Consider the following 144,179-nt stretch of genomic DNA (forward strand, 5'->3'; position numbering starts at 1 on the left):
TATAAAGAAAACTTTAGAACATATAAAGAAAATATTTTGAACATAAAGAGAAAAGTTTAAAATATAAAGGAAAACTTTAGAACAAAATGAATAACTTTATCTTCTAAACATTAGAACATATTGAATTATATTAAAACATAGAGAAAACACTTTAGAACATAGAAAAGTAACTTTAGAACATAGAGAAAACACTTTAGAACATATTGAATTACTTTAGAACATATATGAATAACTTTATGTTCTAAACTTGCTTAGAACATAATTACTTTAGAACATATTGAATTACTTTAAAACATAAAGAATAAACTTTAAAACATAGAAAGTAACTTTAGAACATTAAATAAATTACATTAGAACATAATAAAATAATATTACATGACAAATATATTAGTTTAAAACACTAGAGATTATGTTTGGAAAATAAGAATATTAATTTAGAACACAAAGTATAAAGTTAGAATATTAGAACATATTATTATATATTAATTTTGACTTAAAACTTAAAATTTAGAAAATTAAAACATAAAAAATTAAAAATAAAGTTTACTTACTGTAACACCCCAATAATTCTCTTTAAAAGAAAATCTGTAAAAACCTGTGAGTATAACCTGTAAAACCTGTAAGACCTGTATAACCTGTATAACCTGTGAAACCTGTAAGACCTGTATAACCTGTGAAACCTGTAAGACCTGTAAGAGAATTATTGGAGTGCTACCGCCACGTGTTCAAACGATAAGGCTAGTTTCAGAAATCAGCAGCGGAAGACTAACTTAGTTTTTAAAAGAATATAAGTTTCAAAACTGGTAGTCAAAACTCAAAGTCTTACAAGTTGGAACCATAACGGCCCTTATTCAAAATCCAGTAAAATAGGAAGTAACGGAACCAACACCAAAATAAAATTCAATCTGTGTTATGAAATTAGCTAACTGGTTAACCAACTCTCCACTCAAATCCCATCACCCTGATGCAAGACAGTTTATGCAAAAACCTGTGATGAATCTGCTCCCCAATATCACAAGTGTAATAATTGGATCATTACAGGGTCATTGAAGGCGAAGGCCATGACCAAAGAAAGACACACAAGAGCACGCAGTCAGCAACGCTGAGCACATACAAGTTACGAAATATAATAAAGAGTTCTAGCATGATACTAACAAGCATTCCATACACTCACAATATTATCATTGACTCGAACTCGACTCCATAGTTACTCATTACTAAATTTTTGTTTAAATAACATTGAACATCTCATTAATTGATTGGATTAAGCAATAGACCGGGTTGTCCCCCTGTGTTCCATTCCAGAACATTAAATAAGAAAACTCTATGCCTCCTTTCGGAAGACATGAATAAACATCCAATGGCAGACGGGCGCGACTCCGTGGCCATAGCTAGCATGAGATCTCATCTAACTCATTATAATTTTAAAAGAATTTAAAACAAGAGACTCGTAGATCAGACGGCCTCTGAAAAGTGCACGGCTAATACCCCGTGAACCCCAACCCATGTTTGTCATTACTCTAGATGTGCACAAATCCAGAGTTTTATTGCTCATCCTTCTTGCACTTTACGTGATTACCAGTTTAGATTAGGTGATGACTCGCATGTAATCAACACAACCAATCATACATCAGTCATACAAATCATTCAAGTTTCCAATTCAATTCTTAATTTGTTAGTGACAAACAACATGTATTATTGCATCCTTTAACTACCTCGGTGTATAAACACCTTAAGTGCATAAGGCACCTCAAATCCACAATCCTGTCTTATCAAACTTTAACTCTTTCTTTACTCATTCCAATTCAATACAATTGCATAAGTAGTTAAAACGATTCATTCAAAATATATATACTTGTAGCTTTGCTTCTAAGCTCTCTTGCAAGATATTGCATAAATAATGCTCAATAGGAAACATCAATGCAATTTCTCATACATGAATTAAAGCAATCATCACATTTATCAACAATCAACTTATTACCAAACAATTTCAACCAATCCACAAGTCTCCTAACATGATTCTAGGTCTTTTTCAAGTCCTTAAACATGCTTCTAAAGTCAAGGTTCTTCGTATACTTGTACGTACCTTGAGTAAACAAATTGATTGGCCACCTTAAAGCTAGAAGTCACCTTCTATGAAATCCTCTCCTAAACAAAACAACAGTAGTTCAATCAATCACCCAAGCAATATATTTTACAGCAATACCAACTACTTTAAAATTCTTTAAATCATTGAAACAATGCTCTTAAATTATTCCCAATAGCCAAAGTTAATAATTTAGTACTTGAACTATGAGTTTATGTGCTTTAATCACAAAAATATGGCTTATAGCAAAAATTTCAGCAACTTTAAAGTAATATAATAAATCTGAAAATTCGTTTTAAGCATGTAAAACAATCTCGCAAACATTTTCACTTGAAACAATCATCATATAGTACGTTAGTATGTTGAGAACTTGAAAACCCATCATCAAAACGTGGTTTAAAACCTTTAAAGTTAAGATTAAAAATCTGGAATTTTAGTTTAATAGTAGAATATAAGAATACAACAATCTAAACTTGGGATATATGATTAGGATTCAATTAGATTCATAAGTACTCAATTAAACCTTCAAATTCCCACGACTTGAACCTTAAAAAAAAATATAATTCAAATCTGAAAATTAATTTTATTAGTAGTTGGAAATCAACAATCCATACTTGTATTACTGTTATAGTACTTATAAACACTTAGAAACATCAAAAGTTTTACTTTTGATACTAAGACAATAAAAATTCAGATTATATATAAAATTGAAGAACATCAACATGCTATTTTAACAACCCATTGCATGATTTAATTATGATAGCCAAATAGTGTAAATAGGACTTCTAAAAATATAGTTTTGAACAGTTTAAACCCAAAATCAGTTTTTCTGAAAATCTGAAAATTATTTATGCTCATCAAGAATTAAAGTTAGGATCATATTTAAACACAAGGTAGCTAACTAAATCAATCATTCACGTTTTATGCCCAAAACTACGAAAAATCAAGATTTCAAACCTTAATTTCGTAATTAATAAAATCTGAAAATTAATTATATGCTTAATATATCATAAACTCGATAAATTTGCAATCTTTCACAACTCAAAAACATAATCAAACTATAATAATTATTAATCAACGAAAAATTCGTATAAAGATTAAAGCTTTGAAGAATTTAAACAAGAAAATAGAGGAAGATAGAAGAGAAGGGAAACCGGTCGTGCTGGGCGGCTGGGCGGCTGCGGGCAGGCGGCAGCAGCAGGCTGGATACGATGGTGGTGGTGCTCGGTGGCTGCGAGCAGGCGGCAGTCGGCAGCAGTTCACTTTTTTTTTTTTTCTTCTGTGTGTTTCGTGAATGAGGGGAAACAGTGAATGAGGGAGTAATAAGGAGGAAGCTGTTTAGGAGGGTTTTTGGGAGGGTTTACTTAATTAAAAAAAAATAAGGAGAAATAAGGTAAGTTTACTTAATTAGGAGTAAAAATATGGTTTAAAGATTTTTTTCTTGGTTTTATTTGTCAAATCTTTCCAAAAGAAAATATTTATAAAGTATAAAATTATTACAAAGTATTTGTATAAAAAAAATATAATTATAATTTGCTAAGGAAAATATGGGGGATTACACTTACAATATCACTTGACTTTTCCAGGGCAATTACGACTATCATGATAACCAAGCTCCCCACATGCTTTACATAATCTCTTCTTCTTTTGACTTTGTTCAATAGACTTTTCTCTATTACTCTTCATTCTTTTGTCACTATTTGGAACATGAACCTCATTTGGAACATTGACCTGATTTGGAACATGAACCTCATTTGGAACATGGACATCATTTGGAGCATTGACCTGATTTGGAACATTGACCTGATTTGGAACATGAACCCCCGCGCCTTTGTTCTTCGAAATTTTAGGAGGTTTGATTAAAACATTAGAAGGTAGACTAGCTCCAATAAGCATTTCAATGTCTTTAACTTTGCTCGAAATATTGTTGCTTCCATTTGTTGTTTTCTTCTGTTCCAAATCTATCCTCATGGTTCGAAGTTTTTTGACAAGATCACTAAGATCATCTTCATTGTTTTGCACTAAACTCACACAAGCATGAATTTCAGACCACAAATCATTTAATAGCATTTTCTTATCTACTGCATTAATACATTCCTCCAACACATTACCCTCTAAATAAAAAATGGGCTTCTTATAAGCCATTGTACACCATCTATTTAGAACGTAGGCCTTGGGAATTTTTTCTAACATCCTTGCCTTCCACACCCAAATCATATGCCTACAAGGCACACCATCACGTTCAAATTTTTTACAAAAACACTTGGTATCAAAGGTAGTTGGATCAAAAACAACATCAAAAGTCCTCTTCCTAGTTCCTTCCCTCAATTTGAAAATGTAAAGCTCATTGTCCTTCTTCATCTCCTCAACACCACAATTAAAACATCCAATTTCAAGCTCATATTGAAATTCATAGAAAATTGTTGTTGTAAACAATTCAGAAGCATCTTTCTCTAAAGGAATTGGAGTCTTACACTCCGGACGCTTATTTTTTGAATCATTATCCATTTTATTTTGAGTGTGCCTTTGAGCATCCAATGCACATTCAAACCTATAGAAAATAGAAATTAACTTTAGAACATAGAAGATAATTGTAGAACATAGAGTGAATTACATTAGAACATATAAATATACATGACATGCTTATTATGATCTAAATACTATTAAAACATAAAGAAAAAACTTTTCAACATGTAAGACAAAATTTAGAACATAAAAAGAGAACATAAAAGAGAATTATAAAATAAATAGTAAAACTATAAAACATAAAAAGAAAACTTTAGAGCATAAAAGGAAAACTTTAGAACATAAAGAGTAACTTTAGAACATATTACCTCATGTAGAACTCAATCAAAGTGAGATGGGGATTTGTGAACATAGTGAAAAAATTATTTTCACTTTCTGATCTAGATGTGGTCCTCATGATGCCACCCAAAAATAAATCTCTGAAATACGCTGGAATCCACATATCACGTATGTTGTACATGTATGCCAACCATTCATGATCGTTCAAATGGAATTCTGAAATAACTTTGTTCCACTTTTCTTCAAATTCTGTCGGCTCAATCTCTAAATTCCAAACACATGAACACAGTTTTTTCAAAAAATCAGTGTCTTGGGCAATTTCCCGACCTACTTTTTCAGGCACCTATTTCATAATATGCCACATACAAAACCTATGTTCTGTAGTTTGAAAAACATTACGAACAACAACTTTCATTGCAGGGTCTTGATCGGTAATCAAACACACAGGCTCGTTATTTCCCATTGCTTTAAGAAAAGTTTTGAAAACCCATTCAAAAGATGATATATCCTCATGAGCTACAAAAGAAGCCGCAAAAGTAACACATTTTTTATGATGATCAACTCCAGTAAATGGACCAAAGATCATATTATATCTGTAACATACACAAATTATTTATGCAGAAAATGTTACAAAATAGAGGTAAACTTTAGAACATAGAGGTAAACTTTAGAACATAAATGTATACTTTAGAACATTAAGGATAAACTTTAGAGGATAGTAATTTACTTTAATTATTAAACTTGGCAGTAATATAGTTGTTATAAAACATAATGAATTACTCTAAAACATAAACACTAAACTAAAAATATACAGTGAAGCTTTAAAAACTTATAAGTAAACTTTAGAACATATAGACATAATGTTTAGAACATGATGGATATTAGTTTAGAACACAAAGAATAAAGTGTAAAACACAAAAGCATAATGTTTAAAGCATAAAAGCATGATGGATATATTTTAAAGCATAAGGTAGAACATCAGCAATATATGTTTAGAACATCAGCAATATATGTTTAGAACATAAGGCATACATAGTTTAGAATATAAAGAAAATATGTTTAGAACATCAAAACATGATGGATATTTGTTTAGGAACACAAGGCATGATATTTAGAATATAAGAACATATGTTTAAAAAATTAATATGTAAAAGTAAAATATTAATTACATTATAAAAGAAATTTATATTTAGAACATCACCTGTTTGTTTTGAATGTGGTATCAAAAGAAACCATATCACCAAAAAGTGCATAATTTTTTCGACATATAGGATCAGCCCATAAAGCTCTACAAAGTCTATCTTCTTCATCAACATCATAGGAAAAAAAAAATGCACTCTAGAGCAATTTCTTATTTTGAAAATTATCCACAAACATTTGGGCATCTGATCCATCAATATAAGCCTTCAAATCTCTATAAAAATTTTTGAAATCTTGTTTAGATGCACCAACATTATCATGTGATCCAGCTAATTCTTTCATCATAGTATAAGACCTCACAGGACCAACATTTACCTGTTTACAAAAAAAAAAAAAAAAAAAAAAAAAAAAAAAAAAAAGTTACTAAGATTAAGAATCAACTTTAGAACATAGTAAATCAAAACAAAGAAAACATTATTTAGTACATAAAAATAAATCACCTTTGAATTATCAACAATCAACTTTTTATGCATAATATGCATTTTTCTATTATGCTTTTGAAATTTTGCACAACTTGGAGTATATAAAGGATGATTATGTTCTTCTTTGAAATGAGTTATAACATACTTTCCAGCATCATATCTCATACATATGTGAGCATTGCATCCTACACGAGTGACTAAACGTTTCCTAGTAATACAAACTTTTCCTTCTTCATAAACTGTTTGTTGAGCAATAGGTTTTCTTATTGCCCTGAAACCTTCCTTATTGCAAACTCCATATTGAAAAGCAATTATATCTTTGTTATTCTTCTTCCTTTTAGTAGTAGATTTCCTAGAAGTAAACCCAGCGGCATTTGCATATGCTTTATAAAAACTAAGACCCTCTTCAGGATCTTTAAATATCATCCCCAAACTGGGTTTTAACTCCTCGGGAACACTTGGAATCCATTCCTTAGTGGTACCACCAGGGCTAAATGATCCAACAACCTCTGGAGTACGATAAATAACACCAACTGCATTAGAACATGAAAGTAAACATTAGAACATAAAAATAAACTTTATAATATAAAGAGAAAGATACATAGAAAACTTTAGAACATACATAGAAAACTTTAGAACATACAGAGAAAACTTTAGAACATCAAGGATAAGCTTTAGAACATAGTAAATTAGGGACATACTTATAACATATTGCTTTAGAACATAGTGAATTACTTTATAACATACATAATAAAATTTAGAATAAAGTGAAAAAATTAAACTAGAAGGTTAACTTTAGAACATACAATGAAAGTAAACATTAGAACATAAAAAGTAAAATTTAAAACTAGAAGGTAAACTTTAGAACATAGAATGAAAGTTTTATAATATAAAGATAAAGTAGGATTCCCTACTCCGGTACTCCCTATGTCAGATTGGTGGGGCCATGGTTCGGTGATTCCAGTGGCAGTAACATGCATCAACTATCCCTATGTCAGATTGCTAGGATAAAGTAGCATTCCCAACTCCCAAGCCCCCAATGCCCAGCTCCAAGACGAGCCTTGAGGTTGTTGTGGCATTATCCGATAATGACCGATATTGTTTACCCACAGTTTACTTTGAATCATTACAAATTATTTAAAATGGATTAGATATTTTTTATTTATCAAATTAATTAACTTCCTCGGATTAGTACCATAATATTTTATTTTAGCTCATGTTATTTTTTGCACTACTTGAATTATACTCCGTATTTTTTTTTGCCCAAGCAATATAGTCATGTTAAGAAATAAAAATAGTCGATAAAATCCAACTAATTTTAGTTTGTGGTACTAAACAGTGCTCCAACAGAGAACAAACAATCTCAAAAAAGTTTGAAAAGCCTAGTGAAGAAATATTGAATCAGTGATTTGTAAGTGCATGTGTGGGGTTGCAAATTATAGATTCTACACTCTAACATAGCTTGTGAAAATATCTCTGCTATTTCATAAAGATGTGACTCATGACAATTCTAAATTAGTATTGTCGTTTTCACTTATCACTAGGACTCACTACTACACATTCAATTCCATACTCCGATGTAATTGTAGAGTATCAAATACTAGCACTGTTTAGTACTACTACTTTTTATAATCCTTCATCAACCACTCTTTCATACTCCGATGTATTCTGCATTCTAAAAGGAGTTCAACAGGCAGCGGAACATGGCATTTGCGCTTATCATTCGGATGGGAACATATAGAGAAAACTTTAGAACATTACCGATAAACTTTAGAACATAGGAAAGAAACTTTAGAACATGTAAGTAAATTGAAATTAAAACATTAAAAACAATAAAATTACCTGAATGAGTAACACAAGAAGAAGGATAATTAGGTTGAACACCATCTAAATCCATCAATATGCAAAAACCTATTTAAAAAAACACATATTGTAGCAAAAAAGCAACTAGAAATTAAAATCCATTAAAAATCAAAAATCTGGAAAAAAACTCAAGCAAAGGAAAAAACAGAACAATCTGGAAATGAAAAATCGCAAAAAAAAACAAAAAAAAACAGAAAATTAATGAAAAAAAACTGAAGAAAATTCGCAAAAAAAAAAAAAAAAAAAAACAGATAAAATCGAAAAAAACAGAAAATAATTGCTCGAAAGTCGGAAAAAAAAAAAAAACAAAAAAACATATAACATCGAAAAAATCTGGAAATGAAAAATCGAAGAAGAAAGAGAAAACTAGAAAACGAAATTGATGAAATTAATGAAAAAAACTCAAGAAAATTCGCAAAAAAAAAAAAAAAGATAAAATCGACATAAACTGAATGATGAAATCGCAAAAAGAAAAAGAAAAAAACAGATTTTTGCTGATTTTCGAATTGATGAATTGCATATCCACAAATAATTAGAAAAAATAAAATTTCACACAAATTCGCCAAAATAAAAAAAATTCAACAAAAATTCGCAAAAATTAGATATCAATAAATAAATTAACTAAAAGAATAATCAAAATTATAAAAATTGAATAACAAACCTTAATTTCTTGAAGGAATTTGCATCCAAAAGTATGAGAGGAGAGAGAGTTGTAATGTATGAGAGGAGAGAGAAAGAGTTGTAAATTTGTAATGTATGAGAGGAGAGAGAGAGCTGTAATGTTCCAAGCCCAAAAAAAAAAAGGAAAGAAGAAACGTGAATGAGGAGAAAGAAAGGGAAAAGAACAACGAAAATTACTAAAATGCCATTACTAATCATTCATTTTCAGCGGTCAGGTCAAACTAATTGTACGGTCCAGATTAGTTCTTATATATAATGGGTTCTTATATAGAGGAGGGTTCTTATATGAGCCTTCCTCTATATATATATATATATATATATATATATATATATATATATATATATATATATTTTGTATTTGATTTTTGTTTCAATACTCTGTTAAATTCATTGTTTTTTGTTGATTTTATTTGTGAATTAGCTTTGAAATTAGTGAAAAGAGTTGATTCAAGGTAAAAATTTGATGTTTGTTTAGTTAATTATGTCTTTGATTTTGAATTAAAGCTTGGTTATAAGCGATATTTGCGTTAATTTGGTGTACGAATTAGCTTGAAATTTGGTAAAAATAAAAAGTATACTTGAGCAATTATTTTTATTCCTTTTCCTCTTCCTCGGCCTTTTCATTTTGATGTTATTGATTGTTTAGTGGGTGGTAGTATGCTACATTACACTGGGTGATAACAGTACAAGCCTTTTTTTGGACGTTTTATGGTCTTCTTCCTCAAGGAAAGGGTAATGGGCGAGTATTATCAGAAAGAAATTTTTGGAAAATGCGAATGTGAACTTTAGAGTTTTTGGTCTGGAATTATGGGGTTGGAATTTGACTGATGCAAGCTTAATAAATTGTTTCAGCTAAATAACGTTCCAATTAACGGAGTGTTACTGTGTTGATTAACACCGATCTTCCGTGGTACCGTGTGGCAAAAAAACAATTTTGGGTACTATATGGAAAAGACAATTGTATAGTGGTATCAGCAGGGCCGTCTCATTCAGTATAGGGGCCCTGTGCTATTTTTGAATTAGGCCCCGATGATTTTAAAATGTATAATTTTAAACATGAAACTATGCTCTATAGTCTTAAGATCATTGCTATTAGCTTTTTTTTACACATAAACTTATGTTGTATTATTAAGTTTATGAATTTGATAACTACATTTTATTTTGAAGTTTAACTAATATATTTCCTTTTTTGAGAGAAAACCAATATATTTCTTAATTAAGTAATCTAAATTGTAAGGTTTGATTATTCTGTTTACATAAAAAATTAGCAAAACATGTTTATAAAGAGGAAAAAGAAAAAAAAAAAAGCAGAAAATAAAAAAAATGTAGCAATGTGGGGCTCGAACCATGGACCAGTATTCCAAGACTTAATGACTTATGAAATTTGGTGCTACCAACTAAGCAGATTTCATATCCTTATCATTATAGACATTACATCTATTTAGATTATTATCAGGATTTTTTCAATTGGAGGCCCTATGCTGTGGGTCTCTTTGCGTTGGCCCATAGACGGCCCTGGGTATCAGATGGAAAATCCCTTATTATAATTATAATAATAATACAAAACATGCCCATAAATAAGTTATAAGAGCATAATGAAAGGGGATAAGTAAAAGTGGAAGAATTTAAGGGTTTTTTTTTTTTTTTTTTTTTTTTTTTTTTCAAAAGTGAACAAAAATTAAGAATAAAAATTTTAAAAATGTGTGATTTAAAGATAATTTCTTTCAAAATTCTAAATTTATAGTTTTATACAAGAAAAAAGTAGTTTTTTTCACAAATTTTCCTTATTAATTAAGACGCATTGATCTCTATTACAAATTGAGACGAAATTCATTTGGCTCTAAATCCAATCCGATCTGAAATAAGATTCGTTTTCAAAATTCCAGTTCAATTGGATTTAAATTTCTCACAAATCTAACTCGACCTAATTCGAATTAAAATTCGATTCTATAAATCCAATTCGAATTAAAATACGTTGTAAATTTTTAGAGCCTAATTGCAATTATATAAAAATAAAATTGGTCTAATCCCATTATCTTAATACATGCTTGAAAACATAGTTCTTGCGTGATTACTTTGCAATTATACATACAGAATTTACTATTCGGTTTTTTCGGTTCCAAACAAGCCCAATCCTATCAATCTAAATCTAAATTTTCATAAAGTATTAATCTGATTTAAGACCTTGATTTGATTTGATTTGATTTGATTTAGATTGAATTGAATTTCAGTTTTAATGAGAATACTCGGACACCCCTAAGGGCCCTAACCCAAACTAAAAAGAATTACAAGCCCAAACAACATGTCTTGCGCACTACGAAAATAAAAAAAAAAAAACGCAAAAACAAAGCTCAACGAAAACGACGTCATTTCATCCACCCTTTATTCTCCTCATTTCACACCACTCACATAAACATTCTCTGTTTATCTCACAATTTCCCCTAAAACTTGCACATTTCATTTCCTTCCATTTCTAAAACCCTACTTTCCTCCATAAATCACCCTAACTCCAAACAACCTTCATCAATGGCGGACAACGAAGCTCTCTCTATTGGCGTCAATGGCGACACCGCTGATCTCAACGAACCTGATCATTCTTCCAAGAAGTCAACCTCCACCACCTCCATTGACGACCTTAATCAGAGGATCGAAGCTTTGGAGAAGGAGAAATCCGATTTGGAGAGCGAAAATTCGAAATCGGAGGCTAAAATCGGTGAATTACAAGCTGAGATCGAGTCACTCAAGGCTGAAAACGCCGAGTCGGAGTCGAATCGGAGGGCGGCGGAATCCATAGCTAAGAGAGCGTCGGAGCTTGAAATTCAAGTGTCGCGTCTTGAGCATGACTACATCACCTCCATGAACGAAGGCGCCGAGTCGAGCCGTGAAGCTCAGGAGCTGAAGACGAAGATCAAGGAGATTGAAGAGAAGGCGAAGAGAGAGAAACAGGTGAAAGAGAATGAAATTGCTGCACTTTTGATCGAGAAGAAGGAGGTTGAGAATTCGGTTGAGCAGCTTCAGGCTTCGTTGAGGATTTCCGAAGCTAAGGTGAATCAATTGGAGGAGAAATTGGATGAATTGGCGAAGAAATCGGATGAATCTGAAAAATTAATTGACGGATTAATGGATAAAGTTGCAGAAAGAGAAGTTGTTGATGATGGATTTGCAGGATTCAATACTCTATTGCCTGCTATTGGTGCTGTTTCTGCTGGTGTCGTCGTCGCCGCGGCTGTGGTGTGCTACATTAGGCAGAAGTAGAGGCAGGTACAAATATAGATTATTGATGAGATAACTTGTTTTAGGTTGAGAATTCAAATGGTTACTATTGGATAGTAGTAATCTAGTTATTTGCTAAATTTTGATGTTAGTTGCCATGGTTTTATTCTTTTTTTTTTTCTTAAATTCTGTTTTTAGCAAGATAATTTGGAAATTTTATTATATTTTTGTATGAGGTTGTTAAGGTGTGAATCCCAATTTTGTTCTATGATGATACATGATTGATTTTGATTAAATGTGATGTTTGAGTGTTGATTTTGATGATGCTGATAACAATTCTTGATAAGGTTTTTCTAGATTGGTGCTATAATTTGATTTCATTTTTTATTTTTCTCTCGTGGTAGTGGAAATTTGGTGAATTATTTCATTATGTTTTTAGTTTATCTTCTTATGCTGCCTTATTGTACCATTGGTGTTAAATTTCTTGACTAGTATAGCTCTGGAACTCGAATTTTGGGCTTTGGATTTGATATTCTGAGGAGTGTTTTTGCCTTTGTCAGATGACTAGAATTGGAAGCAGACGGAATCCCAAAATTATGGGTGAATTGTACAATTTGATCTCTACTTGCCATGAAATCTTGCAGAGGGTAGCTTCTTACCCCCTTCAAGTGCTCATAGGCCGATTGTTGCTTTTGGAAATTTGATTCCAGTTGCAGCAACGTTTCCCTCCCCGAGACCTAAATTTACTTTCTCTTGGTCTCAATTCTTCATCTAATTTAAGGGTTATTGAAACATATGGTATTCAGGTTGCTACAAAGAGTTAGAATACTATCTGAAGTTTCAATGTTGTTTTGATGTTAGTTTTGAAAGGGTGATTAGTCCACCCTTAAACCCATAAATATATGTGGCAACAGGCAGCCGGCAACTGTGATGGTGTAAATGACAACCTAGTGAGAAGTTTTCTGTCATAATGTTTAGGTCTCGGATTTAGGTCATGGTGTAAATGACAACCTAGTGAGAAGTTTCTCATAGGTTGCTCATAGGCCGGAATGAAACTTCTCACTAGCTCATAGCCGGGAATAACGTTCCTTTTGTTTAACAGTTAACTTTGTCATAATGTTTATTCATCCTCTTATTAAACTTAATCCTCGAAGCATATTCATGGATTCACCTATGTGCTTCATGGATGGAGTCTGATATAAGTACCTGAATAAAGTATTACGAAGTATTTCTTTATCATAAGGTCGATTTATTCTCCTACTTGTGTAAACCGAATTGGTTTTTATATTCTGTCGACTGGTATTAGTTAGCAATCTATGTTTGTGATTATGAATCTACTGTAAACAACCGCATCATGAATTAGACGGTGCAGATGGGTGAAAACTTTATACTGTAATTTGTTGAGATGTTAAGGTATGAAGGGTAAAGTTCCTAGCCAAAAGCAAAATGACATAAAAATAGTACGACTGCAAGCTATGTTGTGAGGCTAATTTGCCTTGCCAGAGCTTGTATTCAAGACTTGAATTTTCAGTCTAGTGGTTTAAGTGGTTGATTGTGATGCAAATGCACTCGGTGGATGATTTTCATCACTCATTCACCATTCCAAGTACTTTGTCACTTTTCATGTACTCTGGCAGCATATTCCAGGACATAGCATATTATCTGGCGCCATGTGCTCATAGTTTATTATTACTTGCACGATTGTACTGCCTTTTTCTGGTAGAAAAAAGGGTAGTTATTAATCTTATAATGTTGACACGTAAATGCAAAATCTTGTAGGTGGCAAACTAAATTTGCTTTATTATGAGTTTGCTGACACTTTTGTGACCTCTCTATTTTAAGTAGTGAAGGTCATGCTTAGTTCAACTTTTTATTTATTTTATTTATTTTTAAAATTTATTTCTAATCAGATAAAAAAAAAAGTTCAGGTCAGACTAAAATAAGTTTTTTGATATATTTTGTCGTTTTATGTGTTGTTTTTTTTAGGAAAAATTATCAAAAATAATACAAAATTTGAGCGGTCTACTTAAAACAAGTCAAACTTTTGATTATTTCTAAATAATACAAACTTTGGGGGGGTTTTCGCCTAAAACAAATTATAATCGGTTAGCAACTTGGTTAATAGGTTATATGGAACACATGTCAAAATTTTATTGGTTTAGCAATTTAATTTGATTATTTATTTATTTATTTATTTAATGTTTTTTATTTTTACAAGATTATTATTATTATTATTAATATATATATATAAATTTTTAAACTCATTCCCCACCCAACTCAGCGACCGCTGCCACCCTTCCCTGCCCCTCGGCGCCGGCCGCGCCCATATCCCCTCCCCCAGCGCCGACGCCGACCCCCCTCCCCCGCCCGTCACCCCTTCCTTCTTCCCCGACGCTGACCTGAACTGATTAGGGGATTTTTATCCACCAAGCGCCGTTTGACAAGTGGACCAACCAGGTTCCGCCACGCGTCCTCCACGGACCACTTAAGACACGCCACGTGTCCACCCATGCCAAATGGGACAACCGGCCATCAAGGCCCATTTCAGTCTAGAAGCCCGTTCGGCCCTAGGTTTACCTTAAACCTAGAGAGTTGCACGCTTCCCAAGGCTATAAATACTCGATTAATCCTCATTAATCAAGGGACCGAATAATTAACGGAACACACTAATAACCGGCTGATCTCGCTAGCAAAGCAGATTACCTACATTAAATACTCTCACCTAGAGAGACCTTATTACTTTAATTTCTGTATTAATTACTCCTTAATCAGGTACTAACTTGACCGTTGGAGGCGGAGCTCTCAGGAGTCTCCGTTATTTTGCAGGTACAGGCGTCCGGTTCCAGTCTCGGAATTGTAACTCTCCCGCAGGACATCAGAAAACCCCGAAACATTTGGCGCCGTCTGTGGGGAGAGTACTTCAGAGATGGCATCCAAGTCTGTACCGACCCCAGAAGAGAGGCGTCCCCTAGACGACCCTCAAGTTCAGTCGGACCATGATACCGAAAGTGAATTTGAAGTTGAAACTCATACAGCTCCAGACGGGACCCTAAGGGCCCGCCGTACCCGTCATACTGAAATAAGGGAACGGGAGTATCTTCAAACAGGAAGCGAGCCAGCAGGCGCACCGCTTGCTCGGCAACAGCCGACTGATGGGTCTGCTCCCATCACAAGGAACGAACTCATGACCTTCATGAGGGGATTCAAGGGAGAGATCCAAGAGTTGATCAACAAAAAACCGCCTGCTTCAGTCAAAGAGCAGGCGGCCAAAAAACCTTCCACTTCACTGAAGAGGAAGCCAGTTCAAGGGCGAGAGGCGACTCCCCATCCTAAATCTAAGAAGCGGGAGCCGTCTGCTCTTGATTTCACAAAACTCCGTTATCCTACGGGAAATAGGAAACCGGTTCGTCATATTCAGGCGGACGGGTCAAAGCAAACGTTCACAGATGCTCGGCACCTGCTAGAGCAGAAGAGGAGTGACCGATTATCAGAGTCGGCTTCTACTTCAAATTTTCAGGACAGTTTGCGAAATGCCTCGATGAGGCCAACTCAGTCGTACCATGAGAGTCAGTCAGGCGGCACCTCCCGACAGTCTGGCTTTCATAGTGCGCAGGCGGTACCAAATTTGCCATTTGTGCCGCAACAACAATATTTTATGCAGCCACCTCCATTTGGTGGACCTGCAGCAAAAAACGTCCAACCTATGGACTGGCAGCTACGGCTGCTTAGACTTGGTGAACAGCCGTCGGCCTTCTCCAAGGAAATTACTGAAGCCGCTCAGCCGGCCAAAGTAAAAAATGTTTTAGTAGGCGCCTATGATGGCACTACTAACCCGGAAGACCATCTGATGGCATTCACCAACCTGATGTACCTTCAAGGGTTGGATGATCCCACTTGGTGCAAGTGTTTCCCAGCAACTCTCAAGGGAATTGCACAGCAATGGTTCGGCAACCTGCCGACTGGTTGTGTAAACAGTTTCAGGACGCTTGCTTACTTATTTGCCTCCAACTTTGCAATGAACATCCCTGCGAAGAAAACGACCCTTGATTTGGGAACAATTCAGCAGGGTGAAAAGGAGGGGCTTCGTTCCTACATCAGGCGGTTCAACCTGATGAGAATACAGATTCAAGGGTTACCGGATGAGGTAGCTTATACTGACTTTTTTAGAGGTCTCAAAGACGGGTCTACCTTCAAATTTGATTTAGTTCGAAAAAGGGTGGCGACTCTTCAAGAGGCCTTGATTGAAGCAGAAGCCTATATACAGGCGACTGATCTGTGTACAATGAAACAGTCGGACGGGAAGAGGTTCGACAATAGAGAAGGACGACAGAAACAGTCGTCCAACAAAGATGAAAAAAGAAAAGGGGTCTGGGCGGCTGATTCCTCTAAACAGCCGGCCAAGAAGAAAAAGGAATTCAAACCATACTCCCCAAAGTATGTGTTTAACAAGGATAACCAGTTTATCCTAAAAGAAATAAAGGGACGGCTCTCAATTGAGAAACCGCTCCCCATGAAGGGTTCTGCGAGCAACCGGAACCAAGACAAAATCTGTGCTTATCATGATGACATTGGTCATCACACCAACGACTGCATTAGTCTCATGCGGTACCTAGACCGCTTGGCTGATCAAGGTGATCTTGACACTTATGTCAAGAAATCTACGGGGAATACTTCCTCAAAAAAGCAGTCGGCCAAAAAGAATCAACAGGCCGACAGTTCCGATACAGATGATGCAGTCGTCTACACCATTGCAGGCGGCTTCTCAGGAGGCGGCCCCACTATTAGGGGCAACAAAGAAAATATAAGGCGGTTAGATGTAAATTCCGTTCACCAAGAACGACCGTCCAAATATACATTTCCTGAGATTGTCATCACTGAAGAGGATCTAGGAGGAATAAGGGGGCCGCATGACGACCCTCTCGTTATTGAATGTAAAGTGGCCAACCAGAGAGTTGGTCGAATCCTCATAGATACTGGGAGCTCTTCAGATCTCATCAGCAGCAAATGTCTGTCAAAACTGAAATATCAGACGGACTGCATACATCCGGCCTCCCACCCTTTAATAGGGTTTGGAGGAGGAGTCGTCCACCCACTGGGACGAGTTGATCTACCCGTCCGCCTGGGCGAAAAAGGGGAAGGACGACACATGGTAGTCCGATTCCTAGTTGTAGAGGAACTCTCTGCCTACAACATGATTCTGGGTCGCCCAACCCTGAATAGTGCCAAGGCTGTTATAATCCCGTCACTTATGCTGCTTAAGTTTGAAAGGGACAATGGAACAGTCGGCTCCCTAAGGGGAGATCAGAGGATGGCCCGAGAGTGCTATCTCTCGGATGTCAAACCCACTGCTAAGGCCACTGGGTCAAGTGGAGAAAAAACAGACCTTGACAATGTCAAGGAAAGTGCGCCTGTTCAAGAAACAGGCGACAGAAAAAGAAAGGCGTCCCAGACAGAGTCCGCCAGAAAGGCAAGAAAATAGCAATCATTGGCAGAGGACCGGCCGGATGAGTTCCGCCCTCAGCCGGCTGGTGAGCATACGGACCTGATATTAGACGACTCCCGCCCTGACCGAACAGTCAAAGTTGGGACGACTGCTCTGAGAAACCTTGGTGATGACTTTCACAACCTGTTGAAAGAATACAAGGACATCTTTGCATTTGAAGTCCATTAATTTGAAGTCCATGAGTTTCCCTTTGCATGTGTAAGGCGGCCGGGGCAAGGAAAATAGACGCCTGTTCTGATTCACAACTGATAGTGAGTCAGTACAATGGCGAATACGAAGCAACACATCCGGCCATGATCAAATATTTACAGGCGGTCCGACAAGCAGTCGGCTCCCTTGAGGATTTCCATCTGATCCAAGTACCGAGATCAGAAAACAACCAGGCAGATGCACTCTCGAAATTAGCATCATCCGCCTCCTCCGATACTCCTCGAACTGTGTTTTGGGAAGTAATGGAGAAGAGAAGCATCGAGGAAAATCCTATTGGAATTCTAGACAGAAGCTCAACCTGGATGGAACCAATCAGGGCATATCTGACAAACGGTACACTGCCGGATGATCCTCAACAGGCGGCATCACTGATAAAACGAGCCTCCTGTTTTGAAATGATACAGGGGGAACTGCACAAGAGGGGGCACCTTCAACCCTTCTTAAAGTGTGTTACTCCTGAAAAGGGACGAGAGATACTAGATGATCTTCACTCTGGTTTCTGTGCTTCCCATATAGGTGGTAGGATGCTTGCTCAAAGGGCAAGGCGGCAGGGCTACTTTTGGCCTACTTTGGAAGCAGATGCAATGGAGATGGTGAAAAAATGTGACAAGTGCCAAAGGTTTGGCAAATTAATTCACCGTCCGGCTACTGACCTCACTACCATTCACAGCCCACTACCGTTTGCTAAGTGGGGCATGGACATTCTGGGTCCATATACGCCTGCTACAGGCGGCAGAAGGTATATACTTGTTGCCGTTGACTACTTCACTAAATGGGTAGAGGCGGAGGCTGTAAAGGGAATCAAGACGAAAGATGTAATTTCATTCATTTGGAAAAACGTCATCACTCGGTTCGGGGTTCCCATGTCTATGGTTTTTGATAATGGTCCCCAATTTGAGACGCCTGTTCTCAAAAGCTGGTTGGGAGACCAAGGAATTGGACATTACTTTGCATCTGTCGGCCGTCCACAAGCAAACGGCCAGGTAGAAGCCTTTAATAAAATCATCTCAGACGGTCTCAAGAAAAAAATTGAACGAGCAGGCGGCCTATGGGCAGATGAACTACCACATGTTCTTTGGGCCATTAGGACGACTGAAAAAGGGGCGACTGGAGAAACTCCATTCCTCCTAACTTATGGTGCAGAAGCTGTTCTTCCAATAGAACACTACGAGCCGACTCTTCGAGTAATGCTATATGACGAAGAGGCAAACTGGGAAGCTATGCGCCTGGCATTAGATTCACTTCCTGAAAAGAGGGGCAATGCTGTTTTGCGCCATGAAATCTACCGCCTGAGAATGACTAGATCATACAACAAGAAAGTGCACAGGCGTCCACTCAAAGTAGGGGACTTTGTACTTAGAAAAATGGAAGCAGTTGGTAGGGCTAACGAGTCTGGCAAACTAACTCCCAACTGGGAAGGACCCTACCGAATCTATGCGGAAGTCAGGGACGGTACCTACCGTCTGGAAACACCAGACGGACAACCGTTGCCTCGAACTTGGAATGTAGATAACCTTAAGAAATATTTCTTTTGAATGATGTAAAGTAAAGAGCTACTTAAAAAAGTTGGCACTTACTATTCAATTTTGTATTACGAGGGGCATGCCGTCTGTACCTTTACAGTCGGCTACTCTCCATTGAGTTTTTTCACTCTATCTTCAGAGGGGCATGCCGTCTGTACCTTTACAGTCGGCTACTCTCCATTGAGTTTTTTCACTCTATCTTCAGAGGGGCATGCCGTCTGTACCTTTACAGTCGGCTACTCTCCATTGAGTTTTTTCACTCTATCTTCAGAGGGGCATGCCGTCTGTTCCTTTACAGTCGGCTACTCTCCATTGAGTTTTTTCACTCTATCATCAGAGGGGCATGCCGTCTGTACCTTTACAGTCGGCTACTCTCCATTGAGTATTTTACTCACAATACTTAGCTAAAAAGATTAGGGCCTGGCCGACACTGTGCCTAACAGGCGGCTACCCTTCTTTGACTTAGCACCTACGTTCACCAAGAACTTACCAAGGCCACCGGCCGAATGATCAGACCAGGCGCCTAGTCAACTGATCTAACTTTTAAAAACTAATCCGACCTGTCCCAACATTATAGCAGGCGTCCGGCGGCATCCATTCGGATGAAATTCGTCGCAGAGAGCAGCTCCCTTTTGGGTGGAACATTGTTCTATAAACTAATTACACGGCACCTATACGACTGTCCCAAAGGGCAACCACGTAGCCGTTTTTGAGACAAGGATAACTCTATCACTAACCAAACCAGTGGTAGCAGTTGACATCTGAGTCAGATGACCGCCTGTATTACTTGGGATAAATGCAGGGGGTACCTATTGAGATAATAGCCAACAAACATTGGCGAATCAAGGGGTCTAGCCGGCCTACGCCGCCTGGTACCTCTACTTCTCAAACAAAAGTGACGGCGACTGAGTAACTCCAAAGTTAACTCATAGTCACTCCTTCAAATTTGGTATGGAACCTAAAAAGTTTGAGTCGTCCGCCTGTTTTATACAAACAAGGGCACTCGAACCCCTATTCCTACTGGATAACCTATTGAGTTAATAGCCAACAAACATTGGCGAATAAAGGGGTCTAGCCGGCCTACGCCGCCTGGTACCTATACTTCTCAAACAAAAGTGACGGCGACTGAGTAACTCCAAAGTTAACTCATAGTCACTCCTTCAAATTTGGTATGGAACCTAAAAAGTTTGAGTCGTCCGCCTGTTTTATACAAACAAGGGCACTCGAACCCCTATTCCTACTGGATAACCTATTGAGTAAATAGCCAACAAACATTGGTAAATCAAGGGGTCTAGCCGGCCTACGCCGCCTGATACCTTTACTACTCAATCAAGATTGTGACGAAGACTAAGTAACTCCTATGTTAACTTAATAGTCACTCAAACTTAGTACTGAGCCTAAAAGGTACGAGTCGTCCACTTGTTTTCAATAAACAAAGGCTCTCAACCAATACTCTTGCTAGGTTAATAAATAACAAATTAGAGGCCAACATTGGCAATAAAGGGAAACAACCGGTACCCGCCGCTTGTTTTCCTACTTAAATTCCTTGTCTACTTGGTAATTCTATTTACTTGGTCAAATTGAATAAAGAGTTCGAATACCGATTGATTAAATGGCCGACTGATCATCTATCCTGGAAACAGACAACCAGTCGTCCAGGGGCATAGGCGGCATACTTACTATTTGTACCTGTCTTAACGTTCGGCCATACACAACAGTCTGTCTAGTGAGCAAATTTCAAATACTTAGACAAATTTGAACAAAAACAAAAAATTTGATTAAAATGAGCCGGCCATAAAAGACCAGCAGAATATTCAAAACCCCGGCCCCCTGGCCGGGTAATTACAAAGCAAACGGCACGCAGGCCGTGAAAAAAAAAAAAATATACTTAAAGCTTAAGAAGGGGGCAGTTCAGTATCAGCAGCAGCCGCCTGGTCAGCACTCTTCTTGCTGGACTCGGCCTTTGCTGCATCATCTTTTGATGCCTTACCCCCAAGTGGCACAAGCGCCACAACCGGCTCTTCCTCCTCCAACGCAACGTCCATCGCCTCTTCTTCAGCAGCCGCCAGGATCTGTTGATTATATATTTCCGAACACTGGCGGTACGTTCTTTCCCATGAGGCAAAGTCGGCACTGGGGAACAGTCGTTCCCAGGTCATGCGTTGGATTTGGGCGGAGTCTTCCACCATCTCCCGGACGAGCTCTTGTTTCTCTTGCTCGGCCTTGTCCGAGAGCTCTTGGGTAAGACTCTTCTCCTGGTTCACCAGGCGTTCTTTTACGTTAGCCAAAGATTTCTCCATGGCTTCGTAAGAGTGCATTTTCTGACGAAGGGGCTTCAGCTCGGCTTTAAATTTGGTGACGGTCCCCTCCAGCTCGTCGACCTTCTTTTGGGCCGCCTCTAGCTGAGCCCGAACAGCGGCGGTCGCCTGCGCCTGATAATAAAGAAGATCAATGGTCAGTACTTCATTTTGGGCAATTTGAAACATTGCTTTATCACAGCTGGAGGCGGCCATAGCCTTTGCGGCCTTTACCTCTTTGTTTTTCCGATCAATCGGCTTGCGAAGGCTGTTGACTCGGAGCAGGGCCTAAGTACAAAGAAAAACAGGCGTCAGTTTCCAATCAAAAGGGTTAACAGGCGTCCTGGAACTTCAAAAGGGTATACCTCAGCTAGGATCCCCGAAATTCCATCGAGGTCAAGGGTGCCGGCACCCTTGACCGCCTCCCTGTCAGAGGGAGGAACTACTTTAACCATTGACTTGGCTACCTCAACCAAGTCAAGTCCCTGGGGGCCGGCTGCATTAAGCAGAAGGAAAAACAAGTTAGACCTAATCAAGAAGGAAGCAAGAGTGAGTTTTTACAAGCAAGGGTCCATACATCTAGGCGGCCCCGCTTGGGTTTTTGAAGAAGTGGCCGGCTGCTTCTCAGCCGCCACTGTTTTCCTGGAAGACCCAGGAGAGCTTGCAACAGTCGTCCTCCGGGCCTTGGGGTCCGGCTGTTGCGAGGAAGAAGCCCTTGGAGTGCCAGACTGAAAACAAAAAGAGTTAGTATATGCATAATACAACTAAAAGGAGAAGAGTTTTCAAAGCTTACCAAGGGTGCCTCCTTGCTGGGGGAGTCGGCATACGACTGCTTCATTAGCGAGACCCGCAGCATGGCCGCCGCAGTCTTAGATGCTGTTATTTTACTCATGGCGTCGGCTGAAAGAAATAAACAGCAAAGTTAGTAAAAATCCCAAGTAAACAAGGCGTGAGAAAACAGAGTATTCGTCAGGCCGGCTACCTCTAGAGCACCGACTGCCGAGGCCACAGGCGGCCAAGAAGTACTCATCATAGAGCCACTTGAAGCTCGGGACGCAGTGTAGGGGTACTTGCTCTCGTACCCCTGAAGTAGAGTTCACCCTAGTCTCTACTTTGAAGAGTCCTTTGTCTAGGATCTCTCTTTTAGCCTTTGGGGGAACAGGCGGCATGCTGCGGCCGCCTGCAAGAAGAGGCGGATCCCTGTTCCACTTGTTAAAACGTTTGTTCAGCTCCGTGTCTGAACTCTCGATAATAAGGAAGGTGTTCCGCCAATCCTTCCATTTGTTTGCCTTACCTCTCGTCATGAGGTAACCCCTGTGGCTTGTTAGTTGATACCAGCCGGTACCTCCCGACTTAGGGGTCCGGCTGAGATAGTTCATGTGGGCGAAAGCCTCAAAACTTGGCTCCACCCCGTTCAGTTCGCACCCGGCCACATAGCCGAGTACGTTTACCCAAGAGTTGGGGGCTAACTGCCATAACCCCAGATCATACCCATCTAAAATCCGCTGAACAGCCGGATGTAATGGGAAGCGCAGACCAGCTTTGATGGCCGCCACATAGCAGCCAAAACAGCCGTCACCATAGCTGGTACCAGCCGGCCAGACGACAGTATCTTCTGGATCCGGCACAAACAGTAAATACTCCGGGCCCATTTTGTGGTTAGCAATAAAGCTCGCCACGTTGTCTCGCATGGTTGCGATCCGGCCCCGGGGCACCCTGCAGTAGTAGGGGGTGTTTTCCTCTCTGTAAGAGGCGGACGGCTCTGCCCAATTATCCCCCTTCTCCACTGCATGGGAACTTCTCGCCTCTTGTAGGCGGTTATGTTTTTCTTCTGAGTCAGAAGAACTATGGTTAGAAGAACTATGGTCAGAAGAGCTGGAATCGGACTCGTCCCCTGACGAGTCCGAAGAGGACGACGCCTCCCCTCTCCTAGAGGGGCCCGCCTCCTCTCCCTTAGAAGGAGCAGAAGGTAAATTAGACATGTCCACGGTTAGATGAGAAGGGAACACCTTGGTCCCTCTCTCAGAACTATCAGCTTGACAGTCGCCTCGTTCCACATCTGGCGCCTGGTCAGATGTTTCGCTAAGGAGTACCCTTTGGGAGGAGCCGTCTGAGTTTGATATTCTGGCAGTCTTTTTTGTTCTGGCCATCACGTTCTGCATAGACACAGATTCAGTCGGACTTTGTATAAAGGGCAAAGATGGGTCCAGAAAAGGGCAGGCGGCACTCCTAGTCCTAGATTCAGCCGTCCCCGGTGACCGGCTGATCACTAACTTAGGGCGTGTCGTGTGCTTCCATGGTGCCATTTCAAAAAATAAAAAGAAAATTAAGAGTAAGAGAACTGAGTTACCTGAACGGATGACAGTTGATGAAGTCCTGAAAGTTCGGGTCAGTCGGCTTGTCAGAACAGGCGGTAGGCAGAAAAAGTCCGAAAATGTCAGAGCAAGTTCAGGGGTCCGAATGTTCTCGCAAAAATTCTCAAATGTGAAAATGACCGAAGTCAGCACTTCCTTTTATAGGCAAAATGAGAAGGCGAAGGGTCGCTTCCGAATTCAAATTTGGGCGGGAGAGTCTCCCGGCCGTCTGCAAGGTGACACCTGTAACGGGCCGTCGCCTGTCACCGTGCGACGCCTGTCACAGGCGACACGTGACCAGTCGCGTGCCACCTGTGAGGGGCAAATGATTAGGGGATTTTTATCCACCAAGCGCCGTTTGACAAGTGGACCAACCAGGTTCCGCCACGCGTCCTCCACGGACCACTTAAGACACGCCACGTGTCCACCCATGCCAAATGGGACAACCGGCCATCAAGGCCCATTTCAGTCTAGAAGCCCGTTCGGCCCTAGGTTTACCTTAAACCTAGAGAGTTGCACGCTTCCCAAGGCTATAAATACTCGATTAATCCTCATTAATCAAGGGACCGAATAATTAACGGAACACACTAATAACCGGCTGATCTCGCTAGCAAAGCAGATTACCTACATTAAATACTCTCACCTAGAGAGACCTTATTACTTTAATTTCTGTATTAATTACTCCTTAATCAGGTACTAACTTGACCGTTGGAGGCGGAGCTCTCAGGAGTCTCCGTTATTTTGCAGGTACAGGCGTCCGGTTCCAGTCTCGGAATTGTAACTCTCCCGCAGGACATCAGAAAACCCCGAAACATGAACCACCAAACCCTCCCCCCCCCCAAAATCCTCCCTCCCCTGCAAAACCAACAAAAAACTCATCTCCCACCATAAAAAAACCCTAATCGAACCTCCCTTGCCATCGATAGGGGTTCGGTTAGGGTTTAGGGTGGAAGATGGGTTTTTGTTGGTTTTGCGGGGGAGGGAGTTCGGTGGTTTGCGGGGAAGAGGGATTTTGGGGGAGGGAGTTCGGTGGTTTAGCCAGCGCCGTGGAAGAGGGAAGGGGGTGACGTGTGGGGGAGGTTGGTCGGCACTGGGGAGTGGGATCTGGGCGCGGCTGGCGCCGAGGGCTAGGAGGGAGCAGGCGCCGGTGGTGGTTGGTGGCTGGTGGGGGAGATGTTTTTTTTTATAAATATTTTAACTGTTAATTAATAATCATTAAAGTTGTTATTAAGTGTTAATTACATTGTTAAACAAATTTATTAAAAAGAAAAAAGCAATTTAATCGGTCATTCAGGTTGCAGGTAAAATAACTTGTTTAAAGCGGAAAACCCCCAAAGTTTGTATTATTTAGAAATAATCAAAAGTTTGACTTGTTTTTAACGGATCGCTCAAAATTTGTATTATTTTTGATAATTTTTTTTTATTGCTAAATATCTTTAATTTCGTAATTAAATAAATCATGAAAATTACATAATAATAAAATACACCAAATTACTAATTTAACAAGACCCAAAATTAAATAAATTATGAAAATTACATTTTAATAGAATACACTTTATTACAAATTTAATAAGACTTAAGATATTATTGCACACACAAGGTTAAAGTTTAGTCAAATTGGACATCATATTAAACCAGATCAAATCAAATCATACTAGACCAGTTAAGTCCATGTTAGATCAGATAAGGAAAAGTAAGGTGAACTAAACAAGCCTTGACTCCTTAATGCGTTCACCTCACCAAAAGACTAATTGAAACTAAGAAAAATACAAACTATTTCTAGGATCAGCCGATCAGGTCAAACTAATTGCAGATTTTAGCTCAACGATTAACTTTGTAGTTAGGGGCTATTCAAAATTGCAAGAAAGTCCCTAATTAGGCCCCGTTCACTTCACCTTATTTTTGCTGAACTGAAATTATTTTCACTGAACTGAGATTATTTTTGCTGAACTTAAATTATTTTTACTGAACTTAAATTAATTTTACTGAACTGAAATTCCTTTTGTTGAACTGAAATTATTTTTACCGATTCTTTATTATATTTCTTCTTTACAGTAACTGATTTTTACTAAACTGAAATTATTTTTACTGAACTGAAATTATTTTTACTGAACTGAACTTATTTTTACTCAACTGAAATTGTTTTTTATTGAATATTATTTTTATAAGGTGAAGTGAACAGGGCCTTAGTGTAAGTACAAATATAGAATAACTCTTAGTTCTTAACCACTTGGATATTACTCCGTAGTAATTTATGTCTTAAAGTCACGAAATGCAAACAAGACACCATCTGATCCTAATATCAGACTCCAAACTGACAGTCAAGCTACTTATTCTAACCGCTAGAGTGCCCATTATATATTTATATAAAAGTCATGCCCATAATCTTAGACCAATCAAAGTCATTTGACTTTTAGACCCATTCAGAGTCATTTGACTTTTAGACCCATTCAAAGTCACTTGACTTTTAGACCCAACAAAAAGTCTAGGACTCCAGGTAACTTCTCATAATAATATTAATAAGGTTGTCTAAAGGGAGTATAGATATGCAATAACAAATGCATATTGAGGGACAAGCTTGTAAATTCAAATGCTCCAACTCACTTCCCGTAATACTTTATGTCAGCCCGTTTGCAGAAGTATCTGTATTTCTTTAGTGTATTTGAGGAGAGAATTGTACACCTTGTCTTTGTATTCGTATTTGGTCACATGCCCTTATAATTAGATTATTTTTTCTCTCTTTTCCATTTACTTCTCTCTGTCTTCTTTCTCGGTCTTCTCTCCCTGTCTTGCCTCTATGGTCATTCGCACGTACTCTGAATGAGAAAGTAGGCTCGCTACCTCCCTTCCATTTCCTCTATCATCGTGTTTTGCGGGCGCTGCGAGGTGAAGATTTGTTTCTGGGCTTGCTGTGTCGAGAATTCAAGCATTGTAGGCGAGTAATAGTGAGGATATTTTTTTTTTTTTAATTTTATAAATTTAATAGTTTTCCCCAAACTTATAATTCTATGAAACAATTTTAGTACTTTGTCAAAGTTAATTTCAATGTAGTTGTTTAACCTTAAAGTTAGGGTTTTTAAAATCTGCATGTTTTGGGTTTAATCCGGAACTAGTATTAGGGATTAAGAATTACATACATTTTGTTGATTTTAAGCACCCCAATTACAATTGTGAGAAGATTTGTTGTTGTTGTTGTTAGGGTTTGTATAAATGGTTTAGGGGGTTGTATTATTATGCGACAATTGTAAGAATTATGTGTATTTTGATCTTTGTAAGGCCAATTTATAAAGTTCTCCAAATTGTGGGTTTTTAAAATGGCAAAGAATGACGGGGTTTGTGGTTTTAAAAGAAAGTCCCCTAACTTGTTCCTCGTATTTTAATTATTTTGATATAAATGAGGTTTTGAATATCTGAGAAGAAGTAGTGCGTTCCCTTTTTTTAATTTGATTGTGCTTTTGAATCTGTGAGATGAAGTAGTTTGTTCCCTTATTTGAGATTCCTCTTATTTTGATTTAATTGAGGTATTGAGTCTGTGACATGAGCTAGTGTGTTCCCTTGTTTTGATGTAATTGAGCTTTTGAATCTTTGAGATGATGATGAGGGAGGTTGTTCCCTTGTTTTGATTTAATTGTGTTTTTGAGTCTGTGATAAGAACTATTATGTTCCTTTGTTTTGATTTAATTGTGTTTTTGAGTCTGTGATAAGAACTATTGTGTTCTCTTGTTATGGTGCAAAGCTTTGTTTTGGTTGTAGCTTTGTATTGGTTGTAGCATTGAATTGGTTGTATTGGTTGAGGTAAAAGCATTTATCCATGTTGCTAAGTACAGTTGTGGTCTTCTCCCTAGATTGTCAGGTTTGTATTCCTCGCAAAAGGTTATAAATAGAAAATCATGAGATCGAAGACAGTTGTGCGATCGAAGAGCTGGAAACACTTGGTGGTGAGCTAGTGTTGTGTGTTTGTATTTATATTCTAGTTAAATGTGGTGGGTGAATTATTAAATTTTCTCTGTGATTTTTACAATAGGATCCATCGACTTCTAAGCCCTCTGGTGAAGGGGGAGCTGAAGTGAAGGGGAAGAAAAACTCTAAAAAGAAGCCAAAGCAACCCAAGAACCATGTGAATGTGGATGATGAAGAAGATGACGAATAAAGTGGTTCTAGTAATAACTATTCTGATGGAAATAGTGAAGAAGAGTCGTGCACTCCCTCTGAGTTCATGAAGATGATGATGGGGTTCATGAAGAGTAAGAGTCGGAAGAGGAAAAGGCCAAAGGTATAGTGAGTATATAATTACCAATTAAGACACATATATTTATAGCATGCTTTAGTATTCTAAGAACTGGACTTATGAGATTTCACTTTTACTTTAAACGAGAAAGGTTGTATTGAATAAGTACAAATCAATGAATAAGTACAAATAAGTCAAGCTATTGAAGATAATGGTTGATAGTGGTAGGGGAAGATTAGATAATACATACTAATCTTCACTAATAATGTGTAGTTAAATCAAGCAATTAAACTAAATTGAGATCATATAAATTAGTAGCACAGAACTCCAAAGTGTGAATAATAATACCTATTAGTGTCCAAATTAAAGTACAGAATAAATTTGTATTTATGATTTGTATGTGTCTTATGTATACTTCCTCCTTTTGTGTGTAGTCGGAAAGGCAAAAGGTGTTGAGCGAAGGGGCAGTGTTGAAGACCCATCATGAGAACGTCGGAAAGGCATGATGTTGCAGCAGGTAATTTTATTTGGTGCATGTAACTGAGTAGTGTTTGCGGGGTGGGTACTTATGTATACTTCCTCCTTTTGTGTGTAGCAGTACCCCAACATTGTATGTAGGGTTGAATCTTTCTGCAAAGTAGTCAAAGTTTTTGATCTAAGAAGACGCGCGTTAGTGACAGAAATGGGGTTTGAAGGTCTCCTGGATCTTGACATGAAAAATATACCGAGCCAATTTTGCTATTGGTTGATGACAAGAGTGGTTCCTGATGGTACAATGGTGTTTGGCAACAGTGAGATCTTACCCTTAGGTCCTGCTCAAGTGAGGTCCGTACTTGGGTTACCAATGGATGCTGAAAAAGTCCATTTAGATATTGGTGAGAATGATGAGGAGCAGGTGCAGAAGATGAGAAGGAATTTTAATCTGTATGGTGTAGGTGCAAACAAAGAAACCATTTCGTTGAAATTTGCTTCAGATGCTTTATGTCCATTGGATGAATCGGGTGAACCAATTCCCCTTGCAGATGAAGTTGAAGAAGAGGATTTCATGACAACCTTTCTACTTGTAGCCCTTGGTAAAGTGGTTTGTGCAACCACTAATAATTCAAACTTCCCAAAGACACTCATTCCAGCATTGACAGTGGCTACCGAGGCTATCAAGTATGACTGGTGTTCATTGACTTTTGAATGGCTATGTGACACGGCTAACAGATTTCAAAGGAAGTTCCAAAAAGATGGTTATAGGTCTGGTTGTGGGGGCAGTTTGCTGTTCGCTATGGTGAGCCTTATTTGCCTTAATGTTGACTACTAAAATATTGTTCTACACCGCAGACTATTTATTTTCTTCTTTTACATGACTAAGTGTTTTAGTAGGAGAGTTGCATTAATTTATTTCCTGCTGGTAAATAGGTCAGATAATGTTCATATTCTTTTTGTCTCCTAATTTAGGTAAAGAGGTTAGAGAATATTAATTGTTGTTTTTGCCTTGCTTGGGTTATGTTCTTTTTCATGATGTAAAAAATATTATAAGCGGTGATTGTTATTTTTAAACTGGGTTTGCCATAGTTTTCTAATTTGTGTGTCTATGTATTAAGTTAAAATGATGAACCCTTTAATGCTACAAATGCCGAGGTCATTTGATATGTGTTTGTCTATAAGAATTCGATTGATATCTTGCTATATCAAATCAATTAATATTGTCTAATGATAAGAAACTCATTCTTACTCGATGATGTCAAACTCATTTACTTTGTGCTTTTGTTTCTTGTAGATTTATTATCTTGATCACTTGCATCGAGTTCCCTTGAAGTGGGGCGTTTACCCGAGGGTGAAGGTGTGGAACAGTGCTAAGGTGAAGGCAGTTGGTGTTAATAAGAAGGCGCCACTATTAGAGGATAGGGATCAGGCTTCGGTGGATGATGTCATTGTATTACCCTGGAAATTTCCTTCTTTTAAAATACTCTTTGTACTCTACATAGAACCCTTTTTAAGAAATAACCAAAATATTACCGCCACCGTGATAACGACTAAGGCAAATTTTTCAAAGTCACACAGCGGAAGTCTAAGAATAAAAACCAACTTTTAAAAATAAAACTTGAGTTCACAACCTCAAAACAAATGTAGAAATAAACATTCACAAGTTGGAACCAATTCAAACATGACCCTTCTTAAAAACCAATTAAAAATAAACATAATAATTTTAGTCCATAACAAATCAATAATTCAAAAATATTAAAACTAAGAAACATAACAAGTAACTCTCTGCACTCTATCTCATCGTGCTCTTCATGCTTCAAGTACCCGTTACTTCCTCTTTATTCAACCCTCTACTCACCATATAAATGGGTCATAGTAGGGCCAATCCAAAGGAAAGCCGAACACAAATAGCAAAGCATGAATCAGCAAAGCTGAGTATATATGCACCACACTAACATGAATAACCTAGAATCAAATAAAATATTTAAAACATACCCGCCACACAATCACAAGTCAACTTACCTTTGACTCATAACTAGCAATATTAATTATTAACATTAATTTTGGATTACGCATCGAACGGGTTTCCCTCCTTGAAAATAGCCCATTTAAATATTGAGCTTCCAATCAGGGAGCTACCCCAATTGGCACCTACTATGTCACCTTGTGACGGAATTCTAGCGCATTAATAATAAAAGAAAGTACAATGTCCTGTACCCCTGTAGAAGCTATGGTTAAATATAAAACTCCATAACTCCCCCCATATGTTCATACTCAAGGTATATACGTTCCAAGAGTTTTGTGCGTATCCTCTTACACTTTACGTGATTTACCAATTTAACTTGTGATGACCAAACCAATCAATCAAGAACAAACATAATAATAATCAATACATACTTCCAATTCATTCTTGAATTACCTAGTGATTATTTTAATTATGGTTCCTTGCCTAGTTTTGTGCACAAAATTGCACGATTACTACCTTGGTGCATAAGATGCACTACTAAACTTCCTTGACTCAAACTCAACTTACTTGAGTGAGTAAATAAATAAACTAACTTCTTGACTCAACACCAATAATAAATGGGTGAGAAATAAATTCATGAATCATGCTCAATAATTCCAACTTTAGCTCTTTCATTCATATATAAGCCTTGCTTATTAAATACATGCTTTCTTAATACTTAAAAATAAAACATACTTCCATGCTTCATACATACTCAACTTGTATCATGCCTCAAATAACATATTCACATGCTTGCATAACAAATCATGCTCAACCAACATCAATTCCAAGCATATAATTAACCAAACATGCTACTAATTCATCACTTAAATAACACTTTACAAATCCTAGCATGATACTACGCATACACAAATATTCTTGTGCACATACGTACCTTGAATAATGCCTAAACTCAGCCACACTCGCTAGAAATCAACTAGCTCGAAGCTTCCTACAAATAAGAATACATAACTATAACTAATCTACTATTCTCACAAATTTCCAGCAACTATAATACACTTTAAACGTTAAAATTAACCCAATTTTTGGTTTAAGGACACGAAATGAATAATTTTAGATTAAAACACTCTGGGTAGGACTAGAAATATGGTCAACGCTTAAGGAAACTTTGCGAGACTCTTCAACTCTTTACTGGACTCGTCAATCAAAACGTGAAAGGTACTCATCATTGGGTTTGGTTTTTTGGGGGATACACAATCAGGTGTCTACAGTTATGTACCACATCCTCTATGATGCGTTCCACCTCTTCCTCTCTTTCATTCGTCATAGGACCAGTCGCACCGGCATTCAAACTTGTTTTGCTTTGAGGAGAAAGTCCACCATAAAAGGTTTGAAGCACTTGGTAGTTGGGAATACCATGATGAGGGAATTGTCTTTGAAGTTCCTTGCACCTCTCCTAAGCTTCACACAAAGATTTTCCACTCTTTGACGGAACCGTTGAATTTTAGAACGAGCATCGGCAGTCTTCTTGTGATTGTAGAACCGTCCCAAGAAAGCGGTGGTGACTTCATTCCATGTTGTGAGAGAACCAGCCATCCTTTTTGAGCCAATGCTCGGCCATACCCGTGAGAGAAAATGGGAACATCTTAAGGCAAATGTACTTTTGAGAAACACCATTTGCCTTGATGGTATCACAATACTTGACAAATTCCTCGAGATGCTCACACTACAAGAAAAAGGTTAAATTTCGACGGAATGGTTCTGACGAACACGAAAATCCGTTGGAAAATACGAAATTTCCGACGGATTTAATTTCCGTCGGAAATTTTCGACGAATTCGGAATTTCTGTCGGAAAATTTAAATTCGTCGGAAAGTACTTAATATTTGACGGATTTATTCCGTAGGAAATTTCCTATGGATTGTTTTGTCAAATGTTTATGAGTTTTTGACGAAATTTAGGTTAAAAAAAAATCAAAACCCTAATTAATTTAAGTAAATAGTCAACCGCCCCTCTTACCCCTTCATTTCTCTCTTTTCCCCTCATTCTTGCTGTTCTCCTTCTCCCTCCTCCTCTCTTCTACCTTCTTCTTCTCCGCCCCTTCTTCTCCCTTTCCCCTTCTTTTTCCGTTTCTCCTTCTCCCTCCCCCTCTCTCTTCTCCCTTCTTCTTCTCACTCCTCCTCTCTTTTCTTCTTCGCCCCTTCTTCTTCTCCCTTTTCCCTTTCTTTTCCGTCCCTTCTTCTTCTGCGCCTCTTCTTCTCCCTTTCCCCTTATTCTCTGTTCTCTGGTTGACCTTCTATGTATGAAATCAATGGTTTTTTAGGTGAAATTCAACCATGAAAACTCTAGATCTAGAGTTTTCATGGTAGAATTTTGCCTTATAAACCCAATCTCGAAGTTTTATGGTGGAATTAAGGTATCTCTTTTTATTTTTATTTAATTTTGATTTTTATCTGGTTTCTTTTTTTTTTTTTTTTTTTTTCATGGTGGTGGTGGGTGGCGGCTTAATTTGGGGCAGAGTCTTGTGGTGAATTCGGGTTAGGGTTAGGGTTAGGGTTAGTGTTGTGGTGGCGTAGTGGGTGGTTGTGGTGAATTCAGGTTAGGGTTAGGGTTGAGGTGGTGGGATTTGCGGGCAGATCTGGGTTGGGTGGTAGCTTAGTGAGTGGTGGTGGGAGGTGGACAGGGGGTGGTGGGAGGTGTTTTATTTGAGGGTTATTTAATATTTCGTGGCGGTGGTGGTGTGGCCCAAAAATCGGCTTTTTTTTTTTCAAATTTTTCTCGCAGAATTTTCGATGGAATTTTCGTCGGATTTTCGGCAGACAAGACTCCGTCTGAATTTTCCGACGGACTTTTTCGGGTCGGAAAATCACTTTCGACGCTTGAATTCCGTCTAAAATCGTCGAAAAAGTGTTTCCGACGGAATTTGCATCGAAAAAGTTGTTTTTCCGACAAATACTTTTATGACGACAGTTTCCGATGTAATTCCGACGGAAAACAGGATGTTTCCGATGAAATTCCGTCGGAAATCACCTGTTTTCTAATAATGTCATGTGGGTTCTCAAATTTCCCACCTGGGAATTAACTCTGCTCGATCATAGAAATGAAAGTGGGTTTGATCTCGAAGTTGTTTGCTTGAGTGGTAGGGGCTAAGATCCCACATTGAGGTGTATAGGCCTCGGGAGTTCCTAGTGGCTTTATGACTCTTTGGTCTCCCATGTTGCGAGGTTACACACTCTCAAATTCAAAAGAGGAGAAAGGGTTGATCTCCGAACTTGTGGAAGAACTAGGGCTACCTCCTTCTTCACTTGAGGATGATGAAGGTGGGGCTGAAGAGTCTCTCACTACCTCTCGTGTGGGAGTATGAGAGTTCTTACTCCTTTCTCTCGCCTCTTTCCTTAGCAAAGTTAAAGAACGCTCCAATTCGGGATCAATGGGCACTAAAGACATTAAGCGGGTTCTGTTTCGGGGATCTTTAGGAATCCCTCGGGATACAGGTCGTGAATACAACCAGACGGTCTTGGACACCTGCAAAACAACAAATGTTCCGTTTGACGAAATATTCGCCTCCGACGATCAAGCTAGTGATAGGAAAACGAAAGTATTTAGAGAGAGAAAGTAGAGAGAAGTGAGAGCAAATTGCTTATCAATCTCAATCCAACCCTCCCATCGTAAATGATTGGGGTATTTAAAAGGGTGGGAATGTGTTCCCCTTAAGGGTTGGTGCCCTAAAAAGGAGTGACCTAATTGGCGGCGCAATCAGGTATGGACACGTGTCTTTGGGGGCGCCGTTATGGCGCCTTTCTCGGGATTTTGGCCTCCTGATGTAAGGAGGCTTTCTTTCATTCAGGTGTTCTCTTGTTTGCCACGTGTGATCTTCCTATTATGACACGTGTTTCCCTTTTATTGGGCCACGTGTTACTATGGGAATGGACCACGTGTTGGGGTATTTTTTTACCCTAAACATTTGCCCCTTAGAGGGGGTGGCTTGTACCTTACGGGTCGCCTCCTCTGATTTTCACTCGTCCAGGTTCATTTGAGTATCGGGCAGTTTAAGCATCATAATGGAAAGGAGATTGATTGTACCGTCCATTTAAACATGGGGTAATCCTTTTCGGCGGATTGCCTCTAGCCGTCTGCCTAATTTTATCTTTGGACCTAAGTGTTGAAATTAGATGGGGGGGGGGGAGGAGGGGGGGTGCCGCCTATGATCAGGTGGGACACCTGTCTTCCGCATTTTTCGGAGTAATGGTTCAGATTTTGCTGACCTGGCCGTCTATTTTGATGCGCCGTTTGGGTAACCATACGTCTTCCCGTTTTTATCAACAGAGCGATTTTTTAACTGTTTGAGCTTCTATGTTAAAGTTTTTTCAAAAATGACCGTTTGAGCTTCTGGGCGGGAAAGGTGATTTTACCATCTTGCCTCCATAAATTTTTCTTATAAATAAGACTTGTTTGACTTCATAAAATCACTTTGGAAATATGCGAATCTTAGAGAGAGATCAAGGCTTCTAGAGAGAAAGTGATTTCCTTCCCAATCTTCAAGAGCTCCGCCGTGACCTTGAATTTTCCGTTTCTCCTCATGAGGTCGGTCGTTCGCCTGGGACTGAGGAGTCTAGAGTGGACGGAGACGACTCCTTCTCTCTTTGGAGTAGGTCCATTTCTAGTGTGTACCAACTCACCCCCACCTATTATTCTTTGTCCGTACAGTCAAACATGGCGCGTACGAGACAAACGTACGAGCTTGATGCCGCTAGAAACCCAGACGACAGTATGATCAATCCCTTAGTCCCCTATGATCCAAGTAATACGAATGGGGAGAGTACATGTGCTACAACTAGTGGTAGTGCCTTTTCAAGAGTGGAGGTGACCGCCTCCTTGTCCGGGAAACATGCCCAACAAAACACCTTCTAGTGTTCTTCCAGACAGACCAGGGAGGGAGAGATTGTGGCGTTCGGGCCAAATCCGGCACAACGTCTTTCGCAATACACCATCTCGGTCCTGATGTCGTTCGAGCTGTTATTCTCAAAGGCATCCTTCAACAAATCAGGCGGACGCTAGGTCCGATTGAGTCGTCCGACCCAACTCCCCAACAACCCTCAACGCAAACTACCATATCGGCCAGGCCTAGGATTGGGATACATATTTCTGAATCGTCCGACCTGCCCCCTTGCAGTGATCCTCCTTCGGGAAATCAGAGGGATGCTGATTGAGGGAAGAAAGATAAGGGTAAAAGACCCTTGGTGCCTGAGGACACCATTTTTACTGAGGACGGCCAGAGTTCCATGGGGGAAGCTCGGCCGAGGCTGCCGCCCTAGACACAATAATTCGGCTCGGCTAGGGCCCCTGAACCTTAGGCCGCCGAACAAGAAGCTAAAAATCGGCGATGTTGCCCTAGGTTTTCTAAACCATAAATTTGAGAAGTTACAAGAATTCCTCCAACTTGGGGAAGGCTACCACATCGTGGCGCCAAGTTGCTTCCACTATGTGGCCGCCTAGGAAGGCAGAAGACAAAGGAAAAAATGTTTTAGTGTCTATCGCGCCGCCTTGGAAGTGGGACTTCGCTTCCCCTTACATCCATGTCCAGGCCTTGCTAGACGAATATAACATTGCTATTTTCCAGTTGGTGCCGAATAGTGGGTAAATATATTCGGCTATCTGGTGATGTGCGTGAGGCAAGGCTTTACTTTAGACGTCCCAGTTTTTTGTGAGATGCTTTACTATATTGCCAATTTTTCTCGGACACCGCTTCTTACTCTGGATTTGTCCTGTTCTCTTCAGGAGTCCTGGTGTGTTGTCAAAGTGAACACAAAATTAAACGTTATTCACCTTAACAAATAGCTAAGGCAAGTAAGAGTCGATCCCACGAGGAAAGTAAGTCTAAAATAACAAGTCACCACATCCAAATTCCACAAGAGTAACACGATTTTGGTGGTGGGGGGTTGATATGGGAAATCTAATCTAAAATAACTAAAGGAATAATAAATATAAGGGGTTATAACTAAAGAAAAAGCAATTAATGGAGAAAACACTCAGTAGATAGTCAGATTCCATCCATGGAACTTCGTAAAATCATTGACACATTAATTAACCCTCTAGGAACAGTTTTGACTTATGGAACAAGTTCCTCTGTTTTCCCTTATTAATGAATAGATCCGGTACGACTTTCACTAACCCTCACCAACAAATAACCCCTATACTACGAGCAAGGAATTTAACGTGTTGACAGCATTAGGAACTAGGAAAACATCAAGCCTAGACAACCATGACATTATTGGAACACGGTTTCACCTAGATCAAGAATTACTTTACAATTAATAGAGTGGAACGTCCTCCTCTACAATTGGTTGCTACTTCATTAACATTCCCAAGAAATTACGGACTTAGTAGTATTAATTAGCAATATAAATCAGACCCAAACAAATAGTTGCGCACCCACTTGTAAGAAATCATCATTCATAGAAATAAACAGTAATTCAAGAATATTCCCAAAATATTAACTATTAATCATTAAAACCAAACTAATTTGTCTTAAATACGAATTACATGGCTTCCTCTAACTACTACTGAGCATAAAGAATTACTCACTCATGTTAAAGAGCAAAGAAGAAAAGGTTTTGGAGAAAAACATGCCGAGTTCCTCTAGGCAGTTCCTTCTAAACGTGAGCACAAGTGAGAGATGAACGAAGAATGGATGCTTTAAACGCCGAATAACTTTGGGGTTTTATAGAATTGTGATAGAACTATTCCTCAAGTAAAAATCCCTAAAAATATGGAAGATATTCTAAGATAAGAAAGTAGTTGGATAGAATCTAGGAAATTTTATCTTTTGCCAAATCTTTTCATAAATGATAGGATCTTCTTCTTATAAAAATATCTTCCTTCCAGCTGTAAATATTCAAGAATTATTCTCCAAGTAACCAAATATCACGTTGCAATGAATCTGGACAAATCTCGGACTACAAGTAAGTTCCTTTGCGTCTACGTCAGTCTTCCAGTTCCTCCGAAGGAACTCAGCATATATTCATTTGCATTTGACATTGGCTCCTTTATTCAGTTCATCTTTTTATCATCTAAAATGACTCTTTAACTTATAAAAACACACAATAAGGAAACAAATCACAAAATACCAATAACATAGATAAAAGCACGAAAATGCTAAAGGAACCAACCTATAATCTAAAGAACATGACTAGAAAATAGAGTCATAAATGACACTTATCAAATTCCCCCACACTTAGATCTTTGATCGTCCTCGAGTAAAGCACTTACAAAATAAAAAGAGAAGATAGACTACATACCACCATACCTCTCGTATAAGACATTTACTCTTAAGTACTCAACAATAAATTAAAACACCTTTTTGTTTTTCTTTCTCCATAATGAACCATAAGCTTATTTATTAGATTAGCAAGCTATGCATACAACTTCCTCCCATACTCTAGCAATTTCAAAAACATATATATCACAATTAACTTATAAGAAATCTAGGTGCTCGAGTGCAAGTGTATTAGCCTATAGAATTAGGTGGATTAAATAAGCAAAGGTCCTTCCCAACATCACCACATCTTAAGACAACAAAGTAGTGCTCCAAATTACTTACAAGTTGAATTTCAAAAAAAACACTTTGCTTGTCACAATTGCTAGAGAGAAAATCTTTTGTGCATAACTTTAAAAACATCATCAATTTTTTTTTTTCATTTTTTCCTTCTTCTTATTTATATTTTTTAAAAATCAATTAGATTAGAATTTACCGTTTTTCCTTAGAGTATGTCTTTCCCAGAAGTTTAGAGGTGGTATCCTAACAAAAACATGCATGTTCCTCCCCCCACACTTAAATTACATTGCCCCCAATGTAAGAACTTAACATGCAACAGGAAATCATATAGGAGCAGCCATGAATTATTTAGCAACTAAGAAAACACTAAAAGAGAGAGAAAAGAAACATCCTTGGGTTGCCTCCCAAGCAGCGCCCTTGTTTCGTGTCCTAGGCTAGACAGTTCCTGCTTACTTTGGATCCACAAGTTCTAGTTCCTCTACGAGGAACACTGAAACTCCTTCATAGTAAGGCTTCAATCGATGTCCATTGACCTTCAAAATCTTATTTGTGTCCCAGTTGCGAATCTCTACTACACCATGAGGATAAACATTAGTATCAACAAAGGGTCCCAACCATCTAGATTGTAACTTATCAGGGAACAATTTCAATTTAGATTGAAAAAGTAAAAATTTATCACCAACATAAAATGTTTTTCTGGTTAGCATCTTATCATGATACAACTTTATTTTATCCTTGTAAATCTGAGCATTTTCATAAGATTCCAATCGAAGTTCCTCAAGTTCCTGTAGGTGCAACTTTCTCTCAGTTCCTGCTTGGTCATAGTCCATGTTACATTCTTTGATAGCCCAAAAATATTTATGTTCAATTTCAACCAGGAAGATGACAAGACTTACCAAATACCAAACGATATGGGGACATACCTATGGGTGTTTTATAAGCAGTTCTATAAGCCCATAAAGCCTCATCAAGTCTAAGACTCCAATCCTTCCTATTAAGCCTCACTACCTTTTTTTAAAATGGACTTAATCTCTCTATTAGACACTTCAACTTGCCCATTAGTTTGGGGATGATATGCAGTGGAAAGCTTATGGGTCACATGATATTTTGCCAACAAGTTCCTTAGGGTACTATTGGCGAAGTGTGTTCCTCTATTACTAATGATTGCTTTTGGAGTTCCATACCTATTAAGAATTCGACTCTTGACAAAATTTACCATAGTTTTAGCATCATCAGTTTTAGTAGCTTTAGCTTCTATCCATATAGACACATAATCCACAGCCATAAGAATGTAAACAAAACCAAAGGAAGAGGGAAAAGGACCCATGAAATCAATGCCCCATACATCGAATATTTCACAAACCACTATGTTTTGCAAGGGCATTTGGTTCCTACCAGTTAAGTTCCCTGTATGTTGGCATTGGTCACAGTTTCTACAAAACATATATGCATTCTTAACAAGGGTGGGCCAGTATAGTCCACTTTCTAAGACTTTGTGTGCTGTTCTCCTAGGTCCAAAGTGTCCACCACATTCAAAAGTATGACAATAACGTAACACAGATTCAAATTCATTGTCATTCACACATCTCCTAATGCATTGATCAGAACAAAATTTCCTCGAATAAGGATTATCCCACAAATAATACTTAGCCTCTGATTTTATCTTTTCCTTTTGAGTTCTTGTTAATTCCGAAGGCAAGTTCCTTCTAACAAGGTAGTTGTTGACAATATCAGCATACCAAGGAACTTCTGTAGAAACAACATATAAATATTCATCAGGAAAATAGTCATTCAAAGGTAAAGTATGTTCCTTTTGGACCATACGACTCAAATGGTCAGCAACATGGTTTTCCGCTCCCTTCTTATCTTTGATTTGCAAATCAAGTTCCTGTAGCAATAAAACCCATCTAATCAATCTAGGTTTAGCTACCGATTTAGTAAATAAATATTTCAGTGCAACATGATTAGTGTACACAACTACCTTAGTTCCTAACAGGTAGGAACGAAACTTCTCTAAAGCAAAAACAATAGCATAAGGTTCCTTTTCAATAGTGGTATAATTACATTGAGCAGGATCAACGGTACGCGAAGCATAAGAAATTACAAATGGAACTTTACCTTCTCTTTTCCTTAACACGCTCCAACAATATTATCACTTGCATCACACATAATCCAAATGGTAAGTTCCAGTTAGGAGGTTGCAAAATAGGAGCCGACGTGAGTCGTAAATTTAGTGTATCAAAAGCTTCCTTACATGGATACTCAAAATTAAACACAGCTTGGCCAAAAGATTACACAAAGGAGATGCAATTTTGGAAAAATCCTTAATAAATCTACCATAAAAAACCAGCATGCCCTAAGAAAGATCTAACATCTTTAACACATGTAGGGTACGGTAAGGAACTTATAGTTTCTATCTTAGCTTTATCAATTTCTAATCCCTTAGATGACACTATATGACCAAGTACTACACCTTGTTCCACCATGAATTAACATTTTTCAAAATTAAGAACAAGATTAGTTTCATTGCATCTTTGTAGTATCATGCTTAAATTAGATAGGCATATATAAAAAGAATTTCCATGCACAGTAAAATCATCCATGAACACTTTCATGTTATTTCCTACAAATTCAGAAAATATGCTCATCATACACCTTTGAAAGGTGGCCGGAGCATTGCACAAACTAAATGACATTCTTCTAAAGGCATAAGTTCCAAAAGGGCAAGTAAAAGTGGTCTTTTCTTGATCTTCCGGAGCTATGACAATTTGAGTATAACCTGAATACCCATCCAAGAAACAAAAGTGAGATCGACTTGCAAGACGTTCTAACATTTGATCAATGAAAGGAAGGGGGAAATAATCTTTTCTAGTAGCAGCATTAAGCTTACGATAATCAATGCATACCCTCCAACCATTTTTTACTCAAGTAGGAACTAACACTTTGTTTATTTTCAACAACTGTCATAACAGATTTCTTAGGAACAACATGTATTGGACTTACCCATTTAAAATCAGATATGGGGTAGATTACACCTGCATCGAGCCATTTCAAAATTTCCTTTTTAACAACTTCCATCATAGGGGGGTTCAATTGGCATTGAGCCTCCCTAGAAGATTTAACATTATCCTCAGAAAGAATGTGATGCATACATAAAGAAGGGATAATTCCTTTAATATCAGCAAGAGTCCAACCAAAAGAACCCTTAAATTTCTTAAGGACAATCACCAATCGTTCCTCTTGGGATGGGGACAATGCATTAGAGATAATAACGGGAAGTGTTTCCCCATCACCTAAGTAAACATATTTTAGATTGTCCAGCAGAGGTTTGAGTTCCAATTTGGGTGTCTGCACAAGAGAAGGAACAAGTCAGAAAGAGGTATATCAACAACAGGAGAATTAGGGTTCAATTTCGGCGAGGAACTGATGCTATTTACAACACCCATGAGTTCCTTGTCTATCAAGTTCATCTCATGTTTCTCAACATAATTCTTATCTAAGCTTTCCTGAATCACAAGTCCAAATCATCTTCCCTGTTTAATTCAAACATCATTTCTGCTAGTAAATTAATAGTATCAATTGAACACACAGAATCCACATCAGTAGGATATCTCATGGCATCAAAAATATTGAATTTAATAATATCACCATCAAATTCCATAGTTAAGTTCCCTTCATGCACATCAATCTTAGTTTTAGAAGTTTTCAAGAAAGGTCTTTCTAACAGTAAATGAACTTCCCAACGATTAATAGCATGCTCATCTCGCATGTCAAGTATATAAAAATCAGCAGGGAACACCAATTCATTAACTTGTACTAACACATCTTCTAAAATTCCTATAGGATATGCATTACTTCTATAAGCAAGTTGAATGATCAAAATACTTTCTTTTAAAGGACCAACATTCAAGGAATCATTTACGGATTTAGGCATGACATTAATAGATGCACCTAAATCTAACATGGCTCTCTCAAATGTAGTCTCTCCAATTTTTCAAGGGAATAGAAAACATACCTGGATCTTTGCATTTAGGAGGTCATTTCTTTTAGAGAGCTGTAGAAATGTTCTCCCCCACATTTACCTTTTGAGTTCTTGTCAATTTCTTTTTGGAAATACAGAGTTCCTTCACGAACTTAGCATAACGAGGAACTAGCTTTATAGCATCCAGTAGAGGAATATTTACATCTACTTTGCGAAAAGTTTCCAGAATTTCTTTGTTAGCATCTTCCTTCTTTAACTTTGCTAACTTGCTAGGAAAAGGAACAATAGGAGTATATTTATAGTTAGCCAAATCAAGAAGGGGGGGGGGGTGGTCAAAGGAAATTCCCTTTTTCTTTGGTGCAACATTCTGTGAATCGTGTTCCTGCTCATGTTCCTATTCAAGTTCCTTGACAGGTTCCACCACTTGTTCCTGTTCCAACTCACGGTTCACTTGTTCCATTTTCTTAGGTTCCTATAATTCTCTTCTATTCCTTAAAGGTTACATCATTGGCACTTTCTTTTGGGTTTACTAAGGCTTGTGATGGAATTTTATTAGAATTTTGGGAAGTGGAACTGTTAACAAAGGTGGCTATTTGTCCAATTTGAGTTTCCAAGGTTTTAAGTCTTGCATCAGTTTGCAAATCTAATTGTCGTACAAGTTCCTCAAGGGATGAAGAAGAACTCGACCCTTGGTTTTGTGTAGGTTGTTGGACATTATAAGGCCGCCTAAAGTTAGATTGATTTTGGTTAAAAACCTGGTGGATTTTCCTTGTTCCCATACCTAAGATTTGGGTGATCTCTCCATCTCTCATAATAGGTATTAGAAAATGGGTCATATTTCCTTTGTGGAGCTCTAGGAAATCCTCCAACAGCATTCACTTCATCAACCTGCAATGTTGGACATGCATCAGTATGATGGGTACTATCATTGCAAATTCCACATACCATAGCAACCTGAGTTCCTGAGGCAAGATTACTCAATTATGAAATTTGTCTAGAATTTTCAGCAAGAGAAGCTTCTAAATTATGCACACCAACTTCATTGACTAACTTAGACACAACATCATTCCTAGTTCCATAACGTTGAGAGTTTTGTGCTATATTAGAAATCAATTTTTTCGCTTGTTCAGGTGTTTTATCAATTAAGGCACCACCACTAGTAGCATCAATCATGTTCCTATCATTAGGCAAAAGTCCATCATAAAAATGTTGAATCAACAATTTTTCACTGATTTGGTGTTGGGGACAACTAGAACAAAGTCTCCTAAATCGTTCCCAATATTCAAATAAAGTCTCATCTGAAGATTGTTGAGTTCCACATATTTTCTTTCTTATGGATCCTATCATAGATGTAGGCAAAAAGTCCTCTAGGAATTGTTTATGCAATTGTTTCCATGTAGTGATGGATCCAGATTGTAAATGACATAACCAATCCCTAGCAGAATCTAGCAAAGTGAATGGAAAAGCCAAACAAAATATCATCAAAAACCACTCCTTCAGTTCTTTGCGCAGAACAAGTCATAAAAAATGCCTTTATATGCATTAATGGATCTTCACCCTTAAGGCCATGAAATTTAGGAAGCAAGTTAATAAAATCAGAGCCATCTCAAAGAATTTGTCAAGTTCCTAATCAAAATCAATTTTCGCCTCCCTTCTTAACCTGCGCAAAGTTTTCCTTATTTCTGGATCAAATTTCAACAAAGCAAGATTAGTAGAACAAATATTGATCATATACTAACAAGAAACTTTCTAAAAGAAAAACAATGGAACTTTAGAATATAACAAATTACCAAAGGGAACAACTTTCCCCAACAACGGCGCTAAAATTTGGTGTGTTGTCGAAGTGCACACAAAATTAAACCTTATTCACCTTAACAAATAGCTAGGGCAAGTAAGAGTCGATCCCACGAGGAAAGTAAGTCTAAAATAACAAATCACCAGATCCAAGTTCCACAAGAGTAACATGATTTTTTTGGGGGGGGGGCGGGTTTGATATGAGAAATCTAATCTAAAATAGCTAAAGGAATAATAAATAAAAGGGGTTATAACTAAAGAAAAAGTAATCAATGGAGAAAACACTCAGTAGATAGTCAGATTCCTGCCATGGAACTTCATAAAATTATTGACACATTAATTAACCCTCTAGGAACAGTTTGACTTATGTAACAAGTTCCTTTTTCCCTTATTAATGGTTAGATCCGGTACGACTTTCACTAACCCTAACCAACAAATAACCCCTATACTATGAGTAAGGAATTTAACGTGTTGACAGCCCTAGGAACTAGGAAAACATCAAGCCTAGACAACCATGACATTATTGGAACACAGTTTCACCTAGATCAAGAATTACTTTACAATTAATAGAGTGGAACGTTACAATTGGTTGCTACTTCATTAACATTCCCAAGATATTACGGACTTAGTAGTATTAATTATCAATAGCAATCAAACTTAAACAAATAGTTGCGCACCTACTTATAAGAAATCATCATTCATAGAAATAAACATCAATTCAAGAATATTCCCAAAATATTAACTATTAATCATTAAAACCAAACTAACTTGTCTTCAAATACTAATTACATGGATCCTTCTAACTATTTTGAGCATAATGAATTACTCACTCATGTTAAAAAGCAAAGAAGAAAAGGTTTTCGAGGAAAACATGTTGAGTTCCTTTAAAAAGTGAGCACAAGTGAGAGATAAACGAAGAATGGATGATTTAAACGTTGAATAACTTTGGGGTTTTATAAAATTGTGATAGAGCTATTCCCCAAGTAAAAATTCCTAAAAATATGGAAGATATTCTAAGATAAGGAAAGTAGTTGGATAGAATCTAGGAAATTCTATCTTTTGCCAAATCTTTTCCTAAATGATAGGATCTTCTTCTTATCAAATATATCTTCCTTCCAGCTGTAAATATTCAAGAATTATTCTCCATGTAACCAAATATCACGTTGCAATGAATCTGGACAAATCTCGGACTGCCAGTAATTTCCTTTGCATTTACGTTAGTCTTCCAGTTCCTCCGAAGGCACTCAGCATACATTCATTTGCATTTAACATTGGCTCCTTTATTCAGTTCATCTTTTTATCATCCAAAATGACTCAATAACTTATAAAAACACACAATAAGGAAATAAATCACAACATACCAATAAAATAGATAAAAGTACTAAAATGCTAAAGGAACAAACATATAATCTAAGGAACATGACTTGAAAATAGTGTCATAAAATGACACTTATCACGTCCACTCCTAGGACAAAGAGAAAACAACCTGCTTCTACCTCTAAGGATGGCCAGTCGTCCAAGTCTAGGGAAGATGATAGCCTCAAAGGCTATGTCTTCCCCTCAAGTGGCTAAGACTACGCCGCAGACTGCTTTTGAGCAGTCTAATGGAGAACAACCCCAGCTGACACCGAGTGAGGTTTCCAAGTCCGTGGATCCGCAAGATGAAGCGGTCTCTGCAAGCTGAAGCGGTCCATGCTGAGACTGTCCGTATGGGCGAAAGGGGGAGTGTCGTCCCCATCCAAAATGACCGACAACATTGCCTCGACTCCGCATGTCAAGGTCATTTCTAAGTCTGAGTGGCAGAAGGATGCCTCTGAGCCGGCTAAGGAGCAACGAAGCCATCCCCAAGGAGTTGAGGAACAACCCCTGCCACTACTCGGCCGAGTTTCGTATACCATCTCCTCCACCCTTTTCGGAAGGTATATATGGCACTTGCATGTTTAGCACTTGTGTTTTGATTTTAATAATCTAACTTTCTTAATGGTTAGTACAGACATTGCCGAAGAAATATATATGAAGCTACCCAACTAGTCGCTTACCGGCGCCAACCGGAAGGCCATCAGGGAGGCCATGCACAAGGCCGTCCCTAAGGAGCAGCGGGATAAGTTCCGCGGGATTGATGAGGGCTTCCTCGGCCCCATGATTAACTGCAGCGCCGAGGTAATTGCACTTTGTCTAAGCATTAATACTTAGCTTATTTTCATGCTTTGCCCTTAGTAAATCGTTTCTGTCCGAATGCAGCTCTTCCTTAGACTCAATGCCTTCTTGAATTGGCGGTCCAAGGAGAATGAGAAGATCAAGGCGGCCTGGGACGAGATAAAAAAAGATATCTGATGAAAATACCGAAACTCTTGCCATGTAGGAGATCCGGCATAAGGCGGCCTTGAACGCATTGTTTGAGAAGTCAGCCCAACAGACCGAGCACATCGTCAAGATGGGCGATACTCTTCAGCAGGAGCGGCTGGCTTGGGAGACTATGCAATAGGAGAGGGACGAGGCGGTCACTAATGCTTCTCAGTGGAAAGAGGGCTTTGAAGCCTCTGAGAAGCTAAGGACCGAGCTGGACTCCAGTCGTTAGGCTCTGCAAGCGGCCTTGAATGAAGTGGACTCCTTTAAACTTGAGGTTAAGCGCCTTAACAAGTCCATTGCGGACTTAACTGAGCAGCTTAAGGTGCCCGGGCCAGTTAACCCTAAGGAGGCTGTCCATCTCGAGCACAAGGCTGAAGAGAGACTAAAGAGCCACTTCTATGAGGCGTTTTCCATGATGTTTGACACCTGTGAGGTGGATTACTATCAAGAACGCTTTTTCCTCCAGCTTGACCATGTCTTTCTCAAGGAGGAGTTCGAGTCCATCAGAGTACCCCCTCCCGAGTTCGTCGAAACTCCTTCTCCTTCTCAAAGCGACGATGAAGATGATGCTTAAGGTGATGGGGAGGAGAAGATAAAAAATCCGTTCAAGGAAGAGGAGCCGACCAAGACGGATGAGGCCGCCAATGCCAATAATGATGAGGCGCCGGCTGAGTGAGGAGCTCTGGTCCCCTACAACAGTTTCTAAGCTTTTTGTACTTAGTTTTTATTTCCTTGTTTTGAACAATATCAGTTTTTGCCGCCTGTATGAGCGGTCTTGCATTATACCTTTTTTTTTATTTTTTTTTATTGCCGTCTGGTTGAGCGGCTTTTATATATATATATATACATACAAGTTTTCTTTTCTCTACATTCATACTTAGCATATTTTAAGCTTCTTTCCATGCCTTTATTATGCATTTTTGCGTATGAATGGTTATGTACTGGGGGTATGACCCTTTATTCGACATTTTGTCTAGTCCATATTCAAAGAGGTTTGATTAACTTAGTAGATTTCATACCTTGAAGGGTATGGCAACTAATAAGTTAATCAAATCGTAAAAATGATTGCCCTTGGACTAGGTAAATGACGAATGAATTTGAGTATGTGGCCCTTTAATTGGCTTTTGTCGAGTCCTCGTTTGATACTATCTCCCGGACATACTCATGAAATTTCATGTATGATCTCATCCTAAGAATTTCTAAGTATTTGTAGGGTTTGGTAGCCTAGGTATGCTCCTGCCCTTAGGATTAAGAGGCCTTAGGCACATTTTGGGCTACCTTATTTTTTATCCGTCCGACCAGGTTCATGTCCGGATGGATTTTATAGCAACCTGATCATTGCGGCCGAGTTGCTTTGCTAGGAGGAACCTTTGTTAGGCATTTTTCCCGGCCATTCAACCCTGCCCTTTTTAGAGGTCGAGCTGCTATGTTGTAAGCAATCTTTGTTTCCTTTTGTGGCATTTCTGCTTGATATTAGTTAGATGTACATAATGTATATGCGAAGAATTTAATAACAATTTTGACTTTTTCATTAATTTCGTAAAGATTACATTGTTTTTGGCCATACGACTTTAATTACATTGCTCGGTCGTTAGACCTAGTTGTATACTCCCTCTGTCCTAGTTTACTTGCAACATTTTGACTGGACACGCCTGCCGATGCACATGTTTGACCGTCAATATCTTTATTATATACTTATATAAGCTATAAAAAAATTATATTAAGAAACTATACATTAAAATAGACCCAACAACATCTTACTTGATTACATTAGCTTTCATATAATAGCTGAAGAAGATGGTCAAAGTGAGATGTGTGAATAGTGCAAAAAGTCAAAACATTGCGAGTAATTTGGGACGGAGGGAGTATACAAATTTAAGGCTAAGTACAAAAACTTTATATATAATATTTTTTGAGATTGTCTATATTCCACGTACATGGAATAGGACGACCATCCAAGGCTTCAAGACGGTAGTGTAGACACCTGATTGTGTTTCCCCAAAAATCAAACCTAGTGATGAGTACCTTTCACATCTTTGATTAACGAGTTCGGTAAAGAGTTGAAGAGTCTTGTGAAGTTTTCTTAATCCTTGACCGTATCCCTAACCTTTCCTAAAAAATTTTAATCCAAAATCATTCATTTCATGCCCTTAAACCCAAAATCATTCATTTCGTGTCCTTAAAATCATTCATTTCGTGCTCAAATCATAAAAACGTCCAAACCAGATTATTTTGGTCCATAATCTCAGTCCAATTATTTCTTGGTTGGATGGGGTTGAAAAGAGTTTTCCAATGATATATTAAAGCCCCAAATCCGACTTAAAACGAATAAATTATGGCCAAAATAATAAACCGAGCCCAAAACTTGTTGGGTACTTGTAAACCGAGCCATTCTGAGTTTCGTGCCTCATAATTTTTATGCAAATCTTGAATTTTAGGATAGCTCTTGAAATTATATTTTCAATGTTGTATCATAATCCCAGTTCTGATTAGAAACGAAAAAGATATGATTAAAATACTAATCTCTATCCAAAACTGACATTGTTTCACTATTTCGATCATATCTCAAATTCTATAAAAGATATCAATTTGATTCTAATTGGATTGGAATGTAGACTTCTAGAGCTTTCCAACGATATATTAGTTATCTTATTTCAATTTCTGGATCAAAAGTTATGATAAAAACAAAAACCACAAAACTACAGGACCATCGCACCGTGACAACTCCATCGCGCCGCGATAGGTCTATCGCCCCGTTTTGAGTCTTTTCTGATCGTTTTGAGTCTTTTTTTCCTTATAAATAGATATCGTTTCTCCTCGTTTCAGATCATGGACAATTGTGAATTTGTAATATTGAGGTTCAGCAGTTGCTTGATTTGATCTAAGATACTTTATTCTGCTGCATTTGGCCTCTTAAGGTTTACTGTTTCACTGTATTGCTACTCTCCAGCCTTCAAAGTTTGTGAGTAAATATGGTTTGAGAAGGGCTGTAGGAAATTTTGATTAGAGTAAAAAGGAAATTTGTAATTACACTTTTGAGTTTTGACTTATTTTCTCCGTTCTTTTTTACTTGACCCGCTATAACACCCCAATTTACTAGCTAATAATAAATAATAAATAAAGGAAAAATAAACAACCTTTGAATAAAAACTGCCGAAGCATATACCTGAATCGGAGGTATTACCGCCACACTCAACAGCTTGTTAAGTGCTAAGACTTACAAAATCCCAATAATTACAACCCAATAAACTAGGTGAGCTATTTATACAACTTTACAAACTTGTTATAAAATACTAATCGAAACACTTGAGCTCCTTTAGCTACGTCATTAAGGAAAATTAAGGACAAATTTCAAAATAGATCGTCGCAGGGCCACCATAAGAAAAAAACATGGTCGCAAACACAAGTAGCACAACAAACAAACATACATGTCAGCAAAAAGCTGAGTAATCACCACATATCAGAATACAAATAATAATAAAATAATTAACATTACGAGCTCAATTAAATAATATAGTTCAAAACACTACATTACACCTTGTACTCTGGAAATAACCTTTGTCAAACCCAACCTCGAGTAATAATACGATCATTTACTCATTTAACTCATCTAACCAATAAGTGTTCAATACCTAGCCTTGGACATGGGCAATTCGAATAAATAAACCAACAAGTATAAAAACTTACTCTCAATAATCAGAAAACACTTCAAACCATGACCAATATGGGTCAAAATTCCACTGTAGGGGACCATAGAAAAGTATAAATAAAGATTGTACCTCATTTTTAACTCATGATCATTATCTCCTTACCAACATGCCAAGGACTAAGGTAATTAACATCGAGCCTCGAACCAAGAACAAAATAATAATTCTCAACCCTTTTGATCTCATACTTGATCAAATAATCATTTACAGATTCATAAACAATATCTCAATAATGGCACGGGTTCCCAGATAACATAACCATTCAAACTCGATTCAATCGTAGTATATCTCAACTCTTATATAGGAAAATAAAACTAATACCCAAATATAATTAACTCACAACCCAAAAACAATATGAGTAACCCTAAAACCTCAATATAACAATACTCCCTAGAATTACAACATTAAGAACCCTAGCATATTGTTATAATGATACGATCAATCATACACAACAATAATAACAAGACAATTAGATCAGATCAAATCATAAAATTATATACATTAATCGTATATATAAACTCAAGCATATAAATAGCAAATCATACAATAATAATATAAAATAATTATACAAACAATGATAACACGCCATGTAAATTATTTTATACAGTACACACCAAGGGTATTATTTGTCAATTTTAAAATTTCATTTGTCTTGCAAACTCTCTCTTCAAATAAAACGCACGTTTGCATCCAGGGATATGTTCTCGGGAATCCGGTGACTACTAAGTACCTTGAAGACCAAACGAAAGTTGAATATGCTCACCGTGTATCCGTACTATCCGATAAGATATATGAGGTTAGTATATTGTCACTTTACTTTCAGCATGTTTGTGTCACTAATAACATTGAAACACATTTTTTTGTGCCAAATGTTTGTGCAATACATTGATTGTTTGTCCATAAATATTTACAAGGAAATCTTCCAAGGACAATGGTTTAATGTCTAGTACAGCGCATCAAAGTTTAAAAATAAATACTCTTTAAATAAGACATTATGCATGTAATTCTCTTTTAAATAATTAATTTGTTGAAGTGATTTTTTTAATTAATTTTTTGCTAATGGATCATCATGTATATTACAATTGTTAGTCGGCCAAAGGAAGATGCCATGGTGATTATCGACCAATTGCTGCAAAAGGTAATGCACAATGCAAGAAGAATCTTGAAACTGCATCAAAGGTGAGTTTATCTTTAAAGTATATTCTTTTGCAAACATAAATCTAACTCACATAGTTCTGAAATAAAAACTTAATAGATATCATGTACAAATATGTAGATCTAAGTCTAACTATTGGCCTATGCAGTGCATTGATCCAATAGAAAATGAATTTGTCCTTGAATCGAAATGCTTCCATCCATCACCAGATAAGTGGTGTCGGGTATTGCTTTGTTTCTCACTTTTATTCTTTCTTCAAAGTTGAGAGACATATAATATAAGGTTGATTCTATAATAATAGTGACATCAAATTTATTTTTATTACTATTCGGTGGTACATACAACAATACTATCATGATCGCATGTCTAAATTGTGGGCAAATAACATTAATGTCCAAAAAGCTCCTCATGTTCGAGAGGTAAGTAAATCGATCCTCAAAATAACCACTTTAGTATTAGCTATTTGATGTTATCGTGTAGCATGTTGCAGTCTAATAATCTTGAGAATGTATTTAGGGAACGATTAACCAATGGATTCGTTGTCGTGGTCACAACAATGATGAGTTAACTACACTCACGATATCGATAGTAGCATCAGTTTTCATCAAAATCTTTCCATGCACCCTCTCAGGGCACTAATCTTCAGGTAATTTATGACTTTTATATAGATTATGAGTTTCATTCATGGTTAATAATATTAGATTCGTCCTCTTTGTTAAAAAAAAAACGCCCTTTTTGAGCTATATTCTTTGTTTAACATGTTAACGAACAGTGGTGACCAGGATATATGCATGCCATATATGTTCACGTTGAAATGGATGAAGAAGCTAAATGTCGTTCCAAATGATGTTTATTGGAGTCATTGGTTTCTTTACGGTCAAGTTGCAGGGTAAACTTCCTACACTTTCTCTCTTTATTTGTTCGTATAACTTCACCATAGAAGCCATGTTTGAGTTTCACACTTCCATCATGATGAAGGTGTCTGAGAAATATTGTGAATTTGTGTTGCGAGTAAATATTTCGACAAATGGTAAATCCCTACAAACCAATTTAGTCTGAGAATTTCTCGTTTCATACAGATATGTCACAGAGTATTCAAATGACATCTATAATTTGACATTTACTAAAATCAAGGTATAGAACTTCACTCAATTTTTTTTTTTTTTGTTATGATTATTGATTACTTCGTACAATTTTGCACCAATTAATATTAGACAAATTGTTAATTTGTAGGGAGCAGGACATGTTGCCCCTGAATATAAGCCACGAGAATGTTTAGCAATGTTTCAAAGATGGATCACATTTAATCCTCTATAATGAAAATCATCTACATATCTGTTATATTTTTGTTCATTAAATTTAAGGAATTTATAGATTTGTACAATACCTAAAAGGCATGGAGCTGTAAGGTAGTTTGATTTTTGCACTTTAACTCTCACATTGATTCTAGCTTAGTACTCGTAGTTATTTAGTAAATGAGGGCTAAAGTTCAATTCATTATAATTTTGTTATGTAACATTAATATGTTCAATTTTCTCAAATCGGTTGCGTAATCAGAAAAGTAACGATTGGAATTCGAAGAAACAGAGAAAGTATTTCATTAAGTGATTTTTATACCTTTGGTCCATGTTGTTTCACATTATTTGCAACAATTGAATGTAATACCCAATTGTGTTGCACATAATATGAAACGGAGGTAGTACTTAACCAAAGTCAAGTATCTTGATGATCATCAGTAGCAGCCGTTGTGTTGTTGATGGGTGATGGGAGTTGGCCAGAGAGGTGGACAATAAGGAAACAATCTGAAGGATGGGATCAAAGAAAATACGGAGGAGTTGAAATCCAAGACTAATTGCACCGTCTTGCTTCTTAGATTCACAGCCATTAGACGATTATCTTTAGAATAAACGTACAACACGTCTCCGTCATAAGGATCAAAACCTTTGATAGACATGCGCACATCAGCACTAAGCCAATTAATACTTGTAAGATCCACAAAATGCTTTATATTCCAATTATCATGGCCATTCAAGTAGTCCTTCATATCCCACACGGTGATTGTTTGAGTAGAGGCAGTGACGTAACGTTAATGATAAAGCCGCAGGTGTTGTTCAACATTTGCTATGCATAAACTTCGTTGATCAACGTACATCTCATCGATTTTTGCTTCATCAGGAAGATCAATAAAGTCGGGGTTATTGTCTTTGTCGAATGAATTATATACCATGATCATGTTGGTGCACCAATAAAGCGCCCCATCCAAAGTGGTTGCATGACCATCCGCTTCATTTATTTTTGGCACCGCCAAAAAGTTTAGTGGACTAGGCACAACAAAATTACACCAACCGCCGGTATCCGAAGGACGTAGATATTCAAAATCTCACTGCTTCTAACAGTGTTGCATCCACACCTATATAGGCGTTGCGAGTTCTTTACAAGCACCACTTTGTATTGGGTGGGATCGTTAATATGATGCTTGTGAAGTCAATAAGAGGATTTCTTTGATGATCATCAAAGAAACAAGGCGGAGGTTGGGGGAGCCTATAAGATTGCTTCGTTAAGGGGTTCGATGCGCGTAGATATAAGGAAGGAACGGAGTTATTGTTTACACCAACACCAAGATTCGACAACTGTCGAGTAAATCATTAGAAACCAATAGCACCAAGTTCATAGGCCATTGTTGATTGAGGAAATCTAAGGATACTAAGGGCTGGTTCTGGTTCTGGTTCTTAGGTAACGCGTGGACCTCTCGAATCAGCGGAGAAGGATTAGAAGGAGCATTTATTGATCAAATAGTTGACAAGTTGTATATGATTATGTTTAACATCAATTGTATGATTCACATGTCGTATTCGATGGCGAAGGGCAAAGCTTTTACTTGAAATCAAGCCGAGCCAACGTTTCGAGACCAGCTTACATTAATGCCCTGATTTCACTAGTAATCACACAAGAATCTCCATTAAGGTCTCATCCCTTAAATCTTCTATTTCTGATTTTCTCCTCTTCGTAAGTTCTAGATCAGATAATATGGCCTTAAAATATATCAATATCTTTTATTTATTTAATTACGTCATAAACAAACTAAAAAGGGTGGCAGCTAGGGCTTGGGAAAAGAAAGGAAAAAAAATTTAATTTGCGGAAGCTGAGGTTGGATCCAAAACCTAAGCTCTGATACCATGTTAGATTGTATGAAACTCCTCAGATTGGAATGTATTCCATTGATTCAATATATAGGGTTACACGTATGAAACTTAATCTCTTTAGGAAATCTCAAAAGATAATTACATAATATATACAAAATATATCCTACTATAACAGAATATCTAGATTATTAATCCTATATTCTATCACTAAATATATTCCTACGATAAATCTATCAATATCTTTTTTCTTTGCTTTCTTAACGGAATTCATATGTCAATATTCTTTAGATTTTATTAATATATAAATAAAGAAAAGATTAAATTTCTGAATTTTTATTTGACGATAAATAAATACTTGCAACGACAATGTTAATGACTTTCATACCCTAACTTAAACTTCATACTGCCTCCATAAACAAGCACTTGTTTAATGAAGGGTGAAAAGATTTTGCTTATGCATTCAAAGATAAATTGGGAATGAAGCCACCTCAGAAAAACAGTATATAAGGGAAATAACCTGCACTTTCATGTTGACAACTGGGAAAAGAAAATTACTTCATACTTCGTAGTATTAAGCATGCAACACAGTCAAATATGTAGTAGAGACTTCATTCAAAAAAAATAACTCGTCATATGTAATTCAGCAAGGATTACATGAGATTTTATATGACCAATTTCTGACCTAATTACTCTAGATTACCTGTTTTCAAGATCTCGATCTTGGAATGTAATCACAATTTTTAAGCCAAGCCAGCAAAATCAAGGTGCAAGCCTTTGAGGATCACAAGGGAACAATGAGGTTTTCCGAATGTTGATCAGGTTGCAGAAGAGCATAACAACACACTCCAAACCCACACCAAAACCTCCATGAGGCCAAGCACCATACCTGAACAGAAAATTTTATTAGTTGTGTGAAATTAATACACTTCCTAGACATGCAAGTGTTAAATATGTATGATGGTTCAGAAAATGCTAATAACAGTGCATTAAGGCAATTGAATAAAAACCAAAGGCAACAACATAACAATATTCCCACCACAGTAGTTGACTCATAATGGTTTTGGAAAGGCTAGGCCACTTGCAGTCTAGGAAGTTTAGGGAAGAAAAATAGCACATGGGAAGTAGAAGATAGCTATGTTATGGCTAATAACAAGGAGATGTTATGTACTGTCCACTTGGCTAAGCAACATTTCAAAGTCCACCTCCATGGTGACTTAACCAGATAATTCAAGTTTTGAAAGCAACAATCTTCTTTCAGTCATATCCCAATAATATAACGCCACCCATCCTTCTAGAAAGCTCCACCAATCGCCTCCAGCCCTTATTCTAGATAGACAAAAGTGAATATCGGGCCTCCACTGTTACCTTTTTGCAATATTAGAAACCATACAAAATTTATTTACAGCCTCCAGAAATACTGAGTGCAGCTTGTACACACTAACATACAACCTTTCAATATAAGAATAAACCTGTCCAGGTCAAATTGTTAATTAAAGATGCCTAGAAAAGAGCCTTGGTAAACCCTTGTTTATACGTCTCAAACACTCCACTCCAAGTTGTCATCAACAGTTTATTAACATGCTCCGCATCATGCACTTTTCATGCCAGGCGACACCTCATAAACCTTATCATTTATCGTTACGCCCATAGAATTCCGACAAATCGCCAATGGTTGTCAATACTGATCTAAAATCTAGGTTCATCACTTCATGAAGCACGTATGCCATCAAATCTTGATGCCATCAACAATTTAACCTAAACTCCACCCAAGTGTCCACAATCCATCACCCTAGGTAAAAGAGCAAGGCAATTTAGGCTCCACTTATTTTAATGGAAAACATTGTCAGACACCGATTTTAAAAAAAAATACAATTGTAAATATTGTTTGCCTTTATTTGTTTGTTTACGAGAATAAAACATTTTCTAGGAAAATACTTCCATCAAAATAAACGAAGCCTTAGCCCCTCCATAGATAATCCAACTACAAAATCTGACATTGATAATTAAATAAATCATAATCTCCCAACAATTCAAGCATCCATAGAATTAGAGTTATAGTCATCAAAAATCAAGCATTTAAATTAAAAGACAAAATCCATATTCAACCAGAAAAACAAACTTACTTGAAGGAGTCGAGATGAGTAGCTATGGTCTTGACATCGATGCCACATGCTTTAGCGCGCTTTGTCAAAAGTTCAGGTTCATGAATACGCTGAGCTCCTGATATTATCTCCTCACCTAAAGTGGAGACAGAAAGTAAGAAGTCAGACCAAGTGAAATAAGAAGCATACGTGAATGAAAAACCACCATTTCAGTTCTAAAGTTAGACATAGTAATCCACCATAGGAGCCCATACTTTGTCAGATAATGACTATAATAGACCATTTCAAGCTCATTTACATAATAAAACTTGAGGTATAAATGTTTTCAAGGATTAACTATATTATTTTTTTGTCAGATAATGACTATAACAGACATGACTTCCAACCACATAGAATAAGTACATAAGGAGTTAATCACGTCTAGAAAGTTATCTTCCATAATCATTCGCCAGTTACAAGCACCTCTATCCATAAGTCGCCAGTACGCCAGCTTATGAGCAAACTCTCAAGACTAGCTTCTTCAACATAAACTAGATCCAAAACAGACAGTAATGAAAAGATATAGGGCAGCACATGGCAGGTGCACGGTCCTCTTCACCCCAAGGCTCAAGCCACTTTAAAACTCCCAAACCCATAAGGCCATACATGAAGCAGGTTCAATTATTCAAGCTCACATTTGAAACTCTAGATACATAATCAGAATTGTACTTTTACTTTGTCAGCTATAATAGGGAAAAAATTAGAATGCACTGATAGTTGCCATGCCTAGAGTTCTATCAATTCAAGCCACTTTCTGCTTTGAGATGAACTATTTAGACAATCCTCAATGGCTTCATTAAGCATAGCTTGATTTGCCAGGTCAGTGACCAAATAGAAAAAATATAAATAGTCAAATGCCAACGGAGCACATGCCTCAAATATTTGCCTGGTCAAAGTTGTACCCATCTTTAGTTGTACCAACTAGCAAACCTCCATACACACATAACCATCACGTATTCCTCTTGGGATGTTTACACAATATCTTCCTATTACTTGAATTATCACCCAATCAATCCATGTGATGTAGACCCCTCCATTAACACTTTCTCTTACACTCTTTCTTCATATTCTATGTCATGAGGGTCCTCTTGTCCACTATGGGCACTATAATCAAATTATTTATCCTTAGTTCCCTACTATCTACCAAATTATCTACCCTGCCCTACTAAATTCATAGATATGAGTGTCCAAACTCCAAACCTAATAGGAAAATAATTTGAGGAGTGAGGACGAAGGAAATATACTTGTTTTCTTTTTACCAAATAGGCCATGAGAAAATTTTGTTTAAATAGTGGAATTAAGAAACGATATGAAGTTGTAATGACCACAAATTAACTCACAAGTACTAATGTTGCACTTCATTTACAGTAAAAGCCCCATTACCTTTTTGTTGACTTTCTTTCTTTTGTATCAAAGCCACGAAACAGGTAAACTGAGTGTTTAGGGTAAAAATACCCTAAGACACGTGGCCCAATAAAGGCATGCCACGTGTCAAGCTTGCAACGGTCAGCAGAGGCCCAATCCCTTTGCGACACGTGTCATTGTACCCTAATTGAGGTACAGTTCTCCCTACTATAAATAGTAAGGGCAGACCTCATTTATGGGGATCGAAACATTTTCCACCAACCAACAAAACACAAATCCCCTTGCAAACGCTCTCAAATCGAGAAGCATTTATTGTCTTATTTTCTCATTTAGAAAGAGACTAACTTAATCTTCGGAGGCGGAACTCCCCAGCCCCAGCCGGAGTATTCCGTTGTTTGTGCAGGTACAGGCGAAGGAAGGAGCATACTAGGAAATTGTAACTCTCCCGTAGGACACATAAAAAACCCCCAAACATTTGGCGCCGTCTGTGGGGAGAGTACTTTCTAGATGACTTCAAAACCGGTACAGCCGGGTAAAAGTGGTCAACCTGCTGGTGAGGTTGAGGTCCACTCGGACCAAGACACAGCCGACAATCATGAGATTGAAACTTACACAGCAGCCGATGGTTCCTTCAGAACCAAGCATACTCGTTCCAAAGACAAGAGGGAACGAGCAGAGCAGCAGGCAAGCCCAAATCATCCCGCCAGGGGACCGCTTGGGTTGACTCCTGCTTCAGAGGGAGCCACCCCAGTCTCCAGAGATGAACTCATGAACATGATGATGAGCTTCAAGGGAGAGATCAAAGGCCTTCTGGACAATACTGCCGGCCCCCGTAAGGGTCAGGCAGAAGAAAGGCGTCTCGGTAAAAAGACTGCCAAAACAGTCAAGGGTAGAGCATCTACCCCGCATCCGAAGTCAAATATGCTGGCTAGGCCCTTTGATTTCTCAAAGATACACACTCCCATAGATGGAGTCAGAAAGCCCGTCCGGCACATTCAGCCGGATGGAACAAAGAAAGTCTATTCTGATGCCCGGACGCTAATTCAAGATAAAAAGACTCAGCAGCGCTCCGAGTCAGCATCAACGTCAACCTTTCGAGACAGCTTCAATGCCACATCAGGGAGGCACTCGAGAACAAACAATGACAGCCGGACGAGCGAGGTTTCCGCTCGATCCGACCCTCATATGATCCAACCTGCATTGCATGGAACACCATACACGCCCTTTGGATCCCCCTATGCACAGGCGGGTCTTTTTAGGGGACAGCATCAGCCGCCCGTCCAGCCTATGGACTGGCAGCTCCGGCTGCTCAACCTTGGGGAACAGCCAACGACGTTTTCCAGGGAAATCACCGAGATGACCCAGCCGGCTAAAATCAAAAACGTGTTGGTAGGCGCCTATGACGGTACCACCAACCTGGAACATCACCTCATGGCATACACCAACCTGATGTATTTGCAGGGTTTGGATGACGCCTCATGGTGCCGGTGCTTCCCGGCAACGTTGAAAGGGATTGCTCTACATTGGTTTGGTAACCTCCCAGCCGGATGCATCAATAATTTCAGGACCTTGGCCTACTGGTTTACATCCAACTTTTCTATAAACATCCCTACCAAGAAAACAAGCCTTGATCTAGGGGCAATCCAGCAGGGAGACAAAGAGGGGCTCCGGTCATATGTCAGGCGGTTTAACCTGATGAGGATCCAAATCCATGGATTGTCTGATGACGTTGCCTATACTGATTTCTTCAAAGGCTTAAAAGACGGATCAACTTTTAAGTTTGACTTGGTTAGGAAGAGGGTCTCCACTCTTCACGAGGCGCTCATGAAGGCGGAGGCCTACATTCAGGCAATGGAATTGTGTGCTGTGAAACTTCCAACGGATTACAAAAGATCCGATAAAAAAGAGAATCGGCCTACCCAGTCGGCCAAAAAGGAAGACAAGAGAAAGGGGGTATGGGCGGCAGACTCATCCGGACAACCTTTCTAAAAAAGGAAGAGGTCGGATCCGTATGTGCCAAAGTACGAGTTCAACAAGGACTGTGCCTCCATTCTCAACGAAGTAAAAGACCGGTTGAATCTTGAAAAACCGGCTCCTATGAAGAGTCCCTTAAGCGCCCGGGATAAGAGCAAATTTTTCCCTTTTCATGAGGAAATTGGCCATGACACTGAGGGTTGCTTTAGCCTCAGGCGGCTCTTTGACCGGCTGGCTGATGAGGGGGCTCTCAAATCATATCTTTCCAAGTCAAAGGGTGCTCCCAAACAAACAAAAGGACCACCCCCAAAGAAGCCGGCTACTCAATCGGATACGGATGAGGAAACCATCCTGACCATAGCCGGTGGATTTGCAGGAGGTGGGCCTACCATCCGGGGCACAAAAGATAACATTCAGAAACTGGTCAACTCAGTGGATGAGGGCCAGTCGTCCGAATATTCATTTCCGGAAGTAAACATCTCCGAAAAAGATAGAGGGGAGGTCAGGCGGCCTCATGATGACCCAATAGTCATCGAGTGCAAAATCGCCAATCAAAGAGTTGGCCGGATCTTGATTGATACCAGGAGCTCATCCGACCTCATCAGCTACCGGTGCTTGGAAAAACTCAAGTATAAGCCCAGTAGCATGCATCCGGCCTCATATCCTCTTGTAGGTTTTGGGGGAGGAGTAGTACATCCGGTGGGCATGATTGATCTACCCATCCGGTTCGGAGAAAAGGGAATGGGCCGGCACATGGTTGTCAAGTTTCTTGTTGTAGGAGAGCTGACTGCCTACAACTTGATTATTGGCCGCCCAACCCTTAACATCTCAAAGGCAGTCATCATCCCATCTCTAATGTTGATTAAGTTTGAAAGGGATGATGGCACAGTCGGTTCCTTGAGTGGGGACCAAAAGATGGCGAGAGAGTGTTACCTCTCGGACATCAAACCAACGCTTGACACAGACGGTCAAGAGAAAGAAATAGTTGAACCTGACGACTGTGATCAAAGCTTACCGGCTGCTAAGCCAGCCGGTAAAAAGAGGAAGGCGGACCAACTGGCGCCTGTAAAAGAAAAACAATAGCAATCACTGTCCGGGGAGAGGCCAGACGTCCTTCGCCCCCAGCCGGCTGGAGAAATAATTGACATTGTCCTTGAAGACAGCCGACCAGACAGAACCGTCAATATTGGAACGGTTGCTTTTGAAAGCTTGGGATCAGATTTGCTCCTTTTGCTGAAGGAGTTCAAAGATGTGTTTTCCTTTGAAGTAGAAGAGATGCCGGGTGTGAGTCCGGATCTTGCTGTTCATAAACTCGCTGTGGATCCTAAAAAGAAGCCGGTCAGGCAAAAGAAAAGAAACCATGGCGAGGAAAGGTCCCAGGCGGCAGCAACCGAGGTCAAGAAACTCTTAGATGCTGGGTTCTTCCGGCAATGTTACTACCGGATTGGGTAGCCAATGTCGTCCTTGTGAAAAAGCCGAATGGAACCTGGCGGATGTGCGTAGATTACACGGACCTGAACAGAGCTTGTCCAAAAGATAGCTACCCACTTCCAAAGATAGATCATTTGGTAGACTCTACAGCCGGCCACGCTCTGATGAGTTTCATGGATGCCTACTCCGGCTTCCATCAGATACCCTTGTGGAAGAAAGACCAAGAGAAGACGGCTTTCGTCACAGATCAAGGGCTATATTGCTACACGGTGATGCCGTTTGGGTTGAAGAATGCGCCTGCTACTTTCCAACGAATGATGAACTCGGTATTTTATGATCAGATTGGAAGGAACGTGGAAGCGTACATTGATGACATGATTGTTAAGTCAAAGCTGTAGGCGGATCATCTAGCCGACCTCCGAGAAACCTTCACCACCCTCAGGCGACATAAAGTCATGTTAAATCCGAAAAAAATGCGTCTTTGGAGTTGAGTCTGGGAAGTTTCTTGGATTTTTTATTGATCAGAGAGGCATAGAGGCCAATCCGGACAAAGTGCAGGCGATGATTGACATGTAGTCGCCTCGTACCGTCAGGGAGGCTCAAAAGCTTACCGGTTGCCTGGCGGCATTGGGGAGATTCCTCAGCCGGTCAGGTGACAAGTGCCTGTATTTCTTTCAAGCAATCAAAAAGAGGTCGAGGTTTGAATGGGGTGAAGAGGCTGAGGCGGCATTTCAAAGGCTGAAGCAACACCTGCATTCTTTGCCAAGATTAGTGAGTCCACTACCCCAGGAGGCTCTCTACATGTACTTGGCCGTCTCAGATCATTCCTTGAGTGATGTCCTCCTAGCTGAGAGAGACGACAACCAGCTCCCGGTCTACTTTATAAGCCACGTCCTCCGGAATGCTGAGCTTTGCTATCCCATGATTGAAAAATTTGGTCTCGCACTATTCAAGGCAGTCAAACGGTTGAAACCATATTTCTTGGCTCATCCGGTGACCGTCTACACCGACCAGCCGCTCAAAAGGCCTATGACCACGTTAGAGTCATCCGGAAGAATAATTAAATGGGCTGTGGAAATTCAAAGCTTAGAAATCACTTTCGAACCTAGGCGGGCAGTGAAGGGTCAGGCGTTTGCCGACTTCATTGTTGAAAGGACAAGGCTGATACAGCCGGATAAAACTGATCAAGTTTGGAAGGTTTATGTAGACGGGAGCTCTACGTTGAATGGTTGTGGGGCAGGCGTAATTTGTCATTCTCCAGAGGGGGACAAATACGAGTATGCTCTACGATTCAAGTTTCAAGCTTCGAATAATGAAGCTGAATACAAGGCCCTGCTAGCCGGTATCCGCATGTGCAAGGCAGCCGGGGCAAGGAAAGTTGACGCCTGCTCAGATTCTCAACTCATCGTAAGCCAGTACAACGGTGACTATGAGGCCACCCATCCGGTGATGATTAAGTATCTTCAGGCGGTCAAAGAGGAGGCTGGGACATTTGATGAATTCAATCTAAGTCAAGTACCCAGATCCGAGAATAATCAGGCGGATGCACTATCCAAACTCGCATCATCCGCCACATGTGATACGCCTAGGTCAGTCTTCTGAGAGGTCATGGAAAAGAAAAGCATTGAACATGACCCCATTGGAGTTCTAGATCGAAGCTCCACTTGGATGGACCCCATCCGAGATTACCTGGTAGACGGCACTCTACCGGGTGTCTCATCAGAGGCGGCTGCTCTTAAACGACGAGCATTAAGCTTCGTAATGCACAAAGGTGAACTTTTCCAGATGGGTTACTTGCAGCCGCTATTCAAGTGTGTGACCCCAGAAAGGGGAAAGGAAATACTGGAAGATCTGCACGCCGGCTTCTGTGCATCGCACATTGGCGGAAAGACCCTAGCCAAAAGAGCCAGGCGGCAAGGATACTTTTGGCCTACCCTTGAGGCGGATGCATTAGATATGGTTAAAAGATGTGACAAGTGCCAGCGGTTCGGCCGGCTGATCAGGCAGCCGGCAACTGATTTAACAGCTATTCACAGCCCAATTCCCTTTGCAAAATGGGGTATGGACATTTTGGGGCCATACACTCCTGCCCCAGGCGGCAAAAGATACATCTTGGTGGCTGTTGATTACTTCACCAAGTGGGTTGAGGCCGAGGCGGTAAAGGGCATCAAAACTAAGGATGTCATCTCCTTTATCTGGAGAAATGTCATCACCCGGTTCGGTGTACCAATGTCAATGGTCTTTGACAATGGCCCCCAGTTCGAAACACCTGTCCTAAAGACTTGGTTGCAAGATCAAGGGATTTCCCATTACTTTGCATCCGTTGGCCGACCGCAAGAAAACGGTCAATTTGAAGCTTTTAACAAGCTCATCTCAGGCGGCATAAAGAAAAAGATTGAAAAGGCAGGCGGTCTTTGGGCAGAGGAGTTGACTCACGTTCTTTGGTCCATCAGAACTACTGAGAAGGGGTCAACCGGTGAAACTCCATTTCTTATGGCATACGCCACAGATGCGGTGCTTCCCATTGAATTGTATGAGCCAACACTTCAAATCATGTTATATGATGAAGAGGCAAATTGGGAAGCCATGCGCCTGGCTCTGGATACTCTTCCAGAAAGAAGGGGCAACGCCGCCTTGCGTCATGAAATCTACCGTCTGCGTATGACGAGGGCCTACAACAAAAGGGTGCGTAAACGCCCCCTCAAAGTTGGATATTTTGTATTACGGAAGCTTGAGGCAACTGGTAGGGCACACGAACAAGGGAAACTGACCCCAAACTAGGAAGGACCCTATCGGATTTTTGAAGAAGTTAGAAACGACACATACCGCCTGGAAACCCCAGACGGAATGCGGCTGCCTCGTACCTGGAATGTAGACAACTTGAAAAAGTACTACTTCTAAGGATTTTGTAATTTTTGTAAATAGTATTGAAATGTGAAAGCATATAATTTCCATTTCAAACAGTTGTATTTGCACCTGTCTAGTGCAAGATCACAGACGGAAGAACACTTGTTAAAAACCACTGCTCCAAAAAGAGCAGTCATCCGGCGACACCCATCCGGGTGAAATCGTTGAAGAGAACAGCTCCCTTCCGGGTGGTACATTGTTCTAGCGATCCAATAACTCAAACGACATTTTCTTAAAAGAGACTTGCAGCCGTTCGAAATGATCCATCGTATCTAGGTTTCACCCGGCAAGGACCCAAAAGAGATCCATCCGGCAAAAAAAAAACTCCTAGTAAGTTACGTCAACCGGGCATTATCTAAAAACAAGCCATCCGACGTTTTATTGTACCAGCCGGGGGAAGGTTAGATCAGTCACTGATCACCCATCCGGCTGCCATGAAACGGCTGCCTGTTTACCGTTGGAGTAAACAGTTGGCCATTTCAGGGACATTTTATTGTACCAGCCGGGGCAGGAGTGGATCAGTCAATGATCACCCATCCGGCTGCCATGAAACGGCAGCCTATTTACCGTTGGAGTAAACAGTTGGCCATTTCAGGGACATTTTATTGTACCAGCCGGGGCAGGAGTGGATCAGTCAATGATCACCCATCCGGCTGCCATGAAACGGCTGCCTGTTTACCGTTGGAGTAAACAGTTGACCATTTCAGGGGCATTTTATTGTACCAGCCGGGGCAGGAGTGGATCATTCAATGAGCACCCATCCGGCTGTCATGAAACGGCTGCCTGTTTACCGTTGGAGTAAACAGTTGGCCATTTCAGGGACATTTTATTGTACCAGCCGGGGCAGGAGTGGATCATTCAATGATCACCCATCCGGCTGTCATGAAACGGCTGCCTGTCTACCGTTGGAGTAAACAGTTGGCCATTTCAGGGGCATAATATGGTATCGTTACTTCATCCGGCATATATAGAACGGCTGATCATGTAAACCGGATGAGTAAAAAAAAAAAAAAAAAAAAAAAAAAGCATTCAAACGCAAATAGTAGAAATAGCAAAACCGACTGCGTTGGTTAAATAGATTATATATTTATAAATAAAAATGTTAACCGGACCCCCGTCCGGGAAAGATACATCGAAAATACTCGGCACGCAGGCCGGTAAAATAAGTTGTAATAAAAAGGAGAAAAGTGCATTACTGTTCCGGTTGTTGTTGCTGCTGCTCCGGCACCTGCTCCTGAGCCGGCGTTTGAATCTGCGCCGCCTGCTCACCCTCTTGTTCCTCAACCAGACCTGCCCATTCCTCGAAGGAAGCAGGCGGGTCCAGTCCAAGGACCTTGGCATCATATACCTCCGAGGCATACTTGTACCTGAGGTCGAAGAACTCATAGTCATAGTCCGGGTGTATGAGCCCCCAGGCGATCTTCATGCGCTCCTCATTGTCAGTCTCGTTCTCAGCAATCAGGCGGCCTTGTTCTTTTTTAAGCTCTTCTTTATGAGCCGCCTGAGTAGAAGCAAGTTCATTCTTGAGCCGGCTGACATCCGCGCGAAGGTCGGCGTTTTCCTTGTCAACTCCTTCTAAAGCCTTGAGATCGGCTTGAAGGTTGTTGACCTGCAGAGCTAGCCCATCCACCCTCGCCTTTTCCGCCTCAGCAGCCTCTATAGTTTGCTTCAGCACTTCCTCCTGTTCCAACTCTCGTCGTTTAGTTTCCAGATCATATCTAATGGCATTGTATTGGGAAACATCAATGAGCTCAGATGCCCGTCTCTGGGCATCCCTTACCTCCTCTTGCTTCTTGCGCAAGGGGACCTGAAGCCCGTCAACTCTCAGCATCACCTGTGATATCAGCCGGTAGAGGAATGTTAGAATCTATCTCCAAACAACTGAAACGGTAAACAAAGAAATTACAAGAAAGTAATGCATCCGGTAAAACTTACTTCAGCCAGGAGAGATGTGATCCGGTCAATGTTGACTGTATGCACAGCCGGCACAGCCTCTTTCTCGGTCCGGGTAAGGGTCAGGATCATCCGCTTGGCATATTGCTGATAGTTAGGCCGGCTGGAGGTAGCATCTGCAATTAGAGATTTATCTGTTAGGTGCTGAGCATACGCCACGCCAATATTCTGACGGCTGCCAGAAGAGTCCCCGGATTGGCATCCTTGGGTCTTTACTCGCATAGGCCCAAGCAGCCAGGGGGGATCAAAGGCAAAAGTCATACCTTTGTCGGACTGTGGGGTAGAGTCACCCCCAGCCGCGTTGGAGCCAGTACCCGTTCGAGTCTGGCCAGCCGGAGTTGCCGGCTCCTTCACACTCTCATCCACCACTTCAATGGTGGGAGCAATACCACTAAGGCTTTTGCCTCCAGTGGTGGGCCTGCCTCCTGCAGGCGGTTTGGGGATAGTCTTATCCGGCGGGGGGACCGGCAATTTTAGTACCTTAGCAGCCGGCAGCGGTATGTCCCCCGCCGGTCTTTTGACCATCTTTGACAGAGAGCGAGGAACACCCTTGTTCCCAGCCTGCAAATATACAAAACCAACCGGTTAATATCAACACAGTATACAGATACTACAACTGGTGAAAAGGAGAGAATAAATGTTACCCCGCCATCTTTAGCCGCCAGCTGCGACTTCTTCTTCTCAATTTGCTCCTTCCGGAGCAGAGCGGCTGAGGTAGCCGGTGTCTTTTCTGTTGGTAACCTCTCCATCGCAGCTTCTGCAAATACAAAGTGGTTAATATTTTGTACAACATACCAATATCAGGCGGCTAGGGCCGGTGATAAGTAAAAACCTACTCTTAGTAAACATGGTGCTAAGATTGCAGGCGGAGAGAAATGCCTCATCCTTGAACCAGTCCGGGTGGGGCACCCAGAACTGAGGAACTACTATCTCACTCCCATCATCCAGGCGGGAGGTTGTCTTTTTGAAGAGGCCCTTCTGCATGATTTTATCCCATGCCTCGCTGGGCACTCTAGGCAGGGCACACTTCCTACCAAGCAAAGCCGGGTGCTTATTGTATCTACGCAACCGGTGGTTGAGTTGAAGAGATGGAGAAGAGACGACATAAAACTTGCTCTTCCAGCTGCTCCATTTGGACGGTTTGTCCAATGTCATCATATATTCCGGGTGCATGGTCAGAGTATACCATGCGTTCCACCCACCCGGCGCCCTGCTGAGATAATGCATGTGTGCAAAGGCTTCCCAGCTTGGTTTGACATCCTGCATCTCGCAGGCGGCAATGTATCCAAGTATGTTGACCCATGAGTTAGGGGTCAATTGCCATACGCCCAAATCGTACCCCCTTAATATGGCTTTGATGCAGTGGTGAAGGGGGAAACGGAGGCCGGCTGTGAATGCCGCCTCATAGCAGCCGAAATAGTTGTCGGCATTGTCTACATCATCGGTCCATACGACGCTAGCCTCAACAGGCGGGACAACCACTTCCCAGCCTTCCCCTACCAGTTTCTTCTCCAAGAAAGCAGGGAGTGTAGCGTTTAGAGTAACCACATCTCTGGCAGACATGGTCATGTCGGTAGGGTCGCCAGCAGCCGGCCACTTATAAGCATCTTGGTCTACAGGGTCAGCCGTCTCAGGAGACTCTTCATCAGGGCCAGACTCCTCATTACCGGCTGACCCCTCTCCGGATCCCTCTACAGATCCATCGCCGGCTTCCTCTCCGGATCCCTCTACGGATCCATCGCCGGCTTCCTCTTCGGATCCGTCGCCGGCTTGGTCTCCGGATTCCTCACCGTTGGAACCAGAGCTATCCAAGATACTGTCACCCGGGGTGCTAGGTGTACTTGGAGAACTTTGTGGAACTTCCTCATTAGGACCCACCTCAGCCGATTCCTCGGCTTGTTCTTGATTTATAGGGACAGCCGGGTCAGCGGCTGCATCATCGGACTGGTAGTCAGGGTCGATTGCCGTCACTCTGATCCGAGCCATTCTGTCCTGCACATGAACAGAGACGGTCGGATTCGATGTAGGTGAAGGTTGTTCCAAGCACCCCCAGACGGCAATCCCAGTCCTAGACTCAGCCGTTCCTGGTGACCGGCTGACCACAGTCTTAGGCTGTGCCGTGTGTGCATTGGTGAAGTCCATATCCTAATGTTATGCAACCGGAAATAAAAGAAAGTGACAAGTATGGAATGCAGGCGGTACCTTTGAAAATTAAGATTTGATTAAGATGATGGCTTGAAACCTCCACAGGCGGAAATCTCCGAATGTGTTTGAAGCTGAAATGAAGAAAAATGGATCAGATATATTAAATGCTCATTCAAAAGACCCCCATACGGTTAGATGCCGGATGGGGTCTATTTGTATGTTTGAGAAAAATCTAAAGGCTGCTCAAACCACCCCCATACGGTAATTACCGGATGGGGGCCATTTGAATGAAGTTTGAGAAAAAGCTAAAAGCTGCTCAAACAACCCCCATACAGTAAAATGCCGGATAGGGGCAATTTGAAAGTTTGAGAAAAATCTGGAGGTTGCTCAAACGACCCCCATACGGTTAAATACCGGATGAGGAATATTTGGATGTTTGAGAAAAAGCTGAGGGCTGCTCAAACAACCCCCATACGGTGAAATACCGGATGAGGGCTATTTAAAAGTTTGAGAAAAAGCCAAGGCTGCTCAAACCACCCCCATGCGGTTATATACCGGATGGGGGTTATTTGAATGTTGTTTTGAGAAAAAGCCAAGGCTGCTCAAACCACCCCCATGCGGTTATATACCGGATGGGGGTTATTTGAATTGTGTTTGAGAAAAAGCCAAGGCTGCTCAAACCACCTCCATGCGGTATATACCGGATGGGGGATATTTGAATGTTGTTTGAAAAGCCAAGGCTGCTCAAACCACCCCCATGCGGTTATATACCGGATGGGGGTTATTTGATTGGTGTTTGAGAAAAAGCCAAGGTTGCTCAAACCACCCCCATGCGATTATATACCGGATGGGGGTTATTTGATTGGTGTTTGAGAAAAAGCCAAGGCTGCTCAAACCACCCCCATGCGGTATATACCGGATGGGGGTTATTTGATTGGTGTTTGAGAAAAAAGCCAAGGCTGCTCAAACCATCCCCATGCGGTATATACCGGATGGGTGTTATTTGATTGATGTTTGAGAAAGCCAAAGCTGCTCAACCCACCCCCATGCGGTAAAATGCCGGATGAGGGTGCATTGAGCGCATCTTAAAAAATTTTGAAAAATCCAGACCGGTTGGGGGTTTTTGAAATCATTTCTTGATGAACTCAGAAGTACCCCAGGCGGTGTTAAAGGATAAAATTTATTGAAGGTTCAAACACCCCCCAGACGTCGATAATCCGGATGGGGGTGTTTAGAATGCATAGTGTTTAAAAGTTGAAAACCCCTCAGATGGGGCTATGCCGGCTGAGGGAGAATATTCAAGAAATGGGATATGGGCTAAAGGCCCCCCAGGCGGCATGAAACCCGGATGGGTTGAAATGTTTGAAATTGTCAAAAGCTAAAGTAAAGAAGAAAAAGGGCAGCAGGTACCTTAGATATTGAAGAAAGGGCACCCAGCCGGTCGCCGGATGTGCTTAATTTGAAAGTGCCGGATGCAGGAAAGCTAAGGAAATAATGCAGCCGGTAGCAGAGCGCTCTTAGAAATTTTTTGAAAGAAATGCAAAGTGAGGAGGAGAGAGAGCATGTCTTGTATTTATAGAAAAGAGCAGAAGGCGAAACGATGCCTTCTGCCCTAAAAACTTGAAATTTGAAAAAAAGGAGGGAAGGAGACGAACCGTCTCCTCCCATGCGTATGCCACTTGTCACAGGTGACACGTGGACATTCCACGCCACACCTGTGAGGGGCAGATGTTTAGGGTAAAAATATTCTAAGACACGTGGCCCAATAAAGGCCTTCCACGTGTCAAGCTTGCAACGGTCAGCAGAGGCCCAATCCCTTTGAGACACGTGTCATTGTACCCTAATTGAGGTACAGTTCTCCCTACTATAAATAGTAAGGGCAGACCTGATTTATGGGGATCGAAACATTTTCCACCAACCAACAAAACACAAATCCCCTTGCAAACGCTCTCAAATCGAGAAGCATTTATTGTCTTATTTCCTCATTTAGAAAGAGACTAACTTAATCTTCAGAGGCGGAACACCCCAGCCCCAGCCGGAGTATTCCGTTGTTTGTGCAGGTACAGGCGAAGGAAGGAGCATACTAGGAAATTGTAACTCTCCCGTAGGACACATAAAAAACCCCCAAACACTGAGGACTCCGATGCTCTTTACACCCAGAAAGATGCACCAAATCAGGAATTATTTGCTCCTAAGTCCTAACAGCCAATTTTTCAAATATAGAGCTAGAACTAAGTCCCAATAAAGAGGGCAGGATCCAAAAGGTTTCCCCTTCAGGTTACCTGTTTCACTTTACTTTATGCACCCAAATTATAGTACTCAATAAGTCAATGTTGAACTGAGACCAACCCCTTGCCATCCCTCAAATACAGTGCTTACCCAAGGGGATAATGCTAAGAAGTTCACTATCTCACGCAGTCATTGAAACCCACTCTTGATACCAACTTCAATGAAGTTAATATATTTAGAGTAAAATTCAAAGGCAATACGTTAACTCAAGAAATCTACCTATCATACATCACACAAAATACAGAACCGGAAACAACTACCTAGCAAAAACAGGGCATTGTTTTCACTTGCAGGAATTCTCTAATCGCTAGAGGAAAAAATTTACTTCACTTCAAGGTAAAAGAGTAATAAAAATTCTAATTATAAGCTTCGTAGCAAAAAATCTAACTCACCCCGTATAAAGACATCAAATGAATTGCTATATGACGGGTCATCATAGCAGGGCATGGTATAGAAAGGCCTAATAGCCGATGGATATCGGTGGAGAATGTAAAACTCAGTGTCATATCTGCAAATCAAATAAGATCGGTCAGTATCCAGCTAAATATATTTTAATTTAGAAAATGAGAATATTATACATGCCCAGGAGTTCTAGATCAGGTTACATTCCGTTTGACCCTGAAATTGAACGTTCTTTTCATAGACAGAAGAACCTTTTTAGACAGGTACGAGCTACTTCCGAGGGTACTATACCTTTGGAACCACCATCTGATTCTAGTGACACAGAAGTCTATTCAGAACTAGAATCAGAGATGACAGCTCAACCACCTCGCAAGCTCAGCGATTATTCGTAGCCGTCCCTGGCAGATTTTCCACATCTTTCTCCTACACCCGAGCTCGAGGGAGTACAGTTCGAGATTAAACCCCAATTTATCACCATGATCGAGAGGAAGCAATTTAGCGGAGCTAAGGGTGAAGATCCAAATCTTCACATCTTGGATTTTTGCCAATATTGCAATACCATTAGGCAAGCTGGGGTTACGCAGGACCAAATCAGGGAGATTCTTTTTCCTTTTTCTTTATGTGGTAAAGCTAAATTATGATACAATGGTTTGAATAGAACTGCACTTGGTATTACTAACTGGGATACTCTTGCTTTGAATTTCTATAATAAATATTACCCTGCAGAGAGGACAGCTTTACTAAGGAGTTCAATCCAATATTTTGCCCAAGAAGCCGATGAAAGTCTATATGAAGCTTGGGAAAGGTTCAAGGATTTGCAGAGAGAATGCCCTCATCATGGGCTAGCACAGTGGCAGATAATCCAAGCCTTCTACAACGGGATTGGATATAATTCAAGAATAATTTTGGACTCTGTAGCTAACGGAAGATTTATGAATTTAGATGTAAATATAGCGAGTAATGTTGTTGAGGAGATGGCTATTCATAACTCCCAATATGGGAATCCAAGAGGATTTGCAAATAAGGGAAAGCACCAAGTTGATTCTATATCCTTTTTGCAAGCACAATTGACTGCTATTAGCCAGAAACTAGACAATATTAATAGTTCTAATTCATCTTCCGTTGCTAACATTTCTGCTATTGGTACTAACTCTGCAATTAACTGTGAAAATTGTGGTCTTGTAGGTCATTGGGCTCAGGAATGTACTAGTTCGCTTGAGAAAATTAATGTTTTTCAGGCTTATAAGCAAACTAGTCCATACTCTAACACCTACAATGCAGGGTTGAAAAATAACCAAAATATGTCGTACAACACGAATGTGCCTAACCCCCCACCACAAGTACAACAACCGCAGCAGAGGTACTACCAACCTCCGCATCAGAGACCACAACAGGCTGTTACTCCTCATTCTGATTCTGGCTTATCAGAAATCAGAATGATGTTAGTTGATATGCAGAAACAGATGAAGAGTAGGGATACACAAATTGATTCGATTTTAGCTCATAATAAAATCATAGATAATCAAATTGTGCAACTTTCTGCTACTCTACAAAATCGCCAGCAGGGAGCCCTACCATCGCAGCCAGTACAACCTACAGATCACGTGAATGCAATTACCCTAAGAAGTGGTTCAAAATACGATGGGCCTTCTATGCCCAAAGATGATGAACCTATCATTACAAATATTGCCAATCTTGATTCTGTTGTACCAAATATTGTTGTTACTAATCCTACAGGGCTCCAGAGTAAAACTAACATTTCTGATGATTCATTGCAGGGTATAACTCCAAAGAAGGATAAGAATCAAGACAAGAGTGGAGATGTGCAGAAACCAGTTATCAAACTACCATTTCCAAATAGACATCTCAAGAACAAGTTAGATAAGCAGTTTGGTAAGTTTCTAGAAGTTGTCAAGAATTTGCAGGTAACGGTTCCTTTCACAAATTTAATTACTCAAGTTCCTGCATATTCTAAATTTAGAAAGAAATCTTGACCAGAAAAAGATCTATTAGTGAGGTAGAGAGAGTTGCTTTTACTGAAGGATGTAGTGCTATATTACAGAATAAATCTCCACCTAAATTAAAAGATCCGGGTAGTTTTTCTATTCCTTGTCACATTGGTAATCTGATGATTGATAAAGCTTTATGTGATTTGGGTGCTAGTGTAAGTGTCATGCCACTATCTGTGAGCTCTAAATTAAATATGGGTAAATTAAAAGCTACCAATATTACTCTGCAAATAGCTGATCGTTCTGTTAAATACCCCTTAGGTGTCTTAGAGGATGTTCCTGTTAGAGTAGGTAAATTTTATATACCTGTTGATTTTGTTGTTCTTGACATGGAGGAAGATTTGCAAATTCCGATTATTTTGGGTAGACCATTCCTTCATACTGCAGGGGCAATAATAGATGTGAAGAGTGGTAAACTTACATTATGCGTAGGGGATGAAAATATTATTTTTAATCTACATAATGCCCCTAAAAGCCCCATGTTGGAAGAAAAGTGCTATAGTATTGATGTGGTTATGTATATAACTTTTCTAATAAGCCCCAAGCTCTCGTTAGAGATCCCTTGGAGCCGATATCTTGTGTTGCATCTTCCGCAGGAAAAACTACTTCATGGAAAGATGAAGTGGATGCTATAGAAAGAGCTTTAAATTGTGCAGGGCTTGGGTTTGAAGATGAACAAGTGGAGAAAAATGAGCCAGTTACGAAAATTGAGCCTATAGTGAAAGTTCCACCTGATCGGGTAACATTTGCTCAATCAAGGAAAATCACGAAGAAATCCAAGGCCAAAGAGAAATCTCGAGCAGCTAATAGCAAGAAACCACATATCTTATATCAAGAAGCGGCTACGATTGGTACAGTTGAATTACTTCACCTAGTCGATTCCATCCCACCTTGATCGACATATGTGGTAGGGAAGTCGTGCGGGACCTAGATAAACCAGCGCTTTGCGGGAGGCAACCCGTATTTTCTTGCTTTTTAGAATATTTTTTCCCTTTTTTTATTTTTTTTTAGCGAGGACGAGAGAGGGAACTAATGTGTTTTAGAGTGTTTTTACGCAGGTCGGAGAAAAAGAGTTAGTCAAAATTTGAAGAAGAAAAGAAAAAAAATACTTATGGAATTATTTGGCCTCGCGCTCGACCGGGCGAGAGCTCGCCTGACCGGGCGCGAGAGAACACCATAAACGTCAAAAATTCGTCCGACCAGGCGCGAGAAAGGGCGAATTAAAGTCTCCAGATCGCCCGATCGGGCAACAGCTCGCCCGACCGGGCGCGAGCCTAAACTCATTTGAAACTTAGATCGCCCGGCTGGGGCGCCCATATTCCGGATCATTTTCATCTTTTTTTTTTCTTTCCTTCTTCTTCTTCGTTTTTTCTTGCTCTTCCACCATTTCTCCGTAACTTTCTCTCTCTACCTTCGAATTTTCTTTGCCTTCTCTCTAGAATTACTCCTTCAATCCTCATCCAAAAATCAAAATCTTTACACTATTTTACTCCTCTCAGCACCCTCTACAAATCTACACTAATTTTTTTCATTTTCAAAGGGGTTAATAATTCAAGATGTTCAAAAGGTCAAGAAGCCAAAGGGGTTCAGGCTCAAATGTTTAGCTGCGCTGGGTTAATTCCCGAGTCAATGAGGACATTGTCTGATTTTGGCTTAGGGGGAGATTTTTGGATTGAGGTATCTTCTTTTTCTCTTTCTTTTTGTTTTTGATATGTATAGTTTGGTTTTATTGCTTTCTAGGTTAGATTTTACTGCTTTGAAAAAATTAAAAAAATTCAAAAATACGTTCCAATGAATGATAAATCATGCTTCCCTGTGCCCCATACATGAAAATTGTGATTCTTGGTATATGATGATGAGTATTGTGGATAGGTTAGCCACGATTTGATGTTTGATTGCTTTGATGTATTAACAATAGTCAATTTTGCCAAACTGCTTGTGAATATAGTGCTTGACTAGTTGATTTGGTTAGGAATGTGTGTTAGTTCCTGGTATGTCAATGAAGTTGAGTATTGGTTTATAACTTTGAGTAATGTTTGTATGACTCATTATTATGCACATTGAGGAGGACGAAGGCATTTGTTCTTTTAGGTGGCCTTTAGAGATTTTAGATACATTTGTTCCCTTCTTCCTACCCATGTTGTTGCTTGTGCCCTTTTATTGTTTATTTAGCCACATTACAAGCCTATTTTTGCCCCATTGGTTACTAGTCCCAAGCTTAGCTTGGGGGAGCTATTAGTGAGTGAGGTGAGGGAGTTTGTAGTGTGCACATCATTTGCACAGTTGGGTGGGTTTTGAGAAGTTGTATAGTTGTTCTTATTTTTATGGATTGGAATAAATATTGAAAAGAGTGTGTTCAAAAGTGAAAAAATTCCAAGTGAGATAGAAAAGAAAAAAAAGAGCAAAAGAAAAAAATTGTTTGATGTTCAAATGTTCTAATGAAGGTTTCTTGAAAAAGAAAGAAAAAAATCAAAAGAAAAAAAAAAGAATTCAAAGTTTGTTATCACTCAAGGTTATGATGCTATATATATATGTATATATATATGTATATATGTATATATATATGTATATATATATATATATATGTATGTATATATATATATATATATATGTATATATATATATATATATATATATATATATATATGTATGTATATATATATATATGTATATATATATATATATATATATATATATATATATATATGTATGTATATATATATATATGTATGTATATATATATATATGTATGTATATATATGTATATATGTATGTATATATATATATATATATGTATGTATATATATATATATATATATATATATGTATATATATATATATGTATATATATATATATATATATATGTATATATATATATATATATGTATATATATATACATATATATGTATATATATACATATATATGTATATATATACATATATATGTATATATATATATGAGTGAGATTGTAAGTATATTGGAATGAGAAATAAGAGTTGGATGTTTGGTGAATTTTTGGTGGAGTTGAGTTGTGCTTGAGATGATTGGTCATTATTTAATTTTGACCTTGGTTTTATTTATTAGGATTTTGGCTCCCTTAAGCATGGCTTTACCCTCACATTTTCCCAAATTTATCCTACCTTTTACCCTAACCTTACATTACAAGCTTTGAGGACCTTCCGACCTTTGTGCATAGAGTTGTGTGAATGTGAAATTAGTTGTTTATCAATGCAAAGAATGATTTGACATATTTCGAGTCGACTAGTAGGTTGAGTGCATGTTTTTTAAACACACGAGTGCGTGAGTTGGGAGGGCATTGTTCACATTAAAGGGGTTGGATGGAGAGCGATCGAGTACTCTTTTACTCGCCACATAAATGAGAGTTGAGTGTGTGAGCACTAGTCTTGAATTCTATATGCCCTTGTGGTTTGCTCTATTTGACAATTGTTAGGAAGGATGAGTAGTTAGATGAATTTGATTGGTTAATTTTGATGCATATTTGTTGGATTTACCCTGAATCGGTTATGTTTGGTTTTGATTGATTTTTGGGGTGAAGTATGTTTTATTCATTCATTGATGAGCTCTTTGCTTTGGGACAAGCAAAGGTTTGACTTGGGGGAGTTTGATATGTTCATTTTATGTAGTATTTTGTCCACGTCCCGTGGTAATAGTTAGGAGTATTTTTGGGTCTTTAGAGCCACTTTTATTACTAATAGGCGTTTTCTAGTGTTTTCGTAGTTGTGGCATTATTTTATAGGAAATTGCAGAATTGGAGCATTTCCCCGTACTTAGTTTAGCCACCGCGAGCATTGGAGCGGGAACGCATTGCTATGATCGTATTCCGAAGCCCAAGACCGTATTTGAGAAGTCAATCCGGTGATTAAGGGCTCGGTGAAGAGAAGAGGAGCTCGGGCATTGGATCTGTTAAGGAATGTATATTGGGCCAAGAAGTGCAAGCCTTAAGAATGTGAAGAAGAGTCCTCGCCTGAGCACTCGCCCGACCGGGCAGGGCTTCGCCCTAAGGCGCGCCCGGCCGGGCGAGGGAGAAGACTAAAGGGCGAAGCTTCGCCCGGATGCGTGCCCGACCGGGCGCGAGCAAGCATCAGTGAAGAAAAAGGCGCGCCCGACCGGGCATGCGTTATTTTAGATATTTCTAATTTCTTTTATCTTTATTTTATTTTAGGATTATTTGTTAGTATAAATACGTTTTTAGCTTATTTTGCGTATGACGCTTTTCATTATCTACAATTCCGTTTTCTTAATTCCAGATTTAGTTTTTAAGCTTGTTCTTGATACTTTTATTCTCTCTACACTCCTTGATTTATGCAATTCATTATTTCCTTTAATTTTGGTAACGATTTCTTCCCTCTTTACTTTCATTGATTTAATTACTTTGATTTAATTATGTCTTGCTTTATTGTTTTGTTTAGTTTAGATTTAATTATGTGCGAGTAGATTTAATTCTAGGGTTTGTGGGGATCCATGAATAATACGAAGGGGTAATTTATTATTGTTGATTATTAATGATTGATTAATTTCCTATTGATTGATTTAATACTATGCAATTAGATTTGCGCAGATTTAATTATATGAGTTTTGCAATATTGATTCGAGATTCGATACATGAGAATTGATGTTTAGGCTTAGTGTCAATAGGCATGTTAATCTATAAATGGTTAAGTCAAGATTCGAGAGATGCGATTTAATACTGGTAGATTAATTATGTGATTATAATACGTAGCGACAGCCCTTTATAATCTGGTTAATTTATGCATTAATGATTGATTGTTATTTTTACCTTGGAGTATTATTTATTGGTGAACCTATACCCTAGATCTTTTATTATTGATTATTCCCTCGTTTAATTTGCTTAGTTTAATTATTAGTATAATTCACACATTACAAATTGGTTACTTTATAATTTAGATTATAATAATTAATTAGAAGTAAAAGAACATTGTTTCCCTGTGGATTCGACCCTACTTCCCTATCTACTGTAGTAAGAGGACTTAGGAATTATTTTTGATTAGGTGATAACTATTGCATGTCACTAACCGACCCCAATAGGAATCGGCCAGCTGGCCGCCCTTCCTTGAGCATCAAGGCGCGCCAAGTTGATAGCCCTTGTGCTCGGATGGGCCAGCCAGCTAGGCCCATGCCGCTGCCCGCATCGCCAGCAAGCCTCGCACGCTTGCGAGCTGTTGTGCGCGGCATGTGGGCTGGCACTAGCAGCAGCTAGCGAGGCCCAGCAAGCTTGCTAGATGCTGGCCTTGCCCGAAGTTCGGGTACCCGAACTTAATGAATATTATTTTTAGTGTTATTGGTTATCGGGTACCCGAGCCGATAGTGTTAACGGTTCGGGTACCCGACCCATGCTCACCCCTAGTTTGAAGATAGTTGCAAGATGGGTCCCACATGCTCGAAGTTTTGTTTCTTTTTATCTTCTGATTTTCAACGTTGTAATGAGAGTTGCAAATAAAACTCAAGATGTTGTGGCTTTCAATTAAGAGAGACTATAGCGCGCTGCTAGCGTGCTAGCGCTACTAGCTAGCAGGGCATGGCGCAAACCTGCCCAGCCACCACGGGCATGCTACTGCTGGGCTTGCAGCCATTGCCTTGCATGCTAGCAGCTTTAATAGCCACACTGCCCTAGCCCTTGCATGGCTAGGCCATTGCGAGGGTAGGGCTACGTGCGATGACTTGATATTGTTGTTTGACTAATTTGTACGTCTTGTAAATTCCTAGAATTTAGCTTGACGCTTGACGCTCGGCTTCGACGCTCTAAGCTCGGAATCCGACGTCTTAGTTCGTTAAATCTCTATCGACTTATTTAATCCTTCAGATTAATTCTTCGCCTTTGTTCGGTTACACGATTATTAGGTGTGACCCGAAGGGTTCAGTCAAGAGCATGCTGTAATATTAATTATACATTAATATTACTAATTGGAAGCGGCCTCCGGCTAGGCATTCCGATCACTTGACCTCACTGAATAATTATCTTTCCTAATTAATTCCGAACCCTCTATCGGAATAATACACTTGTTCAAAGGACATTATTCCTTTCAAACCCGACTTAAAACCAACAAGTTATGGCCAAAATACTAAACTGAGTCTAATCCGAGCCTAGGTCCACTTTTAGTACAACCCAATGATAATATGGAGTCCAAAAATTTTATTAGGCCCTATATGATCATACTCCTAATCCTAAATCAGTTAGGATCTTCTAGAATCCTCTAAAAAGTCTAATTTATCCTTTTCGAAAAGATAGAGATTAAAGAGTTCGGGACTGAGTAAAACTTCTCATATGATAATCCTAATCCTATTCAAATTCAAAGACGTTCAGATATCTTTTGTAAACATATTTCCATTAGAAATCAAGTTCCTTACGACTAATCTATCTTCAGGAACCATCGCGTAACGACAGGACCATCGCGCCACGTCAGACATGTCACGCCGCGACAGGGTCCAATGCGTCGCGACAAACTTTTCGCGTCACGTCAAAAGAAGTTCTATTGCGTTCAAACTTCTGATCTTTTTCTGATCGTTTCGACTCTCTTTTTCCCTATAAATAGAGGTCGTTCTCCTCGTTTCAAATCATCAAGAATCGGTCACAATCATTGTCAACAATCATAAATAATCATCATATTCTCAAATTCTTGAGCACCCATGTTCTTAGCCTTAGCCTGAACACATCCTCGATTCATCCATCATCCACCATACTTCCTTTGCGTGATTCAAATACTCCAAACCCCACTTGATGTTGTCTTTGACCTTGACGTGAAAGGTTGATATTTCTGAGAGTTTGGTCTCAAATCTATATTTCTATTCTTAATTAATTTAGTTTATTATTTACTTTATTGATTTTACTTTCTTGGAGTTTACTAACGTGTGTATTGATTTTAATAGCAAGAAGGTCAAGGCGAGTAAGTAATTTAATTATTTAATTACTCTTTTGATTTTGAATAGAAATCATGCATAAGTAGATTTTTTATTACTAGTATCATGTTTAGGATAACATGTTGATTTTGTTATTAGTAACATGCTAGGATTGTTATTAATCTATTTAGTATCATGCCTAGGATCTTACTCCTATCGATGTTGTTATAATGATCGTTGTGTTAATCATATGTTGCTTAATTATACATGATTTGTTGTTATTGCTTGATCACGCCCTTAGCTTTTTGCAGGTTTAAAGGGAATTTGTAATTGAAATCACACCTAATAAGATAATTAATAATCAGATTTAGGTTAATATGATTTTAGTTCAAGTGATCACCTATATTAGATTTAATAGTTCATTAATAATCAACCAACATAAATTAAACAGGTTTAGGATTAATTTAATGTGTGTATGTTGATCAAAAAGCGCGCATGAATATCATAAGAATTAAGTAGAGGCCTATTTTAGGTCAGGTTTGATCTCTTTGAGATTGGATTCGTACCATCATCCCCGAACAACCAGTCATGGTTCCGGACCACTATGGGGTTAGTAATCTCTGTGATTGTGAATGGGGTGTAACCTTCATAATCAGGAATGGTTTACAAGTTCCTAAAACTTGTTAGCGACTTTTTTTCTCTAGCTTCTTTTCCTTGGAGCGCCGCCATGCTCAAAAACATGACCCATAGTAGGGCGGAGTTAAAATTCCCTACAATAACTATGAAGATTGGTATGAAGGAGAGCGAGAAGCCACCTCAAGTAAGGGAACGGTTCATTCATTGGAGCAAGCTAATGCCATCACTAATCTTTCCAATCAAATGACCAAGATGGCAAAGCAAATGGAAGAGCTCATGAAAGTGAATTCTCAAAATGCTACATCCCCTTTTACCAAGGGAGGCAATGGTATGAATTCTCCTACCCCTTCTACTTATAATACAATGCACCTGGGATGCATGTTTGGTGATACATGTGGTAGTTATAACCATGATACTCATTAATGTGTGTATTCTTGTGAGACCCAACCCCTCCCCAAGTATATGTTGACAATGTGGAAGATGTTAATGCTATGAATTTTGCCCCACGTATAGGAAACATGGGAATGAGGCCCAATATGAACCAAAGTTGGAGTTGGAATCAAGGAGGTGGTGGCTTTGATAACCAAAACCTTGGAAGGAGATACCCAACCGAAAGGGATTTGGGAATCAAAACCAACAACCTTACCTCAACTGCTATGAAAACCAAAATTCAAATTTTGATGGTCAAAGCAATATGGGGATCAATTCTCAAAGAACCAACAACAATAAAGGTCAAAGGTTTCAAAAACTTTCCCTAAACAACAAACCTCCGTGTTTTGAGCAAGTGAGGCCTCCTCCCCAAGTTTCTCATACGCAACCTCTTCAATTGGAGGCACCTCCCGATCCTATGATGTCAATGCTCCAAACTTTTATTAAAAATCAAGAGACTTTTCACTAAAGCCAAGAAGCTTTTGTTAAAGGTCAAGAGAATTTTAATAAATGTCATGAAGTGAAGGAGAAGAAAATGAAGGCTCACATGAAAATGATGGAAACCCAAATCTCTCAACTTGCTCAATCACCCTTCTTCTTCTTCTACCTCCCTTCCTAGCCAAGGTTTGAATCCCAAGCTCATGTATGCCATCACCACTAGGAGTGGGAAAGTTCTTGAGAGTGAACCAAATATTGGGAAGAAATCAAAGGAGGAGGTTGAGCTTGAGGATGAGAGTGAGAAAACCAATGAGTCTTTGGGAAATAGGAAAGAGAGTGAGGTTGTTGAGGAACTAAAGGAGAAAGAGCACACAAAAGAATCTATCCCTTTGCCCCTAAATCGCCAACCTAGATAGGAGAAGTTACCCTTTCCACAACACTTTGTGAGGTCAAAGCTAGATGCACAATTTGAGAGATTTTTGGAGGTTATTAAAGGTCCAAATATCCAATTGCCTTTTGATCAAGCCGTGAAAGAGATGCCCCACTATTCTAAATTTTTGAAGTACCTCTTGAATGGAAGGAGAGAAGTGGAGACCGTAAACCTCACCGCAAATTGTAGTGATATTCTTTCTTGAAAGCTCCCTACAAAGTTGAAAGACCCAAATAGTTTCTCTATCCCATCATGTTCTATCAATGATGTTCATCTTGGGAAAGCCTTGTGTGGTTTGGGTGCAAGTGTGAGCCTTATGCCTTTCTCGGTTTACCAAAAACTAGGTGTAGGTAACCTTTCTCCTACAAACATCACCCTCCAAATTGCCGGTAGATCTACCAAGTTACCCATAGGGAAAGTGGAAGACATACCTCTTAGTGTTGGCAAGTTTGCCTTTCCCGTTGACTTCTATGTGTTAGAAGTGGATGAAGATGAGAGAATCTCCATCATTTTGGGTAGGCCTTTTCTTGATACTTCTAAGGTTATTATCAATGTGAAAGATGGTAAGATGACTTTAAAGGTTGGTAATGAGTCCATAGAGTCTGATTTGAATAGTGTCATGAACCAACCTTTCTCATCTATAAATGTTATAAAGTTGATGTGCTTGAGTCTATGATGGAGGAATTTTTCCGTCCTCATTTGCTGCTACTTATGATCCTCTTGAAAGTGTTTTGTTGAATGATTCAAAGATAGGTGCTCACAAAGAGGAGATGCAACTCTATGAAGATTTGCTTGAAGAAAGCAAGGAAGATTGCAAAAAAGAAAGCATGGAGGAAGAGACTCCTTTCATTCATGACCTTTTTCAAGTGGAAGAGAAGGAAGAGGACTCCAATGGTAAGGGAGCACCGAAGATAGACTTAAAACCTCTACCTTCGAGCTTGAGGTATGCATTTCTTATATATATATATATATATATATATATATATATATATATATATATATATAAGTGAGAGAGTAAGAGAATAGTTTGGTGATTATATTTGCTAAATAAAAATTGGGTAAGTAAAAAAAAAATTCTCACTTTATTATCCCTCTATCTCTCTAGTCATACGCTCCATTCCCTTTTTTATTTTTATTTTTATTTATTTTTACCAAATAACCTACTTTCACATATTACATTATCTAGTTTTAATTTTTTTAATCAAATTATCTACTTTCAAATATAATTATTGTAAAGGTTTTAGGCCCATTTAAGATTTTCCTTATTGTTTACGAGTAGTACCATGTACTCATATTAGTAATAAATATTCTATTTCTTTTTTTTAGCGAATACACTAATATGTATGTTTATATGTTGTAGTTTTTTGTTGTACGTTCTTATTTTTAACCCTTCAATCGCGGTGCTTCCTTGAACGGTGCAAGCGTAATCAGGTAATAATCAATTCCTCCCTTCATCTTTATCCCTCCTCCTATCTATTATTTTAATTGATTTCAATTCTTGAAAAAGATATGTATTAAAAAAAAAATTCATGATATGTATGTTAGACACGTAGTATCACACTATCACTAGTATGCATGTTTTATTAATAGTAACACATAAAAAAGTGGTTTCAAGTTTTGGTTTTGGGAAGTGGGGATCCATTCCATATGTGAAGATTCAAGAAGTAATGCGTTTCTATCCAAAAATGAAAAGAAGAAAGAAAACTTTCGAGTTGATTTTAATACTCTCTCCGTTTTAGAATAATTGACACAGTTAAATTTGACACAATTGCCAATGCACTACTTGACCTTTAATATAAATAATTTAACGTTATTAAAAAGTTGATATTATAAAACCTTAGATTAATACCTATTTAACGACACTTTATATGATAATATTTATTTTTAATATATTAGTATAAAACTATATTGAAAGTTATTACATGAATAGTGCAAAAAGTCAAACTATTCAATTATTTTGGAACGGAGGTAGTAAAGGACAATATTATTAGGGGTTTTAGTTTCTAATAATTCATACATTAAAATTGCCTAGAAAATTCCTAAATAAAAATTAATTAATGAAACTTTTTATTTGACTATAAAGTAAAATTAATTGTGTTTTTAAAAGCCAAGTCGTGGCATCAATCAACAGATCTTGAAATAATGGTGTATTAATGGTGGGTACTAAAACATGAAGCATTATTTATTATATTTGGAGTGATGGATATCTTTTCCGTCATTATACAAAAATGTCATTTTATGATTTTATCAAGTAGCTAGTCATGTCTTTAGTAATTTTTGTATAGAGAATTACTATTGCAGATGACTAAACAAGTACAATAGTATTTTTGCTTAAGTAAAATACAATATATCGATATTAAATACTCCTTAATACGAGTAAATAAAAGATTGCTTTAAAATATTTTTAAAACCATATGATTTCATTATCTTTATATGCCTAGAAATAAATAATTACTGCACTGCCTTATAATACTATGCAAAAGAGAAGTATCGTGTGAGATAAGGTTTTGTAAATAAAAAATGCAATTGGTGAATGCATGATGAATCAAAAAAATTATACAATTGCACAAATATTTCTGAAATTTCATGATACATTCATTAATGAACTAGACGCTGCAAATAAAGAGTAAAATTCGTTTAGAGATGAAAATTATTTAGTTTAATTTAATAAAATAATATATAATGATTCAATTCTAGAAAATTAGTTGGAATATATATTATATTTATGATCTTAAATTGATTAAAATAATGACCATAAGGTAAATAACATATGGACTAGAAACTTCCATATCCCTTTTTTCTGTTTGTAAGAATATGTTGATTGTTGTATCCTTTCTTAATCTCTTGACATATACGTTGCATCAAAATCATTTTCTACATCAAAGAGAAAAACATATATTTTTATTCTAAGGATGAATAGTATAATGAAGATATCTGTTAGATTATGTAAAAAAATTAGGTATATCTTTTATTTATGGCATGTAAATATTCTAAGTATATTACCTTTGTTCTAGCATAGAGTACAATGATCGAAACAATACCAGAACAACAATATTGAATTGATGAATAATAAGCCACCATCTTAAAATGGGCAAGATCAAAACTAATAAACTTAGAATCAGTTATTAGTTAGTGGTAAAATGCATGATCAAAGCCTTGTGGCATAAACAAAAAAATAGAATCTAGAAGTATTTTGGTATTCCCCTTTATTATACAAGTTCAATCATTTGTTTAGTTATATTTTGTATGATTTACAAATACAAATTTATTGTATAAATATTATGTTGTAGGTATGAATGTTGTTGTTGTTGAATCGCAATATCACAATGAAAATGGAAATTTGGAAGCAGGAGAAAGTAGAAATGATCATGAGTACATTTACAATATATCTTTCACCGATTATTATAATGGTGAACATCTTTACACTACATATGTAACTTATAATGAAAATTTTTTGACTAATGTGTTGTGCGCATTAATAACTGAGCTTGATGAAAGGACCCAAATGGGTGAACCTTCGATTGTAGGTTTGGACATCATGACAAATCAAGAAAACAACCCTATTTCGTTGGCATTATGTGTTGGAATAATATGTTTAATTTACAATTTGGAAATGAGTATCTCCCATCCTCATGATCTAAGAATGTTGTTGCAAAATTACTACATAGTTATGCTTGAGAACACGCTGGATAATGTATAAATGCTTAGGCAAAGACATCTTGAATTAAAGGCATGCATATTGAGCAAACCTCCTACCATAATTGATACTTCATTCACACATGTTGGTGGTTCTTCGGTTCATGATTGGGCCTATATGTATTTAGGTTGGATATTACCTCCACATGTTCTAACTGGATGGCGTGGAGAACAACTACGTCTGGCGAATGTAATATATGCTACATTAGTTGCTGCTTGTTTGGAAAGACTTTATTTATACTTAATTAACCCTCAATCTTAATGATACGGGAATATCCATGGTTCTTCTCAAGCTTACTTAGATTTTGCTTACATATTTTTACTCGTTTGAAAGGGGTTTTCATAAATTAAGCTAGCGTTAGGAGTGTTAGTTTTAAGTTAAGCTTGAAGTGACACTCAACGTATGTATCCATATTTATTTTTTTATTTTTTTGTGCTTTTTGTTCCTTGTATGTTAGTAGTGTGTTAGTATGGTTTTAATATTATCGCATTTAAATTTAATACTAGTTGTTGACTCGGGCGATGCCCCGGTTTATGAGATTGAAATTATGAGGGATTGAACTTGTTAAAAATAAGAATGCCCTATTTTTCTTTACATTTACGACCATCTTAAGTTAAAATTTCAATCCTCATCAAACCATTGATCTCCAACTAATAATTGGAGTGTATATATATATATATATATATATATATATATATATATATATATATATATATATATATATATATATATATATATATATATATATATATATATATATATATATATATATATATATATATATAGTTTCATGTAATTTGATAGTATATTAATATAATTTGTTTCGTGTTTGTTGAAATATCCAATTACAAAATGAATAATAAACAGATAACTTTTTATAATTACCAAGATACTTGTATCTTTATTTTCTTTTATCTAAATTTTTGTGTGACTATGCATTGAAATTTTCTTATTTTATTTTGTAGTATGGCAATCAAAGCTATCCTAGAGCTTAGAAGAAAATTTTGAACACAAGCTCAGCCGACAATTTTCTTTGCTTTTGTACAAACGCATGGGAAAATTTTCTCTTTGTTCATGAACACAAAACTGCAAACCCAAAAACCACCACATTGGGACCTGAGTGAGTTTACAATTCACGGATTCAGGCTTGAGCCTCCCATGAGATTTCCACAATTTACATTTTAGGTTTGTTTCAAAACATATATAACTAGTATTAAATCTGATCATGCCATGATAACAGGCTATATGTACTGATTGAGATGTTTGGTGAATTATTCTTATGCTTTGTGAGTAAATCAGTTTTGCAAAGCGCTCCTAGCTCTTTTTTTCGGTATTTCAATATTTCATCCATCTCTTCCACATTGCCAAATTAATTAGTTGATAGCTTGAGCCAAATTGTACTTGCTTCCATTTTATTAGAGCAGTTGTTCAATAACTAGTCCTTAGCATAATAGTTGGAGAGAAATTTAACGCATATATGGAGTAAGATATATTTCATTACTAATATTAATAATTAATAAAATATATTAATTGTTGTGGTTATTTAATTACTAATCTAGTTTTCATTCATATATATGAGGGGGTCTTTGAAGGCGAAAAATTCTCAAAGAATGAAGGAGAGTTATACAGCATGAATGTGATGCGTTATTCCATTTCAGATTTTCAGGTTGATATTTCTTATTGCAAAATAGTTGGGGCATATTTTGGGGTGAGAATGGGTTCATGCGAATAAGCATAATGCTTTGATGAAATCCTTGTATTTAGCTTCGACATGATTATCATTTCTCATACCTCACGAAACTTATTTCAATCAAACCGGATAAAGTCTTGAAACCCTTGAATAATCAAACTTGTTATCGTTCTCGTCCTCCAATGGGGTAGGAGTGTTAGAGCCTTTATTAATATCATTAGAATCCTTGAAACCCTTGTTCTTTTGGTCCGTTAAAGTGGTTGCATCATCTAGTTTTGTGTTCTCTATATTAGGCCCTTGAAAACACTTAGAAATTTCCTGGTTATTATTTTTATTTAACCCCATCACAAACTTGGACATCTATTATTCCTCTTCACCCTTGCGATCACATGTCAAGGACAATCTCTCAAACACTTTAATGTAATTTTCAACAATCATAAATCTTTGTTTAAGTTTATTAAATTTATGATAAGGTCTTGCTTATATGTATGAGGAGCAAATTTTTTTCCTTGAGTTTTTTAGTTAGGACCATAATTTATCTTCCTCTTTTTCCTCGCGCCTTCTATTAGATTGGATGGTTTCATAAAAGTGAGAAGCATGCTTAGAAAGTTTAAGAATATCATAGGACACAAGCATAATTATGTTATAAGAAATCCTAACCAAAACTGGATTACCAACATAAATGCCAGTTTTGGCATTATTAATTTAAGAAAACAAGAAACAAGAAACAAGAAACAAACCACAATTAAGAAAAAAAACTGAAATTTTAAGAGAAGGAAAAATAATGATTAAAGTGTAAAATAATAACTTTGTTAGATGTTACCTATGTGATTAAGCATGTGAGGAATGTTATGAATGGATGGAGTCTCACAGCATGGGAAGAATATATGATGGATGGGAACATGTTTTGAAATGCTCCGTGTTTCTTGAATTGGTAATCCTAAAATGTAATACAACCTTGGCCTGGGGTGATGGGTTTTTAAAACTTCTCATGACTTGTGCAGTTGATACTCTAGGGATGCATTGGTCTACAAATAAAAGTATAAAATATGTTCAAATACAAGTTTAAATATAAATACTTGTAACAAACTATTTCAAATAACGAGCAATAAAATATCCTACAACCGACCAAAAGGACAAGGGTTTCAAGGGTTTATCCGGTTTGATTGAAATCAGTTTCGTGAGGTATGAAAAATGATAATCATGTCAAAGCTAGATATAAGGATTTCATCAAAGCATATGCTTATTCCCATGAACCCCAAAATATGCCCCAACTATTTTGCAATAAGAAATATCAACTTGAAAATTTGAAATGGAATAACGTATCACATTCATGCTATATAACTCACCCCCTCATATATATGAATGAAAACTAGATTAGTATTTAAATAACCACAACAATTAATATATTTTATTAATTATTAATATTAGTAATGAAATATATCTTACTCCATATATGCGTTAAATTTCTCTCAAACTATTATGCTAATTAGGACTGGTTATTGAACAACCGCTCTAATAAAAACATTATGCTTCTTAGGCTAAAAAGAGAACTTTATTCCCTCACGAAAGCATAGAGGTCTTCATCTTCCCTAAAAAAAACTTGTTAGCATGCAAATCATAAGACTGACATTCCTCCAATAATTTATAACCATCGAGAAAATTACAACTATGGTCGGAGTCTCCTGTCCCCAGGGACTGGTGGAGGCCTGACCCCTGTGGCCCAACAACAAATTCGTTTACTTTCAAAGTTGACATCCTTAACTTAATAGGGTTATTAATAGATATTTCTTGTTTTATAATGTTAAAAATCACAGCTCAGTGAGAAGTTACTTCAGCTTCTTGCCCATTTATCATTTTATATATCCTTTTGTTAATTATGCATTTTGATTATGATTACTTTGTTAGAACTTACTACTAATATTTCTTTGACTAGTTTTGAGGACCCCTGCAATCTTTTACTTCATAGTTAATTAGTTTTGCCCATTTGGGTCATTTTACATTAATCTTATTTGATTCATTTTTCTTTACTTTTGCGCTTATCAACATATTATACAAATTTGATAATTGATACCCTTAATAGTAATTTGTATATGTTAAAAAATTGATTTATTTGAACTATAAATAATTGAGCTTAATCATACATTTTGCGAAATACTTAATAACATTGGTTTTATTTACATAGAGTACTAGTAAAAACATGGTCTTTTTCTTCTAAAAAATATGGTCAAATAATGGTAATTATAATAGTGCAAAACAATAATTTTGCAAAGGAAAAAAAATATACGTATTATTTTATTCTAATGTATAAGTTTCGGCCCCCTTGAATTTTAATTCCTGGCTTCCTGATAAGTCTATTTTATATATATATTTATTCCCCGTCCCAATGGTCATAATTGTGTTTATTTGAGCTCTACGGAGCTACTTTTATTACTAATATGCGTTTTCTAGTGTTTTCGTAGTTTTGGTATTGTTTTATAGGAAATTGCAGATTTAGAGCATTTTCCCGGAATTATGATAAGCCACTACGAGCATTGGAGAATTATGACCATATTTCATAGCCCAAGGCATGTTAGAGTCGTCAAATCAGTGATTAAGGGCTCGGCGAAGAAGAAGAGTCTTGGGCAATGGAACATGTATTCAGAACCCAAAGAGGAAATGCGAATTGGACTAAGAAATGGCCCAATTGAAGAAGTCCAAAATTTCCCGAGAGCTCGCCCGGCAAGGCAAGCCCTCGCTTAAAGGCGCGCCCGGCAGGGCGAGATGGCGCCCGACTGGGCCCGTGTTTCTGAGTTTGTTTAGCAGTTTAATCTTCATTTTAGCTTAGGTTTTCTTAGTTTAATATAAATACGCTCTTGTTAAGCGAGTTTGGGGACCTTCTTTTCTCTCTCTCTCTCTCTCTCTTTACTTTTCTCATTAGTTTAATTTCTTAGTTTTTAGTTTTAAGCTTTTAGTTAATACTCTTGATCCCTCTCGACACTTTTAGTTTATGCAATTCTTTACTTCTGTCTATTTTGGTAACGATTTCTTCCCTCTTTACTTTCAGTAATTTAATTGATTTGATTTAATTATGCTTTCTTTAATTGCCTTGCTTAGTTTAGGTTTTAAAATGTGCGAGTAGTTTTATTTTTAGGGTTGTGGGGATCCATAATTAATATGACGTGGTAATTTATTATTGTTGATTGTCAATGTTTTGGTTGATTTCCTATTGATTGATTTAATGCTATACAATTAGGTTTGCACAGGTTTAATTGTATGATTATGCAATATTGATTCGAGATTCGAGAGATGAGAATTGATGTTTAGGCTTAGTTTCAATAGGCAGGTTAATTTATAAATGGTTAAGTCAAGATTCGAGAGATGCGATTTAATGCCGGTAGATTAATTCTGTGATCGTAATACGTAGCGAAAGCCCTTTATGATCTGATTAATCTATGCATTGATGATTGATTATTATGTTTTACCCTGTAATATTATTTATTGGTGAACCTATACCCTAGACCTTTTATTATTGTTTTCCTCCCTTATTTAATTTGCTTTAGTTTAGTTATTAGTTTAATTCTCACAAAAACAATTTGGTTACTTGATAATTTAGATTATATTAATTAATTAGGAATAGAAAGACTTGTTTCTCAGTGGATTCGACCCTACTTCCCTATCTATATTAGTTAGTGGTTTTAGGAATTACTTTTGATTAGGTGATACGACTTTAGCCTATCACTTCCACCCTGTATTTCTGTCCCATTTGAGGCTCAATGTAATTCTTCCCCACCAATAACGGTGCGAAGGTTGTTTGTGCGAATGTGAAGAGAGGAAGGTGACGATAGAAGGAGGAGGAAGAAGGGATCTGTCAGTGACAAAGAAGATAAAATGATGGTTTTTAGAAAAATATATCCAAAAAAAACATGTGATATAAATGGGAATTGTTTGCTATTTTCCTTCATTTCCTTTCTTATACCATTTTTATCCTTTCCCCTTCACGAATGACTGAGATTTTCAGTCGGCTTGATCGAATAAAAATTACTAAGACCGGGTGGGGTCATGTTTGGGCATGATTATACGAGATTAAATACGTAAATTAGTTGCATCATGTGATTAATAGATCGATAAAACTTGTATAGCTCAAATTATGTTTAATGCCATTGTCACATTATGCCTTTTATTATTGTTGTTTAATAGTAGAGGCGATATGATGCTGTTGCATACTGTATTTTATATCAATTTTTAGTGTAGAATTTCAAGAGATGATCTATTGTACAAGTAATTTTAAAGTAGAATTATCACATTCAATATGATGTACACAAAGAAATGACAATTATTGTGACATTGTGCATGTATTTATTAATAAATCATTTTTTGTTCAAAATTATGAAACAACTAATAAAAGCCTCCAAACTTTCACAAATGGAGTTGGTTCTAACCTAAACCTAGAATATGCATAGAATACAGAAGAAGAGTTCATCAATGGGGATTCTTTTCTTACGGACTTGGAGAACACCCTAGAAATTCCTTCCCTTTTAAAAATACCTGTTTTGCCCTTTTTAAAATACAAAATAGGAAATTCTAAGACATTATTGCCACCGTGATAACGACTAAGACAAATATCAAAGACACACAGCGGAAGGCTCATTTCAAAATCATTCAAAACAAACCAACTTTAAAGGTCAAACCAAACAAAAGTAAATTCAAACCAAAGTCAAACGAAGCCAACCTACAACTTGGAACCATTGCAGGCCCTTTAAAAACTCAAACCGGATATTTAAAACATTGCGTTAGTCTCATAAGCAAATATATAATAATTAAAACACATAAAACATATTATAGTCTTATAGAAATTGATAGAGAATATCCATAGAATATTTTCATCCTAGATATATACGTTATAGATATTGATTAATGGAAATCACACTAATCAAGGAGTTTTATATTATCTGACAAATTCTAAACAAGATTCGCTCTTCACTCATGCCCATCAAGAATATGCTTCATCACCTGAAAGGCTTCTCTTTACTTTCTCCCCACTACTCGCCATTAGAAATGCGTCGTCGTAGGGCCAAGATAAAGACAAGGCCAAACAAACATACAACACACAATCAACAATGCTAAGTACATAAGCGTAAATGAGTCACACTAACATGCTTACATCCTAGCATCACACAACTTACCTTCTTGCACCTATTTCCAAGCATACAACATACAACTCATACAATAGGCAAGTATAATTGCTTATTTAATTTGATTACGCATCAAACGGGTTTCCCCCCTAACCTGCCCCAATAGAGGGGTACTAACACGGGAGCTGATCGTGCCAATATAAAAGAATCACTCGTAAGTGGTGAATTCCTACACATAATAAAAAGGAAAATACAGCATCCTATACTCCCAGTAGAAGTTATGATCAAATATAAAGTCACATAACTCCCCTTATATGTTCATACTCAAGGTATATACGTTTCAAGAGTTTTGGTACGTGGTATCTTTCACTTTACGTTATTTACACATTTAAACTTGGTGATGACTCTCAAATCATAAAACAACCAACATATATAATTCATTCAAGCAATCAAACATACCAATTTAATTCTTGAATATTTAGTGACCACATTTAACTTAGTGTCGAACCCTTTTTAAACTACCTCAGTGTAAAAACACCTTCAGTGCGCGTAGGCACCACAAATTCTATCCCTTGGTGTATAAACACCTTAAGTGCGCGTGGGCACCGAAATATAAATTAATCCTCATGTACTAAGACACTTAACTAGCTCAACCCCCATGCTTATAGCATTAATAATAATTATATCAACCATAATAAAATTCCCTTTTTATATTCCAAACCAAATTAAACATTTAGTTTAATTAAACATGCCTTCAATCATACCAATAATAAAAGTGTGGTCCATATATATTATTCCAACATTATGAATTCCATCAATAATTCATCTCAAATAATTCATGTCTCACAAACCAATCATCAAATCAATCCAACCAACAATTCCAATCAATACCTAAAATGATACTAACTTGGAAATAATTACACAAGTCCTAGCATGCTTCTACACGCTTTAATTATTACTGAGTACGCGAACATACCTCAAATATGATCTCAAAATCGCCATAACTGCACGAAATCACTCACTTGGAAGTCTCCTACAACCCACAAATACAAAGAGACATTAATACCTATTCATATTAAATTTCCAGCAATATATACACTCCTTAAAACACTTTTAAACCTTCTAAAACATGCTGAAATTTAAGTAGAACCACCTATTTTTCTTCTCAATTAATGGGTAATTAAAATCCTTTCAAGAATACATTATTTTAGCCTCTATATAAAATTTCAAGCAATATTAAAACCCTTAAACTTGCTGTAATTTAGTTTAGAAAGATTAATTTCAATTGTATTAATCAACCACAATCAAATTTCTTCAATAACATCAAATTAGAAATTTAGGGTTTAATCAATTTGGGGTTTTTTCACACAAAACCAAATCTAAAAATTATATATATATTAAACATCATTAAGAGCATCTTAAAATAATCACACAACACCCACAACAATAATTAATCAAATTCAAATTAATTTAAAACAAGAAGAGTTTTTTTTTTTCTTTCTTGCACATGCATACACGCACGGGGGAGGGCCCTCCACGTCGGCGGCGATTGATGTCGGTTGTTGCAGGTGACGGTGGTCGGCCGGTGGGTGGCAATGGTGGTGGTGGCCGGCCACCGTGTGTGTGTAGGTGGCATGTGTGAGGTGAGGGAGAAGGGAATTAAGGAGGAAAACTAAGAAAGATAGAGAGTTTACCTCTTTGGATTATCACCTTGGGCAAAAATCTGATTTTTGCGTTAGGGTGAGTATTTATACTCCTCTCTAAAACCCTCTTCCCCCTTGACTTTCCCTTTTTACCTTTAATGATTCCCACTTCCACTCAAATTGGTCTTTTGACTTTATTTAAAATTCTTTTGACTTTAAAACTCCTTTATAAATTAAGTATGCCCCAAAGTTTATAAATATAAAAATAGAATATTTTCAAACCATGTAAATAAATAATAAATGGGTTTTTAATTTGAATACTCCTTTTTAAATATTAACATACCGTAAATAATTCATTTCAAATTATTTAAATACGTTTAAAATAATAATTTAATTTATAAACTATATAAAAATACAGGGTATTACACTGCTGCTGTCAGCGGCCGATGCATAGGTGGTGCGCGTGGTGTGAGTGGGAAGGGGGAAAAATATATATATTGTATATATTAACAACCTACAATTGGTTTCACAAAAAAATATAAAACAATGCAGATACACATTTTGTATGAAAATCAAATTATTAATGTATTCAAAAAATAAAAAAGTCAAATAATTTTTTAATTTATCAAAACGTTATGTTTTAATGCGTATATAGGGAAAAACACTGTGTATAGAGTTTAGGGTTGAGTCTTCAGTTGAGTTTTGAGTTTTCAAGACTCCCTTCAAGACTTCACTTCAGCTTTTGTAGCACTCAGTTTCTTAAATGCATTAAAAAAACAAAAAAGTCTTGTTTTAAGACCAGAAAATTAAAAATTGATGATGTCATCCTACGTCTTAGACCCTGTTCAATTCACCTTAAATTTCAATAAAGTAAAAATAATTTCACTTTAATAAAAATTTATAAGTTTAAAAAAGAAATATAATAGAAAATTAGTAAAAATAATTTCAGTTTAACAAAATAATTTCAGTTCAGTAAAATTAATTTCAGTTCTAATTCAGCAGCAAAAATAAGGTGAAGTGAACCGGGGCATTAAGCAAGTCTTTGCTCTAAAACCGCTACTTAACATACAATTTTGTCATTAGATATATCCAATATACCGGAAAGAAAATCATCGTTTTTGTATACTCAATCAATCCCTTGTTGCTCAAAAAAAAAAAAAAAAAAAAAAAAAAAAAAAAAAAAAAAATCAATCCCTTTATTCAGTTCCATGTCAATGTCATTCTCAGTGAACAAAATCTGCTGTAATTCATTGTGGCCGTCACCTCACAATAAGGTATTTTACTCATCTCTTTTTCTATGAATATCCCATTTCCTTATTTTTATTTATTTTTTGTTTATGGAAATGTTGAAATTCTGTTTGAATTGCAGAATAATTGGGTCGTGTGCAAAAAAACTAGCAATATGATAATGCAGAGTCACTGGGTTATAAATTCAGCAATACCCCATCTCAAGCTTAATCACAATTTTCTTGGAATTATCATCACCATTTTACACTCCATTCAGTTAATAACGGTGGTACTACGGTGAGCTCTTGCCTCGAAATTATTTGTATGTATCATTTTTATAAAATTGTGGTAATTCATGGTGATGTGATTGGATTTTTAGTTTTCTTGAATGTCATTATGTTATACATGTATTAATGGATAAAAATAGTTTAATTGTCACAAGCCTGGATAAGAGGAGGGTTACGGTAGGCTTGTGGTAGCCAGTGTAAAACTTTGTCACGTCGCTTGACATGAGCCTCAATGATGGAGAGTAGTACTAGGATGGGTGACCTCCTGGGAAATCCTCAATGATTGAGAGTAGTACTAGGATGGGTGACCTCCTGGGAAATCCTCATATTGGTTCATGTAGCCGAACCCACTTATAAGATTATGGCATTCAAGAAGAAGAAGGTCTTCCAAAACCCTTAATTGTGATATTGTGTATGGTTTGTTTTTGTTTGGAGATTTACAGCAGTTAAGCATAACACCCCATGTAGTACTTCAAAGCGAATTTGTTGTGCAAAGAGTGTGTAATGACTCGTGGCCACCTGCTCGGCAGGGGACGGCTCCTCAATTGTGAGTCATTGCCTTTTCCTGATCCAAGAAAATTGTTTTGGCTTTTGGGTGGCCCTATTTCTTGTGTTGCGATGGAATTTTTGTTGATGGAAGAGTTGAAGACTAGTTTTATGCACAAGTATTGATGAATGAGGTGAATTTGGAACCATCGTTATTAGCTGAGCTAGCTGACATTAGAAACTATAAGGATGAATGAGTACTTGGAGTGGAAGTTTGCATTTGTGTAACCATGATGTCCTTTCTTCTGGTTAGTTTGGGTGTTTCTTTGTCTAATTTTTGCCGTTTTTTAGTTTGGAGTGAAACTGCAGTGTTGCACTTCTAGGATTAGGAATTTCACATACTTGGAATCTATGAAAAATAACTTTATTTTAATGCGCTACTAAGTGAAGATTAGCTTCGCATTTCTTCTAAATTTAGCTTGCGAGTCCGTTCTTAAAAACTAAAAATAAAACTGCTGAACCAGCCATCTTTGAGCTACCAAAAGTGAGCTTGAGAAAGTTACTTGGGTAAATGGTATTTGCCATTCTTCTCGCTGCTATTCTGTTTAGTGAACTTAGTAATTCTGATGAAAACTTATTTAGCCTGAACCCATACAAACGATCAAACTTGTTTGAACTTATTCCAATGATAAAATTTAATTAACTTATTAGATCGCATCAGAATTTTTTTCTGAAGTTATTTAACTTTATTAAGCTTATTAGTCCTTGTTTGAACTCATATGACCTTTTCTTTGGTTATAAGAAATATAATATATTAACAGATGAAAATTGATTATTCAGAAAGAGGACAGACTGTCCTTGATCAATGTTTCAGATTACAGATCATGCCAGTTTCTTCAAACTTCCCCAATTGAATGACTATTTAATAGCCTCAGTCAGTCATAGTCCATAGAGACCCTAGATAAGCTATTATGTCTCACACAGAGTATAAAAAGTGTGCCTTGGCACACCTAGGTGCTAGGCAATTCAGGTAGAACGTTTTTTTTTGCTATAGGCAAGGTGCACCTGAGTCACGCACAAGAGTTGCAAATCAGTCATTTTTTATTTTAATGAGGCACACTGAAGTGCACCTGGTGCAGGCCGCGCAGCAGGACCGTTATTGCTTTAGTGCTCCTTGAGCATTATTATAAATTGGTCTCACACCAACTCAAAAGATAAAGCTCAAATAAAGATACAGGAATTTTGTCCCCACCAAATACACCAAAAAATTGTCACAACAGCACTGCTGTGGTATTGCTCACTTGCTCTTTTTGAAGCTGCCCATTATAGTTCAACCTCGACAAAAATTGTGAACAAAATTTGTTAGAAAGTGAAAGTTCTATTTGTTCAGGAGTCCTCCAACATTGTGTTTCTTATGTTACCATTTTCTATTGAATTTTTTTCTCCAACATTTAATTTGATTCCCTTTATTCAGATAATCATCTATATAGACTGTATTTTAACTAGAATGACCATTAAATCCAAATGAATTATATATTTGCTTTGATGAGAAACCATAACATCCTGAGGTATTCAGTGTTGTGCTGTGACTTGTGAGTAAATTTACAAGGAGGTATGAAAGGTCATCATAAGATTTATGACATCAATTGCTATAAGTAGCTGACTTTCGTGCATATGCATAAATATGGTTGATATAGGAGAATTCACTCGGCCTAAAATTTGTTACTTCTGTGTAGCTATGAGGTGTGAGTGAAAGTCCTGAGTCTGTCAAGAAATGATATGAAGTCTGAATATCCTTTCATTAGTGCATCTGATTCTATCAGCTATAGATTCTGTAGTGTAGCTAGGTGTAATGGTTGTTCTTGTGAACAGAGGAACTGAAGCATGCTCCAGTGCAGTGATCGAATGAATCTGTTTATGCTTTCCTTTTATGCTTCTAAATATTAGAAGTGAGTTTGTTACTGTTATGCACAATTTGTACTTGCTTAATGTATGCACTTCAATTCCATTTTTCTTGATTCTCACATACTGTGTATTTAAATTACATATTTGTAGGAGAGGATAAGAGAGAGAAGAGGGAAGGGGAAGATATTCCTTCCTACTTTTTTTGAACTTTGGAAGGGTTTTGTTCACTAATGAGGGAGAGAAAATAGAACACTCCTATTCCTTTTCTCTTCCATTATCCAGTCTCCAACATCACTAGAGAAAAATTATTCCCTACTCTCCTCTCCAAATTCTCTCATCTGAACAAACTACTGTAGGATAACTTTTTCGCTGATTACTAATTATTGTGCAAACTTGACAGAATATTGGAGCAGTTGAAAAGATATGGAGCTTCTGGAGTACTGTCATATGGTCTACTGAACACAGCCTATTACCTTACTACCTTTCTCTTGGTGTGGTGAGTAACTAGAAAATAAAAGTGTTGAGTCTGTTAGACTCTGAGGGAATTTGTGTATTTCTGGACCTGCACATTTCCTATTAACACAGGGAACATACTGGGTGGTGGTGGTCAAATTGGTTCCTTAATTGTAGCATCCCTGCCTATTTGTATCCTGTTCTTGGAAAAGTGTACCCTTGGGAGATGATGCAATATTTTTTTTATTTTTTTTAGGGGGGGGGGGGGTAACTGAGTGCAGTTTGTTGTGTTGTGCAATTGCTTACATTGAATTTCCACCTGTTGCTTCAGGTTCTATTTTGCTCCAGCACCTGGAAAAATGGGTTATCTTGCTGCTGTTTCAAGGTAACTGCGTGTTATACCAATAATGTTTTATTCTGATCAAGTAATTATTTTCTAAAGTCATTTTACATATATTGGATGCAGATTTCTAAAAGTAATGGCCATGGTTTGGGCAGGAAGCCAAGTCACTAAGCTTTAAGAGCAGCAGGGTAAGCTATCAATTCTACCGCTATATGATTAGCTACGAACTAGTAACTTAGGTTGCTAAGAAGAACTTTATAGTAATACAGCTTCATAAATGGGACAAATAAATACTTAATAAACTGCTGCTTTTAATATTCCCTTTCACTGACAACTTCCCAAGTAGTTGCTTGGTCCATTTAGTAAAGCTAAACACTCTTTCCATTTCCCTTTCTCCAAAACCCATATTATTTGTGAACTAAAGCAGGGTGTCATCCAGTTTCCATCACTCTATGTTCATCTGGTAGAGTTGACGGTAAGTTGGTAACTAGAATGATAGGGATTAGGGATCAGACTGGAAAGAAGGGATATAAAAGGTGCAAAGGCTAAATTATGTTGTGTTTATGTGAGTTGTCTAACGTTGTAGAAGTAAAGAGAAATGACAACCTTATAAGCCTAGGGAGTTGATCCTTCCATAGCCAATTGATTTGTGTGATCTAAAGTCTTCTCTTAAGTAAAAAGATATATAGATAAGATGTGATGTGAGTGTTGGACCATTGTGTGTTTTCTGTATGGGTGCATTGGTTTGCAATTTATGCCCATTGCATATGTTTTTAATGCATGCCTGGATATCTAGATATTCCATACACTACACAATTGCCCCTTTTACATGTGAATTTATCTGACATTATTTACTTGATTACAGTGCCCTTGCCCTTGCCCTTGCACCACTTGTAGATAGGGGATTGTCATGGTTTACAGTCAGATACAAATTTGAGTCACGGGGAAAGGTTAGTATATCACTAAATTATGCTGTGTCTTCTATGTTGGCTGCTCAAATTACTGAACTAGTGTTTTTGTAAATTTCTGCAGGCTTTCTTCACAGTTGTTGCATTGTGTTTCAATTTAGCTTTAATCATGTTTGTAGCCGTCACTCTGCTTTCAGCATGACATATCTCTGCTTTCGTCTTTGCTGAATCGAAAAGAGCTATTTCATCTTTTCTTTGTAAAACGGATATCAATAATTTAACTTGTAAAGAATTTTACCAATTGTAATTGAGTTGATAACCACCCGGTGATTTTGTTATTCTGTTCCTTTTGTTGGAGTAAAATGACTCACTTCTGAGTCATGAACTGGTTTCCAGGCATACTGTCTGAGCTAATGCTGTCATGCTGAGTAGTTTACAAAATTACGAAAGCTAGTTACGAGCAACATTTTTTGAGGCACTCATTTTTGGACTCATGCAACTCAGCTTGCTTTATACTACCTCATATCCATCCATAATATGTCATTTTAGGTAATATTTTGATCCAAATACAGTACATCTCTTGCTAGTTAGCTCTGGATTCTTAATTCAAAAGGACTGATATAAAATCAAAATACCTTCTCCTAATGATGAGTTTGTCTATTTGTCATGCTAATTAAAAAGTTATCTCACCTTCAATTCCTTTTGATCAGATGTATCTAGCAGGAACAGAACACTGCCCATAGAAATTGAAGACGCAAAAACATGTAACAAACCAAAGAAATCCTCCCTTTAAGAAAGAAAGAATAACATGGCTTTTACAAATTCGGACTTTGCCGGTCTTTTGTAGTAGATGAAAAAATTAGAAGACTGAAAGCCAGCTCAACTATGTTGGACCTCCCCTACAAGAATTGTTTGTCCCTCCCTTCTATAATAACTTAATACAAATTTGAAAGTTTTGAAAAAGTATCCAATATTCCATCAAGATGAGTTTCTTTGGTAATGTAATTGGGTTTAGAGCATCCTTATTGCGGATGTTGCCCAAAATTTCTCCCTCCTTTCTTTCTTCCTCCACCTCATTTTCTCTTTCCTCCACCTTACTTTCCAATAGCATTACTATCTACTCTTACATCACTTTTCAATCGAAACGCTTGCATCCCTGCAATAGTAAACAAGGTATTAGACTTGAACGTTGTGGGTAAAAACTTTTCAAAATAAAACTAGAGGAAACATCACCCAAGAATGTTCCCGAAAGTTAAACTTTTCAATTGTAGACTCTTATTTTCAGGAATGTGGACTGCATGGAAAGAGTGAATGGGTGTAAGGGAAAAAAAATGAATAAAGTAAAAGAGACAAGGTAAAGAGGTAGGTGAATAACTAAAAAGTGGATAAAGCAAGTGAAAGATTATAAAATGCCATAAACAGTGTGGGGTATGAGGGTAAGATTGTAAAAGGGATTTTTCATTATAAGACTAAAGTAGAAGTGAGTTCAACTTTTAAAAACGAATCAAATTGAAAAGCGGGATAAACTTTCAAGAATGGAAGGAGTATAAGATACCAAATATCACAAGTCATTTTAGCACATTATTGGAATAGGTCTCCTTAAAAGTAGGAGTATGTAGCACAGAAACGGCTGCTTCAAGTCCCACCATTTTTGGGCTTCATTAGCACAAAAACAGGAAGACCTCGGATACTAGAAGTTTCCGTGCTTCTTTCGATGAAAGGGTAGTCAAGGAGATTGATCATTCACTTCATCGAAACTCACAAGTATTCAAATAATCATTCAATAGGAAAAAAATTAGTAAGACATGTTCATACTAAAGATAGGGTTGGGCATAAAAAGAAAAAGAAAAAAAAAGTGCATCATGTATTCATATAACATGGTAGTTAGCTAACAACAGATAACAAAGCAAAAACCTAACGCATTTTGAAGTGAGGATAGCTTAAGGGAGAGTAAAAGAGGTCATAATTTCACAGGGAATCAGATAGTATAATGCTAACCATATAACAATATGATTGATTGATTTATTATTACCTTTACAGCAAATTAGCAATAAAACTGGGCCATTTATTGGCATCTCAAAGCGAACTTCATTTGCAACAGCACAACAGGAAAATCCTAAATAACAAGTACTTTCTACAAGCAAATTGGATGTGGGACAAATATGCCTGTGTGGCCAGCAACAGTATAGATATACATCCTCAGTCTACAACAGCAACCCAGTTTAAATCCTGCTGAAACAGGTTCTGGAAAGCATATATTATTATATTGTTATTGTCCCTGTAAAATCAATATAATTAATTTCACATTGACATCTTTTGCAAGCAGAATTTTCCAGTTACAGGATTACCTCATTCTTTGTATTTAAGACAAACACCACATATTGACATCAGATACAGGCTTACTTCAAGTTGGCCACTTCTTCCGAAAATATAAGATTAGCACATAGGGATGCATAACTTATGTCAACAAAGCCTATAGTGTCAAAAGTCCTATTTTCCTCTTCTAAGAAAAAACAATGGGAGTACTAGACAGTATTAAAAGTAAATATGCGGTATTATGGATTCAAGGTGAGTGAACAGTAGAGGTATGTATGTGATACCCCCCCCCTCCCCCCAATCACATCGTCCTTATCCTCCTCCTCCTCCTCATCTTTAGGAGGTTGCTGAAGGAGAAGAGAGGAATTCAAACCTTGTGCTTAACTGAAGATTCTTATAAAATTAATGTATAAGAAACAACCATCATCTGAACAGCTCAATATGAAAACATGGCATTGAAATGATAAAAGTAAATGGCAGAGAAACTCACTTCTCCAGCAGCTCCAACCACGGGAAAAGATTGCACTGAAATCCTCCCTTGGGATGGGAAAATCCAGTTTGCTTGGTGGTTTCCAAATCCAAATTTCGGTGTTACTTCATATAACGTACAACTAAAAAATTTTAATAAACAGAAGATATTTACCAAATTATACCTTAATCATCAGGATTTTTGAAAGAGACGTTAATGGATAAGGATGAAGCTTGTAGCCACTGGAATTTATACACGCTACAGCAGGTGCCCTAACCTTAAAACAAAGTGAAACAAACTCAATATAAGAACGATAATGAAGTTTTCAGGAAGAAAAGGAGCTTAAAAGCAGCATATACCAAATCTCTTTTGTTTGAACACTTAGTTAAATAATAGCTACCCACCTTGGCACTTGTTATACATCTACCAAATAGCATTTGGAATAATTTTGTTGAAGAAACAAATAGATTTAACTGGTCTCTCACAAAAGATTCAGGCTATCAAAAGATTAATCTCTATAAGAAGTTTGGATTATCAAGGTAAAGGAATTTTATCGATATTATTGGAACTAGGAAGTGTTGGAACTTTGGAAGCCAGGGCCGGCCCTCTCCCTGTGCAAACAGACCTATTGCACAGGGCCCCCAATTTTATGGGGCCCATTTTCAATTAAAGCCCAACCAAAGTAAATAAAAATAAATAAAAAAAAAATCAAAAGTCAGTCAGTCATTAAACGTACAGTACATCATCGTTATCAAGACCACAATCAATCTACTACCTTCCATTTTCAATATCAAGCTTTCCAAATTCCAATCTCCAATTTAATTTCATTACTTTGAATATGAAATTTCCATCACTTTTTTTATTCCATATCTCATTCAATGCTAAATTCTCATTAACCTTCTTATTTTACCCAAAAATAATTAGTAACTATCTCACCTTCCTCTTCCAATTTTCAATGGAAGAATTAATTTTTCAGTCTTTACCATAACTTCTCTTGATTTTCGTTTATTATCAAACGGCTAATTATCCACTATTCCTGTGACTATTGCTTCTGCAGAAAGAAGCTTTTCTAAATTGAAGCTGTTGAAAACGTACTTGCGATCTACTATGCTACAAGAAAGGCTTAATGGGTTAGCATTAATAGCGATCGAAAACGATCTTTTGGAGAAGATACAATATGAAGACTTGGTTGATGAATTTGCTTCCAAAAGTGTTAGAAGAAAAGCTCTTTTTAAATAACTTGAAGGTTTAGATTAGCATGAAGTTGTATATGATGTTGTTAATTATTCAAATAATAGTCTGAGTACATTAGATTTCTTTTTTGAAGTATATATATATCCTTGTAATATGATATTATTTTTGAAATAATATTTAAGTATTATAATTTTTTTCCGTTAGGGCCCCATTTTATAGTTTAGAACAGGGCCCCGAAATTTAACGCGACGGCCCTGTTGGAAGCACTGATATTAATAAATCGAGAAACAATAGTAATAATACATGCACTAGTTTTGGAGACAACAGGATATTTTATAACATTTGCAGGCTTGGAGAAAAAAAACACATCCTTTGGAATCGATATGCATCCTCATGCGAAACTAAGCACCAGTTTTTAAAATTTCTAGATTTTCTACCTGTGAGATCTACAAACCTAAGGTTAACAGGTTGTGAGCAATAAGCATTCAGAACAGCTAAATTATAAGGACCAATTAGGAGCTTCAAACTGCATATAGTGGTACTGTACTTTGGAGGAGTAGTTGGAAGAAAATTAGAAGTCATTGTTGAGAATGGCAACCTGTCTTAAGCCTAAGGGCCAGAAAATGGAAATGGAAATGGAAATTAAAAATTAAGTAAGAAAAAGACAAAGCAGTAATACTTTTTTTTTTAGTTTGGACAGTTTTCACTTTATAGAGATCAAGCAAAAGAGAAGTAGAGGTAATCAGTGAATAAAAAAGTGTGCCTATGCATGAAGCCTAACGCAATAGCAATCAAGCATTTTATTGAATTAAGAAAAAAATGTAATATTTAGAAAGAATTCCCAAAGCTAACAATTTCCAGCTTAAGATAACTGACCAAAACCCTAATGAGAAAAGAGGAGGATAGAGAGGGAAAAAAACATAAAGGTCACAATATACAAGTATCATATGTTTTCTTTAAGACCATGCTTGAAAGGAAGTAATAATTATTACAAACAGCAACAATTCCAAAGCCATATTTTCCCAAAAGGATGAGACTAGCATGAACTAGAGTCTCACCCATGAGGTCATCTACAGAGATCCTTTTCCTCCATTTACTTCTATCTAATGCAAAAAGCTCTTGCAAACCTTCTTCATGTCATATTTAACTCCCGTTATCCAACTCATCTTTGGCCACTCCGAATTTCTTTTGAAATCTCCACTATTCCAACCCTACCTTCCTCAATGGTGCATCTGCGGATTGTTGACTCAATTGTCCAAATTAATGTAGGCGATTTTCCTATATATTATCCAAAGTATCTGCAAGTTCAACTTTCCTAGAAATATCTACATTCATAATTTAATCCCTTAAGGTGTTCCCACACAACAATGTTTGCTACACTCATCTTCATAATATGATCCTTTCTCAAATGCCCAACCATTTTATAAAGTTGGTCCAAGTGTTGCCCTATTTAATTTTTCTTTAACCATAAATTCAAGCTAGGATCGCAGCATCGCACAATAGCCCATCTGCTTTAAGCCATCTAGACTTGATTAACATCTTCATTTCTTTGTAAAGTTAATTTGACGTACTTAAAACATCCACTATCAAGTAACTCTTTGCCTTTTTTTTTTTTTTTTTTTTTTGAAAGTCATATGACATTTACAATAGAAAAGAAAACCTCACTAACACATATCATATTGGATCAAACAAAACTTCTCTTCAATGAGACTACGATCATTAATAATTAAAAAGTATTATATATTTGACAATTCTTCATGCACCCTTTCTATTGCAGTTTTGAGTTGATTTTTGGTTTAATTAACTGATTATAAAGAAAATTTGACATTTTTCTTCAAAACCAAATGAATCCCCTTCAACAAATCAATTAGTAATATACTGCGGAAAAACAACTAGACTTACCATAATTCCATAAGGGAGACTAATAGAAGCTAAAACACATAAATTGAATCTATAAAATAAAATATTAAAAAAAAAAAAACAAAGTTGACTACTTCCAGGCTTCCAGCCTAAGATGACAAATATACCAAAACCCTGAAGAAAAGAGGGAAAAAGAGACGAGAGATGAAGGAAGTGTGTTCTAACTTCTTACGACCTAATGTCACAATTGTCTCTATTTCTCCCACTTTGAACATACTAGACTGGAAATCTGACTTTGTATATTGAACAAAAAAAAAAAAAAAAAAACAATAAAAAAGATAAAAAACTTGATTTTGATTGATAATGGCAAAAAGGGTTTAAAAAAGATAGATTAATAGCTTTAGGCTATTACTCTAGTTTGAGAAATTGAGGCTATACTCTCTTAGTAACTTTGGTTACCACTCTCTCTCATTCCACAATACAAAAATCTCCTCAGCACAAACTACTACCTATTTTATATACTCAAGCATACTACAAGGAAATAAAGGATAACCTAACATTAGTGAAGTTTGTCTCTACTGCATCTGGGTATCAAGCCTGAATAATTGTTGCTGCTCCTTCCTTAGTGGATCATTAATTACCTTTGTCCACTAGTGCCTTGCTGTCCCCTATTTCTCTTGATTATTGTTGCTTGCTCCCTCCTCCTTAGACATGTGTCTCTTTCACTCTCTTCCTCCGAGTGTGAACCCATAATGGTGGCTTCAGCTTCGGGTCCATTACACTTATGCGGCAGCCCCATTGTCCATCACAACTAACTAATAATACATCATCCGCAAAAAACAAACACCACGATATCTCATGCTGGATAAACCATGTTATGCAAAACTACTGCAAAGAGGAAAGAACATTAAGAACCTTAATCCTCTATATCTCCGCCAATAGATTTCACGTCTCAATAGATATCCTTATACTTATGTGGTATATCTTTTCCAGTTATTGCCAACACTTCTCTTAGTAGCTTGTTATATGCTCACTCTAGTTCGATAAGGACCATGTGCAAATTCTCCTTTCCTTTCCTGTAATACTTCATTCATGGTAACATAAGATGAATGGCTTTTATGATGACTCGTAACTAATTCTGGGTATAAACCTTTACTAATTCACAAAAATACTAGTACATTTCTTAATAAAGTTAATATACTCCCTCCGTTTTTTTTTATTTGCATCACTTGGTGATGCGCGGAGTTTTAGGAGAGTAATATAATATTGTGAGTGGGTGAATAATTAATTATAGTAAAAGTTAGATGGGGACCAAGAAAAAGAAAGAATGTGAGGGAGAATAAATATTTTTATTATATAAGTGGGGACCATGAAGGAGAGAGAAATGATAAAATAATTTAAGTGGGGTTTAAAGTAAGAGAGAGAAATGATTAAATATAGTATAAAGTTACCAGATAAGGAAGTGATGCATTTAAAAAAAAACACCCATAAAAGGAAAATGATGCATTTAAAAAATACGGAGGGAGTATCACCAAAGTGTTTTTTCTCCATCATTTTGGTCAGGTATCTCCATCACTCTAGTTTCCAAAAAAAAAAAAAAAAAAAAAAAAAAAAAAAAAAAAAAAAAAAAAAAACCTTATATTCCCATCATTTCAAGTATGGATTAAAAAATGCAAACTTATTCACAAAAAGACAACACCTTAGCAAAGCACCATAACAAATGTCCAAATTCAACAATTGAACAACTTCAAGAATTCACGATCCATTTGGAATGCAATACTGAATAAGCACATAATTCCATCTATTCAATCCTTTCAACTACTTACCATCCCTGACATGAGTTACTATTTACAACGCCATTTTGGAAAAAGGTTTATAACCATCAAATATTACCTATGCCATCTTAAAAAGTGTTTTATAATATTGGAAAACAGTGCCATATTGAAAATCGTTTATAAAAAAAACCAAGGTAAAAGATCTTATCAAAGAACCAACCTCCATGATGTAAGGCTCAATGATGCAGAACTGTAGGTTAGTTGCCTCTGATGCTACAGTGTGAAAGAAACGCCAAAAATTGCCCATCCGAAAAGACCTAGTAAGAAAGGGGTTACAATAAAAGTAAATTTAATGAGACAGTGACCTTAAAAAAATAGTCCATTGGTATAAACAATGAGTCATATGTTAGCATGGCAAAAAGTAAGTACCTTAACACTGTTCGCGCAAAGCACATCTCCTTTGAGCTAACAATATATGAAGATAGACGAGAAAACCACAAAGATAGAGACTCGCCCTATAGATAATATCAGCTGTATTAAAAGTCAGTATAATAAACCAAAGCAGAAAACTGTAACAATCAAAATCATACCAAGAGTAGCATCAAAGAAGAGAGCAACCGTTGAATGGCTATGAGTCTCAAGATGAAGGAGGACAAATAAAGATCGATATTCAGCCTCAAAGAATCTGAAGTGCGGTTGATATCATATAGGTTATATAGTGATCCAAGGCACTTTGTGAGCTGCTGCATATTAAGATGATGGATTGAAGATAAAGTGGTGCTGTCACCCTCACATCTTCTAAGCTTGTGGTGGGAGGTGACATGAAACCTAATCTGCATTATTCATGATCAATGTAACACAATAGTCAGAGCATCATATTAGCTACCAACTTCAAACAAGTAGTTCATGCGTAAAAAGCGACACAGTAGCCAATAATAATAAAAACTGGCCCTGAGGCGGCTAGAGTACAAGTACAACTCAGAAAACTTGGTAACCCATTATTTCCTATTTTGTTGACTGGGCAAGTCGGCCTCCTTGCTCCTAGGTTAGAAGTGAAGAAGACCTTGAAGGTCAGCTAATTAGTGATAATTTTAATTTCTGGTTCTGCCTGATCTACTACGGTTCTTAAGCTGAACTCTGCATGACATTTTCAGGTAAGGGCATACTTGGGCGATGGATGGCACTTGGATTTTAGCAAAACTCACTTCAATACTTTTTCTCCACCAGATTTCTATGTGAAGGTTAGTACTTCAGTCAAATTGGGCGATGGATGACACTTGGATTTTAGCAAAACTCACTTCAATACTTTTTCTCCACCAGATTTCTATGTGAAGGTTAGTACTTCAGTCAAATTGCATGGCCTGTATTCATAAAGTCCGTTATAGTATAGTGTGTAGTCTGTGTACAATGAAATTGACTTTGCTTTAACTTCAATTCTCTGATTACTGATATGTTATTTTTCGGTCCTTTAGCGGGTTAATTTGCATTTAAAAAAATTAAATAAAAGACCTTTTGGACAATATAAGAGACTATAACATAATAAAATAAGCAAAATGGAAAACTTCCTTTTTTAATGAACTTACCAAAATTTTTACAGGGTTCCCAAAGCTATATTAAAAACAGGGAATACATTGTTATACAAGTTTAGCCATATGTACCCAGCTCAACAACTTTGCTTAAATGAAATGCTAAACACCAAAGATATTCTTTTGCACATCAAGGTATCATCAAAATTCTCCCTGTACATGGTATCCACTTTTACCAATGAACAATTAGGCAGTAAATATCAATGACATACCACATACCACTACGAGCACATGCATGAATTCAGTGACCTATTTAACATAATAACAACTAAAAGTGAATAGTCCGCCAAGAGTCTGGATTTAATGATCCCACAAAAAAAAAAAAAAATCATACTGCTATATGATAGATATTGGTATGATACGGATTATTATGCAATCATTGACCAAAACAATATGAAAGGGTATACATATACAAGATTTTATGCCGCTGGGGTTGATAAGAGAAATACAAAGGTGCTACTATATATCATAACCAAACCACATGTTCCCCAAACTAGAGCAAAACATTGCTCCCAAAACTACTTGTTAAGGTTAAAGTTTGAGCCAATCTTTCCAAGTAAACTTCTTTGTCTTTGAGACCCTTAGGAAGTCCTCCACTCATTTGTTATGCCAGACTTTATTCAAAAGTCAACGCCCACAAATGGTGATGAATGCTATGCTTGAGCACTTGAGCAGCAACCCTGAACTATACTAATGGTTCCACATAAGTTTTGAGATAGACAAGGAAAAGTATAACTATGCTATTCACTCATACTGAATAATACTATCCATTTAAGGGGAGCTCATAACATGAATTCATTCAGGTGTTCTAAGCTTTTCCTGATCTTCTTTACGCACACAAATCTATATGTGCAGTTGTGCACTTAAAAACGAAGGATAAAAATGAACAATTATAGCATACCATTTTCTCGTACATGCAGATCACTTTATCATTGTTGATGTTCTGCATGCTGAGATCTTGCCTAATGGACCTTGTCCTATCAGAGATGAAATCATGAAGAACGAGAAAAGAATGTTCAGATGAATCCAACTTCATAAGGTAATCTAATGTGTCCTCCAAAACCGGCAGAGGGCGTATATCTGATGCTTAAACTTCCTTCATTGAGATAGTTCTGCAAAACTAGTGAGAAAAAATGGGGTTCATACACAAAATGACTATTATAATAAGTTTGTCAACTATATTCACAACTTAACAAGAGCAAATTTTAAACAGACAAAGAAATAAAACCTTGTTTACCATGTAAGAATTCCAAAGGAAATATAAAAATAAATAAAAAAATTTAAAAATGCCACTTTCCATCTCTTGATACTCAAAACTTGAAAACAACCTACTAGAGACTAGAGTAGTAGGCTACTTGTCCAAAGAAGAGACCCAAAAAATATTAAGTCAACCATAAGCAACCATAGGCGGAGACAAAAAAAAAGCACTTAAAAAAAAAGTGGCATAGTACTCCCTCCATCACATTATATAATACGAAGTACATGTTTTCTTTTTTAGGTGTTCCAAACTGTGTGTTACTAATATTTCTATTTTTATCTTACATAATTCTATCATAATACACCTACTTTTTTACCTTTCCCATACAGGATACCCCTACATTTTCACAAATATTTGTACCATCAATTATTTTTTACCCCTATATCCAATACTTCATTACATGTCATTATTTACTGTTTTTTTTTTTTTTTACCTTTTCCATATAAAACAATCCTATTATTAAATATTTTATCCACTCCCTCTACTAGTCTACAACCCTTAATTTTCATGAAAAATGAGAAACAAGCACTATATTATGGAACAAAGGGAGTAATAAGCATAGAGAGAAAGCAATATATATCCCTTGCCTCAGTAGTTGCATGGGACATTAACAAGGCTTGTTTACTTGTTCAAGTACAGCAGATAGTGATACAATAAATGAAAATACATGTTCCATGTATCTAAGAAATTGAATTATATAAAAGTTAAGCATGAATAAATTTAAATACTAGTTTTCAATAATTAGAACTTTGACATAAAATTCTCCCTCCTTCAACAGAAAATCCTGGCTCCACCAATGCAACGAATTTACAATTCAAAAGGACAATCAATTTCACTTAAACAACAATAGACAAAAAAGTTTTATAGGTTTACCTTTTTAACAGCGAGGATTGAGGACGATTTTGACTGATTTCCATTCAATCTTTCAAATACAGCTAGATCTCGAAGCTGCTCACGCTGGATTCTCTCCTTTTCTGCCCAAAACAAGCAAGAAACATTAAATCACAAGCCCTTCTGTCTCATATAGAATCAAAATAGAAAATTTAGTAATCCAACCGAAATCCAATTTTCGCAACACATGACAATCAAAAAGGAAAATCATTGTTCTAAAAATCTTTACCTTATTACTATTAATTTTTAAATCAGTGGATTTCCAAATTATTTCATTGATTTATAATCCTTTCAAAAGTCAACAAACTATCAAGTATAACCTATAAAAGGATTTAGCATCCAATTCATCTGCTCTTATTCATAGTGATTCACAAACCAATGAAAATAACTCCTATGCAATATAGACAAACATAAAAAATAAAACATGAAAAAATTCAAATATGAATTAAGAGTCTTAGAGAAACCCGGATCAGAAAATAAGTACAATTCAGCACTTCAAAAATAAAACATGAAAAAAATTCAAATACAAATTTAGAGTCTTAGATAAACCCCAGATCAGTACAATTCAGCAGAAATTTATCATAATCCTATAATTAATTAATCAAAGCAATGAAAAAAAAAAACGTGTATAATATATACCTGGGCACATAAAAGGGCAAGTTCCAACAATACAGTGAGCAGTGGTATAATCAGTATCTTCTTCCAATGGAACTCTTTGGAGTCTGTTAGAGATGCGATTCCAATTGGGTTTTGGGCCCGAAGTTCTGGTGACATTGTTGTGATGTCTGGAATTAGAATTAGAGTATGAAGATGATGATGAAGAAGAACGAGAAGATGAAGTTGCCGGATTTTGGGAGGGATGATGATTTCTGTTCATTGTAAATCTTTACCCCAGTTTGCCTCTTTCTCTTCTCTCATTCCTTTTTTAGTTCAACTTATTTTTACTTATTTTACAAAAATAAATTGAGATCAAATTAGAAAAAATAAGTTCAGATCAGATCATTGTTATATGTATAACTTTTTTTCTTTAAATATCTTTAATTTTATAGTAATGAAAAAAATTATGGAAATTACATTTTAATAAAATACATATTATTACGAATCTAACAAGACTCCCCTTGATATATTTTTATCTTATAGATTTGGTCAAATTAGACAATCAAAGACCAGATCAGATCAAAACAGACCAGATCAGACCAAATCAGATTAGATAAGTTCAGATCGGCAAAAATAAGGTGAATTAAATAAGCTCTTATTCCCAATTGATCAACAAGACAACAACAACTTCGTCAAGTACTACACCGTAGTCCGTAGTTACTATGAAATGGGTGGGTCCAACATAAACGGGTGAATAATATAGAATAACCCTGTTATTCGTAAAAAATAATTTCATTTTAGTAAAAACTAGCATAGTGCCCGTGCAATACATAGTTTATAAATATAATTATTAATTTTTTTGACAAAAGCATTATTAATCCCGTAGGAAAAAAATCCAAAGATAATTCAATTAGTAATAAAGGGCTCATTTTCTCTAACAAATTAATTATCAAAATTTTGTTCAGTTGTAATAATGGCCGATACGTAAAAAAATTAAAGAATGATGTGATTTGAATAGTATTTTATGTCATTTGCATTTCTTTTATTTTATTCCCTTTTATTTTTTATAATGTTATATTATTAATTGAAAAAAAATTAATTATATTTCTCCAACATAACTATATAAGAGAAGTAGAGGAAAAACAAAATTTACTTGTCATCCGCACATAACTATAGAAGAGAAGTAGAAGAAAAACTAAAATTTAATTGTCATACCATCTGCTTCAGTATCCATACAATCTGATACCTGTTTTACTCGTCGCATTCACTAAGTCTACAAACACAATAATAACCTTATATCTTATCCACCACTATATTTTACAATTTCTAAGCTAAGCATTGTGTCAAAAACTATTACATAATATCCATACAACCAATCAACAACTGATGATTGAATATACAACACAAATATATAGATATGGTTATTGATAAATTTTATATGAATAAAAAATATTTATTAAAATAATATGAATAAAATACATAATTATCAACTAACCAATCATGTATGTAATGTATTTTTATTACGGACATGTATTCTTATACTATAACTATGAATGTTATAAAACTCATAACATTACATATTATTTAAATTTTGAATATGAGCATTACATGAGTAAGAAAATATGAAAATTTAATGGTTATAGAAATGAGAAAATTTTTAATATAAATTTCACTAGATATTATCTATGTTAAAACCAGAAACTATTTTATATATGCATAATTTTTGGCATAAGTTTTGCTACGAAAATATTACGGAGTATTTAACTTTTTTTTTTAGAAAAAAGTTACATTAGATATATTTTTTATAATCTAAGTTAATTTAATTTTACTTTAGTTTTGTATATTCACAATTCGAAAACTCTATATTAATCTAAAATTAAATTAGATATGTAGATAGTGATTCATGTAAAGTGTGAAAAAGATATACATATATTCTTGAATTAAACAAGCAAAAGTAACACATTCATAAATATATATATTCTTTTGGACTCTATTGTGTAGAATAATGATCGAAATCATTAAACTCAGTTGATTAGTAAATAAAAATAAAAATAAAAATAAATATAAATATAAAAGCATAATAAAATGCATAACTAATATAACTTAAAGTAAACAACCAATTTGAATTAATCATTTAAATTTTCATATCAAGTAAATATAAATCATGTCATTCTTTTATTCGTGATACCATCTAATTATAATATCCAAATTTTGTTGTAAGTAGTCAGAGTTTGGATTGAGTAATCCCTTAATAGATAGAATATTCCATTAGGACTTGAATATGGATGATAATGTTGTTGTAGAAACAAAGAGGGAAGAAATTAATACTCTAATAGTGACCCCCCACTGTCTTGTAAGCCTAATAAAAAATTCTTAGCTTACTCGATTTGATTTCATCCGTCTTCAAATAATAATTTTGATCTAAGTACATTAATCAACGAAAGCACAAGGGAAAGACACCATATTAATAATCAATTACTAATATCGATCCTATAATTTTCTCACTTTGATTACAAAAAACAAAGAAAATATAAATTACATAGTCGGAAGCTCTTTTTAGAGTATAATGTAGTCTTAGTTGCATAGATCGATTACACTGCACCTATCTTGATATACATAATTTAATTTACAAAAGGTTCTTCCCAATCTATCTAACATTGTCAGTCCACATTAAAACAGATATTGTATATGATATACATCAACAATTAAATATGTCAAGTGTTATAGGCTGATTCGAATTCCTTAGTGCAAGTCTTCTAGCTCAATTATCAATTTGTGATTTGGGGTATCAGTTATTGAAATATTGATAAGATCGTCCATGCTAGTGAGTTCTCCAATAAGTTCTATAATTTTTAAATTTTTTACAAAAAAAAAAAAAAAAAAGTTGATAATTTAAAAAAAATACAAAATTTATATATATAAAAAGGTTAATAAATCAATATGATGTAACGTACTACTAAAATCAAATCCATGTTGAGAAAGTTGTGCATCTTCACAATCCCTAACAATAGTCCTAAAGTTCACTTTATAGGCATGGTTAGTAGCCAAATGTTTGCCAGTATTATTAACCACTCCGAAGCTAGATATAATACGAGAAGTGCCCTCTTTCTCCAGACCTTGAAATCATTGAATCAGTGATTCTTTGATAGTTGGTTGTATTTTAGATCCTGCCGTATTTTTGTACGAAATATGTGACAAAATATTATATCTGACTAGTTTATGTAAATTATTATTTATATAGATTCTCGTATCAGGTTACCATAATATTTCTAGACTATACAAATAAGATATGAAATTGCATTTTACTAATTAAGATATTAGTAATTAAAGAAGTTTATTTATGCACGGCACGGTTCCTATGTTACCATAATATTACTAACAGAATTAAGGAAGTAAACTTTAATAGAACTAAGGAAGTAGTTTACCATAACAAATGGCATAGTAGTTTACTAATTAAGGAAGTATATTTATGCACCGGTGCTTGTTACCATAATATTACTAACAAAATTATACTCTGTCCTAGAGCTGATCAAGTATGGCCCGACCCGATTTTGGGCGGGTTTTGGGCAGAATTTTTCGGCCCAATTTTTTTTTTTTGGGACGGGTTTGGGAATGCGATTTTATGCGTTTTTGGTTAATTTTAAGGCCCGGCCCGAAAAGCCCGCACGACCTGGCCATTTTGGGCGGGTTTGGGCACAAAAAACCGGCCCGAAAAACGGGCATGAATATTTAGCTACGACCCGGCCCGGCCCGACCAATGATCACCTCTACTCTGACCATTGACCATTATCACTATGCTTAGACTTTACTAGTTAAATATGAAATTACATTTTTTTTTTTTGCGTAATATGTAGTCATTTAGAATAAGATATTTTTGAATATTCTTGTTTTCATATGGAAACATCAACGAAAAATAAAATAAAAAATTAAGACAACGAATATAGTGACATTGTCAGGCTCGCATTGAGGCGCTTCTCTTTTAGTATAATATATATATAGATAGATAGGTTTAATTCAATACTCTCCCCGTTTTTAAATACTTGCTCCACTTTCATTTTGCGGCAATTTTTATATACTTGCTCCATTTCCTTATTTGGAAAGCTTTTACAATATTTAATTTATTTTTCTAAACTAATGAGACTCAATACAATTATATTTTATTACCTTTAGATTCCCTCTCCTCCAATTTACCTTCCACTAACCCGACTACCTCTATATTTTATTACTTACTACAATTTCTCCTAAAACTTCGCGCTTGGAGAAATGGGGCAAGTATTAAAAATGGAGGGAGTAAAAACAAATTCAATTATGTAAAATCCGTATTAAGCCTATAAATTCAATTCGGTAAAAATCATTGTTAAGCCCTATTTCCTTTACTTTGTTTGACACTTTTAATTTAGACACATGTATTAAGGAGAAGAGAGAGAATGAGAGAATGATAAAGCAAGTGGGGTACACAAATAAATGCAAGGTATAAACTTTATTTTATTTTATTTTTGACAAAATCTTTTCCAAAAAGAAAATGTGTCGACTAAAAATAAACTTTCTAAAAAGGAATATGTGTCAACTAAAAAAACAGAGATAAGTATACAATATCATATCACTAATAAATAAAGCCGGATCTCGCAGCAAGCCACGAAACAGCAACACTTGGGATTTTGGTTTTCCGCCAAATGTCGAGCCACGTAGGCGACAAATAGGTATTATTGTGACACATATGATGCTAAGTAAACGAATTTTGGATAACTTTTTTAAGATAAAAATATTGTATAGAGTTTTATTATCGATATCAGCAACTTTTGTGTGCGATTGGCCACATCGTGTTGCCAGTTGACACATACCCAGTAACCCCTAACTGACGAGTAACTCCTGACCGAGTAACCCCTAATCGACCAAGTAACCCCTGACCGAGTAACCCCTAATCGACCAAGTAACCCTGACCGAATAACCCCAGACCGACTTAGTAACTCTTGACCGAGTGAGTAACCCCTGACCGACTTAGTAACTGCTGACCGAGTTAGTAGTAACCCCTAATCGAGTAATCCCTGACCAAGCGAGTAACACTTAACCGATCAAGTAACCCTGACCGACTTATAAACTCATCCGAGTGAGTAACCCCTATAGCACTAACAAAGTAACCCCTATAATGATTGGCCACACGGTGTGGCCAGCCACATATAAAAGTTTGTGTATCGATATACTTCTAATATTTCAAATATACAAAATAAATCATAACTTTTAATAAATATCCTATAACTCGGTTCCATTTTCATAATAAAATTCGTTATAAAAAGTTCATTAAAATAAGATCCATTTATAATACTACGTATATTTAATTTTTTTTTAAAAAAATAATGGAAAATCACTAAAATAAGTTTTAATTAGAAATTATAATTTTAGTTTGGTAAAAATACTTTCCATTCAGTAAAAATAATTTAAGTTCAATATAAAATTTCAAATTAATAATAACATAGATATCTATTTACAAACAAAACTACAAAGAGTACACTATTATATAATATGGTATCATAACGTATGCATTATCAAAAGGGATTATATGATGGCCGTATTTATCATTTAAACCAAATAGTTTATGTGATGGCTGTATTTAACATTCAAACCAAATAACATAGATATCTATTTAACGCATCGCCCGAGCACAAAACTAGTATATATGTAAAGGGGACTTGAGTTTTTAGCGCGTCACGTAGGATTATATTTTAGTTATAGCCAATTAAATAAGAGACTTGTGATTCATTTAGAATATATAATTCAAATGCCACATAAGCAAAATTGGCGAATGAGATTTTAGAGTTTAAATTAATTAAATATAGAATATTATGTTTTGACATTAGGAATTTTATCTAAATATATAACAAATGAGAGGAAATTCTCAATTTATTTTAAAATAAAAATATATGATATACTATATATAACAAATAAAATAATACTAGTGTGTGGCCCGAGCGATGCTCTGGGTTGCTAATTTATACTTCTTTCATTTGATAATTATGTTTGATTGTTGTATAGCTAGTTTGTGGCTTGGGTGTTGCCTCAGATGTTACTATTTTTTTTATCTCGTATGTATTTATTTTCTAATGTTGTGAAAAAATGAATAAATTATATAACCTCTAATTTACTTAATAAAAAAATGAATAAATAATGCTTTTTTTTTTAAAAAAAAAAAAAAGGAATATATAATGTTAATTAAGTGAATTTTAAAATGTTAATAAAAGTTGGTTGACATGGTAAATGTATGGCCTTTATCTGTTGGAGGTTATAGTGACGTGGCATTGTGACGTGATGCATATACTTTGAAGAACGTGGCGCATGTACTTTGGAGAGTGTCACATGGCAGCGTTCCTTTGAAATGAACGCTGTTTAGGGTAAAAATCACCCTAGACACGTGGCCCAGTGGCCTTGCGACACGTGGCAGCCAGTCGTAGGTCAACAGGGCGCCAATCCCCTGTTGACACGTGTCCTTTGAGCCCTAGATGGGGTACTGGTCTCCCCACTATAAATAGTGGGTCAGACCTCATTTATTGGTCATCCAAAAATACAAACACCAATCCCGAGCAATATTAATTGCAGAATCCTCCTATATCAGCAAGGAGTAATTACTAATTTCGCACTTATTACCTCATGTACGTTACTGACTTGATCGTCGGAGGCGGAGCTCCCATCAACCGGAGTCTTCGTGGTTTTGCAGGTACAGGCGTCGGTTGCACATACTAGGGATTGTAACTCTCCCGCAAGACACATCAAAAACCCCTCGAAACATTTGGCGCGTCTGTGGGGAGAGTAATTCCTAGTTGGCTTCTGAAACTAAACCAACGAATGAAGGCAAACGGCCTACGGTCGAGCCTGAGGTCCATACGGACCAAGACAGTGGTGACGATTATGAAAGCGACACCTATGTGGCCCCAGACGGGTCCTTCAGAACAAAACACATCCGCTCCAAAGAAATAAAGGAGCGGGGTGGAAGTCAGGCTGCTCCAGGCAGCCCAACCGGCAGGCCGACTGGGACAACCCAGGCGGTAGAAGGTGCTGCTCCCGTCACAAGAGACGAACTCATGAAATTCATGACAAGTTTCAAGGGCAAGATCAAGAGCCTTCTAAAAAAGTCCACTGGCCCTCATAAGGGTCAGCCGGCCAAGAAGCTCCCGTCCTCCGGGAAGAAGGCGTTGAAAGATCGTGTGCCTACCCTTCACCCGAAACCAAAGTTGGCGGATGGGTCCACGATCGACGTCTCAAAGCTTCGTTTCCCTAAGACAGGGCAAAGGAAGCCCATCCGGCAAGTACAACCGGATGGATCAAAGAGGACTTACTCTGACACCCGGATGTTCATCAAGGAAAAGAGAAGTCTACAGCTGTCCGCGTCGGCTTCAACGTCGACCTACCCAGACAGCTTCCGAAATGCTTCCATAAAGCATTCGGAATCAAACAAAGGGAGTCAGTCGTGTGGTCCGTCCGCACGTTCTGGTCCCAAAATTATCCAGCCGGTACAGTACGGGTCACCGTACATGCCATATGGATCTCCATACATGCAGCCGGCCCTCTTCGGGGTTAGGCGGCGCAACCGGTCCAGCCTATGGACTAGCAGCTCCGGCTGCTTAACCTTGGGGAACAGCCAACGACCTTCTCCAGGGAAATTACCGAGGCGGCACAACCGGCTAAGGTGAAAAACGTGTTGGTCGGTACCTATGACGGTACCGCCAACCCAGAGGATCACCTAATGGCCTATACCAACCTCATGTACTTATAGGGGTTGGATGATGCCGCCTGGTGTCGCTGCTTCCCGGCTACATTGAAGGGCATAGCCCAACGATGGTTTGGCAACCTGCCAGTCGGATGCATCAACAACTTCAGAACTTTGGCGTACTTGTTTACGTCGAACTTCTCAATGAACATCCCTGCCAAGAAAACGAGCCTCGATCTTGGGGCCATACAACAGGGAGAGAAGGAAGGACTTAGGTCCTACGTCAGGCGGTTCAATCTGATGAGAATTCAGATTCAAGGGCTGTCTGACGACGTTGCCTGCATAGACTTCTTCAAGGGTCTGAAAGACGAGTCGACCTTCAAGTTCGACTTGGTCAGAAAGAGGGTTGCCACTCTCCAAGAGGCATTAATGGAAGCTGAAGCCTATACACAGGCGACGGAGCTTTGTGCCGTGAGGCACCCGTCGGACCCCAAAAATTCCGAACGGAGAGAGAGCCGACCATCCCAGCCGGCAAAAAAAGAAGAAAAGAAAAGAAAAGAAGTCTGGGCGGCAGATCGATCTGGTCAGCCCGCCCAGAAGAGCAGAAGAAAATCAGAACCGTACGTCCCAAAGTACGAGTTCACCAAGGATTGCTTCTCCATCCTCATGGAGATCAAAGACCGGTTGACTCTTGAATTACTGGCAGCAATGAAAAGTCCCGTCAGTAGCCGGGACAAGAGTAAATACTGCCAATTCCATGAGGATGTTAGCCATGACACCAACGGTTGCTATAGCCTCAGGCGGCTGTTGGACCGTTTGGCTGAGGAGGGGGCTCTGAAGTCCTACTTACCCAAGTCCAAGGGTGCCCCCAGGACAAACAAGGGACACCCGTCCAAACCAACGACTGCTAACACTGAGACAGACGAAGAAACAGTCTTCACTATAGAAGGCGGTTTTGCGGGTGGAGGTCCTACCATCCGGGGTACCAAGGACAATATCAGGAAGCTGGTCAACTCAGTAGATGAGGGCCAGGCGTCGAAAGACACCTTTCCGGAGGTCCTTATTTCTGAAAAGGACCGAGGCCAGGTTAGACGGCCTCACGATGACCCCATCGTCATCGAATGCAAGGTTGCCAATCAACGAGTTGGCCGGATCCTAATCGATACCGGGAGCTCGTTTGACCTGATAAGCTATCAGTGCTTGACAAAGCTCAAGTACAAGCCCAGCAACATGCATGAGGCTCCTTACCCCTTAGTCGGTTTTGGGGGAGGGGTGGTGCATCCGGTGGGAAGGATTGACCTACCCATCCGTCTGGGAGAAAAGGGGCAAGGGCGGCACATGGTCGTCAAGTTCCTAGTTGTTGAGGAGCTGACCGCCTACAATATGATTTTTGGTCGCCCCACCCTCAACGAGTCCAAGGCGGTCATCACCCCGTCTCTCATGCTGATCAAGTTTCAGAAGGATGATGGGACAGTCGGTGCCCTGAATGGGGACCAAAAGACGGCTAGGGAGTGCTACCTCTCAGACGTCAAACCTACTATGGCTTCAGCCGGTCATGGCAAAGAACCCATAGAACTGGGTAACTACGATCATGCAGTGTCGGCTCCAAGGGCAGCCGGTAAAAAGAGAAAGGCGGACCAACTTGCACCCGTCAAAAAAGAAAAACAATAACAATCACTGACCAGTGAACGGTCGGATGACCTCCGACCCCAGCCGGCTGGTGAGAGCGTTGATGTTGTCCTAGACGACAGCCGGCCCGACAGAACCGTTAAGGTTGGGACGGTTGCTTTTGAGAAATTGGGGGCAGACTTGCTCCAACTGCTGAGGTAGTTCAAAGACATTTTTGCCTTTGAGGTGGACGAGATGCCAGGCGTCAGCCCTCATCTTGCTGTCCACAAACTCGCCGTCGATCCCAAAAAGAAGCCGGTTAGGCAAAAGAAGAGGAATCACGGCGAGGAAAGATCTCAGGCGGCAGCCGCCGAGGTCAAAAAGTTGCTAGATGCTTGGTTCATCCGGCAATGCTACTACCCGGATTGGGTAGCAAACGTTGTTCTTGTTAAAAAACCGAATGGCACCTGGCGGATGTGTGTAGACTACACAGATCTGAATAGGGCATGTCCAAAGGATAGTTATCCACTTCCAAAGATCGACAGCCTAGTCGACTCTACAGCCGGTCATGCTCTGATGAGTTTCATGGACGCCTACTCAGGTTTCCATTAAATACCCATGTAGAAAAAAGATCAAGAGAAGATGGCATTCGTCACTGATCAGGGGTTATATTGTTATACGGTGATGTCGTTTGGGTTGAAGAATGCGCCTGCTACTTTCCAACGAATGATTAACACTGTTTTTCTCAATCAAATTGGAAGGAATGTAGAGGCGTATATTGGTGACATGATAGTCAAATCCAAGCTACAGACGGATCACCTGGCTGACCTCCGAGAAACCTTCACCACCCTCAGGCGGCACAAGGTCATGCTTAACCCCAAGAAGTGTGTCTTTGGTGTTGAGTCTGGGAAGTTTCTCGGATTTCTGATTGATCAAAGAGGCATAGAGGCTAATCTAGAAAAAGTACAGGCGGTTATTGACATGCAGTCACCCCGCACTGTCAGAGAAGTCCATAAACTTACCGGTTGCCTGGCGGCATTGGGGAGGTTCCTCAGCCGGTCAGGCGACAAATGCCTCTATTTCTTCCAAGCAATCAGGAAGAGGTCAAGATTCGAGTGGGGTGAAGAGGCTGAGGCGACATTTCAGAGGCTAAAACAACATCTGCACTCTTTGCCAAGGCTAGTGAGCCCCCTGCCCCAGGAGGTTCTCTACATGTACCTAGCCGTCTCAGATCACTCCCTTAGTGCTGTTCTCCTTGCTGAGAGAGACGACAATCAGCTCCCGGTATATTTCATCAGTCACGTCCTCAGAAATGCTGAACTCCGGTACCCAATGACTGAAAAATTTGGGCTGGCTCTTTACAAAGCAGTCAAGCGGTTGAAGCCCTACTTTTTGGCACATCTGGTGATTGTGTATACTGATCAGCCACTGAAGCGGCCAATGACTACTATAGAGTCATCCGACAGAATGATCAAATGGGTTGTTGAAATACAAAGCCTGGAGATAACTTTCGAACCTAGGCGGGCAGTGAAAGGTCAGGCGTTTGCCGACTTCATTGTCGAAATGACTAGGCCGGTACAGCCGGCAAATACGGATCAGGTTTGGAAGTTATTTGTAGACGGAAGCTCTACTATGAACGGCTGTGGTGCAGGCGTAATTTGTCATTCTCCAGAAGGGGATAAATATGAATATGCACTACGGTTTAAGTTCCAAACCTCAGACAATGAGGCGGAGTACGAGGCCCTGCTGGCTGGTATACGCATGTGCAAGGCGACAGGGGCAACAAAAGTTGATGCCTGCTCTGATTCTCAATTGACCGTCAGCCAATTCCATGGGGACTATGAAGCCACCCATCCGGCTATGATCAAACATCTGCAGGCGGTGAGTGAAAGGAATGGTGTCCTTCCAACAAGTGTATTATTCCGATAAAGGGTTCAGAATTCTTACAGAGGTAATTCTTCAGTAAGGTCAAGTGATCGGAATGCCTAGGTGGAGGCCGCTTCCGATCAGTAATATCAAGGTACAATTGATATTACAGCTTAATCTTAACTGAACCCTTCGGGTCGAACCCAATTGAATCTCCGATCCGAGACGTCGAATTAATCCGAAAGGATTTAATGTGTCGACAGAGTTTTACGAATACGGACGTCGGAAATCGAGCCTAGGGCGTCGATATCGAGCGTCGCAAAATCACAAGCAACAAGTATGAGCGTAGCCGTAGCTAGGCTAGGCTAGCTCGCAGCATGCCTAGGTGCACCATGTGTGTGCTAGGCGCACCATGGTGTGCTAGGCACCATCGCAGCATAGGCACACCCTAGCAACCCATCGCATGCTAGCGTGGGTGCCTAGGTGCGCATGATAGCCATCGCAAGTCACCACACTCATCGCAGGCCCATGCGCATCGCTAGGCGCACCATGCGTGGCCTGGGATGGCTGGGCACTGTTGCAAGCCTAGGCAGTCTATCGCAGGCCCTGGCATCATGCCTAGGCGCTGTCGCAGACCTAGCATGATGCTTGGGCACCATCGCTGATCAGCGCATGGCAGGACCACACGCACACTCCAGGCACAGCCATCGCAGTGCTAGGCACTGGCGTATGTGCGTGTGCGTGTGCGTGCCTCGCATCAAGCACAGCCATAGCAAGTGCTGGGCACTGGCATGTGCTAGTGCGAGGATGGCTAGCAATGCATGTGCGTGTGCTTGCGTGCGTGCCTTCGCATGGCAGCACCAAGCACATCGTGCTAGCAACGAGCACCAAGCCCAGCATGCGTGGCTCGCTAGCAGCACGCATGCTAGGCCTTGCGTGCATGGTGCGCTGGTTGGGTAGCTATGCAAGAAGGGGCTATGCGAGAGAGGGCTGGCGCGAGAGTGTGTGTGCGAGGGAGTGCTAGGCAGCGGCACTAGGCAAGCTGCACCAGCGCCCAGCAGCTCGCAGCGTGCTAGGGCTGATGCGTGCTAGGCCAGTGCGTGCCAGCACAGCTTGCTAGCACATCAAGCTGGCAGGCTGCCCAGCCTTAGTGCTAGGTGCCAGTTGGCAGCCTTGGCAGCCAAGGCAGGCTGCCAGCCCAGCTGTGCATAGGGTGACGGTTTTGGTGAGGGGTGGGGACCAAGCATGGGCAAGGCCTTGAGGAACAAGGCAATGGTCCCCCCACCCATTCATGGTCCTCACCTAACCATCTCTCTCTATTTGACACTTGTTGCATTGTGATTAGTTTTGTTTAATAATTTATTTTAGAAATAAATTAATTAGAAAAATTCATTCTCCCACATTGGTGGAGGATGAAAATATCAAGGGAACATTTTCCTATAAATACCAAGCTTGGTATTGGGATTTGTTACAACCTTGAGTGGAATTAAAAAGGCAACTCTAAGAAAGGTGTAAACCTTTGATTCGTAAAACTCATAGTTATTTTGTCCGGGCCTCGACTAACCTTCGAGGCTTTGGACGCTCGGGTCGGGTCGAGGGTACGATCCGTCGGAGATCTCGTCTTTTCGGGATTTTGAAGTAAGAGCTCTTTAGGAGCAAAGCACGCGTCAAAGGTATAATCCTTGTCCTTAATCTTGTTTGATTAAGTTTATTATGCTTGTTTAATTGCTTTTATTAAGGGGCGGGTCTTGGTGGGTTTCCTTCCGCGTAGTGTCGGGTCACTACGAAACCCTACAGCGGTATCGGAGCCACGCTCCTTTTAATTCTTGAAATTATTGTTTAATTGAGGTGTTTTAAAGAATTTATTTTTCTGGTTCATGTTCATCTAATTAGATTAGATGCTCGTTTTAATTAAATTTTAAAACTCGATTTTATTATCGATTAGGCTGTCGAACCCAGATTTTGGCTCAAAAATAGTGATTTTTGGGTGGAATCGACATTCTGGAACTGTTTCAATCCTTCAGGGTTGTCCAGAAGCCAAATTCGAACCAGAAACCCATTTTTTCTGGGGTTTTTCGTTTTTCAACGAAAGTTTTAATTCTTTTTAAGCCTTGATTAATGCAAGCATTACAAGGTTAGATTAAATGCATATTTGCATCACTAATCTACTGGTTTTAAAATATCCTTGAGCATAATAATGGAGTGTTTATTAGTGCTTAAGTTGATATACCAATTTATCACATAGACTTGTTTTTCACAATTTTGCAAATAAATTGCAATGAGGTGTGAAAACTTGTTGTGATTTTGTATTTTAAGTTCCCAAGTAATGTTAAAGTTCTAATCTTTAAGTGTTTAAATGATTGGAACCCTAACCCTAAATTCCATGTTGAACAAAGTTTGGATTTTTCATGTTTTGGTTGATTAAAATCCATCAAGTTCAATTACTTGTGAGTAAAATTTGATTAATTTTCATATTGGGAGATGTAATCTTGGTATTTTACACAAGTATGCAATTTGGAAAATTTTATCATTGGATGATTAATTTATTTTTCCAATTCCCTTTTGTCAAATCCATGATTAATTTGCATATTGGCAAGATTAATTTTGGACATAGCTCATTTTATTTTAAGCATAATGTTTGACCTAATTTTGTTCAAAGTTAAAATTTTGGATAAATTTAGGCTTGTGCACCAATTAAAATAAAATTTGTTTAAGTTAGACTTAATGGTTGTTTTATTTTATTTTCCCTAAAATTAATTCTAAAATACAATTTGGAATTAATTCATGTCACACAAAAATCGGGATTAAAATCCCGAGTCATAGCACGCAAATCAAGGCAACACACCCAAGTGCCACCAAGGCTAGCCGGGCTGCCTAGCAGCCCACATGTGGCTGCTTGTGGTGCGCACAAGGGCGAGGCCTTGATGCTGCTATGCGCTGTGTGTGTGTGGCTGGGATGCATGGCAGGGGTGCGTGGGGTGGCTGGGCTGGCTTGCGAAGCAAGCTGCTGGGCAGCAGGGCAGCAAGCAACAGCCAGCGCACCACGAGCATCATGATGCGCCTGCCCAGCAGGTCAGATGCTCGCAGGCACCAGCGTGCTAGCGAGCATGCGAAGCATGCTGCCTGGCAGCTGGGGCTTGAGGCGCTGCTTGCTAGGCACAGCAGGCCTCAACCACGCACCATGGCGCCATGCCATGGGCTGCCTAGCAGCCATGGTGTGCACCCATCAAGGGCTTTGTTGGGTGATTTTGCTTAACATTGAGCTATGATTTTGCGAATTTTTCCCGTATTAATAATTTTAATTAATTATCTTAACGAAGCTAAAAACCTCGATTTTCGATTTTGCAAAATTTTGACAAATTATGGTTTATGCTGACTTAATTAATCGGATTAATTAAGTACGGATGCGGAATTTAGTGGGAGCTTAATTAAATGCGTTAGCATTTTGCATTTAGAAATAATGGATTAAACCACTTTGACTAGTTTTAATTAGGCGCGTTAACTGGATTAACGACCTAAGTTAGTTACTAGTTTTGCGTGTTTAATTATGTATTTCGTAAAATTGCATGGGCCGTTCACAAATAGTGAACGGGTGAATGAAAAATTGCTTTCAAAACAGGTTGTTTGAAAAATGGCAACTAGTGGGGCCCGACTAGGATAGAAAATACGGACTGCGTTCCGTTATGTATTTTTGTAAATCTAAATACGGTCTGCGAACCGTTAAGTATTTTTGTACTATTTAGATTAATCTTAGTCGTTCTAGCTAGCTTCTTTTATTTCATTTTGGCCAAGAAGTCTCAAGACGGCGTTTCGACGAAGACGAGCCAAGATGAAGACCCATGGAAATTGAAGATTTCAAGGGGTCATGCTAGTTGCCAAATGCATCTAATTTTATGCCTTATATATGGTTATTATATATATGTTTGCTAGATGCATGTCTAGGATTTCTATAATGTTGCGATGATTAGTTAAGTTCACTTAAATCAACCAACATAGAAACCCTAGGTCCCTTAATAATATTGAGCTAAAATTTGCCATTCCAAGGACAACACTTACTGAACTAATGCGCGTACGTGATGGATTACGCCAAAGCGAGGCATCACTACTTCCCTAGGAACGTAAGGTATGCTAGGTATACAAGTTGTCTTGGTTAAGCTCAACGATACCAGTAAGGAGTCCTTAGATGTCGTGGCAAAAGAGATAAAATGTCAAGTATGCATTAGATGCGACATTTTATCAAACCGAGAGTAGCTTGGAGCTATTAGCAATGGGATTGCTTACCTTAAGATATTTAACGGTTAAGACAAGCCAAAGCATGCTTAACTATTTCTTGATCTTTGGGATCTCGGAATCATTTTATTCTCGCCCATAAGGGACAATCTTAAAATGCGTGGATAAAATGTTCAATAAGTGTGAATAAATGCATGAACGCTTTAAATTTCAACTTATTGATGCATGAATGGTTTTTCATTTCAAATTCTTTCAATTGTAGAATCATGTCTACAAGTAACACAAACAACAACCAAATGTGCCCGGAACTCCCCGAAAAGTTGGCCTTTCCCTTAAACTTGGTCAACTTTAAGGAATGGGAAGAGGAACTCAGGAGAACTCTCCGGAGTTGTTCCTTGGAGTATACTCTTGATACTCCCATTCCAAGCTTCTTTGCCAAAGGGATCATGACCGACGAGGCTCATGAAGAATGGTCTTCCAATTGCAAAAGGGTCTCACGACTCATGGCAAATTCCATCCCGGAAGATTGGAAGGAAACTCTTTCCTCCTACCTTCCGGACATGTTCCTCAAAGCACTTGAGGACGTTGTCAATGTAAGAGTCACCAAGAGTGACAATGGCAACTTTGATGGACTCGTGTTTGACTTGACTAGGTCACTTTCAAACATGAGGATTAAGCCACCAAATGTTGGGTGTCTTGCTAAAGAAAGGCGACGGCTTTGGACCAAGGTCTACAATGAAAAATTGAGACCCGGGATGCCCCTCCGACCTTATGTGCTTGGTATGACTAGGCTCTTCAAGCACATGCAGCTTCTCGGAATTCCATTGGAAGATGAGATGGCGGGGCATATCTTGCTTGCTTCACTCCACTCGGGCTATGATGCACTTAGAGTGCATATCGCTGCGGGAAAGGAGACACACTCCCTCAAGGAGGTGGTGCAACTACTTAGCCAAGCCACTGCCTATGGAATGACCAAAATGCCCTTGAGAGCTAAGAAGAAGGAGTTCAAGAAGGTCAAGGCAAAGATGAGATGCTTCCATTGTGGCATGCAAGGCCATTACAAGAGGGAATGCATGCTCGTCAAGGAAGAGGGGATCACTCCGACCACCTCAGGTATCTTCCTTAACACTTGTGGATTAAGCTTATCATAAGGTATTGGATACCAAGTATGACTCACTTAATGTTGCCTTTTCAGGGACCAAGTGAGAAGCTTATCAAGTGTTGGTGCATGAACAAAAGACGACGAAGATGGTTTTTCGGTCGTGCTTGCATGCACTATTTTGTCTATGACATGTAATTAAACTATTTCTAGTTTTATCATGCTTTGAACATATTATGATCCATGGTGTTGGTCACCTAGGAATCTCAAGTGTAAGACTTTTAACAATAGTTGTTTCAAGTTTGTCTTACAAATATATGTTCAATTAAATTGCATGTTTTACATATGACAAAAGTTGATACCACTAAGCTAAGACCATCGAGTCGAATCAAACCTACTTGTGGCATTGTCGTCTTGGCCACATTAACATCAAACGCATCAAGAAACTTCTTCAAGAAGGTGTTCTTGACTCTTTCGACTTAGAGTCGTTTGAAAATTGCGATGGATGCTTATTAGGCAAGATGATCAAACAGCCATTCTCCAAGTTGGGAGAAAGGGCAAGTAACTTATTAGGTCTAATACACACGGATGTATGTGGACCTATGAGCACACCCGCAAGGCAAGGTTACCGATATTTCATCACCTTTACCGACGATTATAGTAGATATGGCTATATCTACTTAATGTCGAACAAATCTGAATCTTTTGAAAAGTTCAAAGAATTTCAGAAAGAGGTTGAAAATCAACTTGGCAAGAAAATTAAAGCACTTCGATCGGATCGAGGTGGCGAATATTTGAGCCATGAATTCGACGATCACTTGAAAGAATGTGGCATTCTTTCAGAGTTGACACCTCCTGGAACTCCTCAATGGAACGGAGTGTCCGAACGGAGGAATCGGACCTTGTTAGACATGGTTCGGTCAATGATGGGTCTTAGTGAACTCCCTATCTCGTTCTGGGGACATGCGCTACAAACAGCAGCACTAACACTGAATAGAGCTCCGTCAAAAGCTATTGAAAAGACTCCATATGAATTATGGACTAAGAAACCTCCCAGGTTGTCTTTTCTTAAGATTTGGGGATGCGAAGCATATGTCAAGCGATTAATTTCGGACAAACTTCACCCCAAATCGGATAAGGTTTTCTTTGTGGGATATCCAAAAGAAACCAAAGGGTATTACTTCTACAATAAATCCGAGAACAAAGTGTTTGTTGCTCGTGATGGTGTCTTTTTGGAGAAGGATCACCTTTCCAAAATGACAAGTGGGAGGAAAATCGAACTCGACGAAGTTCGAGAGGACGAGCAACAATGTCAACCTGACAAAACTGACAATCTAGATACTTTGGAAGCATCTAAGAAGATTGGTCAGAGTCAAACAAACAATGTAAACGCTCAACCGATTACCCTACGTAGGTTGCAACGGCAAAGATCTCAACCAGACAGATACCTCGGTATTGTCTTAACTGATGATCAGGACATCCTAGTTATGGATGGTGATGAGCCGGCGACATATAAGCAAGCTATGACGAGCCCCGACTCTGCAAAATGGCAAGAGGCCATTAAATCCGAGATGGACTCCATGTCTGAAAATCAAGTCTGGGACTTGGTGAATTTGCCCGAGGGTTATACACCCATTGGTTGCAAATGGATCTTCAAATTGAAGACAGACAAAGATGGAAATGTATCGGTATACAAATCTAGACTGGTGGCAAAAGGTTATAGACAAGTCCACGGGATTGACTATGATGAAACCTTTTCACCATTTGCAATGCTAAAGTCCGTCCGGATCATCCTAGCGATTGCTGCATATTACGATTACGAAATATGGCAAATGGATGTCAAAACCGCCTTCCTTAATGGGATTTTGGAAGAAACTGTGTACATGACACAGCCAGAGGGTTTTGTCGATCCAAGCAACGCTGGAAAGGTTTGCAAGCTAAAGAAGTCCATTTATGGACTAAAGCAAGCTAGCAGGAGTTGGAATCTGCGATTTGATGAAGCCATCAGCAAGTTTGGTTTTATCAAGAATCCAGATGAGTCTTGTGTATACAAGAAGGTCAGTGGGAGTGATATTGCATTCCTAGTCCTGTATGTAGATGACATGCTGCTCATTGGAAACAGCACAAAATTATTGGAGTCCGTAAAGGGCTGGTTAGGAAAGTGCTTTTCAATGAAGGACTTAGGAGAGGCACAGTACATATTGGGCATCAAGATCTACAGGGATAGATCTAAGAGGATGATTGGATTAAGCCAGAGTACTTACATTGATAAGGTACTGGCTCGATTCAACATGGAAAATGCCAAAAGAGGGCATTTACCCATGTCCCATGGCATAACTCTCAGCAAGAAACAGTGTCCACAGACACCTGTTGAGCGAGAAAGAATGAATCAGATCCCATATGCTTCGCTAATCGGATCGATCATGTATGCCATGATATGTACAAGGCCAGATGTATCGTATGCCCTGAGTGCAACAAGTCGATATCAATCGAACCCAGGAGAGGCGCATTGGACTGCGGCCAAAAACATCCTTAAGTACCTGAAAAGGAACAAGGATAAATTCCTGGTGTATGGAGGCCACAAAGAACTGGTTGTTGAAGGTTACACCGACGCTAGCTTCCAGACTGACAGAGACGACTTCAAGTCACAGTCAGGATATATATATTTTGTCTAAACGGAGGAGCGTTCAGCTGGAAGAGTGCCAAGCAGAGCACCACTGCAGACTCTACAACTGAAGCCGAGTACTTGGCCGCTTCGGAAGCAGCCAAGGAAGCTGTTTGGATTCGCAAGTTCATCAGTGAACTTGGTGTTGTACCCTCAATCAAGGGACCGATAGACCTTTATTGTGATAATAATGGAGCTATCGCTCAGGCCAGAGAGCCGAGAGAACACCAGAAGGTCAAACACGTGCAACGGCGATTTCACATGATAAGGTAATGGAAATCCGAAGGTGAAATCAGAATTTGTAAGATCGGCACGGATGATAATGTGGCCGATCCTTTGACTAAACCTCTGCCTCAAGTGAAACACAACAAACACGTTGAGGCAATGGGAATCAAGCATGTTGGAGACTGGCTTTGATATTCCCTGTACAAGTGTTTTAATTAAACAGGGTTGATTTAATGTAAGACACTGTACTAAAACCATTCATTAATGGAGTAATTAATTTTTGTGCAAAAATTATCATTCACTCCATTACTATTTAATTGTGGTTTAGAATTAAATAATGAGTCCATTCGATTTATGGAAATATTCAAAACAGGGTATCAAGACCATGTCTTGGATAAAGAAACACCTGTTAAGTGAACATTGAATATTAAATCGAAAAGAATCCCTAATCGAGGTCATCTAACAGATGGACGATTGATGATCGCAACAGATTAGTGTGTAGTATGATTTACAGCACCGCTTCTTGTGCTGCGAGGACGTGACAGTCATGAATCATTTGCACAGGTACAGTTTGGAACTGTACTGGATAAGACCTATGAGAGTACTTTAAGAAAATTAAATTTTGTCATAAGTACATTTCTCATTATGGCTATCGAAACTTATTTCCTCAGACCATGAGTACTGTGAAGTTTTCTTGTTTGAGTACTAGGCTCTTTGATGTTTCCTAACGTCTGCCGTAACTGGGGATCATAACGGGAACACTCGGGAGTCTATGTCCTCTTAGTAAGAAGAACTTACAATACAAGACTGGGATTGTCCCCCTACTAACAATAGGGAAAATGTTTTGTTGTTTAAAAGACCGCTCGAAGAGTGAGACTGTAAAATGCATGGCCATGCTCAGATGGATTTTAGAAATCATCTGCTTATTTGACAGTCGAACTCGGAGATCGAGAAACACTTCTGAACGTAATAAGGATGACAAAGAATCTTACCTTACAGTTCACGAAGAAACATTAAGTGACAAAGGAAATGAGCTATACACAATATGCACACTTGTCCGGAAGGACAAGTGGGAGATTGAAAGGAATGGTGTCCTTCCAACAAGTGTATTATTCCGATAGAGGGTTCAGAAGTATTACAGAGGTAATTCTTCAGTAAGGTCAAGTGATCGAAATGCCTAGGTGGAGGCCGCTTCCGATCAGTAATATCAAGGTACAATTGATATTACAGCTTAATCTTAACTGAACCCTTCGGGTCGAACCCAATCGAATCTCCGATCCGAGACGTCAAATTAATCCGAAAGGATTTAATGAGTCGACAGAGTTTTACGAATACGGACGTCGAAAATCGAGCCTAGGGCGTCGATATCGAGCGTCGCAAAATCACAAGCAACAAGTATGAGCGTAGCCGTAGCTAGGCTAGGCTAGCTCGCAGCATGCCTAGGTGCACCATGTGTGTGCTAGGCGCACCATGGTGTGCTAGGCACCATGGCAGCCTAGGCACACCCTAGCAACCCATCGCATGCTAGCGTGGGTGCCTAGGTGCGCATGATAGCCATCGCAAGTCACCACACTCATCGCAGGCCCATGCGCATCGTTAGGCGCACCATGCGTGGCCTGGGATGGCTGGCAACTGTCGCAAGCCTAGGCAGTCTATCGCAGGCCCTGGCATCATGCCTAGGCGCTGTCGCAGACCTAGCATGATGCTTGGGCACCATCGCTGATCAGCGCATGGCAGGACCACACGCACACTCCAGGCACAGCCATCGCAGTTCTAGGCACTGGCGTATGTGCGTGTGTGTGTGCGTGCCTCGCATCAAGCACAGCCATAGCAAGTGCAGGGCACTGGCATGTGCTAGTGCGAGGATGGCTAGCAATGCATGTGCGTGTGCTCGCGTGCGTGCCTTCGCATGGCAGCACCAAGCACATCGTGCTAGCAACGAGCACCAAGCCCAGCATGCGTGGCTCGCTAGCAGCACGCATGCTAGGCCTTGCGTGCATGGTGCGCTGGCTGGGTAGCTATGCAAGAAGGGGCTATGCAAGAGAGGGCTGGCGCGAGAGTGTGTGTGCGAGGGAGTGCTAGGCAGCGGCACTAGGCAAGCTGCACCAGCGCCCAGCAGCTCGCAGCGTGCTAGGGCAGATGCGTGCTAGGCCAGTGCGTGCCTGCACAGCTTGCTAGCACATCAAGCTGGCAGGCTGCCCAGCCTTAGTGCTAGGCGCCAGCTGGCAGCCTTGGCAGCCAAGGCAGGCTGCCAGCCCAGCTGTGCATAGGGTGACGGTTTTGGTGAGGGGTGGGGACCAAGCATGGGCAAGGCCTTGAGGAACAAGGCAATGGTCCCCCCACCCATTCATGGTCCTCACCTAACCCTCTCTCTCTATTTGACACTTGTTGCATTGTGATTAGTTTTGTTTAATAATTTATTTTAGAAATAAATTAATTAGCAAAATTCATTCTCCCACATTGGTGGAGGATGAAAATATCAAGGGAACATTTTCCTATAAATACCAAGCTTGGTATTGGGATTTGTTACAACCTTGAGTGGAATTAAAAAGGCAACTCTAAGAAAAGAGTAAACCTTTGATTCGTAAAACTCATAGTTATTTTGTCCGGGCCTCGACTAACCTTCGAGGCTTAGGACGCTCGGGTCGGGTCGAGGGTATGATCCGTCGGAGATCTCGTCTTTTCGGGATTTTGAAGTAAGAGCTCTTTAGGAGCGAAGCACGCGTCAAAGGTATAATCCTTGTCCTTAATCTTGTTTGATTAAGTTTATTATGCTTGTTTAATTGCTTTTATTAAGGGGCGGGCCTTGGTGGGTTTCCTTCCGCGTAGTGTCGGGTCACTACGAAACCCTACAGTGAGAGAGGAGGCTGCGACACTTGACGAATTCAATCTACGTCAAGTGCCACGGTCTGAAAACAATCAGGCGGATGCACTTTCCAAATTAGCATCATCCGCCTCCTATGATACGCCTAGGTCGGTTTTCTGGGAGGTCATGGAATAAAGAAGCACTGAGCATGACCCCATTGGAATCCTGGACCGAAGCTCTACCTGGATGGATCGTATCCGGGCTTATTTGACACACGGCACTCTGCCAGATGTCCCCTCGGAAGCAGCTGCTCTTAAGAAACGAGCTCTGAGCTTTGTAATGCATCAGGGGGAACTCCTCCGAATGGGGTACCTGCAGCCGTTTTTAAAATGTGTTACCCTAGAAAAGGGGAGAGAAGTCCTAGAGGATCTGCATGCGGGTTTTTGCGCAACATATATAGGCGGCAGATCCCTGGCTAAGAGAGCCAGGCGACATGGCTACTTTTGGCCCACTCTTGAGGCAGATGCCATGAATTTGGTGAAGAGATGTGACAAATGTCAACGGTTTGGCCGGCTAATACACCGACCGGCCACAGACCTAACACCCATTCACAGCCCAGTTCCCTTTGCAAAATGGGGCGTGGATATTCTGGGACCATACACGCCTGCTTCAGGCGGTCGCCGTTACATCTTGGTTGCTGTGGATTACTTCACCAAATGGGTTGAAGCAGAGGCGGTCAAAGGCATAAAGACTAAGGATGTAATTTCCTTCATCTGGAGAAATATAGTTACCCGGTTTGGGGTTCCCATGTCCATGGTCTTTGACAATGGTCCTCAGTTTGAAACGCCTGCCCTCAAGAGTTGGTTGGGGGATCAAGGGATCTCACTTTTTTTTGCATCCGTTGGCCGGCCTCAGGCAATCGGCCAAGTTGAAGCCTTCAACAAGCTCATCTCAGACGACATAAAAAAGAAAATTGAGAGAGCTGGCGGTCTATGGGCAGAGGAATTGCCTCACGTCCTTTGGGCCATCAGAACAACTGAAAAGGGGGCAACCGGTGAAACCCTGTTTCTCATGACATACGGCACTGAAGCCATCCTGCCTATTGAACTTTATGAGCCAACACTCCGAGTCATGCTCTATGATGAAGAGGCTAATTGGGAGGCCATGCGTCTTGCATTGGACTCACTCCCAGAGCGCAGGGGCAACGCCGCCTTGCGTCATGAGATATACCGTCTGAAAATGACGAGGGCCTACAACAAAAGAGTACACAAACGACCCCTCAAAGTGGGGGACTTTGTGCTACGGAAAATGGAGGCAACCGGTAGGGCGAATGAGCAAGGGAAGCTAACTCCTAATTGGGAGGGCCCCTACCGGATTTTTAAAGAAGTCAAAGGCATCACCTACCGCCTGGAGACCCTAGACGGTAGGCAGCTAGCCAGAACTTGGAATGTAGACAACTTGAAAAAGTACTACTTCTGAGAAATTGTAAATTTTTGTAAATAGAGTATATTAATGAGAATGCTTAATTTCCAAGTTTTCCTTTTTGCATACATATGCCATGTCTTGTGCAATACACAGGCGGCATTTGCCATGTCCTGTACAATAAACAGGCGGCATTCTCCATGTCCTATGCAATACACAGGCGGTAGCTATAAAATTAAAGGCCAACCGGCCAGCTAAAATTTAAACCGTATGCTCCAAAAAAGCAGACATCCGGCGACGCCCATTTGGGGTGAATTCGTCGAAGAGAACATCTCCCTTCCGGGTGGTACATTGTTCTAGCGGTCATAAATCAAAGGGCTCTAACCGGCTAAGGTTAAAAATAACTCGCAGCTGTTTGAATGATCCATTGTAACCAAGAAACAACCGGTTTTTGCTGCAAAACAGTACAACCGGTCATTTCCGCAAAGCGGCACCCCGGGCTTTACTTCAAAGTAATACAGCCGGTACCCCCAACAGGAAAATACAGTCGCTCGTACTACCAAACAGTACAGACGGCACACGAAATCTTGGTCATGCCATAACCAGCTTTTACACAAAGGCACTTCAAACGGTTATGCCACTGAACCTAGCGAGGTCCAAACCTTAGCATTTAACAAACGACTGATCTACAGCCGGCCAAATAGCCGGCTGCATACAAACATGGCAAAACGGGGCGCTTTACGAGCACACCCTAGCCGGTTAGTAATGCGATCGGTTTCCTTCAAACAATCAAGCACCGCTTGTTTATCTAACCGGGTGCACATGTGGACGTCTGCCTGTTAACCTTTTGAAGCTAACAACCAGCCATCCAGGGGCAAACTCAGTAACCCCACCCGGTATATATGGAAAGTCAGGCGTCATTATACTTGACAAAAATTTGCGAAAATTAAAAAGTGCTAAGCAGAAATAAACTGAGAATCGAATCAAGGCAAAGCCGACACAGTCGGCGAAATATATTTAATAAAAATTCAAAATGTTGAAATTGTTAACCTGACCCCCATCCGGTGAAAAAAAATACAAAGATACACGGCACGCAGGCCGGAAATTACATTCATTCAATTTCAAGAGTCAGTTGGGTTGTTGGTGTTTGAGCACTGGGCGCCTGAGTCTGCTGTGGCTGGGCCTGGTTGGCAACAGCTTCAGAGCCGGGGAGGTTGACTGTTTCCGCAACTTCCGCCTGATCCTCCTCCTCTTCTTCGGCCGCCTCAGCCTGCATCTTCTCAATTTCCTTCTTGACCCATTGCTCATAGGGCTCTGGTTCTGGCTGACCCTCCTCCTGTGCCAGAATGGCAAGATCTGCGTATCGATAGGCGAGCTCCCAGGCGATATAGTCCGCATCCGGATGAATAAGGGAGAACGCCATCTTCATGCGGTTCTCGCAGTCTTGCTCATTCTCCTCAATGAGCCGGCTCTATTCCGCCTTAAGGGTTGCCTCGAAGTTCTTCTTAGAAGTGGAAGCCTCCTTCTTCAGGCGGTCATTCTCCTTCTTCAGGGAGGAGTTCTCCCTCTGTGTTTTCTCCAAGGTCTGGAGAGAATCCTCGTGGTTCTTCAACTCCGTCTCAGCGTTCTCCAACGCCACCTGAAGGTTGTCAGCCTTGACCTTGGACTCATTGAGGTCCTTCTGAAGGGTCTTGATCTGGTCCGCCTGTTGCATGATTATAGATTTAGTTTCTAAGTCATGCACAATCATTGAATACTGAGCTACATTATGGGCGTCTGTGGCGTCCCGTTTGGCTCTCCTTACCTCCTCTTGTTTGCGTGCATAGGCTCTCTTCAGCCCCTCCACGCGCAACAATGACTGCGAAGACACAACCGATGTTAGAAGAAATCGGACAAGTATGAGATTATGGTTTAAAGAAGAGACGGATGTATAAGATTACCTCAGCCAGGCTGACCATCACACGGTCAGCATTGAAGGCGTTGATCCCAGGGATGGCCTCCTTCTCGTCCTTAGGGACGACTTTCAGCATGGCCGGGGCGTATTGTGTCACGTCTGGCCAGCGAGGAGATTTATTTGCACTAGAAACATACGGTGAGAAAGGAGCAAACGCCCCTCCAATAGATTGCTGGCTGGATGACGAGTCCTCCGGCTGGAGTAGGGAGTAAGACTTGACCCGCATGGGCAGGCCAAGTAGAGTGAGATTGAAGGGGTCATCCGTATGTTGGGTCTCCTGAGTGCCGCGTGGGCCCTTTTCGGCGGATGTACCGCCTGTTTTTTGGGGTGCCGGAGGGACGTCCGTCCTCCCGTGTGAATGGTCGAACCCTATTCCGGTGTTCTTCACCGTTTTGCCGCCGTCAGTCAGCCGGTCAGCATGAGAGGTCTTCTGGACCTTAGGAGCGGGCTCCTCCCCAACCGGCTTTTGCCGGAGTTGTTTGGAAAGAGAGCGAGGAACCTTGCTCGCATCCTGAAACAAGGCAAAAAGGGGTCGGATGGTTAGACTTGAAATAACTGGGAATAGAAGAAAAAGTGAAGCAAACAAGCAATAGAGTAATATGCAAAGAGGTCAGGCGGACTTACTTTCTTGGCCGCCTGGGCAGCCTTCTTCTTCTCTGCATTCTCCTTTCGGATATCAGAGGCCTTCTTAGCAGGCGTCTTGTACGTTTGCAACATGCCTAGGGCTTCAGCTACAAAATAACAAAGGGACGCTTGGTTAGAGAAAGTACAAAAACAAATATCTAAGCAAAGCAAAAATTATACATCCGGCAATTTGGCCGGCTGAAGCCCCCAACCTACATTTATTAAACATGGTGCTTAACCCGCAGGAGGACAAGAACACCTCGTCCCTCAGAAACTCATGTTGGGGTACCCAATTCTTGGGTACACTGATAAGTTTACCGGTTGAGATAGTGGAAGTGGTGAGCTCAAAGGATCCGGATTCTATGATTGCTTCGTAATCCCCATCTAGTATCTGGCGCATTTTACATTTTTACCCAAGCAGCTCAGGCTTCTGGTTGTACGTCCGGAGCTCCCGATTTTCCTCATTGGTTGGAGCTTTGACTAGGTAGAAGCGGTTCTTCCAATCCGACCACTTTGACGGCTTGTCAAGCGTCATTAAGTACTTGGGATATGTTGTCAAAGTGTACCAGCCCCTCCAACCGCCTGGGCTCCGGCTCAGATAATGCATATGGGCGAAAGCCTCCCAGCCGGGGTTCAGGTTCTGCATTTCGCAGGCGGAAATATACCCAAGTATATTTACCCAAGAGTTGGGGGTAAGCTGCCAGACGCCTAGACCATAACCCCTAAGTATGGCCTTTATTGTGTTATAAAGGGGGAAGCGGAGCCCCGCTAAGAAAGCCGCCTCATAGTAGCCAAAGAAACCGTCTGCATTGCGCTGGTTGTCTTCCCAGGCAATGGTCCCCATCTCAGGCGGGACGACTAACTTGTACCCTTCTCCAAGGGGCCGCTTGAGTATGAAATTGGCCAAACTTCTCTGCATGTTAGCCCTGTCTTTTGCAGAGACGGTGATCATGAGAGGGTCGCCTTTATTATTCCATGTAGGCCTCTCCTCCTCCTCGCTATCCACAGTCGGCGTGAGATAGTAGATGCTGCTGCTGTTGTCGCTCCCATCAGAGCCGGAACTGGAAGCGGGGTTATTTTCGTTTCTTGCTGAGGTTTTCTTATCCTCAGCTTTAGAAGTAGAGGCGGCTTCCTCACCGCCTCCACTATAAGACCCTAGAATTCCATCACTAGGGGTACTTGGGGTGCCTCTTGGAGATCCCCTTGTCATCTCATCTGGGACCCTCTCCTCAGGCGGCAACTCTTCCACTACTACATTTAAGAGCTAATACATTGGCTTTTTCCGTTGTATTAGGTGTCAAAAACCGTTGCATTAGACCTAATACAACGGCTAGCAACCGTCACATTTGTTGGGGTTGGATTGGGTCTAATACAACGGCAAAAGTGACCTAATCCAACGGATTGAGCAATCCATTGTATTAGGTTCCCTTTTTTTGTTTTTTGGGAATAATTGGACCTAATCCAACGGATTGCTCGCCCAATCCGTTGGATTAGATCCTTTTTTGTTTTTTTTTTTAATCCGTTGTATTAGCCTCTTTTTTTTTTCCGTTGTATTAGACCTTTTTTTTTCTTTTTTTTTTGAAAACCGTTGTATTAGGTAATTTTTTTAATTTTTTTTTTGGAATATATAATTATATATTATACCAATATATTATATATAATTAATTAGTTTAAATCTTAAAGGTATAATATATAATAAATATAAATTATATTAGTATATTTATAATTAAAAATAAACGAAGTGCATATAATATATTCGTTGCATTACAAAACAAACGAGGTGCCGATACTAACTAATAATAAATGAAAGTTCACTAATTAATTAACAATCGTTTGAAATAAAATTAGTACTTGCAATAGATACATAAAATCAACATTAGTCCGTACGTCATTCATCCCGGAGTAGCTCATCGTCATCAAGCACCCCATGTAAAAATAATAATAATAATATATTAGGACAAGTAATGTATATAATTCAACATTAGGGATAAGTAACAAATAATATAATGCATGTAAGCCAAACAAAAGCTAAACAAGTAATGCATAAGCCACAACACCAACAACGTAACAACAACAATAACAACACCAATTGGGGAAATTAAATAACGCACAACAACACGAACACACAACAACACACAATGCACAACAACACAACAACACGACACAACAACACACAACGCAGCACACAGCAGCAGCAGGCAGATTCTGACCCGCTTGTCCCAGTCTAGCTCCTTTGCTCCATCGACACTGCCTAAAACATCAGCCAAGCTTCCTCTTTCGATAAACTTGTACACCAAGATGTTATGCTCTCGTGCAGACAAAACCCATAAAACCTCACAATGTTCCTATGCCGAATCTCTATCAGGGCAGTGACCTCATTCACGAAACTCCTTGCTGCTACTGCTGCTTTCCCTAAGGTGCTGGCATTGAGCTTTTTAACCGCTAACACTTGACCATTTTGGAATCTCTGCTTTATAAACCTTCCCAGTTGCTCCACTTCCAACACTGCAACAAGCAACACTACAACAAGACATGAAGGTATGGAAATCCATGTAAGAACTAGAGTAACAATTACCAAAGACGGTAAATTTTCAGTAAAGCGCCTTCCAACTAGAACAGTTATAGCCTATAGGCACAAATTTAAAATAACAAGACCAGGGGGTTTAACCATGATGGCAATTCATAATCAGAATAACTGTACTGTACTGTCTTCCATTTCAAATACCATATGATGCTATAAGTAATCAGAATACCTTTATACGTATCACTGGAGTCCAGAGCTGAGTGGAATTCTAAGGTTTCACCTCATACATTGAGGGTCTCACATGGTATCATAAATGCCTATTTTCATCAATTAGTCTCAATCAACATCCCACCAGACTATATATGTCCTAACCACTCTTTAGTAAGATACTTCATGAATAATAATAGTGTTTAACTTAATTAAACAACAATAAGGAATCCCTAAATTCAGAAAGATACTCCTGGAAATGAGGACTAAGATGTTTAGTTGCTTTATTGATAGTGACTCATCCTAGCCCCAAAACTTGAGTTTCCAAAAATTTAAGACGAGCAAAAAAAATATATTTCAAAACAGAAAATTCAAATCATCCACAGTAAGGATCTTAGAAATTGAACAATTCACAATTACCTGGTGGTTCAGAAAGAGATTAAGTACATACAAAAAGAAAAGCAAGCTGCTGATGAGAAAGATAACATAATCAGACCCATCACACATATAATCACTATTTGCTTATCCAAATAGATGATATTACTTCCACTTATGCTGTATCAAAGATCTAAGGCTGGCTAACAACCATAGATTTTCATATTTCTTCACCTCACACATGCACTGACACACACATCTAATATGTATGTATGTATGTATGTATATAACAAGAATATCATGATCAGAATATACCTTCCATTCCAAACTGTGCTACAACTGCTCGGTCCGCTGTTTCATTGCCCTCACAATCTTCCTGAAGAGCATTAGCGGTCTCATTCAGCTGCTCATCATCATAATTTTGCCCTTTTTCAGGCACCTCACTGCTCATCATCAACGCTTCATCTTTTTATCGTGTCCGAAACTCGAGGTACGCTGACATTGAGCCAGGAGAACAGAACGCTCTTTTCTTATATCAAAGTACTTAAATCCTTGGATTTTGGATGTTGAATATGATGAGAGTGTACTGATTTGGCATCTTGCCACTGATATATGCTACTAGACTGCTGATGACAGTGTTCGAGGTACAAACTATCCTAATTTCTGTAAGCAAGTTTCAGATTACATGACATATCTTTTGCTTAGGCAGAAGTCATTGGTATCACTGGTGGTGGGAATGTATGAGATTCGATTCGAGGATACGTGTGAAGAGGCTAAGAAGGTTATGAACCGGAACGTAGACAGTGGTTGGTTTCCAAGAATATGTGCAGGGGCTAAGAAGTTTGTAACCAAGAAATTGATGTGTCAGATTTCATAAGTAGAAGGCCAAAATACATGTCCAAAAAAATACAGCATTAAATAAAAAAAAAACGATTGATAGAAATAAACAACAATCCAATTCGATCAATAAACAAGCAACAATGAAATGCAAAAGTCAAACGATAAATAAAAAAAAGGATCAAAATGCAGAAAATATAAGTAAAATTAGCTGATTGAACACGGAATATGTCAATAATCTTGCTGCACAGTGAGTACATAAGTCCTTAAGATGCAAGCAGAGGTTCTGCATGGTTAAGTATAGGATATCACATTCTCACTAGAAATAAAATCTGATCATATTTTCTTCTTAAAATTAAAGAACCTATTGCACGAAACACATTTCTTTAAGCATCTAATGACAGAAAGCTCTACATTGTATTAGTAGAACAAAAATTGGAAAATGTAACCTATTGTATTAGACACTAGACAAGAGATTCTCCTTGAAGTTGCATGTGAAAAGGTAATGCTGCTTGACTAGGGATCATGAATCTGCCCATGGATTTATATTGACTTCGTGTAAATAAACATGCTAGGAATATCAAAATAAGGGAAGCAATAGTAAACGCCTAATTATTACTTGCTGAAACATAGAATTGAGCACAAGGCACATGGTCTGCTACTAAAGAAATCAAAGCTAGCTTAAACTACTTGCAGAGTCACATGCCTAATAATGAAGCCTTTAGCAGATTCAATTACATTGAATGAAACTAATGATAATGCCAAAACATTCAATTGTTTGTTAAAACTTGACTTCTGGTAAAAATTATAACAAAACAAGTTAAATAGCATAAATATTTTCCATGTTTAACCATAGTAATGGACTGAAAACATTTGAAAGTAACAACTAAGTGAAATTCTCATTCCTAATAACAGTGAAAATAAATTAAATCCAACCAAATCTTAAACACAATAACCTCCCAAAACAATAATGGCACAACATAAAAGTGAAATTAAAGATGAAATTAGAAGCAAAAACTCACGGTGCTAAAACTAATCGGGGATGGTTTCGAACAAGACTCTCCATCTCATCAAATGACTCCACACCAGTCTCCCAGAAATATGCAAATTTGGCCGCTGCTTCAACATTTGAAAGTATATATTAAATAGAGCAATGTTCATAGAATTAGCCCCAAAGGATCCCCCAAGCACTAGCAGCACCACCACCTCAGAATCTGAAACGGCTAACAGAAGGTTTATGCAGATCCTATATCAGTCCATGATTCACAAAGGGAAATTTTTACTTCAGTAGTAGTACGTCTTGTGTGCTATGTCTTTAGATTGCAGTAAGATTTATTTATGTGTTTTGATATTGCCCTGCATTGTCTTGAAATTAGATAAGTTTTACAATATTACTAGTGTGTAGATACTAGATAGATTATGCAATTTAATTTATTGGCAGCACCTTAGATAGGGTTCATAAATCGAAAAACCACTAGTAATTAGGATTTGTCAATATATGTAGCAAAAACAAAACACATAAACCCCTAGTAAATCGAGGATTTGTCAATATATTGTTACTTCCCTCAATTTAAATACAAAACAAAATCAACAAATCCATAATTGGTAGACGAAAATTCAAGGTATACCTACCTTAGATAGAGATTCGAACACAGCAGAACGAAACGGCGAGGTAGGAGACGACGCAGCGGCGGCGAGGGAGGAGAACAAAGGAAGGAGCAGCGGCGAGCTGAGGGAGGAGAAGGAAGGAAGACTGAGCAGAAAAGTTTGGGAAATGGGGTTTCAATTTCATTTTTGGCTCTAATATTTCGGCATTTCATTTCCCGGTTTTTTTTTCTTTTTTTTCTTACTCATTCGTTGTATTAGGTCTTAATTTTTTTTCTTTTTTTATTTTTTGGGGCTGATCCCTTAGCTCAACTGATCCGTTGGATTAGCTCCAACTGAAAAATAGAAAAATAAAATAAAATTGGGAACACTATCCGTTGTGTTAGAAGAATAATCCGTTGTATTAGCTCATCTAATACAACGGATTAGTATATCTAATACAACGGTTAGTATAAACCGTTGTATTAACCCTGTTTTAGTGTAATACAACGAATTAGCCTAGTCTAATACAACGGTATGAAATTAGCCATTGTATTAGCTATTTTTGTACCGTTGCATTAAATCAAAAATGTAGTAGTATTCTGAGCCTCCGCCTCTATAATTGGGATCCACAGCCATCTTCCTGGTTCTGGCCATTGTGTCCTGCACAGACACGGAGACGGTCGGATTGGGAGATGAACAAGAAAGATTCCAATGCCCAGAGGCGGCACCCCCAGTCCTAGACTCAGCCGTACTGAGGGACCGGTTGGTCTCAAAGCTATGTTCCGGGTGTGGGTATAATGGGTCCATCTACGTA

At 38.5% G+C, this 144,179-nt stretch overlaps 9 protein-coding genes, 1 long non-coding RNA gene and 1 pseudogene across 14 annotated transcripts; 4 read left to right on the forward strand and 7 right to left on the reverse strand.

Moving 5' to 3' along the window:
- Positions 1-382: 382 nt before the first annotated feature.
- LOC110696928 lies at positions 383-3,376 on the reverse strand. The gene is made up of 3 exons (XR_002506427.1): positions 3,241-3,376; positions 2,087-2,148; positions 383-999 (listed from the first exon to the last, which is right to left on the reverse strand). It is a non-coding gene; the product is annotated as an uncharacterized LOC110696928 (long non-coding RNA).
- Positions 3,377-3,655: 279 nt separating this feature from the next.
- LOC110696902 (protein FAR1-RELATED SEQUENCE 5-like) lies at positions 3,656-6,127 on the reverse strand. Its single transcript, XM_021874229.1, has 4 exons — positions 6,093-6,127; positions 5,337-5,484; positions 4,921-5,234; positions 3,656-4,637 (listed from the first exon to the last, which is right to left on the reverse strand). The coding sequence occupies exons 1-4, from the start codon at positions 6,125-6,127 to the stop codon at positions 3,656-3,658; spliced, it is 1,479 nt and encodes a 492-aa protein (XP_021729921.1).
- On the reverse strand, positions 5,269-8,410 carry LOC110696903 (protein FAR1-RELATED SEQUENCE 5-like). The gene is made up of 4 exons (XM_021874230.1): positions 8,356-8,410; positions 6,532-7,046; positions 6,093-6,406; positions 5,269-5,484 (listed from the first exon to the last, which is right to left on the reverse strand). The coding sequence occupies exons 1-3, from the start codon at positions 8,408-8,410 to the stop codon at positions 6,230-6,232; spliced, it is 747 nt and encodes a 248-aa protein (XP_021729922.1). The 3' UTR covers positions 5,269-5,484; positions 6,093-6,229.
- Positions 8,411-11,474: 3,064 nt separating this feature from the next.
- On the forward strand, positions 11,475-13,621 carry LOC110696929 (peroxisomal and mitochondrial division factor 2-like). Its single transcript, XM_021874257.1, has 2 exons — positions 11,475-12,318; positions 12,831-13,621. Exon 1 carries the CDS (start codon positions 11,584-11,586, stop codon positions 12,310-12,312), a length of 729 nt encoding a protein of 242 aa, XP_021729949.1. The 5' UTR covers positions 11,475-11,583; the 3' UTR covers positions 12,313-12,318; positions 12,831-13,621.
- Positions 13,622-26,752: 13,131 nt separating this feature from the next.
- On the forward strand, positions 26,753-30,483 carry LOC110696930. 2 transcript variants are annotated; one of them, XM_021874258.1, is made up of 6 exons: positions 26,753-27,102; positions 28,003-28,095; positions 28,182-28,430; positions 28,820-28,902; positions 28,981-29,661; positions 30,154-30,483. In XM_021874258.1, the coding sequence occupies exons 4-6, from the start codon at positions 28,888-28,890 to the stop codon at positions 30,466-30,468; spliced, it is 1,011 nt and encodes a 336-aa protein (XP_021729950.1). In that variant the 5' UTR covers positions 26,753-27,102; positions 28,003-28,095; positions 28,182-28,430; positions 28,820-28,887; the 3' UTR covers positions 30,469-30,483. The 2 variants fall into 2 exon arrangements, with proteins under 2 accessions (XP_021729950.1, XP_021729951.1); XM_021874259.1 differs by having other exon boundaries at positions 26,754-28,095; positions 28,984-29,661.
- An 8,345-nt stretch (positions 30,484-38,828) lies between these two features.
- On the reverse strand, positions 38,829-39,209 carry LOC110696904. The gene has a single exon (XM_021874231.1). It carries the CDS (start codon positions 39,207-39,209, stop codon positions 38,829-38,831), a length of 381 nt encoding a protein of 126 aa, XP_021729923.1.
- An 11,576-nt stretch (positions 39,210-50,785) lies between these two features.
- Positions 50,786-52,684, forward strand: LOC110696905 (serine carboxypeptidase-like 9). Its single transcript, XM_021874232.1, has 7 exons — positions 50,786-50,800; positions 50,906-51,007; positions 51,301-51,390; positions 51,516-51,590; positions 52,150-52,256; positions 52,447-52,501; positions 52,601-52,684. Exons 1-7 carry the CDS (start codon positions 50,786-50,788, stop codon positions 52,682-52,684), a joined length of 528 nt encoding a protein of 175 aa, XP_021729924.1.
- Positions 52,685-55,079: 2,395 nt separating this feature from the next.
- Positions 55,080-71,223, reverse strand: LOC110696949 (aspartate--tRNA ligase 1, cytoplasmic-like). Of its 2 annotated transcripts, none has more exons than XM_021874288.1 (3): positions 71,108-71,223; positions 56,634-56,748; positions 55,080-55,396 (listed from the first exon to the last, which is right to left on the reverse strand). In XM_021874288.1, exons 1-3 carry the CDS (start codon positions 71,160-71,162, stop codon positions 55,270-55,272), a joined length of 297 nt encoding a protein of 98 aa, XP_021729980.1. In that variant the 5' UTR covers positions 71,163-71,223; the 3' UTR covers positions 55,080-55,269. The 2 variants fall into 2 exon arrangements, with proteins under 2 accessions (XP_021729980.1, XP_021729981.1); XM_021874289.1 differs by lacking the exon at positions 71,108-71,223 and adding an exon at positions 57,075-57,826.
- A 23,853-nt stretch (positions 71,224-95,076) lies between these two features.
- LOC110696931 lies at positions 95,077-100,029 on the forward strand. The gene is made up of 7 exons (XM_021874260.1): positions 95,077-95,356; positions 95,452-95,606; positions 98,388-98,483; positions 98,772-98,825; positions 98,907-98,971; positions 99,649-99,733; positions 99,816-100,029. Exons 1-5 carry the CDS (start codon positions 95,291-95,293, stop codon positions 98,959-98,961), a joined length of 426 nt encoding a protein of 141 aa, XP_021729952.1. The 5' UTR covers positions 95,077-95,290; the 3' UTR covers positions 98,962-98,971; positions 99,649-99,733; positions 99,816-100,029.
- A 425-nt stretch (positions 100,030-100,454) lies between these two features.
- Positions 100,455-111,953, reverse strand: LOC110696932 (annotated as a pseudogene).
- A 27,644-nt stretch (positions 111,954-139,597) lies between these two features.
- LOC110696933 (cysteine-rich receptor-like protein kinase 4) lies at positions 139,598-143,905 on the reverse strand. 3 transcript variants are annotated; one of them, XM_021874262.1, is made up of 4 exons: positions 143,411-143,900; positions 142,801-143,001; positions 141,257-141,774; positions 139,598-140,355 (listed from the first exon to the last, which is right to left on the reverse strand). In XM_021874262.1, exons 3-4 carry the CDS (start codon positions 141,393-141,395, stop codon positions 140,087-140,089), a joined length of 408 nt encoding a protein of 135 aa, XP_021729954.1. In that variant the 5' UTR covers positions 141,396-141,774; positions 142,801-143,001; positions 143,411-143,900; the 3' UTR covers positions 139,598-140,086. The 3 variants fall into 3 exon arrangements, with proteins under 3 accessions (XP_021729954.1, XP_021729955.1, XP_021729953.1); XM_021874263.1 differs by having other exon boundaries at positions 141,257-142,992; positions 143,411-143,905; XM_021874261.1 differs by having other exon boundaries at positions 141,257-143,001; positions 143,411-143,905.
- Positions 143,906-144,179: the final 274 nt, after the last annotated feature.

This window comes from Chenopodium quinoa, unplaced genomic scaffold (assembly GCF_001683475.1).
Source record: "Chenopodium quinoa cultivar QQ74 unplaced genomic scaffold, ASM168347v1, whole genome shotgun sequence".
Taxonomy (NCBI): Eukaryota; Viridiplantae; Streptophyta; class Magnoliopsida; order Caryophyllales; family Amaranthaceae; genus Chenopodium; species Chenopodium quinoa.

What these genes read in the sequence shown, in the direction of transcription:
- LOC110696902 (XM_021874229.1), bottom strand. Translation starts at nt 6,127, where the DNA reads ATGGTTTCTTTTGATACCACATTCAAAACAAACAG. An exon ending in ACCACATTCAAAACAAACAG is followed by an intron (nt 5,485 to 6,092) that starts GTGATGTTCTAA and finishes TGTATGTTACAG; the next exon opens with ATATAATATGATCTTTGGTC. An exon ending in CAATGGGAAATAACGAGCCT is followed by an intron (nt 5,235 to 5,336) that starts GTGTGTTTGATT and finishes ATTATGAAATAG; the next exon opens with GTGCCTGAAAAAGTAGGTCG.
- LOC110696903 (XM_021874230.1), bottom strand. Translation starts at nt 8,410, where the DNA reads ATGGATTTAGATGGTGTTCAACCTAATTATCCTTCTTCTTGTGTTACT. An exon ending in TTCTTGTGTTACTCATTCAG is followed by an intron (nt 7,047 to 8,355) that starts GTAATTTTATTG and finishes GTTCTAATGCAG; the next exon opens with TTGGTGTTATTTATCGTACT. An exon ending in TGATTGTTGATAATTCAAAG is followed by an intron (nt 6,407 to 6,531) that starts GTGATTTATTTT and finishes TTTTGTAAACAG; the next exon opens with GTAAATGTTGGTCCTGTGAG.
- LOC110696929 (XM_021874257.1), top strand. Translation starts at nt 11,584, where the DNA reads ATGGCGGACAACGAAGCTCTCTCTATTGGCGTCAATGGCGACACCGCT.
- LOC110696930 (XM_021874258.1), top strand. An exon ending in GCAGTTTGCTGTTCGCTATG is followed by an intron (nt 29,662 to 30,153) that starts GTGAGCCTTATT and finishes TGTTTCTTGTAG; the next exon opens with ATTTATTATCTTGATCACTT.
- LOC110696904 (XM_021874231.1), bottom strand. Translation starts at nt 39,209, where the DNA reads ATGGACTATGACCAAGCAGGAACTGAGAGAAAGTTGCACCTACAGGAA.
- LOC110696905 (XM_021874232.1), top strand. An exon ending in ATCTTGAAACTGCATCAAAG is followed by an intron (nt 51,391 to 51,515) that starts GTGAGTTTATCT and finishes TGGCCTATGCAG; the next exon opens with TGCATTGATCCAATAGAAAA. An exon ending in CTTTACGGTCAAGTTGCAGG is followed by an intron (nt 52,257 to 52,446) that starts GTAAACTTCCTA and finishes CGTTTCATACAG; the next exon opens with ATATGTCACAGAGTATTCAA.
- LOC110696949 (XM_021874288.1), bottom strand. Translation starts at nt 71,162, where the DNA reads ATGCCCTGCTATGATGACCCGTCATATAGCAATTCATTTGATGTCTTT. An exon ending in ATTTGATGTCTTTATACGGG is followed by an intron (nt 56,749 to 71,107) that starts GTGAGTTAGATT and finishes TCTCCACTTTAG; the next exon opens with GTGAGGAGATAATATCAGGA. An exon ending in ACTCATCTCGACTCCTTCAA is followed by an intron (nt 55,397 to 56,633) that starts GTAAGTTTGTTT and finishes TTTTCTGTTCAG; the next exon opens with GTATGGTGCTTGGCCTCATG.
- LOC110696931 (XM_021874260.1), top strand. Translation starts at nt 95,291, where the DNA reads ATGTCAATGTCATTCTCAGTGAACAAAATCTGCTGTAATTCATTGTGG. An exon ending in GGCCGTCACCTCACAATAAG is followed by an intron (nt 95,357 to 95,451) that starts GTATTTTACTCA and finishes TTTGAATTGCAG; the next exon opens with AATAATTGGGTCGTGTGCAA. An exon ending in TATCTTGCTGCTGTTTCAAG is followed by an intron (nt 98,826 to 98,906) that starts GTAACTGCGTGT and finishes TATTGGATGCAG; the next exon opens with ATTTCTAAAAGTAATGGCCA.
- LOC110696933 (XM_021874263.1), bottom strand. Translation starts at nt 141,395, where the DNA reads ATGATGAGCAGTGAGGTGCCTGAAAAAGGGCAAAATTATGATGATGAG. An exon ending in AGCACAGTTTGGAATGGAAG is followed by an intron (nt 140,356 to 141,256) that starts GTATATTCTGAT and finishes GTCTTGTTGTAG; the next exon opens with TGTTGCTTGTTGCAGTGTTG.